This window comes from Coenobita brevimanus, chromosome 8 (genome assembly GCF_032717465.1).
Source record: "Coenobita brevimanus isolate Jiangsu-jjx chromosome 8, ASM3271746v2, whole genome shotgun sequence".
NCBI classification, from domain to species: domain Eukaryota; kingdom Metazoa; phylum Arthropoda; class Malacostraca; order Decapoda; family Coenobitidae; genus Coenobita; species Coenobita brevimanus.
This window is the reverse complement of record NC_136961.1, coordinates 48,059,456-48,203,634: the sequence shown is the minus strand read 5'-3', so window position 1 is coordinate 48,203,634 and position 144,179 is coordinate 48,059,456. Positions and strand designations below refer to the sequence as shown.

Sequence of the window (144,179 nt, the reverse complement as noted above, 5' to 3'; positions counted from 1 at the left end):
CTCTCATAATTTGCTTTTATTCTCAGTTCACAGTTTCCTTTACTGTTTTCCTCTTCCTGACTTTTTTTTTTTTTTTAATCACTACCTTACTGCTATACTCCTTGATTCTTTGCCCTTTTCCTTTCTATTGCATTTGGTATTATGCATACTTTTATATACGTATATCTCTCACCCACGTCTCTGTAACCCTTTGTTCTCTGTGCCATTCCTTCCTTCTCTCACCTCCCTCATCCCTTGCTCTCCCTTCTCCCCCCCCCTTCCCCTCCCTCCAGCATACTTTGCGTTTCCAATTTTCTGTGACGTTTTCAGTCCGTGAAGAAAGGGGAGAGGGGAGAGAGGGAGGTGAATGAAAGGGGAGAGGAAAGGGTAATAATCAGAGTAATTTGGGGGAAGGTTAGGGAAATGAAGAGGGAAGAAGGGAATAGGAGGAGGATTCATATGAGGGATAGGCAGTGGAGTGAGAAACAGGAATATATATATATATATATATATATATATATATATATATATATATATATATATATATCCCATTGGAGGCCAGTGTCCTCAGTATTGGACAGAACTGGGACTTTTCAAATCCTAACAAAGTAGGGAACCCCCGGGTAGGGATCTATGAGCTTCGCGACTGTGAGCCGATAGGCGGAGGGCGGTACGCTTAGTACCCTCCCAGTGCAATGCCTCGCCCAGCAACTTTGGGATCCAGTGGGTTATATATATATATATATATATATATATATATATATATATATATATATATATATATATATATATATATATATATATATATATATATATATATATACACACACACACACACACACACAAGAAAATGCGGACAGACACTGCAAAACACCCACGTCCTATAACTGACCTAAGAGCTGAAGTCTGACCTTTCAGTTTGACCTTGACTTCGAGCGATTGTTCTTAAAATCGATCTACTGATCCTTGCCTGACCCTAAATCCTTTCACCAGACTTGGTCCAAATAGAATCAGAACTGTTTCAGTTGACCTTGCCTTGTGACAGTGACCTTTTTGACCTGTTGTTCTAAAGAGCAATAGGTTAAGCCTAAATCAGATCAAAGCTGATACACACACACACACACACACACACACACACACACACACACACACACACACACACACACACACACACACACACACGCGCGCGCGCCGAGCTACACCCTCACTTTCTGTACGCGGGTGTAAAAACATAAATCCGCCATCGGAGTGAAATGGTATAGTCATCCCATACTGCGATGATTTTCCAGTATCCCTCTGGCTGTTACTTTACTGCTTTGTTTATGACAGAAAAATACCTGCATTTATTATTGGTCTCTTACGCGTTCTGAGATGGAGGACAGAGAATGCTAGAAATAAGGAAGGAGGACGGATGGGAGAAAGAAAAGATAGAAGGAGGGAAAGAGGGAGGGGGGGGGAAGGAAATGAAGAAGGAAGTGGAAAAGAGAGAAATGAGGAGGTAAGCATTGTTTCACGTCCAAAAAAAGGAAGATGCACATAAAACAGAAAAGAAAGGAGGAAGAGCAGCACCGAAGCTAATATTAAATAGAAGTATAGGCAGCATAAATACAAGACTAGTGTATAACGTTAGGAATACAATTAAGAACGTAAGAGTAAGGACATTAATGAAAATCGGAGAATGAAGAACCACTGAGGAAAGCTAAGAAATAAAAGTGAGAGAAATATTCCTTAAAGACAGCACGAGTAACAAAATAATTAATACATATTATGGAGGATAAGCGTAAATTGATAGAAGGGTAGATAAATAAAGGAAGAGTAACAGAAACGGGAAAAAGAAGAAAACAGAGTAACAGAATTGAACAGTAGACTTAGTGATTAATAGGGATAAAAAAGAACTAAAAAAAAAATATATATATAGTAGTGTTAAAGGAATGGGAACACTGTAAAAAGTGACGAAGAATAATAAATAAAGAAGATATTATAAACAGGAAAAAGAAGAGTGATAAGAGTAACAGAAAAATGGAAAAGAGAAGTGAAGGACGAAAAGCAGTTATTGGTGGAGAGAAAGTGTGATTTAAAGGGCATTTGTAATTGTAATGGGCTCTGCTAAGGGTTTAACATATTGAGTAACTGAACTGGTGTGTGAGAGAGAGAGAGAGCGGAAGAATCTCTCTCTCTCTCTCTCTCTCTCTCTCTCTCTCTCTCTCTCTCTCTCTCTCTCTCTCTCTCTCTCTCTCTCTCTCAGTTACATTTTATCCCCTTTTGGCCAACCTGTGAGATTCCCAAGTTGCGACAAATATATATGAAGCAGCAGCTGGGAGGGGACAAGCTTACGAGAGAGAGAGAGAGAGAGGGAGAGATGCGGGTAGAGGGTGGTGAAGGGGAGAGCTAGATCAATGGGAAAATGAAGCTAATCAGATATACCCAGAAAATTATGAAGTAAGAATAGAGACACGTTAAAGTTGAAGAATAATCGGAATTATGTTGCAGACACCTTGAAGTATAGATGACTGTTTAACCTAAAGTACACTTGTTAAACACACACACACACACACACACACAAGGGGGGGGGGAGAAAATAAAAATCATAATATTACATGCGACAGAGCACCCACTGGTAACAACATAACCACTTGTCCTAATTACGTTCTCGCTTAGGCTGACAGAACTGGTAGCGTTAGCCTCGTCAGCATCCCGTAGCGGCCACCCAGACAGGAGGCGGCACCGCTGGGACAGACTGACAGGTCCAGATTGATAAAAATGCACACAAAAGCCGCTCCGACCGCCTAAAATACGGTGGAAAAACCCTCGCCGCGAACATCTGGGATCCCGAAAGGTGCCAGTACAAGTTTTAGGAACCTCTTCTATTTACACTGTGTTCAGGAAAACCACACGAGTCACCGAGATATCGAAAAATGTTACAAATTCCGCTCCCACTGTGTTTTTGAGTAATTATAATGGATAAAGTTAACGATAGAGGGATTTCTGTGATAATTTGATGCACCGCGAAAGGGCAACACCGCGGCCGCTACTGAGTTACATATTAATGCCACTGGAATTTGGAAATCTCGAGGTTCGTGGGAAATCCGTAAAGGGAAGGAGGGAAGGCGAGGAAGGAGGCTTTTTTTGTTATGTGTGTGCCTCGTACTTTTTCCCGTTTTTTTATTCATTATTCCGGGTTTGTTTGATATAAAAGAAGGAGGGATAATGGAAGAAGGGCAAGAAGGAAGGGAAAATGGAAAGAGGAAGGTTGACAACAATAACAGTAACAGTCCTGAGGGTACTAACTCGTCTTACGGAAAAATTTTGTTGACAGACAAGTAGGAAAAAAGTAGATAAGTAGCTAGGTAGACCATGCACTTACCAAAAAAAAAAAAAAAAATAGACATAAAGAAATAGACGTACAAGAAAACCACAGACTCAGTAGGGGAAATTTCACAGATCAGGTGATAAAGAATAACTGATTAGCCCTCTCAACCAGAGTACTTCCTTTGCATTTTGTTCTTACTGTCCTTAGAGAGTTGTGTTCGAATTAGCAGAAACGTTTTGAACTGAAGGGGTTATATGTGGCCTTCATCAGTCTTTTCAGAAGTAAATAAAATCGTTTGATAGCAAGAATAAACTTAACATGTCATCGTCCGGAAGTGGTTAAACAGCTGATCCAGACAGAAAAATTGGAGAGGTCTTTTCTTCCGATTGGAATTTAACAAAAAAGAAGAAAAGAAAAAGAAAAAAAACAAGGTGACAAAGACTTCGTACACATTTTGTCGTGGGGGCTTTTAGTCGTAAGGAGGAAATTAGCAGAAAAGCATACTAATTAATGAAGTAAGTAGTATATTGATTCAGCAAAGCACCATCACAATCAATACATAAAATATCTTCATGTGATAGCATCAATATGAAGCACATGGCAAACGAGTATGTGAAGAAAGGGTACTCTCTGATCTTCGGGGAGGCTGAGGAATACGGCAGGCAAGGCACAATGATGGCTAGGTATTCTTGGTGAATTTTTGCCCGTGATGATAGTACAGGACACATATTAATGCGTGAAATTGTGAGCTTAAAACAGCGTGCAAGATTAACGATAAGAAAACTTGGATTATAGGCTAATTGTGCACTTGTAAGCATTGTTCGTTAGTTAGCTGTTTATAGTCTTGGTTCCATATGCATGATGTGAAAGACAAAGAGAATGTAGAAGGATAGAGAGAGAGATGTACAGTATGTATGTATGTATGCATATGTATATGTATATAGGAGATTGGCAAGTATGGGCTGAGGATATGGAGGCAGGAAGAAGAGAAAGTGGAGGAGGCAGATATATGTAGATGTAAGGAAGACAGTATGTGGAACGCAGAAAACGTGAGAGAGGGAGAGAGAGTGTGTGTGTTACTATATATGCACATATTCATTCATTCTTCCTTGACTTTATTAATTCATTATGTACAGCTGTGTTAAGCATCCATTTGATTCTTTATTCTCTCTGTAATGGGTTCAGTCGCTCCCATTTACACATACTCATCTGCTACAATCCCCATTCGCACAGTCATTCACTCTAGGCATGCAAAAGATGTCACTCATTTTATGCATCTTCATTATCAACTGCGTAAGACGGTGAACGTAGGATGTGCATTATCAACTGCTTATATGTTGCTGAAGATATATAACCTCAGGATTACTTCTTGGCACGTGTTTACTCTCGTTAGAGTTACTTTTATTTATTCCAGCTAACGCCAGATTATTTTATTCGATTGCGAGTATAGAAGAGTGAGATTGATAATGTTGCCACCATTAATATTCTTATTGTCCTCATTACTGAGATGCCGGACGATTTTTTTTATAATAACCTGGAAGTGTTAAGAGGAGCGGGAGGGGAAGGAGGAGGGTAGTCTTCTGTTTTGCTATCGACTTCCGACCCCCTTCCCCCCAAAAAGAAATCATAAGCCTCAGTAAATTTGTTGTCTTTGTAGTGTTTTGACTTCTCTTGTAAAACAGTGAACAGTTTACTAAGCATATAATAAGGGTAGGTTAACACACAAGGTGCTGTTATCTAAGCAGATCGATATATGTGACCTTGTAACATGATTAATTTTTGCCCATGTAATAGACAAAAGTAATAACCAAATAGCAGGATTGTATCACACACACACACACACACACACACACACACACACACACACACACACACACGGCCCTGGGCTGCCTTTTTATTCATTTCCCGGTGAAAAGGTCCAAAAAATGGTGGGTCGGAGAGGCAGTTTGAATGTGAAAGAAATACCTGCTTTTATTATTGCTCTCTCACGGCCTGGGATGGAGAGATGGAGGGAGATAGAAGGAAGGAAAGAGGAAGGAAGGAAGGAAAGGAGGAGGAAGGAAGGAAAGAGAAAGGAGGAGGAAGGAAGGAAAGAGAAAGGAGGGGGAGAGATGAAGGAAAGGAGGAGGAAGGAGGGGGAGAGATGAAGGAATGGAGGAGGAAGGAAGGAAAGAGGAAGGAGGGGGAGAGATGAAGGAACGGAGGAGGAAGGAAGGAAAGAAGGAGAAAAGGAAGGATGAGAGATGAAGGAGAAAAAGAAGGGGGGAGGAAATATGGGTGCACAAAGGAAAGAAAGAACGGAAAGGAGAGCAAGTGAAAGTGAAAGAGATGAGGAAAGAAAGTGTCAAGCAGATAGTGAAAAAAAAATAATAATAATAACACAATGATTAAATCTATGGTTGTAACGGTGGCAAAATCGATACGACATAGAAATGGTAACGTATGGTAGTTAATCTATTCACTACGATGATCACGTTTTAAAAGTTTATTCTCGCTACCTCCGTGCGACTTTATTCAGCTCATCACGATTTTTTTTTAGGCTAAGTGAAGTAAGCTGATATTGGCTAGGAGAATATGGAAAAGATGGCCTCGGGATGAAGAGGTTAACTCAGTGACATTATTTCTCACTATTTGTTCCTGGCCGCGTTCCAAGAGGCCCAGCAGTCTTCATACATACCACACTTTCACATGTCACCACTTGGGCATCACTGCTCACGCTTCATAATGAATGCATACTAAAGCTGTCACATTCGGAACTGGTGCGACGGAATATGATGTTACACCTGTGTGTGTTGTAGATCAGTAAAATCGGTCCTCACGAAATTCAGACAGTCGGGCTGTTCCACACCCCTGTCTGGCACATCCTTTTGGGCAACAAACCACCTCTTTAACCGCTTGATCACCGCCACTTAAAACAAAATCGTCATGTGTTAGCCTGAATATCCTTACACGAGTCCATAACAGCGAAGAGGTATAGGGTCTGTGCGTGACCGCTGGGATTCCTCTCAGCCGAGTATAATTGTCTGTCTGAGCGAAATTTGTAAGTGTGCCCGTAGCAGCTAGTAGATTAATCATATTATTTTAACCACTTCAGTCTGGTGACATTTCTGTTTTTGCAGCCTCCAGACAATTTTATTGAGCTTAGGAGAGACCCATCGAACAAAAGTGTTATACGTAGGTTTAAATAATCACGCCACTACTAAAACACTGCCCTAAACTGAGTACGTCTAGTGGTAGCATGAATAAAAAAAAATAATAGATGTAAGGTAATCAGAGGGGTTAGCCTGTGACTGCTAAAATTTCTCCTAGCATTATAAAATCGTCTGCAGTTAATTTGAATAAAATATTTAAAGGTGTCCGTACCAGCAAATCAAGTATATTTTTAACCCTGAGACTGTAGAATATCTCTCAGCTTAATAAAATCGTCGTTGTTAGTGAGGATGAAGGGAAAAAAATATTGCGCTAAGCCACACTGACGAAAAGTTACGGTAATGGTAATCGGGGGAGAGATGGCAGGGAGGCAGTGGTAGTGAAATGGGTGAAGAGAGAAGGGGGAGGGAACTGTACGTCGCCGCATACCAAGAAGGCCAAACAAAACACCCTCCCTTTTTTACTTTTTTGCCCTTTCTGAAGCGGAGTTCCCAAGGGTCTCTGATGAATAAAAAGGCAAGAGGAATGGGTACTGTTTCCCTAACGGTGGAGGTTGGAGGCGGTGTGAGAGAGAGGGGTGTGTGTGAAAAAGAGAGGGTAAAGGGGACAGGGGAGAAAGACTTGAGAGGAAAAAGAGGGGGATGTGAAATAGAGAAAGAGAGGTAAAGAGGGAATAGAGAAGGGAGGAGAGAGGGGGATAGTTGAGATAGGGTGATAAACGAGGAGTGGGTAAGGAAGAGAGGGAGTAAAAGGGAGAGGGATGGGGAACATAAAGAGGAAGTGGGGAAGGCAAGAAGAGGAAAGATGTGAAAGAGAGGGAAACCGAGGAGTGGAGGAAGGAGAAGAGGGGAGAGAAGATGAAGGGGGATCGAAGAAGAGATGAGTTGGAAGTGGACTGAAGAGGTAGGACGTGAGAGGAGGGAACATAGAATGACGAGAGGATACAAGTACAGTTGCCATCAATAATTCTTGTACACTTCTGGGTTTCTGAACTAATGAGGCGAGATTCCAACCTTTCCCACCCGCTTGAATATTACTGATTAATGAAGCAAGGTCTTATTAGGTTTCTGACACAGTTTTTGCAAAGTGTAAAGGAATAAGTGACTGCAACTGTACATAGAAGCAAAGAAGAAATGTATAATCCTAGAGGGCTTTTGCTATATAAGGAGGCTCTTTATTAGGGTACAGCTGATAATATTAAAGATCGAGTTAGTATAAGAATAGTGTTAGTAGGAAGATAAAGGAAAAAATATGGGTGAAAATCTAAATTAACCCTTCCACTACCAGACTTTTATTATGATTCACTCTCCCTGTTTCCAGACGATTTCATTCAGCTTAGGGGGGATTTTTTTCGGACTGGAGGGGTTGACTGAAACGGTGTGGAGAAGAATATAATAAGAAATATTCCGCCTAGGTTATGGAGTTAAAACTAGGGTGAGGACAGTGGCAAAGAGCTGAACCTCTGAAGCCTGGGAATCGTTGTATTATGATTATTATTGTTATTATTATTATTATTATTGCTATTATTATTATTATTATTATACGCTTGCCATTTCCTGTTATTATTATTATTATTGTTATTATTATTATTATTATTATTATTATTATTATTTGTTATACACTTGCCATCTCCAGTTTTTTATTATTATTATTATTATTATTATTATTATTATTATTATTATTATTATTATACACATGCCGTCTCATAACGATTTATTTCAGCTTAAGACATACTTTTCGAAATGACGTGTGAGGGACATTTCATAAGTAAAATCGTCGACACCAAGAATACGCCTAAAAAAAAGGGGGGGGGGTTCGGATGAGAATGGAAAGTTAAGGAGATTGATCCAGTTGTGTGTGTGTGTGTGTGTGTGTGTGTGTGTGTGTGTGATGGAAGGAGAATGTAAAAAGCCGTGGTAAGAGACTCAGACACTAGTCTTTCTGTAAGATCGATTTATTATGCGTTGGAGTGTGCGATAGAATTTTAAGTATTTTAAAGTATTTAAGTATTACCGTAAGTATTTAAGTATTACCATGAGTATTTAAAGCAGAGATGGGCAGGAAATTATATATGTCCTTAAAGCAGAGATGGACAGGAAATTATATATGTCCTTAAAGCAGAGATGGGCAGAAGATTATAGATGTCCTTAAAGCAGAGATAGCAGGAAATTATAGTTAAAGCAGATATGAATGCTACTTTGGACAGTCTTGATCAGTGAGGGAAAGTCTGTATCGTGGTCCCCATAGTCCCCGTCATCAAAATAACATCATCCTACTTTAACCAAAAATGAAATATAGGCGTACCTCAAAAGCTGAAAAAGGCCATGATTTGGTGTGTGTGTGTGTGTGTGTGTGTGTGTGTGTGTGTGTGTGTGTGTGTGTGGGATGGTGAAGTTGTATGTGGCATTACCTTGTGTTATATTTATTCCATTTCTTACACACACACACACACACACACGCACGTTGGGGTGGAGGTCAGAAGCTTCGGAAGATCTATCTGTCTGTCTATTGCCAGACGTCTTAATCCCGTAAGGGGTGACCACAAACAAATCGCCTCCATGTCGCCCTGTCCCCTGCCTTTTCGCTGCCCGTCCCCCATATCACATCCCCCTCTCTCATACCACGGATGAAAATTACTTAGAAGGAAGGAGACTAATATATAGGATACTGAGGAAAAAAGGGGGAGGGGGTGAGAAGGTCAAGAGCGGGTGTGGAAAGGAGTTGGAATGGAAGGAAATGAAAGGTGGTTGACAGGACAGCGAGAGATAAGGGGGAAGAAAAAGGGATTTAGAAGGGGGAAAGAGGGCAAAGAAAGATGCGAAAGTTGGAATGAAATAACGAGAAGGAAGGAAATGATGGAGACAGAGGAAATGAAAGGAGATGAAATGCGTTGGAAGAAAAGTGGGAGAGATAAGTGATGATGGATGGAAGGGAAGAAACGAGAGAGATACTGAAAAGACGGATGTATTAATCCAAGTACGAGTATGAGTCAAAAATAAGAATGTCAGGCTATGGGGGAATATTGTTAAACTAAAAAAGTAAAGATTTATAGATGTTATGCAGACTAGAAAATATGTAAATTAGAATTCCGAGTTTGAGGAAGAAGGGATGAAAAGGAGAACTGCTGCTAGAGTAAATTGTTTAAAACTAATGTTAGGGGGAAATGAAACAGTAGGCATAAGAACATTAAACTGTGTTATATATTATATACGAACGTAACAGGCTGAAAGTTTGCATGCAAAGCGTTAAAACTATTGTTACCCATGAAATTCCCCATTTTTTGTAGTGGTAAAATTGACGTTCGTTTTCTGTTATCTAGTATTTTAGGGGTAGCAGTTCTTAAAGTCCTTAAAATGACTTTTATAACCGTTGCCTCATCAGACCGATTCGTCACCATAATTCAGTACTTCACCACCCTTTTCATCACCTTATCCTGTTTTGTCAGCAAACCGTTCCGTCACCAACCTGTTTCGTCACCAGTTCCTCACGTCACCATAGTCTGTTTCTTCACCATATTCCGTTCCATCACCATATTCCATTTCGTCACAATATTTTTTTCGTCATCATCTTCTGTTTCGCCACCGGCCCTTGTTCTCATCATTCCGTTCCGATACCAACGCGTTTCGTCACCAACCCGTTTAATCATGGCCCTAATGCAGTACAATGTTTCTCAAACTTTTTCACTTCATTCCCCACTTGTGGGGATCTTAACATCCTTGTGGCTCCCATTCAGTTTTCTCTCAAGCCCCTCACAAATACTGATGAAGAAAAAAAATGGTACCCTCCATTTATTTCAGTGCTTACAACTGTCAGAGTGCATATTTTGTTACATATCAGTGAGATGGATGACACTGCTTGCCTTCAGTCAGTTAACAGATTTGAGGTTGTCACTGATAACGCACATCTCATATCTGGGTCCCCATCCAACTGGTTTCTGCATTTACTTTTTATGTGTAGCAGAGTGAAGAAACCGGATTCACATATGTTGTGGAAAATAGCAAGAGGACTCTAAGTGCGATTTCAGACTGATTTACAGCTTACACTAGCCCGCCATGGCAAGGGCTCCCAGTTTGAGAGCCAGTTGCCCTAATTCGTCACCGTTTTCCGTCACCAACCCGTTTCCTCATCTTGTGAAAATGACTGGGAGAGGTTTGGTGAATGATTCTGGGAGCGTATGTAAGAAACAAAATCAAAAAGTACTTGTAGCCAAGAGTAAAGTTATGGTATTTGATAGAAATGAAGTCACAATGCACATTGAGTCTGAATAGTGAGGAAATGGAGAATGTGAGTGCATCCAAGTAGTTAGGTAGTGTGATGAGTAAGAATGGAAGTTTAGAGGATGAAGTGCATAAATGGGTACAGTAGGGAAGAAAGGTTGCTGGTTCATTGAAAGCAGTAATATGGAAGAGGGAAGTGAGTATGGGGGAAAAAATGATGCATGACAGTATTGTAATCCCCATTCAGATGTATGGAAGTGAACCTAGGACCCTGTTGGATGGACATAAATCAAGAGTAAGAAGTAAGAATAGTGGAAATGAGCTGATTGATAGGAGCATACTGCGTTACATGGAGAGACAGACAGACCAATGAAAGAGTGAGGAACTTCGTGGTATTGATGTGGATGTGACGTTACGGTCATAGGCTTTTGTTCAGTTAAGGAGTGACTTTTCTAACTCGAAGGGTATAAAGCCATCATTACTACATTTCACCACCCGGGACCTATCTTTAGCTGATTAAAGTCGTCAGGAGAGAGCTAGAATAAACTAAATTGTGTATGTAGTCCTCTGGCTGACGGCGTTAGGGGTTTACTGAAGGGCGGAGTGTTGACCTCGAGTGCTGGTGTTTGGGGAGTTATGACCAGTTTCGTGGCTGAGTTGTAATTTCTGCATCAATGTAAAGTTCCAAAAAGCACTTATACTTTTTCCGACTTTAGATTTCGAAACAGTGGATGAAACTTGTGAAAATATTCTCAAGTAACTTCTTATGTATGTATATGCCCCATGTTTTTAAGTGATTAAATAATACAGCAAGAACAGAAACTTTATACAATTTACTATCAGGGGTATTCAGCATTGCTCAAGTAAAAAATGATATAAATGCCGTTGTTTTCACCTGGAGGTAATGGACAACAGCCTCTTGGGTGTCCCGCGATGCGTAAAGCCTGATCCGGTTTTGGGTCAGCTGACAGATATCAGCACTTTAACTGTCACCACTATCACCATTGTCACCAGCATCACCGCTGCTAATGTTAACACTGTTATAAACATCCTCTGCATCATCACTACCAATACCTGCCTCAGACCCTCCCTCCAACATCCTCCTACCTACACCACCCTTCCACCCACACCCACAACCCACCTGTAATCATATACCTATACTGTACAGTACACCACCTTCCTTCCACCAACACCACCCACCCTAGTAACTCCTGTCATGTTTATAGAAAGACTGATTGACGCTGGAGAGTGGCTCAGTACCCCCCCCCCCCAGTTCAGAGTGTAGACAGAGATTTTCATTGGTTCCACCTTCCCTTTAAAAATCAGAGTGCAGGCCTGCTTTTGTGGAAAATTTCATTTTTCTAGGGGAAAAAAAATGTGGTAGGACACCGAGGGCCGCACACACACACACACACACACACACACACACACACACACACACACAGTTTACGTATGTTTACGCGCACACGCCGTCTGTGTAGGCTATACTTGGCAGTGTGGGAGTGTTCCTTTCAGGCTTACCTTTTCATCGTTGCCTGCATTCAGTCATTGAAGGCAACTGTATCTCTCCAGTACTAATTTAAAACAGACATCAACAAATATCCAGCACTTCTGTGAAACAAGTACCCTCAACGTATCTTTATGTCACAATGCTATTGATTGTCCTGAGAAATTAGCAATATTTGGATATAATTCATTCCAATACCGTCAGCGTAGGACACTTGTGCACGGAACCTAATCCAGAATATAACTGATAAATGCGGTCACAAGAGGTCGGCTGCAGGGGGGAGGGGCTGGACGAGGTGGAGGGTGAAGCGGGGAGAATGATGGGGCGTATAGGTGAGTGGAAAGTTGGCGAGAGGATAGAGGAGGTGGAGGGTGAAGAGGAGGAAGCGGGGATAGTGGTGGGGAGTAGGTGGGTGGAAATACGGGAAGAGGATAGAGGAGGTGGAGGGTGAAGAGGGAGAGGCGCGGTGTAGGTGGGTGGGAAGACGAGAAGAGCAGGGGAAGGGGGAGATTATTCAGACTTTTGATATTAGCCGTTCCTTATTTCAACGTCATTAACCCATCTACTAGGTTCTCACTACTACCAGACAAGCTCATAAAGACTTGGGGAGATCTCTTGTAGTGAAGTGACTTGGGAAAGCTGTTACTAACCCCTTCAGTTTGAACATTCCCTCCTGAACAGTGGAAGTGAACGGTGGCAGCACGAATAAAATAAATATAATAGACGTCAACATATTATATTGCAGGGGTGTAATCCAGTTTCTCCAAAATGATAATGACCCAAAAAAATATTTAAATGAAAATTCCTCCTCGAATTTGAAGTCTTCTAAACAGAATAAATATGTTTAGTGGAAGCAGGAAGGAAATACAGAAGACTTAGGAGCTTAATTTCGATTCCCCCGATATGATAACGGTCAATATAAATGTCTAAAAAAGGTATTAGGTATATGAGAGTTGCCCCTTGGCTGACCCTGCACCATTGAAAGGCCTTCATGTGTAATAATGAGGTGGTCAGTGGCGGTGGTAGTGGTGGCGGTGGGGTGGCCAAGACCCGCATCCTCTTCGATCAGATGTCTGCTCTTCGGTTGCCAATTTAGCGCATTTGACACCAGTTCAAGAGCATTAACATCTATCTAACGCCAAAATTTCTTGAATAGGGGAACAATGATTGTTTTCTTCCAAATATCAGGTAGTTTACCTTGACCTAAGGATTCCTTGAATGTTAAATATATTGGTCTGCCTAACACTTTTTCACATCCATGTGGCACCCAACCAGAAATTTCGTCAGGACAATATGCTTTTCCTTTGTCTACTTTACGTAACTCTTCGTGTGTGTGTGTGTGTGTGTGTGTGTGTGTGTGTGTGTGTGTTTCCACTGTTACTCATATTTTCGTTTCGAGAAAGAACTAGACGCATGGAAAGTGTCTGTAGTTCCCATTCCTTGTCCAGCCCACTAAAATTAAGTAAAGATCATGATATATTTTTCCGCATAACTAAGATGTGTTTTTGGTGAGCGAGAAACACAGGAAGATTCTCTCTCTCTCTCTCTCTCTCTCTCTCTCTCTCTCTCTCTCTCTCTCTCTCTCTCTCTCTCTCTCTCTCTCTCTCCTTTCATCCCACACGCACCTGCTCACCCTCATCCCAAGCCCCTCACCCTCATCCACACTCCCACCACTGTCCCACCCACCAACACTATACCAGAACCTTAACTTCACTCACTATAATATACCCACCCCCTATTTCACACCCTCGTCCTTACCCACACCCTCATCCTCACCCACACCCTCATCCCTATCACACACCCCTCATCCCTATCCCACACCCCTCATCCCTATCCCACACCCCTCATCCCTATCCCACACCCCTCATCCCTATCCCACACCCCTCATCCTCATCCCTATCCCACACCCCTCATCCTCATCCTCATCCTTATCCCACACCCCTCATCCCCATCCCACACCCCTCATCCCTATCCCACACCCCTCATCCTCATCCTTATCCCACACCCCTCATCCTCATCCCTATCCCATACTCACTCCTTCACGTGCACCCCATTGTACCCTTACCCTGCTGTCTCATCCCCACCCCCTATCTTGCACCCTCACCCACTGTTCCACTCCCTCACCCACTACTCCAGACTCTCATCTACTACTCCACACCCTCGCCCACAACTCCACACCCATGCCTACTACTCCACACGCTCACCCATTATTCAACACCCTCAACCCCTGTCCCACACCCTCAACCCCTGTCCTACACCCTCAGCCCCTGTCCCACACCCTCAATCACTATCCCACACCCTCAACCACAATCCCACACCCTCAACCACTATCCTATACCCACACTCTTACCCTCACCCACTATCCCATACCCACACCTTCATCCCTTATCTCACACCCACACCCTCATCCCCTATCCTACACCCACACCCTCATCCCCTATCCTACACCCACACCCTTATCCCCTATCCCACACCCACACCCTCATCCCCTATCCAAAACCCACAAACTCATCCTGTATCCCACACCCGCACCCTCATCCCCTATCCCACACCCGCACCCTCATCCTCTATCCCACACCCGTACCTTCATCCCCTATCCCACACCTATCCCCTATCCCACACCTATCCCCATTCCCCTGCCTTTGCCCCATTCCACACCCTCACCCCTATCCCACACTCTCATCCCCTAACCCAGTGGTTTCCAACCTGTGGGGCGCGCCCCCCTAGGGGGGCACGAAGGGCTGCCTGGGGGGTCGCGATGGCTTGATAAAAAGGGTAATTATATTTGAAAACTATGAGTTATGATGGAATTCAGTAATTTCTAAATATGGAGAAAATATATCATATATGAATAAGAAATCTATTTATCTAAATATATAAACAATTTCAAAGATTAAGAATCTATGATATTTATTGACATGTGCCAACTATGCCAGTAAAAAACAGTATTTGAGGAAGGGGGGCGAAGGGAACGTGTCATTCAATGAGGGGGAGGGGGCGAGAATTAAGCCCTGTCCACACTGCTAGCTACGATCTCTAGTCTTTCAAATGCAGTGTGTCCAAGCATCTTGAAATGATCAGATCTTTAATTTGGCTTTTTTTTTCTTTTTTCTTTTTTTTTTTATAGAAGGAACAGTTTTGCAGGCTCCTGGCCTTTTGTTCCTTCTTCCTAGCATAAAAAAAAAATACACACACACACACACACACACACTCACAAATTAACCTAATAACCTAGGCTTAAAACATCATGACATCATTAGCAATATCAGCAGGAAGATACTGTATTGTGTATGTAGTGTCCATCATTCATGTCATGAACAATCTGGTACTTCATGCCTTGTATCCAGTAACCCTGTTTCTATAGTCATTTCACCTTAACTTGGCCCAGATATTAATGAACAGTGCAGTACTTTTTCACCTTTATTAGTCACTTTCCATGGTCCTTTGGCTTTTACTTGACTCAGATTTACAAGGGCAGTACAGAAATTTTATCTCCTCTTTAATCATCTGGTTAGTTTCTGTCTTCTTGTAGTTCTTCCACCTAAGCTTGGCTCAGATTTACACAAAGTAGCTACAGTTTTGTATTCAATGATATTATTTTTAGCTTATTTTTGCTATCAGTTATTTTTTGTTTGATTTTGAGGTGACCTTTGTCAGTGAAGTGGTGGTTGTTGCTTTGGTTTGGTGATACAGGCTTTACATGTGACCTTGATACTACTCTGTTGTTTGGAAGAAGCAGTAGGTTAACTTCTTAAGTGATCCTCAGTCTTTAATTATTGTTGTGAGGGTGGCAGGCATAAAAATAGGAGTTTATTTGATGGCACTGCAGTCCAGCCTTGCCACCAACACTTGAAATAAGCTGGACATGCAGGATACACATTGTGTATCGTATATTTACGTTCCCTGCCACAGAGAGGTTAGGGCAAGGATGACCAGACTCATTTACTCTGAATTGGTGCTGGGATAAGTAAACCTCAACTGTCTCTCAGATATAAGCTCTCACTGGCCTCATCCTACTGCAGTGCCGTAACCCATTAGACATCAGCTATGCTCAGTTTATTTAATCTAGGCGTAAACTGGCCATCTCTCCATCTTGAATGTTGAGCATCATGATCAGTAAAATATGGTGCTAATAATGAAGGCCTATGGAAAGGATGTTGAACCCTGGTACTGTTGACATCGAAAGGTTAGGTTACGTTTAGGTACTTGCCAATGTTACGTAGAAGTTCGGGGAGATTTAGAGACTTGATGATATATTTAAGACATCCTAAAGTGTACAGTAGAAATAGGGGTGAATTTTTAATGTTTCCCTAAGTTTTGTAGTAAAAATGCACCCTCACTTAGTCAATTTTGTGGGGGAAAATTCACTCCAGCGTACTTTCTGGAGTTATTAGCACCAGGGCCCAAAGGTCTCTTTCCCAGGAACTGCACCTGAAGACTGGGTGAGAAAGGATCCACTGAAGTAGGAGAGTTTTATCACTGGCAAAATTGCTTAATGAGTGGATTAGAGTTGGAAGGTTATTTTAATATGATAATGTATACAGCACAGACTTTATTTTCAGTTGTTGGTCCTGCCTTTGGAGAAGATGATTTTGACACCCAGAATCGTCTGCTTCCTGCTTTGCCTCCTACTCTGCTGGCTGCTCTGCTCCATCCTGAAGCCAGGCACCTGATGACAAAATCAGTTACAGTAAGTCTTCTCAATGTTTTGTTACATGTAGCCAGCAGACCATATTACAGTAATACCTCAATATATAATACCCCTAGATGGATGTGACACCCCCCGGCTTAACCATTGGGGTAGAAATACCACCATACCCCTCCTAACGATGGCCAAACGCCGGTTTAACAATGGTTTATATATATATATATATATATATATATATATATATATATATATATATATATATATATATATTTTTATGTTTGTCTAAAATTGTGTATTCAGGTTGATTTATAAACTGTTTTTAGATTTAATGTATTGTAGCTATGAAAAATTCTTCGACTATCTTCTACGATGGGACACATTCTTTTCACTTGTCCTTTCTCTGAAATCTCCATTCTAGGTTTTAGTGTTCACCACCATCTTTGGCTCTCCTCTCCCATTCACTGATCCACCTGGTGGACAAGCCTACATCTTTTCTATCCTTAATGACCAAGAGCAGTTTGTACTGCACCCTACCTGTATCCCTGACTGCCTTGGAGAGCTCCAACATACTTGACCTGACTTGTTCCTTACAACATCCTTCTGCATACGCTGTTAATCTTTCCTTTACGTTAGGCCCCTCCGATCACAACCTCATTACCTTGACCTGTACTATCGTTCCGGTACGGCCTGTGGATCCCCCAAAGAAACGTCGACTGTGGCACATTGGAGCTGCGGATTGGGAGGTCCTCAGGCAGTACTTATTTGATTTTCCCTGGAATAATTATTGCTTCCTCAGCCGGGAGCTAAAGCTAATCTAACCTGAACAATTTGGGGACAGTTGGATTTTGAGTCCAGATTGACCCACTGTCCCCCGTGGGACACCACCACTGGTATCAGTAAACTCAACCAGTGTATCATACTAGTTACTTCCATGGAACTTGGGTCTCATTGAATTAAATAATTGTGAAAATTCATCTTTACCATAAAATTTTCATAATTTGTTCATAAGATTTACATTTTGTATTAGTATGTCATGTGTACAGTATATGTATCATGGTTGTGGTCACAGCCTAATGCTTGACTGCATATGCCAGGAGCTTTCCAAGTGAGGGGTTGTATCTCAGTAAAAACACAGGCATTGCTGGAGCTCCAGGCTCGGCTGAACGTTCACCCGATGGACTATAGGTGAAGTTGGCCTTCAGCAATTCACCATTCTTCTCTTGAGGGATAGAGAGTGAGGTGATGAATGATTCTGTAATGAGACAGAGGAAGTGCCTGGTTTGGTGCCACCATGTGAAGGCCATACATTTCCTGCAGCAGAGGGAGGGTAAATAGTAATACAGTGTTACACAGACCAAACCAACCCAGGAGGAGGAAGCCAAAGAAGAACAACCTATATCAGTAGTCCTAGCCCTGGCGAAGCATAAGTTAGTCATAAACTGGGTATTGTATTTATGAGGATCCTAACCAGGAGAGTTTATTAAATAAAGTGCACACCTCAACACTAATTGAAGCTTAATTTATAGGAAAAAACACATTCCTGATTTTGTGATAGTGGTACATCCCATAGTTACCATTTTCTGTTGTATTGTGCTGCTCTTTGGTAACCTATAGAAATTGCTTAATAAAGTTTCATTGGTTGCTATAAACCTGAACTGAATGTATCTGTAGTCTGTAATTCTGGTGTCAGTTGGTGTTGTTTACAGTATCTTTTTAAATATAAAGTGACTCAAGTTTCATTTGTTCCTATAAACCTGAATGGAATGTATTTGCTGTCTCTTATTCTGTTATATCAGTTGGTATCACTTTACAGTGTCTTTTTAAGTACAGTATATAATAAAGTTACTATTTTGAAACTCATTCCTGACTTATCACGGAGTACTTGTGTGTTGTTTACCTCACCTTTTCATCAGCTGAGAATTATCAGGGTAGTAATGAAGTTTGTTTTCAGCTGCACAGTTCCCTAGTAATTGAAATGTATTTGAAAATTGTGTTTATATGGTTTTGGAGTTTTCTGTACAGGAATTTTAATTGATAGCTAAGTACCCTGTTGGTGCTAAAAGAGAAAAAGTTGGTGTGTAGTGTCATAATTTTACACTTTTCTTCCAGTGTGAGGGAGATGAGTACAGAGGACCATGTGATGACCAAGACAGACATGTTGGTACAAGAGATGAAGAATAGTGTTTGGGTTAGAGGCAGTTGACACCAGGATAATGGATTTACCAGGTGGTGTGGATTTACCAGGTGTAAGAGCCATGAATGAATCAAACTGGTGCCATCAACACTGCATCATTACAAACCACCATGACATCACATCAGTCCAGTACTTCCTTCAAGGTACCATATAATACTCTGTTTGTATGGTGTGGGGGCTTTATCTCTTAAACTTGGTTACATGACGTTTTCCTTTTTGTATGGTTCAGGGTAACAGTGATGCTGTAAAGGCAGGTTTGAATCCTGTACACTCATGTCTCTCTGTACAATGGGATTATGTCAGGTGAAAGCCTATCACAACGATTTATCATGTACCAAGGTCGATAGAATGGGTTCATTGGGGTTAGGGAGGGTGCCCTTGATTGTCAGATAAAAAATACAAAAAAACATTCCTTTTGCCCTTGGCACCCATGAGTAGCACCACCCTTTCCACCAGGGGCATTGTCGTTGCTACACATGATTCCAAATCCCAAGTTTCAGTATGTCAAACAAAAATAGTATACAGTGTTTAAAATTGCACACTGCACCATTTGTTACTTGCACTGCTATATTGTGATAGCAGTGGCATTTCATTGGCCATACACACACAAAATTGAATGAAAGGCGGATGACCACAGCAAATGGGCAACCATCTTGGCTCAGTCACCTTACTGGGAGTCATCGTTCTGGCGAGTTTGTGACCATTTTGAGTCGTTATCCCAAATAGGTGTCTGACTTATTGTTCATCATTATAGCAATGTATCGCATTGCTAAGAAACATACATCGACACATGACTTCATGGATGTCAAGGGGTAGTTCTATACAGATGTTGCCAGGGACATTGGTCCCTTGAATGATCAAGAATAAGGTTGCAGAATATCACACCCCTGTGATCTGAAGGTGGAAATGAGACAGGCCCTCCCCCCCTTTCTCTCTTTCTCTCTCCATCATGTAAAACTGTGGCAAGGCAGCAGGTCACTATCTTAATATTAATCCTTGAAACCAGTGTTATATGTGTTTTACAGGTTATGTTAGTATTGGACAATTTCATGCAGCTTTGGGTAGTTGTGTAGCAGTGATGGGGTTGGTAAAAGCTGCATTACTGTCCATCACAAAAACAATACAAAATACATCATCAGTTTGAAGGTTAAATGTTCTGGACTGTGAAAGCTTTGCCTTGACCCTAAGTTTTATGACCTAAATTGGTGTACATTGGAGTAACTTTTTCCCAATGCTTGGAACTCCTCCTGGCTTTTTCTCGCTCCTTGTTACTTCTCCAGGTGTTTTGTCCATTTGACTTTACTACCTCAGTGTGTAATTCATTCACTCACAATTCTTTGTCTTTCCATCATACAGAATTGAGTCTGCCATTTCTCCTTACTCAGGGTGCTATTTTGTAGTTATAATTGAGTCCTGGGAAATTCTTAGCTCCATCCTACAGGCTATACAGTATACTGTATGTGAAAAACCACAGGTCATGGCACTGATGCTTGAAGTGCCAGGTTGTTCACTTTAATTGTTGCATTCAGTGTGATGCTTTTCGTATCATATTCTTGCTGTCAGTGTACATAATGTTATATATAATTCTGCCTAACTCCAGGGAATTTTATTTGGCATCAGGGAGACCTTTCTGGCATTCATTGAAGAATATATATATATATATATATATATATATATATATATATATATATATATATATATATATATTTTTTTTTTTTTTTTTTTTTTTTTGTTAAATAAAAATTCTCATATTTTACTTTTCCATTTGCATGTTAGCCAATTTTATATCGGTACAGTGCTGTAATCTTGTACAGTGCTGCCTTTGTTGTGGTCATATTTTAAATCTGTGGTAATTATTCAAGAGAGCACAGCACAGTAAACTCTCACCGGCACTGTATTGACCTTTGATGTATTAGATTGTCCTTTTTACCCTATTGCATTGTCATGTTTAGTCCACTGCAGTAAATTGTGGAATAATGGATGCTTCACTATTGTTTTTGACCACTTAAGTATATATAACTTGCTCTTTGCACTCTTATGAATTGTTCTTTCCAGCATTGTGTAGTGTTTTATGCTGTGCTGTATATATGTAGTAATAGTTCCCGCACTCACATGCTTACTCAAAACTTCATTTTGTAGCGTACTGTGGTCCATTATATTTACAGATATTTAGTGTTGTAGTGTGAAAGGTTGTGAACATTTACATTTGTATTAATCTGACTGGATATTCCCTCAGTTTGATGTATTGAGGTTTTACTATAGTAGCAGTATATATTGTGCAGCTGTTGCATCACTAACTGAACTCATCTCCTGCAGTGGTGTGCCAGCATCAACAGTGGATGGTTACCTGCCCCTTCACCCTTTTGTCCTGCTGATGGTAGCAGAAGGTGTGTTATTGTTGAAAAGCAATGCTGTGGCTGAGTGACGACCATTGTCACCCTTGGAGTCACAGTGGCACCAGTTACTGACCCTGGGTGACTGGTGCTGGCCATACAGAGCCATATGTGAGGTGCATAATGGAATTTGGACGATGTTATTGCAAAAAAGCGGATATTTAATGCTACATTAGAGGTGAGAGTCTCGTTTTCGTTTTCGTTTTCGTTTTTAAAGGCTCCAACATGCTTGCATGTGTCGGCCTTGGTCACCTAATGGTGGCTCTCCATGCTGCACGATCCATTGCAGCCTCCCTGTTCAGTCCCTTAACCCTAAGGTCACACTTAATGACCTCGTCCCATGTCTTTCTCAGTCTACCCCTCATAACCCCACCCCCAATATTAACACTTCTCACCTTCCTCACCCAACTATCATCCCCCATCCTCTCCACATGTCCAAACCACCTCAATCTACCTCTCCTCATCACAACACCAATACACTCCAGTCCCATCCTACCTCTCAACTCTTCCATTGTAAACCCAGCCCCTCCAGGCCTTGGACGCAGGGACGCACTGCACATCCACCTAATCATTGTCATTTCTGTACGTCTGAGCCGGCGAATGTCTTCCTCCTTCACTGCCCAGGTCTCACTGCCATACAGCATTACACTCCTAACACACGCTGCATACAAAGACCCCTTAGCACGTAGGGAGTCTCTGTATTTATACTGTGCCAGTGTTTCGTATACCAGTCAGGTCATATGATTTCAGATAAAACACTTCCATGCTTCCTGACAAGGAATCCCATACTGTGGTTGGTCCTTGATACTACTGATGTTTTGTGTGGTTGGAAAAGTAAATCAAGCACCAAAACCAGCCAACTATAAACCAACAGCTGGTATTCACTCAGCATTGCCAGTTTAGACATTTCCCTAGTTAGTTTTTTAAAGCTCAGTCAGGTTTCTATGTACATAGGTTTAATATATTTGATCTCTATGAAGACTAAATAAGTTATTGAAGTATGTCCCATTTCACTGACCAGAGGGATGACCTGTTTACCTTCAGTAATGTACACACATGGTTAGTGTGGAATTCATTATCATTTGTTAAATATTAATAAGTATACTTTATGGTTTATTATTGTATTATTATTATTGACTCACTTTCATCTTAAATGTCAGCACCAACTTGCCTAGCCCTGGGCTCTTATGCTCCTCATGGGGCAACACAGGATTGAATGATTTTTCAGTATAATTATTGTGGTAGGTGGGGGTGGCACCATCCACTTACTTGATGTAGTGCTTTCAGATGCTTGCCCTCTCCTCTCTTCCTTTCTTATTTTCTTCCTTCCTCTTTTGCAATTCTTTCCTTCATTCTTTCCTCTTCCTTCTGTCTGTGGGTAACTCTGCACTTGTCACTCTTGATTCTTGTAGTAGGAATTAAAGATGAATACAGTGAGTTGATCTTAAATTTATTATCTTCAGAGAAAATCTAAGTTGAACTGGGTATGTCTTACAGAGACAATATAATAAGTAAGTCTAGTTGGGCCCCTCTTTCTTGTTCACTCTCTCCACTCCCTGTCGGTTCTAATGCTAGCCTCGTTCTCCGCTTTGCTTCCTAAATTCTGATGTAGCAGGGGTCGTGTCACATGTGTTACACTGTGGTTAGAAAGTTCTAGAAACCTGTATGTGTGTATGGTCACGAGGCGCTGTCGTGTGCCTATAAAGCATTCCTTGAGTTAAGAGTGTGTAACCATGTTTAGCATTGCTCGATTCTTGCAGACACAATACCTTCTCATCATCTGACTTGCTGCTTCTATCTGTCTCTCTATCTGTCTATATATCTATTATGATTTGTAATTATAATATGGACTCATAACATTGCTCGGCCATGCCGCTGAAGATCCTCTGACAGCAATCATTATTGACATATGCTAATCTATTAGTACATAATATTGATTATAATATTGTATACATATAATATTCATAGTAAATTGCAGTGATCCAGTAATATTACATTTTAAACAAGTTGTATACATATTTGAATAAATGCACTAAAGGTAAACTATTTAACTGTAATACAGTATGTACTTGGGTTATTGTAGTGAAATGTATAGAATTAGCAGCATTTCAAATCATCCTGCACGATAGGTCTAGTTATCCTGCCAGCAACCACGGCTTGGCACTCAGAGTTGCCTGAATGCAGTACATCATCAAGGGAGTGGATGACGGTAATGGTATACTGTACAGAATAAAACTAACTGAAGTCTTGGACATTTTCGTTTATTTGCTGTCTCTTATCAACTGGATGGGTTACACATATAGCTTTAATAAATTGCTTTTAGCACGATGCATTTCCTAGACTGGGTGAAATAGTTTGGCAGCATCAAGAATAAACTAGAGTACAGAAGCACTACATTCAGAACCATGTGAGGCTTAGCAGGACCCAGACTCTTAGTGAAGCAACTTGCATAGAATCATAGGGCTCCTACGCTCCTCATGGGGCAATATAGGACTGGATGATGGATGGATGGATTATTATTATTATATTTTTATAGTTAGACACCAGAATATTGGATGACGTCACTGTTTGTGGTAAAGCCTGGTGTGTGGGGGAGATTTATGCATTCTTTTATGCACAGATGATAATTTTAAGGCTTTGTTTTTCTTTAGCTTTCTTGATTATTATGAATGTGTTTATATTTATATTAGTGAGATATACAGTATTTGTATGAACTTTTGTAATTGGTGTCATAGGTATGAGGCCATATTTTACAAACAGTGTACAAGGTTTTGCCGTCAGTGATCCACAAAATTGAGAGTTTACTGTATGTCAGATGTGGCAGACTGACCAGCATACAGGTGCTTTGTCCTGAGTATATACACTTACCAAGCTGCTCTGCCACTTGACCTTGATAGTGTCATCCTACATTGATGTAATTTATTAACAAAATCGTTCAAAATATATATAGGTAGGTCCTGTTACACAAGCCTGGGCAGTTTAGATCCATTCTCGGTCATCCAAGGTTCCAAGCTTTGCCAATCTGCTATCAGTGGAAGCTTGGAGGTGAGAGGAATATTTGCCATTTACAGTGTTTTGATACAAATTATACTGCTTGTTGACATGTTTATTATTTAGGGTTGCTACACTCTCATCTTAAATGTCAGGACCAACATGCCTAGCCCCAGGCTCCTACGCTGCTCATGGGGAAACGTAGGATTGGATGATGGATGCTATACTCATGTTTCCCTACAAGTTGTGTGCAATCACTAATCAGGATTACAAGTTTGTGGACATGGATGCAATATCAGTGACATTTCTGGGGGATATTTATGTTTCTATTACAACAGATGAGCATTAGTATATGTCACGTGAATTTGTATGTGTGTGTTATGGCAGGATTATTGATTAATCTGATGGGATTATTTTGAATTTTGCCCAACTGCCTCAAGGCAACCGCTCCACGTCAACTCCACAGTGGTGAACAGTATTTGATCTGAGAACGCACATGACTTTAGTATATTGTGGCCATCTGCTCGTCAGTGAAGAACTTACGAACTCTGTACATAAGTCCCAGTTTTTTAGAAGCACCCTTAGCAAGGGATTTAACATAAGCTGTCCAGCTTAGATTGGGGTTTAGAGTAACACCTAGGATATCAATTGTAGTGGATATGGGAATATTGACATCATTTAAAATTATGAGAGAGTCTGAGGGATTCTTTCTGTTGGAGAAATTAATGTACTTAGTTTTCTGAGCATTAAATGAAACCAGATTTTTTTTTTTTCCCCATTGATTAATTTTAAAAAAGGTCCTGGTTCTGAGAAATTGCTGTGTTTATTTGAGAGTTTATATCAAATTGTGTAAAGGAGGTAATAAATGTGAAAGAACTGTGAAGGGTCGAGTCATCAGCATAAGAATGTATTGGGTTGTGCGTGACAGATAGGTCATTAATATGAATGAGAAAGAGGTCTAGTGTGACATCTTAGACATTAAAGTCTGGTGCCATACTCTGTCAAATGCTTTTGAAATATCAAGTGCTACAGCGTGTGTTTCACCATGTTAGTCTATTGTTTGGTTAAGCTGCTGGGTAAGAAGGCAAAGAATATCTACAGTTGAATGTTCTTGTCTAACCTCCTGACTGTATTTCACTTACTGTTCAATTTTAAGGTCTTTTAGTAATGTCTTTTATGTAACATTTCTTCATGCTGCTGTTTCCTTTTTATTGCCATTTCTTCTTGATTCCATTTCATTATATAATTCAGTGTCATGGCCTGTTTTACTTGGCCATTGGAGTTTGTTATGTAGTTCATTTTTTTTGGGCCATGGCATAATTTAATAATGGTAGATTAAATATGATATTGGGCATCATTTTTCCTGAAAATCTTGCACCTCAAAATTTGCCAATGAACCCCTGCATAAAACTTCCAGCATTTAATCAGATAATCATAGTACTGTCTGAGTTACTAATATTCATGAAATTCACCCTGTTTTACCTCAAAGCGTATGTGTGGTTGATATGACCCTTCTGGCTCAATAGTCGATATGGAGAGAAGACAGTTAGAAATATAGCTAGCTCTATTCCCTGGTGATATTGGTGCCACCATGTGAAGGCATCCCTCTCCAGTATCAACCAGAACCTAATTCTCAATAAAAAGAAGGTATGATTCAGCAACAGGTAAGAAAAAATAAATAAATGAAAATGAAAAAATATAAAGGAACAGTACATCATGGTTAGTGAAATGGCCCACACATATACATTCAGACGGTTGTAATTACATAACTTGTTTTAATATGAGGGACCTGGGTCACTCATACAATTCAAATACCAGTTTGTGGTTGCTTAGAATGAGTCATAGTTGTAAGGAAAGAGTAAGTCTTCTGGGTTACCATTCATACTGACACCCAGTCTAACAACAATTGGCCATCAGCTCAATTACAAGAGATTAGGAATTTATGTTAGGATAGAATTAATGCTCTGTAGGCAATTTTGATCACCTTAGGAGTTCCCTTCAGACTGTCTCTCTTCATATGACATCTCCTTGGTTGCTAGTCTTATCATCTGTGCAGTCTTGCCACACTTGCCATCAACTAATCTGAAAGGGTTGGAGATCTCTCAGGCTAGAAAAAATAACTTGTAGACAGTTTTAATAATCTTCAGAGACGCCATTAGCCATTGTTTCCTCTGGTAGAACTAGGCCAGTAAGCAAGTTTAATCTCCTTTGGAAGAGTCTCCAAGTAGTAAAGAAGTTGATCAAGGCTTTAGCCACTCCAGTTCATGTACTCTTTCCTAAGCTGAATGATATTACTTAGAATTAACAGGATTAAAATACAATACCAGATGCAAAGACCCATGGATTAAGTATTTTATTTCAGTTCTTCCCCTTCATTCTTTCCTCGTCTTTCTGCCTACGGGTGACTTTACACTCCCAATTCTGTCTTTCATTCCTTCATTCTTCCCTCCTCCTTCTGCCTGTGGGTGACTTTACACTGAGTGACAAGCCAAATGGTTTCCTGTACACCAGGAAACCATTTACTCAGGAAACCATTTACTATGCCGGGTGGTAACCATATAACCAAATTTTGGCCCTGGTGGTTTAGTGGGTAATTATTGTGCTCCAGTCGGATTGAGCCGGTGAAGGTTCATATCCAAGGGATGATTGGGGTTTATTGCTCACGTAATGCCACTCAGGGATGAGTGAGGTTGGTCACTCTCATCTTAAATGTCAGGACCAACTGCCTAGCCCCGGGCTCCTACACGCCTCATGGGGCAACGTAGAATTGGATGATGGATGGATGGATGGATTTCAGTTTTAACCACACACTTGAAAGATGAAATGATTTTATTCATGCTTCCTTCAGATGATATTCAGCATGAGAAAGACTTTGAACCGGAGGGGTTATATCGTATCATTTATGAATGTTCCAACATGCTTGCATGCATTGGCTTTGGTCACCTAATGGCGACTTTCCACTCTGATCGATTGCAGTAGCTCAGTAGTAGCACTTGCTCTTCACAACCATAAAGTTGACAGTTCGAGCCCCCACCAGGGTAGTGTATACGAGGTCTCTCCTTGCCCTTCAGAGCTATGTGGTCCATTGGTCCTAGCTGGTTGGGATTAGTCCTCTGGCAACCTCTGTGATCAGCCTCCTATCCCTGATGTCACACTCTATGACCTTATTCCAAGCCATTTTCTGTGTCCAGTTGCCATCCTCCATCCTCTCAACATGCCCCATCATTCAATCTACCCCTTCTTATTACAGCACCAATACAATACTCTTCAGTCCTGTTCTTCCTCCATTAATCCCTTTAATACAGTACTATATGTCTGTCTCAAGTTAGATATGATGGTCTGGTGGTAGAAATAGATAGGAAAATGAGAATATAACAACATCTTTTGGATTACAGGGCACAAACTGCTCCAATGATTAGCCTTTATTCTTGCTAATTTAAGACTGTTATTCAGCTTGGGTAAGACTTTTCAGACTGGAAGGGTCACATTACAACCTTCAGGAACCTGTTCAGTAGGAAAGTAATTAAAGGTTGATAGGAGAGACTTTTCAAACTTAGAGTCCCATATGACATTCTTTAACATGGGTACGAGAGACACTGGATAAAGCCTGATTGGAGATATAGTATATTGAACTGGAAGGACTGCATACCTTCCATCCTTCATTAGCCATTGCTGCTACCTTTAAATAAGAATTATTATACTGAAGGTAATTACTAGCAGCCTTCATTAACATATTACTGTACTGTAATTAGGAGAGAGGTTTCATAAGTTGATTGGAAGTCAGGAGACAGCAGGAATATACCATTACTGTTGAGGGGGATGAATTTGTGTGTAGGCTATGATATAGGAAGCATATCTCAGAATATGGATGTACAAGGTTAATCATATCATGTATAGTACTTACACTTTCAGATTTGATAGCTTTTCCTTTTGTAATCTTTACTGAATGATGCAATCAGTTCATGATTACACATTATATAATCTCAGACTTCATCTGTCATTGTAGTTGGCTCACCTTGACAAATTTTAGTCCTTCTGCTGCTTAGTTCCTGTATCTAAGTGGCAGAATAAGACAGTACAGTATTATGGTTTTGCATCCTCCCCATAGATCTTCATTGTGATTTGCATGATAATCTAGTCTTTATCTCTAGAAACAGCTCAGCATTCAAGGTGGAGAGATCCCAGATTTTTGTCAGTTTAGGGTGGACATGTAGTCTATATGGTTTGTCTTTATTGTTTTTATGTATTCATTATTATTATTATTATTATTTTTACTGTGGATCAAATTTATCGATTCATCTCTTCCGTTTATAAATCGGTACAACAGATAGGCTTTCATTCTCAGTTCTCATAGAAGGTATGACCACTCAGTACTGTACTGTCTTCCTGTGCAGTGTATATTTTGTCATTTGTACTCTCATTATAAGTTTCATTAAAAAATTTGTATCATATGTTTAGTTTCTGTGTCACTCAGTGTGTTAAGTTTATGTAATATATGGTTAATCGTGTAAGTCCTGCCGTTGGATAACAGTCAAAGTTCCAGTTTTTACTTTCTCCCTTTATATAAGTAGCTACTGCTCTATATTCTTTCCATAGCACTTGTTCATGATTAGCATTAAACTGCAGGCTTAGGTATTCCAAGTAGCTCAGGAAATTTCGAGATATCTCCTCCTAAAGCGACATTAATAGGTACATGAAAATTTAGTTTAGTCTATGCATGTTGTCCAATTTCCCATTTTTTGTAACATGTAAAGAAATAAAATACAGTAGAAGTTTTAGCCGCTACCCTTGTGGGGCCGCGGTAGCATGGTCAGGATGGTGCTGGCTTGCTAATCAGGAAGACCCGGGTTCAAGTCCCGGTGTGATAGAGGTTTCTTTAAAATGTGGCTGAGGGAAGTTTGCGTAGCATGCTTTCCTTAAAACCACAAGGCCCCATACTTACACTTCAGCTCACACACTTAAGACACTTACACACCTTAAAACCACAAGGCCCCATACTTACACTTCAGCTCACACACTTAAGACACTTACACACACTACTACATACATACACACATCAAGACAAACACACTACTACATACATACGCACATCAAGACACAGACACACACAAGACACGTACACAGCCACCTTCACACAGTAGACACACGACACGTACACAGCTACCTTCACACAGTAGACACACCACACACACAAGACACGTACACAGCCACCTTCACACAGTAGACACACCACACACACAAGACACGTACACAGCCACCTTCACACAGTAGAAGGACACACACACCACAGGCAGACAGAGAGGGATATATACAAAACACAGGGAGTGAGAGAGGAGGGGGTTTTATTAAAAAGTCCAATTTTGGTATAGCTCCTGTGGCAAAAATTGATATAGGCCCCCCTTTAATATTTTTTGGATATTTTCATTTAGTGCCCCTCAGGCCCCAGACCCACTCGGCTGAACCAAATTGTCTGGCGTCAGCTGGAACATGATATACCAGAGTTATGCCGGTCATGTGGGGGTTAATGGTGACAGTGTAGTAACTGTCAGGCTCCTATGACTCACTCAGCCGAACAAAATCGTCTGTCAGCTGGAATGGAATACTAGAGTTGTCCCAAGCACCAGAGGGTTAAGAATCTTAACTCTCTGGTGCTTGGGACAACTCTAGTACCCCATTTCAGCTGACTCAGACGATTTTATTCGACTGAGTGAGTCATAGGAGCCTGACAGTGTCAATACCGTCACCATTAACTCCCTCACGACCGACATAACTCTAGCATCATGTTCCAGCTGACGCCAGACAATTTGGTTCAGCCGAGACAGGATCCTAGGATCCTGAGAGACACTATAACAGCGGTTCCCAACCTTGGGGGCCATGGGCCTTATTGGTAATATAAGATATTATAAGTTATTTGGTCTGGGTAAAGCCTGACAGAAATCAAGTATGAAATATACCTTACTGTGCTAGTTTAGCCTTAAGTATATTGGGGTAATTACCGTTTTCTGCACAATATCAAATATTAAAAATATACAAATATACGATCTGAGTTATATAGGGGCCATGGAGCTTCTCATAATTTTCTCGGGGGGCCACAGGACCAAAAAGGTTGGGAACCACTGCACTATAACATCACAAACAAAATACAAAATGCCTTCCCTCCATCCTGAACGTACTATAATTCATTTACATTAAGTAAGCTCGTATTTTCGTATTTTTGAAGCTTATTTCATGTATCTTAGTTAAAAGAAAAAAATACTACGAGCCGGTGAATAAAACCAACACTTGTAGACGAAGACTATAAATACCAAACAGTTTCGGTGGACACTGCCACCATCTTCAGTGGTCAAGATAGTGAGAGGGAGTGACATACTGACACTACAAGGGTTCCTTTTTATGCCTGTGTGTGTGTGGAAGGGTGGGGTAAAGGTGAGGTGGGGTGGGGTAGATTGTAAGCGGGGATTAACCCAAGGTGGATTTTGGGGGGGACATTACCTGACAGGTCAGGTGTAATTCCTATCTGACCTTACCTGTGTCGTAGCAGGAAGGGACATCCCTTCCTGCTACGACACAGGTAAGGTCAGATAGGAATTACACCTGACCTGTCCGGTAATCTCCCCCCCAAAATCCCCCTTGGGTTAATCCCCGCTGACAATCTACCCCATCCCACCTCACCTTTACCCCACCCTTCCTGCTACGACACAGGTAAGGTCAGATAGGAATTACACCTGACCTGTCCGGTAATGTACCCCCAAAAATCCCCCTTGGGTTAATCCCCGCTTACAATCTACCCCAGCCCACCTCACCTTTACCCCACCCTTCCTGCTACGACACAGGTAAGGTCAGATAGGAATTACACCTGACCTGTCCGGTAATGTCCCCCCCAAAATCCCCCTTGGGTTAATCCCCGCTTACAATATACCCCACCCCACCTCACCTTTACCCCACCCTTCCACACACACACGCATAAAAAGGAACCCTTGTATAATCAGTATGTCACTCCCTCTCACTATCTTGACCACTGAAGATGGTGGCAGTGTCCACCGAAACTGTTTGGTAATTATATTCTTCGTCTACAAGTGTGGGTTTTATTCACCGTCTTTGATTATCACGCAAGAGTGATTCATCCAGCCAATACTACGAGCTCTGTATCTTTTCATAGCCCTTCTTCGTGACTAGCATCGTATTCTAGTTATCTATAGCTACAACTGAGCATTCAAGTTGGAGGGATCACAACTTTAAGCAATTACAGTAAACAAACAAACAAAAAGCAAGTGTCGTCCTCTTGACCTCTCGTCTTCGCAGGAATGCAGCGGTGGCGCCATCTTGTGCGTGGAATGCGTGAAGTGCAGGCTCTTGAGTGGAAGGAGCACGGAGCCACGGGAGACTTAATAATATTCGCTAGTCAGCCAGTCTAGAAGCCTGGGACATTTGCCTGAAATAATAATAATAATAATAATAGAAATAACAACAAAACCAGTCATATACATAATTCAATATCTTAGTCACTCGATCTGTCCATTCCGCCCCTTCAGTACGAGGACGCATTTCTGTAAGCTATTTTTTCTAACATGGGAGGTTACGTTTGATTGAGCCTATCCATAGACTCCTAAAGCTGAGTAAATGCCTGTGAAAGTTGCAAAATATAAAATATAAAACGTCTATATGATATAAAAACCTTTGTTCACCTCAGGGACTCGATCTGTGGCGCCTACAACAAGTGCTGACGTCATATTTACACTTTGCTACCTTTAGACGATTTCCTGGAGCTTAAAGAAACCCTCTCGGGATGATGGGACAGACACAATAACCCCTTCAGACACAGAATGACTTAGTTACTTTGTTCTAGGTAACCAGACGATTTTATTCAGCTTAGGAGTTCCCCTCGTAGTGAAGGGGTTGATGGTGACTGTATCTAACCCCTCCAGTACGAAATTTCTCTCCAGAGTTGAAGAAAATCGTCTGGAGGAAGAAAGATGAATATGGAAAATAGTGTTAATGTGGACAATGAGTTAGATAAGACTGGTTTGGTTAAGGTAGGGTAGGGATGGGACGGTTGTGGCAGGGTGGGGTAGCGTTGGGTCGGTTATGGCCGGGTGGGGTAAGGTTGGGTTAGTTTTGGCAGTGCGGCGTAGGATTGGGCCGGTTTTGGCAGGGTGGGGTAGGACTGGGTCGGTTTTGGCAGGGTGTGGTAGGAATGGGTCGGTTTTGGCAGGGTGGGGTAGCGTTGGGTCGGTTTTGGCCGGGTGGGGTAGGATTGAGATTTTTTGGCAGGGTGGGGTAAGGTTGGGTCGGTTTTGGCATGGTGGGGTAGGGTTGGATCGGTTTTGGCAGGGTGGGGTAGGGTTGGGTCGGTTTTGGCAGGGTGGGGTAGGACTGAGTCAGTTTTGTCAGGGTGAGGTAGGATTGTGTCGGTTATGACAGAGTATAGAATAGGTTTTGGTTGGTTTTGGCAGCGTGGGTTAGGATTTGGTCGGTTTTGGCAGAGTGGGGTTTGATTGGGTCGGTTTTGGCAGGGTGGGGTAGGATTGGGTCGGTTTTGGCAGGGTGAGGTAGGATTGGGTCGGTTTGGACAGGGTGTTAGGACTCCATATTATAATTACAAATCATAATAGTTCCGTCATATCCAACGCCTATTTCACTCAGTTATACTACAGTGTCTCATCAGATTTCGGGCGATCTTCTCTACGATTTTTGTTCTTCCCCGCTTAGTTCAGTCCTTTAGGTCATTCATGACCCTTGTCTTTCCTTTTTATTTTTTTTTTTTTTTATGAGGTGGAGCGCAGGTGCACGAGGCTAGACCACCATTAGTCCAGAATATTTAAGGGTAGGCCACCAAACTACGCCCTGGTAACGTCTACACGTCAAAACATGTCTACTTCTGGGACGAACTGCGGAGCGCTGGACGCAGAGCTCCCGGTCTGCGGATGTCACTTTTACACTTTGCTAGCTTCTGACGATATCCTACAGCTTCAGAAAACCCTCTTAGGATGACGGGACAGAATCATTTAACCCTTCAGACCAAGAACGATTTATTTACTTTGTCCTAGCTGACCGCACGATTTTATTCAACTTAGGAGATCCCCTGACAGAGAAGGGGTTGATGCTGGCTGTATCTAACCCCTCAAATTCAAAATTCCTCTCCAGAGCTGAAGAAAATCGTCTGGAGAAAGAATGAAGAAAACTGAAGAAAGTGTTAGAGTGAAAAATGAGTTAGATAAGATTGGTTTGGTTAGGGCAGGGTAGGGTTGGGTCGGTTATGCCAGGGTGGGGTAGGGTGGGGTCGGTTTTGGCAGGGTGAGGTAGGATTGGGATAGTTTTGGCAGGGTGGGGTAGGACTTGGATGGTTTTTGCGGGGTGGGGTAGGATTGGGTCGGTTATGGCAGGGTGGGTAGGGATGGGTCGGTTTTGGCAGGGTGGGGTAGGGATGGGTCGGTTTTGGCAGGGTGGGGTAGGGATGGGTCGGTTTTGGCAGGGTGGGGTAGGGATGGGTCGGTTTTGGCAGGGTGGGGTAGGGATGGGTCGGTCTTGGCAGGATGGGGTAGGATTGGGTCGGATATGGCAGGGTAAGGTAAGATCGGGTCGGTTTTGGCAGGGTGGGGTCGGATTGGGTCGGTTTTGGCAGGGTGGGGTAGGATTGGGTCGGTTTTGGCAGGGTGGGATAGAGATGGGTCGGTCTCGGCAGGGTGGGGTAGAGATGGGTCGGTTTTGGCAGGGTGGGGTAGGATTGGGTCAGAGTTGGCAGGGTGGGATAGGAATGGCTCTGTTTTGGCTGGGTGGGATAGGTATGGGTCGGTTTTGTCAGGGTGGGGAAGGGTTGGGTCGGTTTTGGCAAAGTATAGGTTAGGTTTCGGTTGGTTTTGGCAAGGTGGGGCAGGACTGGGACGGTTTTGGCAGGGTGGGGTATGATTAGGTCAGTTTTGGCAGAGTGGAGTAGAATTGAGTTGGTTTTGGTAGGGTGGGGTAGGGTTTGCTCGGTTTTGGTAGAGTGGGGTAGGATTGGATCGGTTTTGGCAGGGTGGGGTAGGATTGGGTCGGTTTTGGAAGGGTGAGGTAGGACTGGGTCGGTTTGGACAGGGTAGGGTAGGTGTGGGTCGGTTTTGGCAGGGTGGGCAAGGTTTGGGTCGCATTTGGTAAGGTGGGGTAGAATTGGGTTGGTTTTGGCAGAGTAGGGTAGGGATGGGTCGGTATGGCAGGGTAGGGTAGGATTGGGTCGGTTTTGACCGGGTGAAGTAGGATGGGGTCGGTTTTGGCAGGGTGGGGTAAGATTGGGTCGGTTTTTGGCAGGGTGGGAAAGGATTGGTCGGGTTTGGCAGCGTGGAGTAGGACTGGGTTGGTTTTGGCAGGGTGGGGTAGGATTGTGTCGGTCTTGACAGGGTGGGGTAAGGTTGGGTTGGTTTTGGCAGTATGGGGTAGGGATGGGTCGAGTTGCGTTTGGGAGGGTAGGATAGGTTATGGCAGGGTAAGATAGGGCTGGGTGGTGGTGGACTGGATAGGGTAAGCTGGGTAGGGCAGTGTAGGGCTCGGTAGGGTAGGGTAGGCTGAATCAGGGTAGTGTAGGGTACAGAAGAGTGGTGGGTATAACTGCCGTTTAGTTCCGTCATATCCAACGCCTATTTCACTCAGTTATACTACACTGTCTCATCGAATTTGGGGCGATCTTCTCTACGATTTTTGTTCTTCTCCGCTTAGTTCAGTCCTTTAGTTCATTCATGACCCTTAGCTTTCCTTTTTATTTTTTTTATGAGGTGGAGCGCAGGGGCAAGAGGCTAGACCACCATTAGTCCAGAATATTAAAGGGTAGGCCACCAAGCTACGCCCTGGTAATGTCTACATGTCAAAACATCTGTCCACCTCTGGGACTTGAACCGCGGAGCGCTGGACGCAGAGCTCTCGGTTTGTGGATGTCACTTTTACTCTTTGCTAGCTTCTGACGATATCCTACAGCTTCAGAAAACCCTCTTAGGATGACGGGACAGAATCATTTAATCTTTCAAGCCGAGAACAACTTATTTACATTGTCCTAGCTGACCGCATGATTTTATTCAGCTTAGGAGATCCCCTGATAGAGATGGGGTTGATGATGGCAGTATTTAACCCTTCCAGTTCGAAATTTCTCTCTACTGTAGAGGTGAAGAAAATCATCCGAAGGTAGAGAGAAGAAAACAGGAAAAGTAATGTAGTGGTGAAAGGGCTGTACAGGGGAGGAGAGGTTAAAGTAGGGTAGAGTTGGGTCGGCAATGGCAAGGTAGGGTAGGGTAGGCTGAGGTAGGCTAGTATAGGGTTGAGAAGAGTAGGGTAGGGTAAATTGAACTGAATAAGTATATACAATAAAATCTGGTGATACAACAACCAGGGTCATATGCCGCCGGACGACAACGAGAATAAAAGCACTCTAAAAGATGAAATACACACACACACACACACACACACACACACACACACACACACACACACACATACACACACACACAAACAAACAAACAAACAAACAAACAAAATACAATTCATAATTAAAACAAGAAAAACACTAAAACACTAAGAACACTAAAACCACTGTATACTAAATTTTACACGGTAGTGCAGCTGCCTACACCAAGCAAAGGTTTCCCCCTCCACCACAACAAGCATCCTCTCCAAGTACCAACAGAAGACTACAATCCCTCTCCTGCCCGGTGCTCAGAGAGGTAACGATGGCGCAATTCCCCAACAGTGGACACCATCAGCGAAAGCCGAAGAGTCAGGGGGACGAAGCATTCCACACAGAAAGTAGGGGGAGAGTCCTCCATTAAAAATCAATGAGAGAACCAGGAATGGCCCATTCGGAGCCAGCATAAAGCCGTCTCCCACCTGCATTCAGACCTCGGCAAATGAAGGGGCCCGTTTACCAACAAATATCACACATTTTGTTGGCCCCCACCGCATCCCACCTACTCTGCCAGTGGGAGCAAACAGTGAGTGGTTAGATGAATATCACTGAGCGAGGCAGAGGAGAGGTGAGGATGGGCGAGAGGCAGCAGCCTTTGCCAGAGCGTCAGCATGCTCATTGCCCACAATGGTACAAAACCACAAAGCAGTCCCTAGTAAGCACAGCCATTCTAAAACACTGTAGACAACAAAAGAGGATTGGACGGGAAAACACAAAATGGAGATCGGCAGAGTCGCTAAAAACTGTATAACAAACAGGAGGGAAGCTAAATATCAATTTGACTGCGAGTAAAATAGCAGTAAGTTCTGCGATAAAAGTAGATACGATGGGGGGAAGACTCCTACCACGAATGAAATCGGGAAATATAACACCCAAGCCTGTCCCTTCACGGGATTTCAATCCATCAGTACATACGAGAATCGAGACACTGTGAGAGGAAGCATGTTCTAAAAAATTAGCAAAGAGCCGCCTGTGAGGAAAGAAAGGCCTCTCTCTCAGGAAAGTAAACACACGGTTGCACCCCTGAGAGGAGCCAGGGAGCCATCCTTGGTACACGCACAGGACAAACAAGAAAGGTTGGAACATCCACATCCCCCATGGCAGCCTTCACCCTGTACCCAAACGGATGTGGATAGCGAGGATACGGCGAGGCAGACACTCCCTCCGGAACAAAGCCAACAAAATCTTCCTGAACTTTAGCAAAGACGGTGACACTAAGGACACTAGTTTGAGGCACTCTTTCCTCTTGAGGATATGAGGGAAACAAGATGGCACCAATACGGAAAAATTCCATAATCAGTAAAGGCAACCTCCCACGCAAACCAAAATGGTGACCTGCAATACCTGGCTTGTGAAACGGTAGGACAACAGCCCCCCGCCAAGAAGCAGGAGTGGACGAATCTCTCCAAATTCTATTTATAAGACTCAGGAGGAAGGACACTGCTTCATCATCCAGGTACCTCAGCACTGCATGGGGAATATTATCGACTCCGGAGAAGTGTCATGACAGGGAAAGGGTAGACCAAAGTTTACAACAAGACAAAGGGATGTTGTAAGTCTCTCCGCCCCCAGAACGGATGTCCAACACCTTAATCTCCTCCACCTCCCTAAGCCTGGCAAAAACCGAAGAACGAGTAGGATAGGGTAGGGAACGCTAGGGCAGGGTAGGCTGGGGTAGGGTAGTGTAGGGCAGAGAAAAGTAGGTTAGGATGGGTTGGTTTAGGCTAAAGTAGGACAGAATAGGAGAGGGGTAAAATGTGCCTAGTCCAGGAACGAAAAATATATCAGTTATCCATGTAACTAGCGTTTTCTATTTCGGTAGATTATTTTCTTGTCTGCCTAAAGTATCGTGATGTACGAACAAAGAGATTAGATATCGAAACTGTAAGATGCGAATTAGTTACAAAGACGGTATTTTGTTTTGGCTAACGTTACATCGATACGTTCAGCTAAGAGCAACTCGGCAGAACTGAACAGTACATATGACGTGCTAGATGAACGCTGTGACCGGAAAATAAATATATATGTATATATACTTCAGCATACAGTAAGCGATTTTATGTTAACTGAAGAGAAGCCACCACAGCTAATGGGTTAAGTTTACACACACACACACACACACACACACACGTTGCGAAAAGTTTCACTGACGAAGTGGGTGGTTACTGTCCCCCTTGAGCAAGGGGACTGGTGTGTGCGTGTGTGGCCACAGCCTTGCCCTTAGATCGGACTATATGAGCTCTCTGCTCCCTTCCGGGAGGGTAAAAGCTAACGATCACGACCATCAAGTGATCCTGACTGACCCGGTGAATTACACACACACACACACACACACACACACACACACACACACACACACACACACACACCATTACTTGCAACTGGCTGGCCTATCATACAGCCATATCCTATATTCATGAAGTACAACACATCTTACATTTATGTAGTATGTTAAAAAAAAAAAAAAAAAAAAAATGGTTATATAATACAGAACTGGGAAATATGATGATGATGATGATGATGATGAGAGTGGAGTAAACAGGGTGAGATGAGGAGAATGAGAGAGATGGATGGACATAACAGTGAATGTATTATGTATATTAACCTGACAAATGCCGAAGTAAGCTGGTAAGGGTGAAGTAATATGGAGCCTGACCGTACCGTGACGCCATATAATTATTGATTTATCCACCGATAGATCTATCTATCTATCTATAGCCCGACGCCCTAATCCCGCAAAGAGTGGCCGCAGACAAAACGCCTCCAAGTCGCTCTGTCACCCACCATTTGACTACCCTCCCCCCAACTCACCCCCCCCCTCCCTCATATACCTCTCAACTCCATCCCTCCACCTCATCCTCGGTCTACCCCTCCCTCTCCCTCCCTCCACCTCACCTACATACACCCTCTTAGTCAGTCTTTCATTCTCCATTCTCTCCACATGTTCAAACCACCTCAGTGTATTTCTCCTAATCTTCTCTACCACATCCACATCCACCCCACAACGTTCCTCCACTTCTTCATTCGTCAACCTGTCCCTCCATGTCATTCCACATGCTCCTCTCAAGTAACTCATTTCCACTGCTCTCACTCTTGACTTGTTCCCCTCTTGCAAGGTCCACGCCTCGCTTCCATACGTCAGGGTAGGGATCACAATACTATCATGCAGTGACTTCTTAACTTCCATACTCACCTCTCTATTTCTCATCACTGCTTTCAGTGAACCAACAACCTCCCTTCCCTGCTGTACCCTTTCACGCACTTCATCCCCCAAAGGTCCATCCTTACTCATCACACTACCCAAGTACTTGAATGCACTCACACTCTCCATATCCTCACCATCCAACCTCACTGTACAACTGTGACTTCATTCCTCTCAAACACCATAACTTTACTTTTGTTTACATTAACTTTCAGCTTCCTCCTCCTACACACTGTCCCAAATTCATTCACCAAACCTTGCAACTCCCATTCATCTTCACTCAACAATACTGTATCATCAGCAAACAGCAACACCGGAATCTTCCAAATCTCACCCTCATTCATTAGAGCCACCCCCACATCCACTGCCCTACCCTGCACCTCCTTTACAACCCCATCCATGTATATATTAAACAGCCATGGAGACATCACACAACCCTGTTTCAGTTCCACATTGAGATAAAAAAATTCACTCAGCTCACCATCCACTCGCACCGTAGCCCTACCTCCTTCGTACATACTCTTCACAGCATTCAACAATTTCCCATCCACTCCATATATTCTTAATACCTTCCACATACCTTGCCTATCTATTCTGTCATAAGCTATCTCCAAGTCCATGAAGACAGCATACACTTTCTTTCCCTTCTCTAGATACATCTCCACTAAACATCTTAGAACAAATATCTGATCTACACACCCTTTTCCCTTCCTCTGTCATATGCCTAACCCTATCAATGAGTATTCTACCATATATTTTACCAGTCACACTAAGAAGGCAAATACCCCTATGGTTACCACATACTTCTCTCTCCCCTTTTCCTTTGTATAAAGGAACAATTACAGTATACCTGATTTCCAGTCCTCTGGAACCCTTCCCTCTTCCCAAGCCAATCTACACAACTTCCATATCCATTCCACAACAATCTCACCCCCATACCTCAGCATTTCACCACACACTTCATCAATCCCTGGGGCCTTTCCCATCTTGATCTTCTTCATTGCTTCCACTACTTCCGCCCTACTCCCTCCTGTCATCTCTCCTTCTCCCAGCCATTCCCCAACCACTTATACTCGCATTGCTCTCATTCTCTACATTCAACAAATCCTCAAAGTGCTCCTTCCATCTCCTCACTGTAGTGGAAGGGTTAATGTAATGTGTGTGTGTGGGGGGGGGGAGAGAGAGAGGTGGGGGAGTTGATGAAATGATGAGGAAAAATACTACGTGTCTTGTAATCACTCACCTGCATTGCCAAAATTCTATCTCTTGAGCATTCGTACTTGGTGTGCATCTCCCCCTGCCTTCGACCTCCATTTTTCTAACGCTGTGTGTCCAGGTACAGCATGGTCTTGAAGTTGGCTTGCTTGTTTGACTATCTTGCGTTGGGGTTCAGCCTTTGGTTCCTTCTCTCTGAAAAATGAAATAGTGTTAGTATATTGTATTGCTGGCACTTACTGTTAGGAATTTGGCGGAGAGGAACACGAAGAGAACATCAGGAAAAAGGTAATGAAAATAAAAAAAATAAGAAAACTGTATAAATAAATGAGGGAAACCTGTCATAGAGGTATCCAGGAAAAATGGCCTTGGGTTCATTCTTCCTTGCATGAAAAAAAAAAATACACAGAAATAATACAGACTCCTTCAATACTTCGTCTTAATTTAGTCCTTAATCTTAAAACTATGAGACCAAAGGAGAATTAAAGACCTCAGTTTTTGACGGTCACTAATGTAAGACTAGCAGGGATCAGATTTATTAGCCTGCATGCCACATTTTGAGTTCCTAATTATTTTATCATACAGGTAAAATCAACACATCAGTACAGGTGCATAATATCAGTGATGGTTTTATGTGAAAATTCTTTACTTATTCAACATCATGACACCTTCTTCTTCTTCTTATTATTATTATTATTATTATTATTATTATTATTATTATTTAACTGGTACAACCTGATGATTATAATTGGCTCAGGTGTGAACTATGCAGGTAACTGGGTTGTCAACAGTCTCCTCTACTCCTGCCAGCGTCTAGAGATTTCTCCTAAGATGGATGAAGCTCTACTGAAGGGAAGAGGCTGTGTGTGTGTGTGTGTGTGTGTGTGTGTGTGTGTGTGTGTGTGTGTGTGTGTGTGTGTGTGTGTGTGTGTGAAGGTGTGGCTGTGTATGAAGGTGTGCCTGTGTATGGAGGTGTGGCTGTGTGTCTCTGTAGGATATTACACAAACCATCTCCATAACGTGGTGTCTAAATATGTATATCAACATTTCGTAAAGCCTCTTATTTCCTAAGTACAGAATCACCCACCGTCTATCAATAAAGATAATATATACTTACATATATTCACACCATATTACTTCTACTAATGACATACACACACTCTGACACATAAACATAACCAATACTTTACAATATTTCCACTTTCACAAACATCACACTCCCTACACACCCATCCCATTCCCAGATGTACTTTGCCAGCATGTGGTAGTTAATTCTGCCTTTCACTCTCCCTCATATTTCTCCACTTTCATATGCATCATCCCTCCTACGGACACCCATCTCCCACTGGCACCTCGTCAGCATGGGAGTTAATTCTGGCTATCACTCTCCCTCCGACTGTAAGGTCCGACCCTACACTGAACGTAGCATAGATTAAAAAAGATATATATTCAAGTAAAAACTCCAGGATTATGTTAAGCTGAGAGAAGACCTTACAGAGCAACAGAAAAGAAAAATCAATTGACTCACTACTATGGATGTATTTATATCTCGGTGCTCTTTCTTATATCTAAAACTAATCTCTGGAGGGGTGACCACAAACAAACCGCCTCCATGTTACCCTGTCATGCATCATCAGGCTGCCTCTCCTTCAACTCACACCAGCATCGTTCATATACCTCTCCACCGCATCCCTCCACCTCATTATTCTCGGTCTCCCACTACTCGTCTCTCCACCTAACTCACATACACTCTCTTATACTCCTTTCACTCTAACTTGTCCTAATATTACTGTCTCTGTCTTCAGTTCTGAGCTGTAGCAATACGAATACCAGAATATGACGCGTAAAATAAATAAATAAATAACAAGCATCATGGTAAGAACGTACGTAGAACCGTAGTACTGTATTATATTTTCCTGCCACTGAGCTACATGAAATGTAAGCTACAAAGGGACGAAAACCTGGGCCAAGTTAAGGTGGAAGAGCTATAGGTAATCTCTCAGTCTTCATTCCACATGGCCAAACCATCTCAAGGTACCTCTCCCAACACCCTCCAGCGCATCCACATCAACACCACAGCGCATCTTTACTTTTTCTGATTCATACAGACGATTTGGCGCAGCGGAGAGAACTCGTAGCTATCAAAGAACGAATGAACAGTATCCTCGCTTACCCTTCTGTACCTCAAGAAGACGGGGAAGCTGTTTACACACTATAATTCTATCACCGAGTTAATATACACACAGCACCTGCGTCCTCCCCCTTTCTCGGTTAGAGGGTGACTGATGGGATTCGGAGCTTCAAGGGTTCACAGAGTTTCAGTTCGAGACAGAAGACTCATTTTAATCATGCTCGGTAACATTTGCTTTACTGTATATTTCATTTTAACTATACTCTTTTCACTTATGTGTTATATACTTAAACATTATCATTATCTATACATTAACCACTTCACTTTGAGAACGTCTCTTTGCCTCTGTTCATATTACTGTCAGACGATTTTAATTATCTAGAGTAAAACTTGTCGAAAATGATCGCTTATAGCATCATCATCCATTAACCGCTACGTAAGATGCGCCTTTTTAATTATATCTGCCACCAAGTCTCAAGATATTAATATATATATATATATATATATATATATATATATATATATATATATATATATATATTTTTTTTATTATGACATGCATATTAACATCTGACTGCCAGAATATATCTCAGCTGAATGAAACAATCTTAGTAAGTATTTAGGTGCGTTTACACTACCCATAAGATCCTCTCAGTATCCCACACATCATCTTGGATTATCATCATCATCATCATAATCATCATCTTATCACCGTTATTATAAGATTACCCATCATATGACTACAACATGTGTGCCCATGCGTGTATTACCGCATGTGTATGCAGATATAAGATGTGTGAGTTACAGAAAGAACAGAGGAATTAGTTGGAGAAGAACAGGGAGGCTTTAGGAAGGGAAGAGGTAGTGTAGATCAGGGCCGGTATTAATAAAAACTTCTAGGAGTACTCCTAAAATTATTACTAAATGTGGTTGTGGATGAGAGTTGCTTCTAAAAGTTCCTCCTAGGAGGAAATTCCGAAGTGACCACGAGAAAGCTCTTGAAAGTCTGCATCTAGACATGTGCGTTCATATTAATTAACAGAATTAACTCTTAACGTTTAAGTACTTGGGTAGTGTGATGAGTAAGGATGGAGGTTTGGAGGGTGAAGTACTTGAAAGGGTACAGCAGGGAAGAAAGGTTGCTGGTTCCTTGAAAGCAGTGATAAGAAACAGGGAAGTGAGCATGGAAGTGAAAAGGTTACTACATGACAGTATTGTGATACCAACTCTAACGTACGGAAGTGAAGCTTGGACGTTGTTGGAAGGACACAAGTCAAGAGTGAAAGCAGTGGAAATGAGTTATTTAAGAGGAGCCTGTGGAGTCACATGGAGAGACAGGCTGACGAATGAGGATATAAAGGAGCGTTGTGGTGTTGATGTGGATGTGATAGGAAGCGTTATGAGGAACACACTGAGGTGGTTTGGCCATGTGGAGAGGATGGAGGGTGAAAGACTGACGAAGAGAGTGTATGTGAGTGAGGTGGAGGGGGAAAGAGGGAGAGGGAGGCCGAGGATGAGATGGAGGGATGGGGTGGAGAGGTATATGAGAGAGGGGGGTGTGAGCTGGGAGCAGGGGAGTGAAATGGCGGGGGACAGGGCGACTTGGAGGCGATTTGTTTGTGGCCACCCCAAACGGGATTGAGGCGTCTGGCAATAGATAGATAGATAGATAGGTCTATCTATCTATTTATTGCCGGACGCCATAATCCCGTAAGGGGTGGCCATTTGACTTAGAGTTATTTGTTATACGGGGAGGGACACTAACCCTTCACCAACCCACTTGTTGGTTATATGGTTACCACCCAGCGTTGTAAATGGTTTCTTGGTGTACAGGAAACCATTTGGCTTGTCACTCAATGTGAAACCATCTGTAAAGGAAAGAAAAGCAACAAGAAGTGACAGGAAAGATGGGAGAAATAGGAAGAGAGGAGGGCAGGCACAGGAAAAGAATGATAAAGGCTAAGGAAGAAGTAGGCAGCACTACATCAAGTGAGTGGATGATGGTGCAGAATTTTGCACTATGATGGTGGGAAGTTATATGGAGGTAAGTTTTATTCTTGATCACTATTTATTCTCACTGCATTTCCGTACCTTTACTGATCAGTTTTTTGTGTCTTTATTAGCTTATCATATAGTATAAGCATCAACGATGATAGTATACAACTTATACCAATTCAACCAATTTCCGGTGGCATATTTGGTCGATGAATATTTTTGTGGCCCGGGAGCAGTTATCGCTGGTGTCATTTAACTGATTTTCCAACTATACTGAGTTTTTTGTTGGATGTTTATTATGTATGCATTGTTTCCTTGGCGTTTAGCATTAACATGGATAATCCTGTGTGTTTTGATGTCTTAATATGCCAGATTGGCCTGAAAACATTGCCAAAATTAGGAGGGGTACTGTACATACATTAGTGTATATGTAGGGTGTTTTTTTTTTTTTTTCATGATTTTCTTGGTTTTGAGCATTACTCTGGATATCCCTATGTGTGTTTTGATGTCTAAATATGGCAGATTGACATGAAAACTGCCAAAATTAGGAGGGGTGCTGTACATACAGTAGTGTGTTAGGTAGGGTGTATTTTGGCTTTCAATTTTTTTTGCATGGTTTCCTTGGTGTTTAGCTTTACTTTGGATATTCCTATGTGTTTTAATGTCTAAATATGCCTGAATGACTGGAAAACACTGGCAAAGTAAGCAGAGATACTGTGCAAATGGGTTAGGTATAGGTTGAAGGTTGGGTATTGGTACGGTCTGGGTATATTAGGGGTATACTGTTCATTATCCGGACATGCCTTTGGCTCTGTTATGTTGGATAATTGAAGGATTACTGTGTTTGTAAAACTTTATATGGACGTGTTCTGTATTGTCTCGAGAATTCAAAATCTAGGCCGTCTGATAAGCTTTCTAAGGCCCGATTTTTCAATTAAGGTATGCACATAACTATATACTGTATAACATTTTATCATCATCAAACAGTTATTGAAACCCATATAATAAAAATAATTTAAAATGCATCATTAATGATGAACGCACTCGGACAACCAATCAGATGCAAGCTTTCAAAAGCTTAAGGTTCATCTCTTCTCAGATCAGATTTAATAAGCTATTTTTTTTATCAAATCTGACCAGAGATGAAAACTAAAGTGAAAAGAAATCTGGCAGTGGCAAGTATTAAAAGCTGTAGCCAGAGAAAAAGTAATCATCATACTCAAAGGCTAAAATATTTTATTTCTTGCCTCAGTTTGAAATCTCTAATAAGTTGAATAAAACTTTGCAGCAGCCATAATATAAAGAAAGTGGATTTGAAGGAATATTGGCATGTAATTCCACTTTAGTAGAACAAATACCATCCGTTCATCATTCAGCTATTTATTGCTCCATCAGCAACATACTGATGAGAAAAGAGGATCATTATCTATGAAGAAGAAATACACCTGTTTAAAAATATATCAATTTATATTATTATAAAGGTATTACAGTGGTAACATTCAAAGGATTCATAAATAGTATGTATTAATTTTAAGTGCCGGTAAATATTAACCAACAAAAGACTTCGCGACGTATTGTATGAAATAAACAAGAGTATATCAGGGCTGTACCTTCACATGGCAAACATTCACATGTTGTCTACATATATTTAGCCCAGCCATATGTTCCATACTATTCACTTTTATATACAGTCCTGCACTGCTTCTAAAAATTCCTGGGTGCTATATAGAAACCGTTTCAAAAGCATAAAACAATACACACTGGTTTAACAGAATGCAATCTGGATGTGCAACTGACCAAGATGCTGTTGGAGAATGTAGTTTGGAAAGCAGCCATCAAGTGACAAAGACTGTATACACACCGGTTTAATAAACGTAGTCTGGATGTGCAACTGACCAGGATGCTGCTGGAGAATGCAGTTTGGAAAGCAGCCATCAAAAGACAATGACTGACCCATGGAAGCAAGTGGCACTGCCTTATATAATGTAAGTGAAAGTGTAACTAGTCTACTGATTCCTGATAATACTTTACATAATAATCACACTTCTCCGGCACATAGAAATTCTGGCTGGCTGTTTTATTATAACTGATGTATGTAGACTGAGCTGTCCCACCCACAAGAGATCAGGGAATCTGCATCCAACCAGGCCAACCCTCGAATGAAATCAGCGTGGCGGTCATCCTCATACCTGGAAAAACCATGATCATCTTCAACAACAAAGAATGCAATGAAACTCTCTAATACGTTATCTAGCATCAAACCTGCATCATCCAGCATATTATTACAGTGGGGTCTCTCAATATGCGAGATCTCAATACACGAAACAACTAATATGCGGACTCCGGAAAAAAAATAAATTTTTTAATACAGTATGCGAAATGTGATTCTAAAATGCAAATGTCACCTAAAAGCAAGGGAAACAGTATTCACACTCAAAATGGTAGTATCTGAAGCCACCATCAGATGGCTATTCGATTTCATGCCCTTTCCCTCCCCCACAGCAGCTCTCAAGTCCGAAGACCCTGAATCTGCGTCTGCCCATGCTGCGCTCACATACTGTGGTGTTTTTAGCATTGTACAGGACCTGCTCTTGCTCCTTTATTAAATCAAGGCACCACTGTTTCATTCTAATTGTAAGAGGATCATTTTGGAGCTGAAAATGATTGTTGCACAGGTGAGTAAGCAAGGTAAAGGGAACTCAAACATTGGACATGACCTTGGCTTAGGTGAATTGACAGTGAGGAACATTCTCATGAACTGGGAGAAAAATTTTACGTACCGTCAAGACTTATGGAGGCCGGCAAGTGGACAGGCGCAGTGTGGTTGCTAATCCCACAATTATATATATATATATATATATATATATATATATATATATCTATCTATCTATTGCCAGATACCATAATCCTGTAAGGGGTGGCCATTTGACTTTGAGTTATTTGTTTTACGGGGAGGGGCACTAACCCTCCACCAACCCACTTGCTGACACGTAGGGAGCACGTATGATTTGGTTATATGGTTACCACCCAGCGTTGTAAATGGTTTCTTGGCTTACAGGAAACCATTTGGCTTGTCACTCAATGTAAAGCCACCTGTAAAGGAAAGAAAAGCAATAAGTGACAAGAGAGATGGGAGAAATAGGAAGAGAGGACGACAGGCACAGAAAAAGAATGATAAAGGCTAAGGAAGTAGGCAGCACTACATCAAGTGAGTGGTACATATATATATATATATATATATATATATATATATATATATATATTTTTTAATGCAAGGAAGAAGGAACCAAAGGCCAGGAGCCCACAAAAGATTCCTTCCAAGAAAAAAAATAAAACAAAAACAATACACGAGAGCCAAATTCAAGATCTGTTCATTTCAAGATGCCTGGACACACTGCGTTTGAAAGACTGGAGATCATAGGAAGTAGGAAATACAGACAGAGGGAGACAGTTCCAGAGTTGACCTGTTGCATAAATGAAGGACTGGGAGTAACGGTAAGCTCTTGCATTAGAGAGCTGGACAGAAAAGGGATGAGAGTTTGTTGCTAGAGGGGTGCTACGCATCTGTCGTAGGGGTGAAGGGATGCAAGCAGACAGTTCAGAGGAGCAGTGACCATTGAAGTGGTGACACAAGAGAGATAAAGATGCAACAGTGTGATAAAGAGACGAAGGGTGAAGGGAGCCAGTAAGAGGAGGAGAGTTAATGAGATGAAAAGCCTTTGACTCCACCCTATTGAGAAGAGCTGTATGTGGGGAGCCTCCCCACACATGAAAGTTGTACTCTACACAGGGGCAAATAAAACCCATGTATAAAGTCAACAACTGTGCAGGGGTAAAGAAGGTACAGAGTCAGATTAGCACACCTAAATTCTTGGAAGCAGATTTTACATGAGATGTAATATGATCTTTCCAAGATAAGTCCCGAGTAAATGAAACCCCAAGCATGTTCAAGGATGATGCAGGACTGAGCTGGATATTATTATACATTAGTGGGTACTCCTGTGGAAGATTCTGTTTGGCTGATAGGTGTAAGAACTGAGTCCTTGATGCATTAAAAACAAGATTATTTTTACCCTAGTCAGAGATATGAGCCAAGTCAGACATAAGGTGTTCCATAGCCTCATCTCTTGTTACTGATGTAACTGCTGAGACTGACATTGCGGGAACCGAATGGAAAGGTGAAAGGTGGAATCATCAGCATACAAGTGCATAGGGTTAGAAGTACAGCTTAGAAGGTGATTGATGAATAAAAGGAAGAGAGTTGGTAATTGGACAGAACCCTGAGAAACACCACTGTTGATAGATCTAGGAGAAGAATGATGGTCGTCTACAACGGCAGCTACAAAATGACCAGAAAGGAAGCTATAGATGAAGGCACAGATAGAAGGATCGGAACCGTAAGAGGGCAGTTTTGAGATTAAAGATTTATGCCAGACTTGATTGAAAGCCCTTGAGATGTCAAGTGCAATAGCAAAGCTTTCATCAAAGTCCTGAAAGGACGACGACCAGGAGTCTGAAAGGCAGGTGAGAAGATCACCAGTGCAGTGTCCCTGACAGAACCCATACTGACGATCAGAATGAAGGTTGTGATAGGAAAGATGCTTTAACCCTTTAACCGCGGGTGTCATTCCAGAATGACGTTGCAAAAACTGGACCAAACCGCGGGTGTCATTCTCGAATGTTTGTGAATATTTTGAACACCCCGCGTTTTTTCCGTGCGCCAATTGTTTCAAGGGAGAGTAGCTATTAAGTTCTTTCACTCCAGCCGACCCCCCACCTCCCTCTTCCCCCCCCTGGGGCCACACCTCCCACCCCCTGGGCCCCCCACCCCACCCCTGACCAAGCGCGCATCAGTATCTGTCCAGCTGTGTGAGTGACAACACATGTTGATGTGGCAGTGAAGTGCAGGCAATTACAGTGCCTTTTACCTGTCTCAGTGAACACAGAGTGGGTGTTTATCGTATGTGCAGTGTTCATATATGTTTATAGTATTATTGTCAGAATGTGACTGGCATTTGGTAATGGTGTGTGAGCGAAAAATAGTGATTACAACACCGCTGATGTGGCAGTGAAGTGCAGGCAATTACAGTGCCTTTTACCTGCCTCAGTGAACACAGAGTGGGTGTTTATCGTATGTGCAGTGTTCATATATGTTTATAGTATTATTATCAGAATGAGGTTGGCATTTGGTAATGGTGTGTGAACGAAAAATAGTGATTACAACACCGCTGATGTGGCCGTGAAGTGCAGGTAATTACAGTGCCTTTTACCTGCCTCAGTGAACACAGAGTGGGTGTTTATCGTATGTGCAGTGTTCATATATGTTTATAGTATTATTATCAGAATGAGGTTGGCATTTGGTAATGGTGTATGAGCGAAGGTAATGATGTGTGAGCGAAAAATAGTGATTTTACACCCCTCACTTCTAACGGCACTGCCCGTCCTGTGAAAGTCAACAAAGTCATGAAACCTACATCAATGGAAAGCTGAAGGTTAGTACTTTCTAATGGTACCTTATTTTTTTCTCTAGCTTTATTCTGTGCAGAGTTATTAAGGTTTAAAGGTTTGTTTACATTTGGCTGAAACCCCCGCGGGAGAGGACAGTCAGACCAAAACAATACCCGCGGTTAAACGGTTAAAATTGTTAAGAACTGACTCGAAAACTATTGAGACACAGGATGTTCAAGCAATTAGGTGATAGTTTGAGGGATGAGAATGGGACTGGCTGAATGAGAGCAAACTTCCAGCAAGAAGGAAAGGTACAAGTTGATAGACAAATCCAGCTTTTCCAGCCTCCCTGACCTCCCACTCCCGCTTGTCTCCCGTGTGCGTGTGTGTGTGATGCTTGCGTGCGTGCGTGCGTGTGTATATATTTTACCTAGTTGTGATATACAGCGAATGAGCTACGCTCGTGGGGTCCTGTCTCTGTTTCTCAATAAGTCAAATTTTGCATTAAACTCGTATAAGTTTTTAGACTGGACGATCTCTTTGTCTAGGTTATTCCTCAGGTCTATACATCTATAAGGAAAACTATATTTCTTGATATCCTTCAAGCAGCTTGGCTTCTTCAGTTTCATTCCGTGTCCTCTTGTTACTCTCTTATCCCATAAAAACAGATCTTCTCTGTCAATTTTATCTACTTCCATCATGGTCTTGAACACTGCAATCATGTCGCCCCTCTCTCTCCTTTCCTCTAGGTACGGCAAATCCAGCTTTTCCAGACTCTCTTTGTACAACATCTGCCAGACTGGGGACAATCTTAGTTGCTGTTCTTTGTATTCTTTAAATCTTGTTTATATCTTTCTTTTTGTGTGGGGACCACAGCACTGCTGCATATTCTAACCTGGGGCAGATCATGGCCACTATCAGTTTTTCCATCATCTCCTCATCCATGTAATGAAATGCTACTCTTATGTTAGTCAGAAGTTTATACATCTCTCTAACTTGTTCATATGTTTTTCAGGAGACAAACTCTCCTGGATCAGCACTCCCAAGTCTTTCTCTTCTCTCGCTTTTGTGATAGGTTCATTACCCATCATATAATTCAGTGATGGCCTCTTGGTACTTTTACCCATTTCCAATATTTTACACTTCTTTGCATTGAATTTCATTTCCCACGCCAAGCCTCTGCCCAAGGATACTAGGAAAGGGCTCAGTGATTGTGCCACAGGGTGTGCCTTGAACATCACTGTGTCTAGTATATCTAGCAGTGGAAAATCTTCCTCAGAAAATTATGGAAGTTATAATGTTGAGAGCGACATGACATGTGCCCACCCCTGCCCGCTCTGAGACGTCTGACCATGCTCTCACAGTGCTTCAAGAGGTGGGAATGGCCTACGATAGTGACACCTTCCCATCAGAAGAAGAGTTGGACTATCCTGGAGCTGTGGAGAGCGAAGATGGTGGTAAGCACGGAAGTCACGTAGGCCATAAACACCACGGCTGCACCAGTCCTCTGCGCTTCCAAACCAAAGCTGGGGTCATGCACAAAACACATGGTGACATCCCGTCTCAAGTGCCAAATGTTACTCATCTTCGTCACGTCCATTCTCATCAACACAACCACCTGCAGACCTGGGGATGCTTTCATTCGCAAGAAGGTGAGTTGGTGAGTAATGCTGTCTTTAATTTGTTTTCCTAACTGCTATACTTTCCCAGATACAAAGGTTTGAAAAAAGGCTACTTTGGGAAATATACCTGTAAGGAGAGGGACGCCAAGCCAAAATAAGCCCTGCGTCAAAGGGTTAAAAATAAACAAAAAAATAAAATAAAGACACAACCAAAGATTAAACTACTTTAGTCCACTGTATTTGTGGGTAGGAGGCTAACTTACGTCCCTGATAGCATTTTACATGACAAAAACCTTGCCACCTTTAGGATTCAACTAATAGTGCATAAGCCAAAGCACTTTCTTGCCTGAAAGTCCTACCACCAAAAGTAACAAAATTACTACATATGCAATGTTAACAGTTCCACACAAACATAACAAATTTAGAGACTAAATACTCACCTCTGCTTGATCTGTTGGTCAGTGATGTCCATGACTAATGTTCTGCTGTCATTACCACAAACTGCCACCTGGGAAGGTCTGAAAAGTTTTAATGAAGTATGAAATTATAATTGTAGTTAAGTATATAATTATCGGAAGTCCTATAAACACTTTGGCTATGCAAGTCATCTTTCTGGAACAAACTTCAAAAGATACCTGCAGGTGGTAGTCTAGAAAATTCCTGACTTCAGGCCACTGATGGGCGAGGAAATTTCATACTCCCTATGTACAAACTGGCAAAATAATTCAACTCCAAATACCTCGGCTCAATAAATTTTTACACAGTTGTACATAAACTTCATCAAATAAGCATTTAAGGTTCCAACTACTGCTTCCACATGAATGAGCCTCCTATCCAGCCATCATCGTAAACCATCTTTAACTTGCTCAGGCGACCAAAGCCACTCCCAGGTTCTCGAATTTGCCGGTCAGTCTTCGAACATCAGAAACTTCACAAATGGAGTCCCCTAAAGATCTGTTTTGTCCATTACAGTCTTTAACCTATACATGCACGACGTACCCACACACCACAGATACACATAGCTTCCTATGCAGACGACATAACACTTACATGTACACACCAAAACGCAAACACAGCCGCACACATCCTCCAACCTTACCTCAACACACTACACGAACGGTTCACCACAAACAGGCTCAAAACAGCCCCAGCCAAATCTACAGTGACCCTTCTCACAAACTGGACAGCAGAACACAGTCACATTCCACACCTCACCAGAAACAACACTCCCCCCTCCCCCCACACACACAAAAAATCCTTGGTGTAACAACAATATATCAATGTCATTTAAACAACACATCATAAATAGTAAAGGTAAATTAGCACCAAGACTCAATGCCTTGAGGTCACTTGCCCATACAACATTTGGACACAACAAAGAAACCACCACCACAATATACAAACAATATATACGTTCAGTGATGAATTATGCAAGCCCTGCTTGGGCTCCTAACCTCACTAAAACACACTACAACACTCTACAGACCATACAGAACAAGGCCCTAAAAATAATCACAGGCTACACAGTTACTACACCCACAGACCATCTACATCAAGAAACCAAAGTCCTCAAAGTCAAGGATCATCTAGACAAGAGAGGCACCCAAATTCTAGCTGCAGCCTCCACAAACCCACAACATCCATTACACTACATGGCAGCACATCCAAACACACCAAGGAACATCAAAACAACACCCAGCACACAATATCATACACAAATACTGTCACCTCTCCCCCCTCACCCACCTCGGACCAACTTCCAGAAGCATATCCATACTCAAATCACTTGCCACTCCATTCAGTCACTTAACACACAGCTGCTTACATGGCCTCCCGATATCCACCCTTCTGAATCCTATCTCCCTCGTGAGGACAGGGTCCACCTGGCCAGGCTGAGATGTGGGCATCATCCAGCCCTCTTAAGTTATCAGAAGAGGCTGGATGACTCCATTGCTGATGCCTGTCCAGGATGCAACACAGCACACCACACTATTAAGCACATTATGGAAGACTGCATTGCACACAATCACGTACGCCAACAACACGACATACACTCCCTGGGAGCTCTGTAGGAAATCCCGGTCTCAGCCGTGGCCTTCCTTAGGGACTCGGGGCTGTTCGGCCAGACTGCCTAGGGACCAACTACTATTGCTACTACCAACTTTATCAATGAATTCAATCCAGTATTTTGCCCAGGGCTCCTACCCTCCTCATGGGGCAACACTGGATTAAATAACGAATGAATGAATTTAGATAAAAATAAATGCAATACTACTGTATATCACAGCAGTTTGGCACATTTCTCACCCAAAGATTATTTAAAAGAAATCCTGACCATCACACAGTCACCTGAAACCATTCCCATCACTATACAGTAAGACATAGGTCAAGCAATGAGTTAAATTTCACCGCTTTCACAGAACCAGTACTGTAACTTGAGGAAACTTAAAAATTAGTATTACTGTATAAGAGGCTCCTCACCCTGCCCTAGGGTGGGAAAGGTGGTCCAGATGATGATGATGATGGTGATGATTATAAGAGACTGTGACACTTCCGCAGGTACCGGGTAATCATTTTGTAATGCTGTACAGTATACTGTGGACTACACTGAAAAAAAGGCAATCTCTATCATGGACTTCTTGTAGACAACTTCCTGCCACATTCAAGACATACTGTAATAATCTGTCACAGCTTATAATAAGGCCTTCATACTGGGAGGTATTTCCTAAGCTGCAAAAACTTATTCAAAGTATGTCCTCAACTTGAAAGGGTTAAAAGCAGGGATACAATCACTACCACTTACATCTTATTGGATTCATACATTCACTTCTATTACGGTATTTTTCTGATCCTTTGTTTCCTAAGTTTGCATTGGTCACTTTCTAACTGACCACATTAACTACTTCATAAGGACGAAATCTCATTCTTTCTTCTTGTAATGTCCTGACTATTTATTACAATATAGGTGGGGGTGCTCACCATCCATTCACTCGATGTAGTGCTGCCCTCAGGTATCTGCCCTTTCCTGTCCTCCATCCTTCTTTCCTTCCATCCTCTCCTGTCGTTCTTTCCTTCATTCTTTCCTCGTCCTTCTGCCTACAGGTGACATTACACTCCCTCTTCTGTCTTTCTTTCCTTCATTCTTTCCTCTTCCCTCTGCCTGAGGGTGACTCTACAATGAGTGACAAGCCAAATGGTTTCCTGTACACCAAGAAACCATTTACTATGCTGGATGGTACCATGTAACCATATTTTGGCATCTGGTGGTTTAGTGGGAAATTACGGCACTCCAATCGGATTGACCCGGTGAAGGTTTATATCCAACGGGTGGGTGGGGTTTATTGCTCATATAATGCCACTCAGGGATGAGTGAGGCTGGTCACTCTCATCTTAAATGTCAGGACACACATGCCTAGCCCCGGGCTCATAAGCTCCTCATGGGGCAATGTAGGATTGGATGATGATGATATATATATTTTTTAATAATGTCAAAAAATTGCAGTGCAGTACAGTAATTTTGTCACAATGTTGTACACTACTGTATATGAAAGATTATACTTAGTATTATACCACTTATTTACCAGTAATTCTGAACATGCCTGCAAGTACAACATACAATTCATTATTTTGCTGAGGACTTTCTTTTTTTTTTTTAATGCCTATTTTAAAGCTAAGTTCTGCTTACATGTTGACACAACACTGTTACCGATGGGAAATAATTGTGACAAAATCAATGATAATGATTGATTCGTAGTTACCAGATTTTCTAACTGATAAGTCTGTGTAACCTACCTTACTGGGTTCACGACTAGTCTGTAGAGTGGCCTAGTGAGAACCTGATGTGAAGTGAGGTTGTGGTTAAGATGTGTGGTGGAACGCAGGGCCACACGACCACTCTGCAGCCCCACAAGGTACCGATCATCAGTCCCGGTCCATGCTACACATTCTGGCTTGTCATCCCATTCACGGTAAATGCCTGAAACATATACAGGCATCTTTTAGTATCATGTATCTACACTCTTAACAGATGCCTGGAACAAAAATTGATGTTACTATATTACCTGCCATCTTATCTTTACCTTGAAATTACATGCGCAATAAATAAATAACACAAAAACAACAGTTAAGCTTCAGTTACCAGTAACACAAATCCAACATTACTCTTCAATCCATCTGTTTTCCCCTCCAATCTTTCAGACAACTTTATGCATCTTAAGTACAGTAGTTCAAACTGGAGGAGAGAAGTCAGATACAGTTTCCATTAAGAAGTGCCATTACACAAGTTCTGAATTAGACCACATTAATATGTATGCAATATGGATGGTAGGTATTAGTGCTGAACTGGTGACATGAGAGGTGTGACATGTAGGAGGATTGCATGGCTTTGGGGAATGGGCTATCAAGTCTGTGCCTGGTGTTAAACATACAAACTTCAAACACAATCCAATCTTTTATTGTTTCATCAGGGATATATGGGCCTAGAGCTAGGCTACTCTGCCTAGAAATGTAAGTACCAACCTGTACATTTAAAAGGAAAATCCTCTCCCCCTATAAAGGACTATAATATGACAGATTTAACTATGCTCACATGAGGCTGGTTTTGGACATCTGAGATCCCAAAGAAGGACATTGCCATCCATGCCAGAGGACAGGAAGAGCTGGTCATTGGCTGGGTGAGGTGAGAGCCCCGTCACCTGCTGGGAGTGAGCTACTGACAGCACCCGTGACACCAGGGACGTCTCGCTGTCCCACACACGGATACTGCGAAACAAAAAACACCCTGAACTGCACCATCAACCTATTAACCTCTTAAACTGGATTATGTACATGCCATTTTAATCACGATACTGTATTTCCAAGTAATAATGATCAGCTCTCAAGTAGCTTTGAACAAAACCAATAATGGCTTTTTGCTACAGAGGTGTTTTTCTAACATTCAGATAGTCTTCATTTACTCCTTTCCTACACAAGGTACTGTATTGCCAAGGCTGAACATACTCATCTGGAAGTAGCAAGAATAATAAAACACATCAACTAACTGAAGGGTTTAACAGTCTCCCACTCAATAAATATGGACTGGATCCACAAGCAGGAAAATGAAATCAAACAACTAAGGGAGCTATCACAAAACATTTTTAAACTTAATCATCATTCTACCTCCATTTCTCATTCTCTTTAACATCTGGATTGGCAGGATTGAGAAATGGCTAATAGGGAAAGCAGTCAAGTGAAGCCATCAACACGGTGCCTGGTGAAATGAACATCACACCTATTCACTCATTAACCAGGTCTTCAAAATACATGGCAAACATCATCGTCACCATCATCATCATCATCCAGACCTCCTTTCCCACTCTAGGGCAAGGAGAGGAGTAGCAACATCCAGACAGCCAAAGTTTGCCCAATTCAATGGGCCACACCTCCATTCACTCACCATTCAAGCCCTCAAAATCCTGGCTCCATCAAATAGGCCAAAAATATTTCACCACATTCTGTAGCTTCACATATACCTATCTGATAAAGCAATCCAAATGCTGTCACATTAAAAAGGGGTGCCAAATTCCTGGCTGTGAGCTTCTCCGCACAAAATTCATCAAGCCAGCTTGGTCTCTTGTCAGTCCCTTGGCCTCACCTGCTTCCATACCTCTCTTCCTCACACACTCATCCACCATATCCATTTACCTTCCTCTTGGTCTACCCCTCCTCCTCCCTCCTTCAAATTTGCTCAGATATACCTTTTTCACCACTCTACTGTCATCCATTCTGTCCACATGATCAAACCATCTCAGTACACTCTCTTCGATTCTGGTGTCCACAGACTTCCTCACTCCGCATCTTTCATGAATCACATTTGTTTGTATCCTATCTGCTCTCTGTACTCCATACACATTCCTCAGCAGTCCCATCTACTGTACACTGTTCTTAATTTTGACTTTTCATATTTGTGGCACACCATAGTCTCACATCCTTATGTTAAAGTTGGCATTAACACTGCTTCATGTAAGCCTCGCCCTGCTGCAACACTCAAGCCTCTGGTCCTTATCAAGGCCTTCATAGCACCAGCCACTTTCCTTCCCTGTGTCAATCTACTCTCCACTTCTTTTGCACATTTTCCTCTCTTTTCTATCACTGTACCCAGGTATTTGAACTTTCTCACCAATTCCAGTCTCTCGCCATTCACTGTTACATCACACTGGGAGTCACCTTCTCTCTCAATAACCATCACTTTACTCTTTTCTACATTTAATCTCGATGCACAATGCTTACAGACATAGGATAGGGCAGCCTCCTAGGGCGCCAGGTTTGGGCCCATCTCTATTAGGCGAAAGTGGCAGCCTGGGAACCGCAATGCCCTGTACCCTATACCACGGCCTGAGCCCCATCTCGCCCTGGACCCATGATCTATGCCGGCAGAACCCCCATCATGCCTCTCCCCAGAAGTCCGCCACTCGGTAGTGGGGGCAAAGTTTTCTGGCTGCATGCCCTTGCTGGCGCCAACCCCTGTAACGTAGTGGGATACGTTGTGTGAAATGTAAAGTGCATGTGGTGTAGTGCATAAGATAGAGGAAATGTCTGGGACAGTATGCTGGTCTACTCTCCATGTTACTGTCACAATGAAAAGGTCAGCAAAGGAGGGTGGTTAGATAGCTAGTGAAACAGGAGCTCCAGCTCTCCCTATCACCAGCATTCCCATTCCCCTCGGGAGTACCACCCTGTTCGGCCCGTGCTACAGCCTCCTCCTACAATCATAATAAAATTCTAAGACATTCAACTGTGCTGTATTTTATTTTAATACCTATTAACAACAAACCACAAAAAGTAGAACATACCTCATATCAGCAGAGCCAGTGAGAGCACTCTTGCCAAGGCAAGTGACCTCAACACACACAACTGCATCAACGTGCTCTGACACCCGACATAAACTTCTCATCTGCATCTGTGACTCATCCATCGACAGCTTCAGGAACTCAACTGAGCCACAGTCCTAAAAATTTAAAAACAAAAATACAGCCTTTAAAAAAAAAAAAACTGTACGACATTCCACGTAAGTATCCTAATCATAACCTGGCTGACAGAATTCACGAATATGAGTTTAAAAAAAAATCATTATGATAATCTTTCATACTAGACCATAACTTTCATTTCAAGCAAGTTTTTCCTTATTTGTTAAATTCTAGGATGACACTGCAAAGCTCCCATGCATAGAATTTATAATTTTACTTTTCTAGATAAACTCATATGTAACTATCAATGTGCCGGTGGTTTGTGGGGGGCACTCACCACCCACTCACTTGATGTAGTGCTGCTCTCAGGTGAATGCCCTTTCCTTTCTTCCTTCCATCCCTCCTCTTCAATCTTTTCTTCTTTTATTCTTTTCTCTTCCTTCTATGTGTGACTCTACACTGAGTGACAAGCCAAATGGTTTCCTGTACACCAGGAAACTATTTACTATGCTGAATGGTAACCATATAACCATATTATGGGGCCTGGTGGTTTAGTGGGCAATTACGGCACTCAAACTGGTTTGAGCCGGTGCAGGCTTATATCCAGGGGATGATTGGGGTTTACTGTTCACATAATGCCACCCAGGGATAAGTGAGGCTGGTCACTCTCATCTGAAATGTCAGGACCAACTTGCCAATCCCCGGGCTCCTATGCACCTCACGGGGCAAAGCTGGATTTAGATGATGAATGAATGGAAAAGATGACACTTAAAAAGCTATGGAAATTTGTAATTTTAAAGATGTTGGTTATACAACTTCATCAATTTTACAAACAAATCATGGCAACTGACCAACTACCACGTCAGACTTTTAAAAAGTCAACCTGTCAATAATCATTTGTCCCTAACCTAACTTAACAACTTTACCTTACTAACCAGAAGGATCAAGAGACGAATGAGTTTCAAGTCCAAATTGAGCCACTGCCCTCTGTAAATCTATCTACCTATGTAAAGCCAGATGCCATAATCCCCTACAGGTGGCTGCTTGTCTCTGAGACAGTTGTTTTATGAGGAAGGGCACTAACCCTCTGCCAACCCACTTGCTGACACGCAGGGAACACGTATGGGTTGGTATATAGTTACCACTCAGCACTGTAAATGGTTTCCTGGCTTACAGGAAACCACTGGGCTTGTCACTCAATGTAAGAAACCTAATGTGCCAATGCCAAAGTCAACAAATTTAACTTGGTGCTCTCTGGTAACAAATGTTATTTCCACAGAATTTAGGTGTCAAATGAATTTAACAATTATGAAAGATAACCCCTGTCATAAAATTTTTATCATTTGTTAATGGCAGCCCTCCTGCAGGTCTGTGCGAGTAATTTCTGTACTGAATGGTACTGCTAAAACCCACAGGAATGCTGTTTAGTACCATGACTGATCAAACATTATGCCTTACCTGTCCAACCATCAAGATCTTATCTCCGTCAAGGAAAACTCCATCCGGCAAACCCGAGCCAGCTTCATAACCCACCAAACACTTCTCCACACTGGGTGCCAGAGCAGGGTTGTCATAGTACCACAGGGACCCACCCCAGTACCGACCAGTCAAGTTGCTGCTGCCCAGTAACAGGTGCCCCTCTGACAATATAATAATGGTTAACAGGACATCATCATGACCTTTTTCCTACCTAAGGATGAGGTGAGGGGAGAAAGATTGGGAAGGGGTGGAGAAAATATGAATGGGATTAGAAATGAGCCACACATTCATTCAATCACCATGCTGGCTGAAAACAAGGACCTCAACAATTAATCTTTGGCTATGACTTCGATTATACATGAAAACTTCATTTTAGTTAAAGCAAAGCCTACATGCAGGGCACATAGTCAACAGGAGGGCTACCTGGTTATATGTTTTTTTTTTTTTATCACAGGCCAAGGATATCAACTAGCTACACTAAAACCTCAAACATACCCGACTCAGTCAGTATAACAAAAAATTTGACATAACCAACGTTCAACTGTAATACTGGGTACCGTACTTTTGGTTATCTGTTTTGTTAAAACAGTATAGCAGTTACACCAAAGGAGTCACAAGCAGAGCAAACTTTGATCCAGTTACTACAAGAGAAGACAGCCTGGTCAATTAATGATCTCCCACAAATGCAACATCCAGTGCCTTTCAGTATATATACTGTACTGCTATGTATATTTTACTATTCATTCCACAGCCACTTGCACCACACTAAACTCTCAATTATCAGTCATTGCAATATTTGGCCCAATGCAATATCCAGCACTGCTGGCTTGGCTCTATCTTAAGTTTTATGATCATCTGTCAATTTGTTTGGGCCTTGGTATGTTGAGTCCTATGATCATCGATTGTACACAAGCTACCAAAAACTGGCATGAGGTATCACCGCTTCTTTGATGAAGTATGTGGAGCCTAGCCAATGGAAAATACAATATCTGGTGGTGTCTGGCCTGACTGGTTCCCTTAGATGCAGTGAGGGAGGGTCATCCCGCCCGCCATTTCTCCACCTCCCTTTGCTCCATTGGACCCTGGATGATGGATGGATGGATGGATGGATGGAAACTAACAGATAAAGAACTGAATTTTTCTCTATTCTTAGATGGGAACCCTGAGATATAAGCATGCATAAACTAACGCATCACAGTAACAAATGACACACATTAATGGCAGCCTACTAACCTTTATTAATAGTAACAAAGTCAAGGTGCTTGTCAACCTGGCAGGGTGTGTTGTCCAGGGGATGGTCCAAATGGTCCATGCCTGGAGAAGTGGAAACATCCTGCTGGGAACAAAATAATACAGGTAACGTCAAAAATAATGAAAGAGTGTACACATTAATGCAAACTGCCTACGTTCTTTCACAAGTTGTACATCTGTTATAGTACTGGTAATGCTGGTATTCTATTCACCCTTGTATACATATCTCCTTACAGAACAATCAACTGCTAACAATGTGACACTAAAATGAATAATGTAGCACTAAAAATAAGATCAGAAATAAGAAAAGAATAAAACATCTGCAGGTAACTACTCGCTGCCTGGCAACCCTTGGCCGACCTTGGGGTGTAGTAAGGCGCGTGTGCAGGGTCAGCCAAAGTGTTAAAATGCTCCAGTCGGACTGAGTCTGTGCAGGTTTACATCCAAGGAGTGGCTGGAGTTTACTGCTCACATAATGCAGTTCATGGATGAGTGAGGCTGGTCACTATCATCTTATATGTCAGGACCAACTTGCCTAGTACCGGGCTCCTACGCTCCTCATGGGGCAACACTGGATTAGATGATGATGGTGACTTCTATGCAGTTCCACCGTACTGTTATCACACACACACACACACACACACACACACACACACACAAAACTGCCTGCTGACAATTCTTTTAACATTTACACTGCTCTGCACCACCCCAACCAAATACTCATATAAACTCCATAGCTAGTTTTCTCTATTAATACAAAAACCATTAACCTCTATGCGATAAAAATGGTTTAAGACATGGGACAGTACGAGCTTGACTCATTCCGGTGAAGATGCAATTAGGTAACACACACACACACACACACACACACACACACACACACACACAAGAGGAACTGGAATTACTGAAAGAGAAGAGGAAGCAAAAACAAAAAATGAGGGAAGATCAGAGGAAGAGAAGACTACATTTTTTTACAAAGTACTGTAATTGGATTGCAGGTACGAAAGTGGTACATAAACAGGAGGGAATAAAAAGGAGGAAGGTAGCAGAACCAAGTCATGACAAGTATATAAATAAGATGATTAAGTTGATGTACTCATATGTGGATGGAATGGTATCTAAATTATTAGAGATGAATGGTTATATAAGAGAAAATGAACCACATATAATATGCCTGACTGAAACAAAATTAACACCAAGGATATCAAATGACATCCTAAACTTAGAGGAATACAATGTATTGAGAAGAGTTAAAAAAGGGAGGAGGAATTATAATATTAACAATGAAAACTCTAAAAGTCAAAGAAATAGAACTAGATATACCCTCACACGCAGAACTGATTGCAGTAGAGATCAATACATCTGAAGGGAAAGTAATTGTAGCCAATTTGTACATGCCACCCAGATCAAACACATGGGAAAGAGGCAAGTATGAGGATCTGGCAGAGAGTACAATTCAGAGTTTAAGAGCATTACTACATAGAATGGAAGAGAAATCTGGAAGAATTATACTAACTGGAGATTTTAATACAAATTGGAAAACTCTAGATATAATAAGCCAAGAAAGCTGTTGGGACCAAAAGCTCCTGGATCTCAGGCAGGAGTTTTTCCTAACGCAACATGTAGGGGAAAGCACCAGAAAAAAAAAACTCGATGTACCTTCAGTGCTAGATCATATATATATATTTACTAAGCTAGAAAACGATATTGACAATTTAATATATCACCCTCCATTCGGCAAAAGTGACCATGCAGTACTAAATTACAACTTCAGGATTGCATATGACATAGTTAACAACAATGAAAGTTACAAAAAGAGCCTAAACTATAAAAAGGGAAACTATCATGACCTAAAAAGGTACCTCTTAGAAACTGATTGGGAAAAGGAGCTTAGAGGACAAGATTTAAATGCTATATACAAAAAATTCTGTGAACTTTATGAAATAGGAGTCCAGAAGTACATTCCACAGCACAAAGAAGCAGAAAAGAAAATAAAGAAATGGTTCAATACAGAACGTAAAAAAGAAAAAGAAAAAAAGGGATTTGTTGTGGAATAGATACAGAAGAATCAATAGTGAAAGGGAATATAACAACTATAAACAGGCAAGAAACGATTATACAAGAATAAGGAGGGAAGCCCAAAAACAGTTTGAGGAGGATATCATAAATAAAAGTAGTGATCAACCAAAGCTATTGTACAGCTACATCAGATGCATAACCAAAGTAAAAGATAAAATACAATTCATTACAGATGAGGGAATCACCTATACACAAGAGAAGGATATTTGTGAAGCACTAAATAAGAATTTCCAATGTTTTTACAGAAGAAAAAAAATTTGAGAAGGATTATGTGGAACATGCATGCCCACACATAATACCATATATACAAATATCAGAAAAAGAAATACAAGAGGAGTTAAGTAAATTAGACAATGGAAAAGCAAATGGTCCTGATGAAATTTCATGCTGGGTGCTACATGAATGTGCAAAGGAGTTAAGTAAACCATTATCTTCAATTTTCAAGAAATCCTTGAGACAAGGTAAACTACCTCATATTTGGAAGAGAGCAAACATTGGTCCCTTATTCAAGAAGGAGAATAGACAAAATTCACTCAACTACTGACCAGTATCACTAACCAGTGTTGTAAGCAAGGTATTAGAAAAGCTTGGGTAAATCATCTAGAAGAACACAATGTGATAACAGAAAGACAGTTTGGTTTCAGAAAAGGAAAATCATGTGTTACTAATCTGTTGAGTTACTATGACAAAGTAACAGACACATTACAGAAAAGAGAAGGATGGGTGGACAGTATCTATTTAATTTCAAGAAAGCACTTGACAGTACCGCACCAAAGACTTTTATGGAAACTGTACCATCAAGGAGGAATCCAAGGCAAACTGTATTGTTGGATGCAAGATTTTCTCAGAAAGAGAGATATGAAAACAGTACTAAGGGGAAATTACTCATCATGGAGAGATGTGACTAGTGGAGTTCCACAGGGCTCAGTGCTGGCACCCATCATGTTTTCAGTGTATATAAATGATATAGACAGTAACACTGGAAATGAAAGCTATCTAAATATGTTTGCTGATGATGCAAAAATACGAAGGAGAATTACTAACACAGACTCTTGTAAAGAGCTACAAGAAGAATTACATAAACTTCATGACTGGAGTAATACATGGCAAATGGAATTCAATGTGGACAAGTGCCATGTAATTAAGTTTGGTAAAAGTGGAAAAAGACCTGATTGGGATTATAAGTTAGGAAGTAAAACCCCACACACATCAGAAAGAGAGAAGGACCTAGGTGTGATTATCAATAACAGACTATCTCCAGCTTGATTATCAATAACAGACTATCTCCAGCTGACCACATCAGTGAGAAGGTACAGAACATGTATACACTGCTTGCAAATATAATAATAGCGTTCACATACATAAATGAAGACATGCTAAGAAAGATAATAACATCATTCATCTGACCAACCCTGGAGTATGGATCAGTAGTCTGGAGTCCTTGTCTCAAAAAACACATAGATAAGATTGAAAAAGTACAAAGGGCCGCTACAAGATGGGTACCAAGCTTAAGGGATCTAAGCTATGAAGAAAGACTAAAAAAACTGAATCTACAAACACAACAGGAGAGAAGGAAAAGAGGTGACATGATTATGCTATATAAATGCAAATCAGGGAAGGAGAAAATAGACATAAATGTTCACATAACCTATGGGGATGCATCAGCAAGAGGACACTGCAAAAGACTGCATAAAAAGAAAGGCAATAAAGACGTAAGGAAATTTAGTTTCCCAAATAGAGCAACTGATCAGTGGAATGCACCACCGAATGAAATAGTGTGTGTCAAAACAATTCACAATTTTAAGGATATGTACGATAAAAATGGTTTAAGACAAGGGCCACTACGAGCTTGACTCATTCCTGTAAAGACACAATTAGGTAAGGTAAGAACACACACACAACTGCCTGCTGACAATACTTTTAACATTTATGCTGCTGTGCACCACCCCAAGCAAATACCCATATAAACTCCATAGCTAGTTTTCTCTATTAATGCAATAACCATTAAACTCTATGGTACAACACCATCAACTTGATAAGAGACCTAAAAAATTAATGGAATAATTATGTTGTTAAATAAGATGAGAAGGCCAAATGGAATGCATGTGAAAAGGTGATCCACACAATAATATCTACACCCCACTTTGAAAACATTCTGTCATCCTGTTGTCAGAGCTTAGGGAAACAACAAGGCACATGGCACCTCCCACTGGCTGGCCACACAGTGGGAGGCCCCATCAGATGTGACGTCAGAGGTATTGGCATTTCCCACTGGTCAAATATGACAGTGGGAACAAGTTTTAAGTTGTTTTAGTGCCGCCCTTTGTCTAACAAGCATGGTGAAAGTTGACTGTACAGGTAACTAGCCTACCACTGCTATCACTATAAACCAACCTAACCCTAACACTTCTCTGGCAATTATCCTGTCATGGATGGGTATCATTAAGCTTACAAGGTGGATTCTAGTTCTGGAAACTGGAATTTGATGCTGGTGGATAATAAGGCAATAACAGTGGTTGAGAAAATACTGCTAAACTGTAAATGAAATTGGAGAATAATTGAATGCGACGGTGAATGTGAGCTGTGAAAGAAATATTTCATCTTCAGGACTGTCCAGCACAGATGATAAAAAATATGCAGTAAATAATGGCGACAGTGAAGATGCTTAGGCATTTTTGAGAGTTATAAAACTCTCAGTTAACATATAGGAAGTGTAATGCAATGTAGAGTGGAACCTGTGTAATGTAGTAGGGCATGGCCTTGCAATTTTTCCAGGGACTGTGACATTGTCATGATGTTTTTTTTTAAAGTTAGCTTGTTCAAATTTAAGTGAGACAGATAGGCCTATTCTTACATAATGCCATTGTTGATTAAAGCTGCTGTATCAAAAGCCTGAAGTTACAATAATGCTTAATTTACTGTACTAGAACCAACCTCAAACGTGAAGTATTGCAATGGTATCGGTATTGTCCGTCTCTCTCCTGTCAAGAAGTCCTATAATTATTGTAGCCTATTTGATAAAATCGGCTCATTTGCGTAATTAAATGTGGGCTTTGATATGCTTATGCTGTGCCAGCTCCTCTACATGTAACTGAAAGGAAAATTGCATAATAAATTATTCCAAATCCATTCTAATACGAGATCTATTATAATACCATTGCCGCCATTTGTTCCGGAGAATTTACGTCCATATCTCCATCCTCCTTATCCGTTGCATTTGCCATGGCAAACGCTTGTGATCGGGTAGCTTTTAATGACCCACGCTTGCCTCAGCCCAGTCAGCTGCGCTCACCACTTATGTAGGCAACCTGTGTATGTATGAGTGTATTTGTGCTGTGTGCTGGCAGTGATGCTACCACCCCTATCCTTACCCGACTCCCACCCTGGCCCCGCAAGCGTGACGTCACAGGTTGCCGGCAAGTGGGTTCTCATTGGCAGTCTCTTCACCGCCCACCCAATGACAACCTTTGTTTACTCCTCTCCCTAACTTACCCACTTCACTAATATTCTGTAGAGGCGTTTTATGGCTTTACTATTGTTCTCCTACTATAGGGAAAATTATCTGTGTAACATTTTTTAAGTTGTAGTGCTACTGAGGGCGTAATAGCGTTTTATTTTTATTGGAGGACTGGTGGCCAAGCTTTAGGAAGTGTTTTGTATCGGACATGGACTGCGTGAGATGGCAAACCAAACAATTTATGTGAACTTGTGAGCTCTAACTCCAGGTGCGTATTCTGCTTACAATCTGAAGCATTCTTGAGAGTGCAAACTGCATAAGTAGGGTGGTATGGTCTTGATAATACATTTTTAATGGATCATCAACTAGCTTGCCACTGATTGTATGCCACTTCGAGTTCAGTGAAGGTTTATAGTATTAGGTAATATTGTTCATTGCACTGGCCTTTCTTGACGAGTGATGTACACAAAGTACAATAAGAGTATATGGCTTCAGCTCAGTTAGGTTGTTTATAAATTATTTTGATTAACCACTACAGTAACATGTCAATGATTTTTCTTTAACTTTGGCCCAGCATGAAGTTTTTGTTTCCACTGTGCATAGCCTGACAGACCTATTTCACACATATTCAACCTATTACCAACACTTCTGTATGCCTTTTTGACAGATACCGTGAAATATGATTTCATTTTAACATGAAATAGCCTGTAGGTTAGCTGTAGTAACCTTTCATGTTGCCAGTTAATTTTTTCATTCACTACTTCTTACTTATAATGTAGAGAAACAGAGTATGCATTAATAGTAATATAATTAGATAAATAACCTGTATTTCCTTGTACAATTCCTTCTTTGACATGAGTGGAGTTCATCATGGTTTATACACTGGACACAAGTTACTAAGGTACTGCAAGCATTATTAGTTCTGGATTTTATTGTTGATTTTACTGCAGTATATGCCTATATTATTAGCAGGTTAGTGCAGTATATTGAATTTAACATAATGTTCATGGACCTTCTGTCATCTTAACTTGGCCTAGATTTTCACCCTTTTCTCAGCTCATTGGCAGAATAACAAAAGACCATACCTCTACATCCTTTCTATACCATTTCATCTCTAGCATCATAATTTAGTAATAATTTCTTGTTATATCAGTATTCAAGATGGAGTGCCAGTAATGTCTGGCCAAGTCAGAGTAAAGTAAAAATGACTGGGAATCTGGACAATTTTGCCTTTGAAAGTTTGGGTACTCAGAGATGTCTAAGGCTGTATCCACATCAAATGCTCTCTGGAGTAGGCAGAGCTCTACATCGCTGTAACTGATAGAAGGTTTTGCTTGCAACTTTGTCCAGTGAGGTCACTTCTGTGTGTTGTAAGTGATGTAAAACACTTGCCCACACCAGAAGTAGTTGACATGGGTGCAGCCTTACTCCTAAAGAAAAAAAAGAGCTCTACTTTCATAAAAATGAACCCCACTTCATCGACAAAGAATGCGCATTTCCATTCTGAGAAATAGGTAGAATGGACCCCATCTAAAACCAGCCATAGCCTTATGATATGGTAAGATACATCACACTGACCATGAACAAGTAGCTACCGTACTGTACAGTACTTCCTTGTACAAGTGTTTGACCAGCACTTATGGTATGTTTCGCATTTTCCATTAACTTTGTGATTCCAATAAGACACCATTATTTTGTTATATAATAACTGGGTGCACAATAATTAGGTATATACCAGTAAAAATAATCAGAGGATCACAGATTATTTCAGTGAATAGTTTTATGTGGTAATGGTTCAGGTGAAAAATGTAAATACAGTATCTGTCTATCCATCTATCTATTGCCAGACGCCTTAATCCCGTTTGGGGTGGCCACAAACAAATCGCCTCCACGTCACCCTGTCCCCCGCCATTTCACTGCCCCGCTCCCAACTCACACCCCCCTCTCTCATGTACCTCTCCACCCCATCCCTCCATCTCATCCTCGGCCTCCCCGTCCCTCTTTCCCCCTCCACCTCACTCACATACACTCTCTTCGTCAGTCTTTCACCCTCCATCCTCTCCACATGGCCAAACCACCTCAGTATGTTCCTCCTAACGCTTCCTATCACATCCACACCACAGCGCTCCTTTATATCCTCATTTGTCAGTCTGTCTCTCCATGTGACTCCACAGGCTCCTCTTAAATGACTCATTTCCACTGCTCTCACTCTTGACTTGTGTCCTTCCTACAATGTCCAAGCTTCACTTCCATATGTTAGAGTTGGTATCACAATACTGTCATGTAGTAACTTTTTCACTTCCATGCTCACTTCCCTGCTTCTTATCACTGCTTTCAAGGAACCAGCAACCTTTCTTCCTTGCTGTACCCTTTCAAGCACCTCACCCTCCAAACCTCCATCCTTACTCATCACACTACCCAAGTACTGGTACTTAAACGTACTCACATTTTCCAATTCCTCACCATCCAACCTCGCTGTACATTCACTGACTTCACCTCTCTCAAAGACCATCACTTTACTCTTCCCTACATTCACCTTTAGATTCCGTTTCTTACACACTCTCCCAAACTCATCCACCAAGCCTTGCAGTTCTCATTCGTCTTCACTCAACAACACTGTATCATCTGCAAACAACAGTACAGGGAGTTTCCAAACACTACCCTCTCTCACCAGGGCCACTCCAACATCCACTACCCTACCCTGTACCTCTTTTATTACCCCATTCATGTACAGATTGAACAGCCCTGGAGACATGGCACATCCCTGTTTCAACTGAACCTTCAAAGAGAAAAATTCACTTAGTTCACCATCCACATGCACTGCAGCCTTAGCACCATCATACATACTCTTCACAGCATTCAGCAACTTCCCATCTACTCCATATATTCTTAATACTTTCCACAATCCTTATCTATCCACCCTGTCATATGCTTTCTCCAAATCCATGAAAGCCACATACAACTTCTTTCCCTTCTCTAGAAACTTTTCCACTAAAGATCTAAGAATGAATATCTGATCTACACAACCTCTTCCCTTCCTAAAGCCTCCCTGTTCTTCTCCAACTAATTCCTCTGTTCTTTCTCTAACTCTGTCAATAAGTATCCTACCATACAACTTTCCTATTATACCAAGAAGACAGATGCCCCAATGATTACCACACACTTCTTTTTCCCCTTTTCCTTTGTACAAGGGAATAATTATACCTGACTTCCAATCCTCCAGGACTCTACCTTCCTCCCAGGCCAATCTGCACATTTTCCACATCCATACTACTACTATCTCTCCCCCATACTTCAGCATTTCACCACACACTCCATCAATTCCTGGGGCTTTCCTCAGTTTAACTTTCTTCATTGCTTCCACAACAACTATCCTACTATTTTCTTCCTGTCTTCTCACCTCCCTCCTTCTCCCAGCCATTCCCCAGCCACTTATACTCGCATTACTTCCATCCAGTATGTTCAACAATTCCTTAAGGTGTTCTCTCTGTCTGCTCACTTTTTCTCCCTTCTCCACTAATAATCTACCATTTTTATCTTTCACTCCCCTGCTGACTTCACTTCCACCCTGTCTTACTCTTTTCACCTCTTTCCAGAACATTTTCTTGCAGTCCCTCCACTTTACACTCAAATTCCTTCCAAATTCCTCATCTGCTCTCTTCTTTCTCTTACTAATCTTTTCGCCTCTTTCTTTCTACATACAGTATAACTCTCTCTTCCGCCTCTCAACTTCTTTCACGTCTCTGTTTCTCATCCATTTGTTGTATGCTTTCTTCTTTTGTGCCACAGCCTGTCTCACCTCTTCATTCCACCACGCTGTTCCTTGCACACCCCTCCGTCTTCTCTTCATCTCACCCACCACATCACATGCTGCACATATTTCTTCTGTAAATATCCTGCACACACCTTCCACGTCCCCCATCTGCTCCACTTCATATTTGCCTAATCGTTCCTCCACTTCTCTCTTATACTCTGCTTTTTTCTCATCCTCTTGTAACCTTTCCACTCTCCTTACAAATACTCCTTCTTCCCGTCCATCCCTTCTTCTATTTCTTCATCTTATTTGTATCTTGGTTCTGGCCACCACCAAGTAGTGGTCAGATAGCCCATTTCCCCAACCTCTATAAGCTCTTGCATCCATTACACATTTTTGCATCCTTTCATCCACACACACGTAATCAATCATTGCCTTCCTTTCATTCAGTTCACCACCCACCCTTCTCATCACTCGCCATGTATACCTGTGGATCATTTTATGCCTGAAGAGGGTATTGGCTATCACCAACCCCCTTCCGGCACAAATGTCCACTAATACACTCCCATTCTCATCTATCTCAGCAGGCACACCCCACTCACCAACTATTCCATCCACCTTCACATTCCCAACTTTAATATTAATATCACCGATCAAAAACACTCTCTCATTTCTTCCAAACTTTTCCATGCACACCTCCACATTTATCCAGAACTCTTCTCTCACTCTACTTGCACGATCTTGTGTTGGCGCATACACACACACAATCACCCACATTTGTATTCCAACTTTCAATCTTACCCACACAAGATTACCCAACTGATCCATACTGTCTTATGCTCTTCTTCCATCATTTACTCATAACTATACATACTCCTTCTTTTGCCCTCTCTTTCTCACCTACTCCTGCACATATACCCCATCCATACTCCCATTCTCTCACACTCTCACCTCTCCATTTTGTTTCAGTTATTCCGCATACATCAACTTTCGCACCTTCAAGCACCTGGACACTCTCTCTCACCTCATCATTCGCTTCTCTTACATTCCAGGTTCCGATTACCATGTCCTTTGTCCGGTCCTGGGTCGTCATCTTTTGGTCAGTCCTTGTCCGAGGCTTATTGTTTGTCTTTTTAGTTAGTTGTTTTCCAGGGAGGGGCACTAACCCTCCGCCAATCCTTTTAATCGCCTTTTACGACAAGCAGGGATCCTGGGGAGTATTCTTGAAAAACCCCCCTACCCCCACAGGGTATTATAGAGGGAGAATACAGTATACCTTTATATATTACATAAGTATTACTTTATACTGTCTCCTGTTACAATTATTATTATTATTATTTACTTACTAACTGCATTAAAAGTACATAAAATAGTGTTATCACAAAGCTGTAGAAATAAATTTACTTATTTCTCATGTATTTTGTATTTTACTGTTCCTCAGGATAACAAATGTGCAGTATTGTGATGTAGAGGACGTGGCAGAGGAACACAGCCTCCCTCTATCATAGCTTCAGGGTGACTGATGCATGTTGGAGCGTGGGAAATTTAGAGGAAGGGTCTGGCAGCTTTCTGGAACTAGCTAGTTTCAAAGTGTGGCACTAAACACATTGTCTTTTGTACTTTATGCAGTACCTTAAGCATTCCCCTTTCAGGCTGCCAGTGTACATACAGTATATGGCTTCCAGAACAAAGGGGTTACATCTTTATATATGCAGTGATGCACAAAATGCAGTGGCAACAGAGAGATTAAAAGCCATTTCAGTAATGCCCTTGCTAAGCTACCTACACAGATAATTAGCCCATATTTTCCATGATGGTGCAGGGGGCTGTCGCCATACGATGGATCAGCGTCCTTTATCACATCATGTGACGAAACATGGAGGACAGCAGAAGCATGCACCCTCTGGACCTCACCCATCCAAAAGGAACTACAAATTACTCATTGATCCAGTGCTTGTTAATGGTGCTAACAAGCTATACAGGTGAGATTCTCAGTGAGTTACCATTAATAAGTATATTGTCATGTTTAACCTTGTCAGCCTGAGAAGCCCCTCCTGGGCCAAATAAAACTACTGTACTACAGTTGTTCTATTTTATCAAGGCAGTTTGGGTTGGGCTGTCTGGGACCTCACTCAGTTAGCTCTGTTGCCACATCGGCGCCACACGCATGCGCTCTCTCTCTCTCTCTCTCTCTCATATTATATATTAACTACTACTAATTGTATTTTCTTAATTTTTTCTCTTGTTTTTAATTTTTTTTCCACACCACCCCTGAGGTAAAAGTCTATAGGTGCGTTTTTTTTTTTTTTTGTTTTTTTTTAAATAGCTTCCATGGCGGGAGACTGACCGTGTATGACCCACTCACGCAGGGCTATCCCTCGTGTCACCACCTGACAACGTCTCAAAGGCAACGCTGACAAGTCTTATGAGATTTATGCTATACTACAGCTTTTTTATTGAATTACATCTATACAGAGTGTTTAAAATTCATTTATAAGTAGTAACTAGCTTAAAATAGGAGAGTGAGAGAGAGAGAGAGGTGAACACAAATAACTACACTTGTGTCGGCGGCGATGTGACAACAGAGCTAACAGTGTGAGGTTCCAGAGCGTCCCACCCAAACTGCCTTCATAAAATAGAATGACTATAGTTTTGGCTTTATCTGGAAAGAATTGTAAGGAGTTGATGGAGGCTGTTTGTAACTCTTCCGTGCATGGAGTCTTCCCCTGAGCTGAGTAAAATTATCAGCAAATAACCAGAATATAATGTACAGTACATCACATTCTCAGGTTGAAAGGGAAAATGGAAGTCCTTGTAACTATACAGGTAGTTTGGTCATGTTACTTGTTGATTGTACTTGAAAATTTTATTATAAAAAATTGGTTATGTACGTTTTGCAGGTTTGAGGGTGTGGTAGAAGGTGACCCCACCTACCCTCCAGTTGTGTTGCGTGATCCTCGCAAACCAAAAATATGGATTCGGCCAGAGACTTTGGACCTCCCAGTCCCTCGTTTCAAGGTAATACTGTGGTTAATGGGTAGCTGCCTTTTTTTGTTTTCATGCTCAGTATAACTCACCTTTATGAGGTGGTTTCAAGAAAGCAGAAGGTAGCTAATATGTTCCTTTTGCATCCATCCTTCAGTTTTTATTGTATCCTCTGGTGTATGGAAAGATACTACTGGTATGACTTTATTGGCATGTTGCCAGTTCAGTCAGGTCCACCAGCTCCCCTGTCATGCATCAAAGAATGTGAAACCATGCTTCAATAACAGGGTCATCTTTGTGCTTAGGCAGGTGGTAAAGACAATCTAGAAATCTTTCAGTACCGCTTTTTGTTCTGCCTTACGCCTGTCACTTTATTCTCGTTCCTGTCGGCTGCTCGCACTGACTTGGAAGAGCTAGAACTCGCCATAATGTCACTTTGAAAGCCTGTGGTAAACTGACGCTAAACAGGGGAAAACCGTGCGAAAAAAAGCTAGTGTTATAACTGGGGAAACAAGCGTTTCCTATTACCATAACCTGCTTGTGAGAGGAGAGCGCAGATTTACAGTTCTGAGCAGTCAGAGCGCTGCCATGTATCACAGCTGGAAGGGCAAGTAAGGGAACAAAAAAAAAAGGACCAGGTAGTCCTCAGAAACCACGCTCATGGCCATTCTCGCAGCAGGTGGTGTAGGAATAAACAATGGAGGGAAGTAGTGCGTGTACTTGCCACCGGGGAAGGGTTATGATTGGCTTGTCATTGCTTGTCATGCATGCCTGTGAATGGCTGATGGCTGCAGTTTGCGGCAGAGACGCGCCATGGATATCTCAGCGGAAATATGTCACTTTGTCGCCAAAAGTCCATGCTTTAAGCATATAACTGTGGTTTCTGCTACTTTTGGTTCTGAGCGAGAACCTTGCTGTGGATTAGAAAACCGTGGCTTACAAACACGCTTAATACAACTTGACAGTAGCTTAGTTTTTATTTTTCAAATTAAGTTATCAGGTGAAGATTGGCAACTTTTGGGAGTTTGTGAATGCTCTTGTTGTTTGTGTGTGATTGATGGATCTGCCTTGCCAAGCAGACTGGGCTGACACTGTTTCCACTGAAGTAATAGTCAGTCCAGGTTGGTCAGTTTTGTACTTTACAATGTATATTCTTCACTTTTGTTGATGCTAGGCCTTTGTGAATAAAGAATTTTTCACTATCCATCCACCTGTATCATTCTTTATAAATGGACTTTTACCGTATTTAGGGAAACATATGGTTTCTCAAGTTGGATGATAAATGTACCTTAATGCTGAGTGCTCACTTATCTGTTTCAGATTGACTCTGATTATGTCGGACCACCACCACCCCTAGAAGTCACCATCTTCAATATAAATGATAATATTGACCGCCAGTTTCTTCACAATGAAATTGTAAGTAAAATTTTCAGAAGATGTTTTGCATTTGATGTTATATCTGTGTTATTGAAATTATTGGAGAAGATACTCTTTAGTTGTTGAATTTCAGACTTCCAAGATTAATAAAGATTGGTAGATGACATAAATCAGGGCTGGATCCAAATCTTTGGAAAAGAGGAGGAGTCTATTCTCAGCAGAATTATAATTAATTTAAGTAACTAATCAAAATAAATGCACTTTGCTTGCTTCAGTGATAGGAGTACCATAATATAGAAAAATGCAAGTGCAAAAATGTGCAGTTAGATTTTTATTGAATATATTTTGGTAAAGAACATTGTTCTTTTGGCATATGCAATAATTGGCTTGCCAAAAATAGGGGGGTGTATGCCTCCCATTCCCCAAATCAGTACTGTACATTACAGTATATGGTACCGTACTGTATAATTTCTGAGCTGTAGAATGGCTGGGGACCCACTCGGACCATCAGTACATTCACCTCTTAGACAAATGTATTCTGCATTGGTTTTAGAAATAGGTGGCAGTATGTAAGCAGTTTTCAGTGGACAACATGTAAGGATATCCAAGCAGTAGATGATAGAATAGGTGTTCATTTGGAAGACAGCCACCTAGAATAGTCTCTTAATGTATCTGGCAGCAAGAGTGAATGTACACAGCCTATCCACAAGTGTAGTCAGTTGCTTCATTTTTTGTTTGTCATATAGAGTCTGCCATTCTAGGCTCCCTTTGGACCTGACAGCTGTTCAGCAACTGTTACCAAGGCTGTTGATTTTATTCTTTTGTAGATAGACCTTGGCACTGTTTCCTATACAGTTGGGGTCACTATTCCTTGGTGAAAATGTAGGTTTGACAATTTTGGACAGTTGGAATCTGCTGTGTGCATCACACCTGGCTTGGCCTCCAATCCCTCCCTCCTCTCATAGTTCATACTCCTCATATTTCCCCATCTCTTTAGTTAAGGAACAAAAAACTCAGCTTTTTTTATCTATTCCTTCTTTTGTTTTTCCTTGCTTCTGTCTTCCCAGTCATATTTCATTATTCACTTTCTTTCTTTTCCCATCTAACCTTACTTTATTTGTTTCATTTCTATCAGCTTTATTCATCATTCTTTCTTTCACATGTTCTGTCATTTCATCCTTACATCAAGTTATTCTTTAGACAGTTCCATCTCGCTTTGTCCCATTTTACTTTCATCTGTTAATTCATCCCTGCCTCCCTCTTTTGCTCTGTACTGTCTGCCCACCTCCTCCTCTTCCTCCTCTCTCTCTCTCTCTCTCTCTCTCTCTCTCTCTCTCTCTCTCTCTCACACACACACACACACACACACACACACACACACACACACACACACACACACACACACACACACACACACACACACACACACACACACACACACACACACACACACACACACACACACATTGGCCCCCTTCCATTCCCGAGGAGAAGTGCCTCGGGAATGGAAGAGGGCCAATGTGGTACCAAGTCATGAGGGAGAAAACAAGGAAGAACCCCTGAATTAATGACCAGTGACCCTGACCAGCGTAATCGCCTAATTGTGTGAGAGAATTCTCAAAGACAGATGGATAAAATATCTTGAAGAGATGAACATTTTGGCTGAAAATCAATTTGGATTCAGAAGTGGAAGGTCATGTGTTTCCAACTCACTGAGCTTTTACTCAAGAGCGATTGATGTGCTACAGGAGAGAGACAGCTGGGTGGATTGTGTGTATTTAGATTTGGAGAAAGCCTTTGACAAGGTACCCCACAAGCAACTAATGTGGAAATTGGAGCACATAGGAGGACTGAAGGGAAACCTCCTGGAGTGGATGAGAGACTTCTTGAGAGACAGACAAATGAGGACAGTAATAAAGGACAGGATGTCTGGATGGAGGGAAGTAATAAATGGAGTCCCACAGGGTTCAGTGTTAGCACCAGTAATGTACCTGATTTACATAAATGATATGGTAGATGGAATAAACAGTTATGCAAGTGTGTTTGCTGATGATGCAAAGATCTTGAGGAGAGTAGAAGCCGAGGAAGACTGTAAAATGCTACAGGAAGACCTGGATAGGATTCATGATTGGAGCAGAATGTGAGAAATGAAATTTAATGCAAAAAAATGTACAGTAAATTATTGGAAATGGGTAAAAGTACCAAGAGGCCATCACTGAATTATATGATGGGTAATGAACCAGTCACAAAAGTGAGAGAAGAGAAAGATTTGGGAGTGCTGGTCCAGGATAGTTTGTCACCAGAAAAACACATTAACGAGATAGTTAGAGAGAGAGAACAATCTCTGGACTAACATAAAAGTGGCATTCCATTACATGGATGAGGAGATGATGAAAAAATTGATAGTGGCCATGATCCTCCCCAGGTTGGAATATGCAGCGGTAGTGTGGTCCCCACACAAAAAAGAAAGCTGTAAACAAGATCGAGAGAATACAAAGAACAGCAACCAAGATGGTCCCCAGCCTGGCAGATCTGTTGTACAGAGAGAGGCTTGAAAAGCTGGATCTGCCTTCCCTAGAAGAAAGGAGAGAGAGAGGGGCAACATGATTGCGGTGTTCAGGGCCATGCTGGGGGTAGATAAAGTTGACAGAAAATATCTGTTTGTATGGGATGGGAGAGTAACAAGAGGACATGGAATGAACTGAAAAAACCAAGTTGCATGAAGGATATCAAGAAATATTGCTTTCCATATAGATTCATAGACCTGTGGAATAGTCTGGACAAAGAGATCATGCAGTCTAAAAACTTAAACGTGTTCAAAGCAAAATTTGACTTTTCAAGAAAAAGAGACGGGATCCCACGAACGTAGCTCATTTTCTGTATATCACAAGTAGGTAAATATAACTGGGTAAATACACACACACACACACACACACACACACACACACACATACACTGCTCGCTGGTGCAGTGGTAACGTTCTCCCTTGCCAACTGGTGGACGGGAGTTCGCGCCTCGCTCAGGTTGCGAAAAGTTTCACTGATGAAGTGGGTGGTTACTGTCCCCCTTGAGCAAGGGGACGGGTGTGTGCGTGTGTGAAGGTCACGGCCTTGCCCTTAGATCGGACTATATGAGCTCCCAGCTCCCTTCCTGGAGGGTAAAATCTGACGATCACGACCATCAAGTGATCCTGACCGACCTGGTGAATTACACACAAAACTGCATCACTGCTACACAGGCAGGAACCATGTCAAAGGATAGTTAGAAGAAATTAAGATGTTGGGGGGGGGGTGTTTGTAAAGAAATTGAAGGAAGTTAGGAGGGTGAGAAAATTGAACTCAGGATTGAGGGTGAAAAGAGAGAATGAGAGTATGAAAGAGACGAGGAATTGAACAAGGTGGAAAAAGTACAGTGTGTGTGTATATATATATATATATATATATATATATATATATATGTACAGTAAAACCTCTACAACTCGGCATAATACATGTGCAAGCCTTGCCGAGTTAGCGTATTTGCTGAGTTGTAGGAATGAACTTTATGTTCCCCCTCAGCACACACACACAAAAAAGGAAAAAAGAAAAAAAAAAAAGGAAAAAAAATTGACAGTTTTTACAATAAACAGTAAAAGCTGCCTAACCATGATTCCATGCAGTTGTAGGGTGTATTCCAGGCATGGAGGAGGACTTTTGGTAGTTTTTGGAGGTGTTAGGGGGGCTCAAGATCACTTTTGGGCACACCTTTACTGTACTGTACTTGACACTGTACACTATGTAAAGCACAATTAACACTATAAAGGCCATTACTGTAATGTATTTATCACTTGTACTATACTGGGGAACTAAACACTAAACACTTAAACATTACTGTACAACTGGACATTTTACCGAGTTGGGGGATTTTTGCTGACTCTTCCTCTCACGTGTGCATTTTGGGGAATTTTTGAATTTTGATTTTTTAAATGAATATTTTGGAGCCTTTCCGAGTTGTAGAGGTTTCTGACTTGAAGGATGACGAATTGTAGAGGTTTTACTGTACATATATATATATATATATATATATATATATACACAATGGAACCCCGGAATTCATACGCCTCTCTGCTCATACAACTCGGCTTTCGTACAGCTTTTTCGCCCAAAAATCGCTCCAGTTTTCGTATGGTGACCTGTTATTCGCACTAAGAGATGCGGCTTCGTAGGTGCCACATGATCACTAGTCTGGCTTTGTCTTCCGCCAGCTATGCATCAGTCATACAGGCTCGATTAAACTTTGTGATGAATTACGTATTTTCGTTTGAAAATTGTACATAATCATGGGCCCCAGGAGATTAGTTAGTCAGCTGGAGTTAAAAGTAAAGCAGTGAGGACAACAGTTGAGCTGAAAAAAAGAACTCATTGCAAAGTTTAAAAGTGGAACTTGTGTTTCCGATCTTGCCATTCATTATAGTATGGCGAAATCTACCATTTCATCCATACTAAAGAACGGAATAATGCAAATTACATTGTTTCTTATGGAAAAAAATTATTCGGTTTTCGAACTTCGCAACTAGTACAGCCTCCAGGAACGAATTGTGTACAAATTCCAGGGTTCTACTGTATATATATATATATATATATATATATATATAAGATGGAAGGAATGAAGAAAGGTGAAGGGTAGGAAAGAAGGGTAATAAAAAAGGAAGTGACAGAAAATAAGGAATGACACAAGGCAAGTGTGTGGTAGGAGAGGGGAGAGAGGAGTAGAGGAGAAAGGTGAGAGGGAAGAAGACAAAAGGGGGGAGGGGACAGAAGAAGAGAGACAAATAGGAGAGAAAAGATGGACTGTTGTGGGGAGAGGGGATTGGAAGATGTTGGAGGAAGGAGAAGGGATGGAGAAAGGGGGAAGGGGATGGGGCAATGGGAGAGGGGGAAAGAGGGATTGAGGAAACAAAAACAAAAAATTATGATGGTTGGGGATGGGAAATTAGGGAGGGAGGAGAGAAATAGTACAGAAAAAAGGGAAAAGGAGAGGGGAGGAATGAAGAAAGGGAGGGGAGAAAAGAATTAGGATTTGGAGGGTGATAGAGTGGATAGGGAAAGTGATGCGAGGCAAGACTAGAATGGGGAAATAATGGGAGGGAGAGGATGATGCTTGTGAGAAGAGAGTGGAGGGAGTAAAAAATAAAGGGAGAGAAAAATGAAAAGAGTAGAGGAAAAGACAGGAGTAGGGAGAAGAGTGAGAGATGAATAGAGCAGAGAGAAAAAGAGATGAGAGTAGACAGGAGAGAGACTGACAGACAGAGGGGGTGGTTAAGAACCAAAGGTGAGATAAAGGGAGGTAAAATTAAAAGATATTGCAAAGTAAGGAAACAGTTGAAGAAATAAATGGATGTAAAGAAGAAAGAAGAAAACAAAGGAAGGAAAGAATGAAGAAAAGTGCAGAGAGAATAGAACTGAATTAAGGTGAATGGGAGAGAGATAGGAGCAGAACAAAAGGATGATCGGCTGGGAAGACAGAAGGAAGGAACTGTCAGATGGAATAAAGAAAAGAAATAATGGAAGTATACTTATTATAAGAAAGAAATTATGTCTATGACTGCTTCGTCTCTCTCTCTCTCTCTCTCTCTCTCTCTCAGGAAAGATGGAACTGGAGTGTATGGTACTGCGGTGAGGAGGGGCAGATTGAGATGGTGTTTGCATATGGAGAGGATGGAGGATGACGATTGGGTTTGGAAAGTGAAAAATGTGAATGTTTGGGTGGGATTGTGAGAGGCAGACCAATTAGAACCTGAGACATGGTCATAGAGTTTGACCTCAGGGATAAGGGACTGAATACAAGGGCTGCCAGAGATTGAAAAGAATAGATAGCCTTCATCAGGTAACCAAGGCTGATGCAGGCAAGCTTTGTTGGAGCCTTTATAAATGATATGATGATACCTGACTTTTCCTTGGTTATTTACCTGGTATTCATTCAGTTTTTTGGTTGTGAAATACGTAATAATAGTTCATACTTGTTGTCACAACCATACAAGTTTATTTTATTTATTTATTTTTTTTTTTTTTAGCACAAAACCATTTAGATATATGTCATGCTCCCTCCTTGGTAATGTCGCAGCACCCAGTTATACTAATGTGATGACGTACTTCAGGTCAACAAGCACCAGTGTGGGTCTATACAACAGTTGGAAATCTTTACCCATGACCTGTCCCGCAAGCACCTGGGTGTGGCCAGACTTGTCTTCGAAGAGCCAGAGTCAGCCCGCCACTGTGTCAGAAAGCTCAACAATGCCACACTTATGGGAAAGGTTCTACAGGTGTTCCTTGACCCATTTGGTAAGCATACTATTTTCATGGTTGTTTGAGCAGATTGTTGATCTGGAGAGAATATATGGAGACAGAAGATCACAGAATAAACAAACATAAAACCACAGATGATAATGATTTTTATCTGTTAAAAAAAAAGAAAAAAAAAAAATGAGTTGCCTTTTCTGTAGTTTTTCAAGGGAGGGGGGGCAAACCTTTTCTTTCCTGGTACCTGTTATTACTGATTTGTATGACCTGCTGTTTGCTGCTCTTTGTTTTTGTATACTGTACTGTGGCTGTTGTATGGTGACAGGGGAGGAATGTAAGAAGCGAGTCAAGGAAGTCAGTTCCCAGTTGGAGGATGAAGCCAAGCGGGAAGAGGAAGCTAAAGAGGCAAAGAAGAGACCTCCACTCCCTGCTAAACCCCCACCCCCTCCAGACGAAGACAGTCAGTCCAGCAGAGACAGAGAGCGACACAGCTCTGAAAAGCCAGAATTTGAGAGAAACAGGTTGGTAACCATCACTTCATACTGCTCATGCTGTTATTTATTTATTATTTATTTATTTTTTATGCTATTCATGTGCAGTGTTAATGTAATGATTCGCTTTCTCAGAATGCTACTTTATTTGAATGTGTCTGGTGTACTGTATTGTAATAACAAAATAGCTGAAGTATTAAGTGGTAGGTGGGGCTGCTCACCATCCACTCACTCAATGTAGTGCTGCTTTGGGTGTCTGCTCATTTCTCACTTCCATCCTTCCTCTTCTGTCTTTCTTACCTTCATTCTTTCTTCTGTCTACAGGTGACTTTACACTCCCTCGTCTGTCTTTCTTTCCATTCTTTCCCCTTCCTTCTGCCTATGAGTAACACAACACTGAGTGGCAAGCCAAATGGTTTCCTGTACACAAGGAAGCCAATTACTATGCTGGGTGGTAACCATATAACCAGATTATGGCAGCTGGTGGTTTAGTGGGTAATTAATGTGCTCCAGTCAGGTTGAGCTTGTGCAGATTTGTATCCAAGGGTTGGCTGGGGTTTATTGCTCGCATAATGCCACGCATGGATGAGTGAAGCTGGTCACTCTCATCTTAATTGTCAGGACCAACTTGCCTAGCCCCTGGTTCCCACGCTTCTCATGGGACGACAGGATTGGATGATAGGTGGATGGATGGATATCTTTTTAACCTGTATATCCTGATTATGTTATAGTTGCAATCAAGTTGATTTTATTTAACTTAAATGAGACGTTTTGATCATCTAGAACTTTTGACAGAGCTTTCAGTGATTATGTTTGATTAGTCCTTCATAAATGTTTACTGATTAGAAGTCAGTGTTATAGTTAGTTGGTTATTGGCTGCCTCTGACCCTGGTATATTTTTCTGTAAGAATAATGAGTAACTGCATGCTTAGTAACTAGCCATATACTCATCATAGTTTGGCAGGGAACTCAATTACCAGTACAGAGAATTAGAATATAGGCTGAGACTGACGTTGTTATGAGTCTTATTACATGTTTTAACAGTTTCTTGTCTAACAGTGTCCAGCAGCCGTTTGGAAGTACTGTACAGTAATTAGCTGATTTAAGTAGTTGATTAAGCATCCAACCCATAGGAAACCATCAGCTGCATCAAAATGACCAAACCCATTTATGGGGACTCCGTATGAGGAAGCATGGTGCTATATTGAATTACAGTAATGTGATTTATGGATATATTCATAGAAGTTTTTTCCCAAGGTTTGAGGAAGCCAGAAAGCCCAGCTCCACTATCCACCAACAACCACCTCCACCTCCTGTCTCCACGAACTCCACAGTGTCCGCCACCTCATACTACCAGGACCATCGCCAAGCACAGTACAGCTACCAACAAAATTTTACCGGCTACGAACAGTACCACCATTACCAAGGATATCCATACCATGAATTTAGAGGAACGTAAGTAAACCTACGAAACCTTCAGCTTGCTTGTATTTCCTATTTTAACATTAATCCTGTATTAGAGTACACAGTAATGCATTGTTGATTTATACAGGTTTGTAGAAGATATTGATTTTAAAGTACAGCAGCCCATCTTTGTCGTCAGTATAATTTGGATTTACTAAAATAGATTTACTGACTGCATCTAATTATGATAAACATAAATTACCATATATTCTTCATCAGCCTCATCAAAGGTTACAATAGAAATATGTATTATGCTCTGCTTCAGCCTTGTCAATGTTACTACCATCACCACTAGTTTAATCCAGTCTCTTGTTTGGGGGTCTCTTTGTGACCACAAAGTGGGAAAAGTTAACCCAAATACCACCTTCCCTCCCCCTCCCTTTTACTGTCAAGGGAGATGTGAGGCTGCTTGTAATATATGTATGGTACTGGCTGGTTTGGTTACCACCTTTATGTCAGACACTTGGTCCCTCCTTGTTGTGACCAACACGCAAGGAAAACTTGAGTAGTATTGTTTCTCGTTATCCCCAGGAACCTAACCTTACTGAATACTTTGTAGGTACCCAGCAGGTGTTGCAGCTGGGCATCACTGGGGCACTGGCAGCACCACCACCAGTGCTCCTCCTCCTCCTCCTCCTCCTCCCCCCCCTCCTCCACCTCAGGCATGGCCGACGCACCCCCACACCACCGGTCAGCTGCCGCCCCCACCTCAGGTACCACCTCCGGATCATCACACTTCCAACTCCCGGTACCATGTCCCTTTGGCCTACCAGCGCAACACACACACAGATAACTCGTACAACAACTCAATTAATAGCAGTGCTATTGCCACTGTGCCCAAAGAGGAGGAGTGCCCAGAACCCACAGACACCTCTGCCAACTGTAAGCCCAAAAATGAGTCTGAAGAAGATGAGGACAAGACCAACCTGGACCTGGATACAAGAATTGCCATGCTACTTCAGAACAAGGACAGTGGCATGGCCCCTCCCTTCCTTGCTCTGGGCCTGGGAAGTGATGAAGAGGAGGAAAAGAAAGACAGCATAAGCCAGGAGGATAAGAAAATGAAGGACACTAAGGGGTCTGGCACACAAACAAGTTCAAGTAGTAGTAATAGTGTTTCACTCTCAGGAGACAGTGACTCCTCATCCTCAGACTTGTGCAGTGATAGTGAGGTTGGAGATGGGTCCAAAGATTCACAGAGTGGTGGGGAGGGAAAGTCAAAATGGGCAGTGTTAGACACTATACTGGAACCACTTACCACACCTCCCTCGCCATATCTATCACGAGAAATGTATTTATATTGGCATGAAAAGGGAAATGAATTAAAAATGGAGGCACAAAGAAGGGAAAGAAAAGAAAATAGGGAACGTTTGAAAAAACTTAAGAAAAAAAAGGTGAAAAAGAAACATAAAGAGGAAAAAGATAGTGATAAAGATTTAAAAGGTGAGACCAAAGTAGAACCACTGCAGGAAGAGGAGAATCAAGTGAATGGTATTGATGATGACAGGATGAGTTTATCTAGTTTAAGTTCCACAGAGGACCCAATCCTTCACCAAGATGTTCCCATCCCTCCCTTACCTGGTGCCCCATACACAGCCCCACCCCCAGGCTATTCCCACTACACTGCCCCTCCCGGTTACCCCCAGTCCTACCTACCCCCAGGCTACCCGCCTGCACCGGCCTCCCTCACTCAGGAGTCGGCAGCCACATACTCGTGGCAGCCACCCCCCGGCTACCCTCCAAGCTTTGTTTCGGGGTATCCGAGCTACAACCCAGGCTATATGGCCCTCCCTGCCAACTTTCCCCCACTCACCCAGCCACCACCAGGAACTGCCCTACCTGGCCAGGCACCATATTATTTTGGTGCTGGCTACCCACCAGCTCAAGACCCCAGCGATGCCACGCATAAGAGTGGAGAATACCACGACCCCACTATCAAGTGAGTTCCTCTTTTGTACCCACCATAACAAGTAGTAAATACTGTACTGTAGTGTTAACTATTTGTATAGTAATAGTGGCTGGGTGAGATAGATGAGAATGAGAGTGCGTTAGTGGACATTTGTGCCGGGAGGGGGTTGGTAACAGCCAATACCCTCTTCAGGCATAAAATGATCCACTGGTATACATGGCGAGTGATGAGAAGGGTGGGTGGTGAACTGAATGAAAGGAAGGCAATGATTGATTATGTGTGTGTGGATGAAAGGATGCGAAGATGTGTAATGGATGCAAGAGTTTATAGAGGTTGGGGGAGTGGACTTTCTGACCACTACTTGGTGGTGGCCAGAATTAGAATTTAAGTAAGATGGAGGAATAGAAGAAGGGAAAGACGAGAGGAAGGAGTAGTTGCAAGGAGAGTGGAAAGGTTACAAGAGGATGAGAAAAAGGCAGAGTATAAGAGAGAAGTGGAGGAACGATTGGGCAAATATGAAGTGGAGCAGATGGGAGACGTGGAAGGTGTGTGTAGGATATTTACAGAAGAAATATGTGCAGCATGTGATGTGGTGTGTGGAACTAAGAGAAGACGGAGGGGGGTGCAAGGAACAGCGTGGTGGACTGAAGAGGTGAAACAGGCTGTGGCACAAAAGAAGAAAGCATACAATGAATGGATGAGAAATAGGGGCGCGGAAGAAGTTGAGAGGCGGAAGAGAGAGTTATATGTAGAAAGAAAGAGAGAGGTGAAAAGATCAGTAAGAGAGAGTAAGAAGAGAGTGGATGAGGAATTTGGAAGGAATTTGAGTGTAAAGTGGAGGGACTGTAAGAAAATGTTCTGGAAAGAGGTGAAAAGAGTAAGACAGGGTGGAAGTGAAGTTAGCAGGGGAGTGAAAGATAAAAATGGTAGATTACTAGTGGAGAAGGGAGAAAAAGTGAGCAGATGGAGAGAACACTTTAAGGAATTGTTGAACAAAGAGGATGGAAGTAATGTGAGTATAAGTGGCTGGGGAATGGCTGGGAGAAGGAGGGAGGTGAGAAGACAGGAAGAAATCAGTAGGATAGAAATTGTGGAAACAATGAAGAAAGTTAAATCGGGGAAAGCCTCAGGAATTGATGGAGTGTGTGGTGAAATGCTGAAGCATGGGGGAGAGATAGTAGTAGAATGGATGTGGAAGATGTGCAGATTGGCCTGGGAGGAAGGTAGAGTCCCAGAGGATTGGAAGTCAGGTATAATTATTCCCTTGTACAAAGGAAAAGGGGAAAAAGAAGTGTGTGGTAATCATAGGGGCATTTGTCTTCTTAGTATAATAGGAAAAGTGTATGGTAGGATACTTATTGACAGAGTTAGAGAAAGAACAGAGAAATTAGTTGGAGAAGAACAGGGAGGCTTTAGGAAGGGAAGAGGTTGTGTAGATCAGATATTCATTCTTAGATCTTTAGTGGAAAAGTTTCTAGAGAAGGGCAAGAAGTTGTATGCGGCTTTCATGGATTTGGAGAAAGTATATGACAGGGTGGATAGACAAGGACTGTGGAAAGTGTTAAGAATATATGGAGTAGATGGAAGTTGTTGAATGCTGTGAAGAGTATGTACGATGGTGCGAAGGCTGCAGTGCGTGTGGATGGTGAACTAAGTGAATTTTTCTGTTTGAAATTTGGGTTGCAACAGGGATGTGTCATATCTCGATGGTTGTTCAGTCTGTACATGGATGGGGTAATAAAAGAGGTACAAGGTAGGGTAGTGGATGTTGGAGTGGCCCTGGTGAGAGAGGATAGTGTTTGGAAACTCCCTGTACTGTTGTTTACAGATGATACTGTGTTGTTGAGTGAAGATGAAAGGGAGCTGCAAGGCTTGGTGGGTGAGTTTGGGAGAGTGTGTAAGAAATGGAATCTAAAGGTGAATGTAGGGAAGACTTAAGTGATGGTCTTTGAGAGAGGTGAGGTCAATGAATGTACAGCAAGGTTGGATGGTGAGGAATTGGAAAATGTGAGTACGTTTAAGTACTTGGGTAGTGTGATGAGTAAGGATGGAGGTTTGGAGGGTGAGGTGCTTGAAAGGGTACAGCAGGGAAGAAAGGTTGCTGGTTCCTTGACAGCAGTGATAAGAAGCAGGGAAGTGGGCATGGAAGTGAAAAAGTTATTACATGACAGTATTGTGATACCAACTCTAACGTATGGAAGTGAAGCTTGGACGTTGCTGGAAGGACACAAGTCAAGAGTGAGAGTAGTGGAAATGAATTATTTAAGAGGAGCCTGTGGAGTCACATGGAGAGACAGGCTGACGAATGAGGATATAAAGGAGCGTTGTGGTGTGGATGTGGATGTGATAGGAAGCGTTATGAGGAACACACTGAGGTGGTTTGGCCATGTGGAGAGGATGGAGGGTGATAGACTGACGAAGAGAGTGTATGTGAGTGAGGTGGAGGGGGGAAGAGGGAGGGGGAGGCCGAGGATGAGATGGAGGGATGAGGTGGAGAGGTAATTTGAGAGAGGGGTGTGTGAGTTGTGAGCAGGGCAGTGAAATGGTGGGGAACAGGGTGACTTGGAGGCGATTTGTTTGTGGCCACCCCAAACGGGATTGAGGAGTCTTGCAATAGATAGATAGCTAGGTTAGGTTAAGTTAGGTTGTCAATCGCCTCACCAAACTCCACCCCACCATCCTTGTTATCGAGTTGTGAGCAAGAGGTGTGGGTCAGGGATAGACTTATTCTCGTTTACCCGTGGCTCGCTAGCTAGCAACCGGATGCATGCTGTTTAAACTGGAGTTATCGTACTGATAACTTTATGTATTACAGTACCACTGAACCATTCAGTCACAGCCTGGATATACCGGAACCTGGAAAATCTGAACCTGGATAATCAAGCTTTCACTGTACCTTTATATACAGTATAGTACAATATATGGTGCTGCAGTGCATAAGTTGCAGTGGTCGCTTAATGTCCAGATCATTTAATATCCTATCTTTTTCAGGATGTATCTTGGATGCTAAGAGGCGCATGGCTGTAGTGTGAGGGTCTAGCTAACAGTGGGAGCATAGTGAATTGTTGTCCTGAATTGTATTTGTATTGGCCCTGAGGCAGGGAAAGGTGATGGCCACATTGCAGTCTTACTAATTGTGCTCTTCTCTCCCTTGCAGTAAAGTGTTTAGTGAGCAGGAGGGATGTTGCATTAGGAAATAGTTTTTTTTGTTCATGTGGTGAGTAGTCTTGCATCATATACAGTAGTTACAAAGGTGGGATGGAACCTGTGCTTTGAAAGCACTGAATTTTGCTGCTGACGTCTGTCTGTAGTCAGATGCCATAATCCCATAAGGGGTGGCCATTTGTCATGAGTTAGTGGTTTTACAGGGAGGGGCACCGGTCCTCCACTAACCCACTCGTTGACATGTTGGGAACACTGAGTTAGTTATATGGTTGCCACCCATTGTTGTAAATGATTTTCGTGCTTACAGGAAACCATTAGGCCTGTCACTCAGTGTAAAGCCACCTGAAAAGGAAAGAAGAGTAATAAAATGTGACAGGAAAGATGTGAGAAACAGGAAGAGAGGGGGGGCAGACACATAAAAAGAATGATAAAAGTGAAAGAAGTAGGCTCCACTACATCAAGTGAGTGGATGATGGTCGTCACCACCTACCACAAAATGGCAGTTATAGTACTGTATAATGTATGAATATTCATTGTTCAGGAATGCTTTTATTTCTTGGTGCAATTAATTTATATTATGTGGACTGTGTACATCCGGCTTTTGTTCATAAAGCTTTGTTTTGTATTTTTTAAACATTTCCATGCTTCTGGCTGCTAGGATAGGACCCACCTTGGGTTAGAGTAATTTATTGTTATTCAGATAAACTGTTTATCAACTGCTTCCTGTTACTTCATAAAATGTCCAAAGATGTGAAGATGATTGCAGTTCAGTTGTTGGGTTATGGGTTTCCAAAACCCTATAAATTGTATGGCATGCAGAAAATATATGAAGAGTGTTATTTCTCCCTGTATTCCATGAGGTAGAGGCTTGCATACATTTCTTTATGTCAAGAATCATGGAGTTTTTTTTTTTTTTTTTTCCAGTAAGTGGCCTTAGCTGTGCATTGTTAGTTCATTGTAATTTCTCCTTAGGGTAATACAAGCTCATCCTGTGCAATTGTAGCCATTTAGAGATATTTTCCTCTTGCTTTCAGATTGGAATTAATTTGTAGGTTGCCAAGCAAGACTAGGAAGAAGTAATTAAATAATTTCAGTCACTAATGCAACATTATACATTAGTCCTCATTTGAGATCATTGCTACACATTACAGTACTGTATATTCAGTAGCTTTCATCATCATTTGCGTAATGACCCTTTTTTTCTTGCCTGAGAATGAGGTGAGATACGCTTCAAAGCTAGGAAAGAGAAAACATGAAAGTGGGAGAACTAGCATCCACATTCCAAAGCAAGTGGGTTGCATTGTCATTCATTCATCATTCAGGTCCTAGGTATTATGGCTCCACCTCACAAGCCTGACCATCAACAGGAATTTTCCTTTATAGATGCATATTACTTATCAAGTTGTAAAAAAAGGGTACAAAGCCCTTGTTCATGGACTTGTGTGTACTTAATTCATCCAAGCAAGTTGATTCTTTTATTTCTCTAACCTCATCAACCTCTATACCAAATTTCTTTACACACCTTTCTGTCATATCCATCCACCTTGTTCTTGGCTCACCATGCCTTCCACCCTGTGTCCATCCACTTTCTCGATGTGACAATACTGTACCTTCTAAGCACATTCTCGTATACCCTACTGTCAACGGACTTCTTGACTCCATGCACATTCCATAATAATCCCATTTCCATTGCTCTTAATCCTTGTTTTTTACGCTTGTTGTACCAAAGTTTGACAGATGTATAATTATTTCGGCACAAACTCATCTTGGGGGAATCCTCGTGCAGCCTCCACACCCAGACATATGTTTAGTGTAAAGGTCTATGTACCACCAGTCAGCCCTCCTTCCATGTGATAATCTAGGTTTTCTCTTCCTTTCCACATTTGCCTCGAGTAACAGTAATTTCTGATGAATTTACTGATGTGTCATTTACTATTACTTCTTCCTAGCATTGACAAGAGATCGAGCTGGCTGGATGAATGCTGTGAGGAGAAATGCATGAGCACGGATTTTGGCACCCCTTGTGAGCATGGCAGCGTCTGGATTGACTCAGTCGGATACGTTTGTGTGAAGCTGCAGAATGTGGAGAATGTTTTTGGCGTATCCAGTAGAGCCAGGATTCCGGGGGCTTGAATGATGTGTGAATGGAAGTGTGGCCTATTTGATTTGGGCAGGTTTGTGCTGTCTGGATGTTGCTACCCCTCACCCTGCCCTTGGGTGGGAAAGGAGGTCCAGATGATGATGAATGATGATGATGATGTCATTTAGTATTTTTACTCCACTCACATATTATAGATTGAAATGAAAGTATGTTTTTGTATAATTTTCTTGCTAACTTAGAGCTTATAAGTCATAATTTTTCTTGTACTAAAGGTATGATTTGTTATGGTCCTGTACCATATAGTGATACGATTTATACTGTACAGACTTATCTGTTAACCATGTACATTACTTATATTTGGAGAGCTGGAATTGCATTTTTAACCAATATTCATTAAAAAAAAAAAAAAAAAAATTGCTGCTGCCTTGTGTAATGCAAAACACTGAAGAACTCTCATTTAATAGATATCGTTTAAGTATTTGTATATCCAAAATTCAGCAGATCACATATCCTCTGTCATACATTATATCTTGTGAGCATTGCACTGTTTGGGAGTTTCAGGATATATACACTAATTTAATACATTTCCTTTCCAGTGCGGTCCTAGATACTGTCATTGAGGAATTGAAGAATATATTAAAGAAAGATTTTAATAAGAGAATGATTGAAGCTACAGCATTCAAAACATTTGAAGCTTGGTGGGATGAGCAGGAGAGAAAGTTTAAGGTACTGTAATTACATTTATTATTATTATTATTATTTATTATTATTATTATTATTTATTATTATTATTATTATTATTATGATTATTATTTGATGGTAGGTGGGGGGCGTTCACCATCCACTCACTCGATGTAATGCTGCTCTCGGGTGTCTGCTCTTTCCTCTCCTCCATCCTTCTTTCCTTCCATCCTCTTCTGTCTTTCTTTCCTTCATTCTTTTCTCGTCCTGCTGCCTTACGGGTGAATTTACACTTCCTTTTCTGTCTTTCTTTCCTTCATTCTTTCCTCTTCCTTCTGCTTGTGGGTGACTTTACACTGAGTGACAAGCCAAATGTTTTCCTGTGCACCAGGAAAACATTTATTATGCTGGGTGGTAACCATATAACCAAATTTTGGCACCAGATGGTTTAGTGGGTAATTACAGAGCTCTGACCGGATTGGGCCAGTGAAGGTTTACATCCAAGGGATGTTTGGGGTTTATTGCTCATATAATGCCACTCAGGGATGAGTGAGGCTGGTCACTCTCATCTTAAATGTCAGGACCAATTCGCCCTAGACCCGGGCACCTACGCTCCTCATGGGGCAACGTAGGATTGGATGATGAATGAATGAATTATTATTATTATTATTATTATTATTATTATTATTATTACTCTACTGCTGACTAATATTATTGATCATTGAGTATTTTTAATAATTATATAGTTTCATTTGGATAAAAATGATGATGACTTTATGTTAAGGTAATGATTTAGAATATGTACTGTTGTTTTATTCTGATGGCTAGATTTTACATTATGAACTATAAATGGAGTATGTACAGTGAGAGGCAGATATGTGCACATTACCTTCCTTTATACATGCCATCTGTTAATAGTCTGTTGGTCTAGAGGTGTGAGGCAGCTGCTTGACTTGCTCACCAGCTGACCTGAAGATATAAGATACATGTTAGCAGTGCAGTAACCAGACACTCACTTATCTGGTAACTCCGGGTGAGAGGGTGGTGAGATTAAGGGAGGAGGAGAGTTTGGGGATCTGGTGTCTCCAGTCCCCATCTCCCATTCCCACTACTACTGTTCTGCTAATACTTTCTCATATTTAGTGGTTCAAAGTGATGGAGAACTGTATGACTTAAAACTTTTTCTCTAGTCTTCTGTTTCCACACCATTTCAAATCCTTACCCTTTTGCTGTTTTTGGTTGGTGCTTTTAGGGGTTATAGTTAGACTAATACTTGAAGATATTACTCAACTGAGAGAATTCCTTAGCAGCCAAATGCTTGAAAATCTATCATGAATAATCTTTGTCAGCCATTGGTGCACCTGGGGTGTATATTTAGGATAACAGTATGATTTAATTCAGATCAGGGAAATCTGAGCAATCAGTTTTTTTTTTTTTTTTTTTTTTTTTTTTTTTTTTTCCCACTAGGGACATAAACTGGTTGCTTGCTTCAGTGTTTTGGATTATGATAGCCTGCCTTCAAGCACTTACATCTTCCAAGAGGGTATAGTGTAGGAACTTTCTTTTTCAGCACCTGAAGAGCATACACAAGTGCACTTTATAATGAGCTGGTACATTGTATTTTTTCCCATCTCTCTTTATAGGCACAGGCAGCAGAGAGAGAAATTAATGCAGATTCATCACTGGGACCGCAAGCTCGAATAGAAAAAATAAATTCAATATCATCGTTATTAGAGCCAAGGGAAGGCTTTGGATTAGACTCCTTGGGATCCTTAGGACTTGGTTTTAGAGCAGCCATGCCAAAAATGCCTTCTTTTAGGAAAATAGTAAGTATTTGAGCCTGAGATTACTGAATAATGATACAGTATTTCTTTCCTCGTTTGTGTGTGTGTGTGTGTGTGTGTGTGTGTGTGTGTGTGTGTGTGTGTGTGTGTGTGTGTGTATTTACCTATTTATAGTATACAGGAATTGAGCAAAGCTCGTGTTGTCCTGTCTCCAAATCCACATTTATCAAGTCTACCTTTACACACATGAATGTTCTTCTCATGCACCACCTCTTCATCTAAGTCGTTACAAATATTTGTGTATTTACCTAATATACCTAATTGTGATATACACGGAATGTGCTATACTCGTGGGTTTCCCTCGCTGTTTCTCAATAAGTCAAATTTAGCTTTAAACTCGTTTAAGTTTTTAGACTGAACAATCTCTTTGTCCAGGCTATTCCATAAGTCTATACTTCTCTAAGGAAAGCTATATTTCTTGATATCCTTCAAGCAGTTTGACTTTTTCAATTTCATTCCGTGTCCTCTTGTTGCTCTCTTATCCCATACAAACAGATCTTCTTTGTCAATTTTATCTACTCCCACCATGGTCCTGAACACTGCAATCATGTCTCCCCTCTTTCTCCTTTCCTCTAAGGAAGGCAATTCCAGCTTTTCCAGCCTCTCTCTGTATGACAGGTCTGCCAGACTGGGGACCATCTTGGTTGCTGTTCTTTGTATTCTCTCAATCTTGTTTATATCTTTCTTTTTGTGTGGGGACCACACTACCGCTGCATATTCTAACCTGGGGCGGATCATGGCCACTATCAATTTTTTCATCATCTCCTCATCCATATAATGAAATGCTACTCTTATGTTAGTCAAGAGTTTATAAGTCTCTCCAACTATCTTGTTAATGTGCTTTTCTGGTGACAAACTATCTTGGACCAGCACTCCCAAATCTTTCTCTTCTCCCATTTTTGTGATTAATTCATTACCCAACAAATAATTCAGTGATGGCCTCCTGATACTTTTACCCATTTCCAATATTTTACATTTCTTTACATTAAATTTCATTTCCCACATCCGGCTCCAATCGTGTATCCTATCCAAATCCTCCTGCAGCATTTTACAATCCTCCTCAACCCCTACCTTCCTCAAGATCTTTACATCATCAGCAAACAGACTCGCATAACTGTTCACTCCATCTACCATATCATTTACGTAAATCAGGAACATTACTGGCGCCAACACCGAGCCTTGAGGGACTCCACTTGTTACTTCTCTCCATCCAGATATCCTGTCCTTTATAACTGTCCTCATTTGTCTGTCTCTCAAAAAGTCTCTCATCCATTCCAGAAGTTTCCTCTTCAGTCCTCCTATATACCGTATTCTAGTTTCCACATTAGTCTCTTATGAGGTACCTTGTCAAAGGCCTTCTCTAAGTCTAAGTACACGCAATCCACTCAACCATCTCTCTCCTGTACCACGTCAATCGCTTTAGAGTAAAAAGCTCAACAAGTTAGAAACACATGACCTTCCACTTCTGAATCCAAACTGACATTCAGCCAAAATATTCATCTCTTCTAGATATTTTATCCATCTGTCTTTCAGGATTCTCTCACACAATTTTGCGACCATGCTGGTTAGAAACACTGGTCTATAATTCAGAGGTTCTTTCCTGTTTCCTCCCTTATAAATTGGTACCACATTTGCCCTCTTCCATTCTTGTGGCACTTTTCCCTCTTCCAGAGAACACACGATTAAACTGTGAATTTTATCCGCCAGTTGTTCTCTGCATTCCTTCAATACCCAATTAGAAATTCTATCAGGTCCTGGGGCTTTCCTTACATCTTGAGTTTCCAGTAATTTATACACTTCCTGTACCTCCACTTTTATATCTTTTATCACCGGTACATTTCTAATCACTCCCTCCCCTTCCACAAATTCGTTTTCATTAGCAAAAACCAATTGGAAACATTTGTTCATTATTTCAGCTTGCATTGCTGCATCTTTATAGACCTCTCCTTTTACTTTCAGTTTGGTGATTCCTTCCTTTTGTTTCAGTTTGCCATTAACAAATCTATGAAACAGTTTGGGTTCATCCTTGCATTTGTCTATTATACCTTTTTCAAAACTCCTTTCTTCTTCTCTACGTATTCTTGTGTATTCATTTCTTGTTCTTTTATATTCTTCCTTTGTTCTGTCGTTACCTCTCTTTCTCCAATTGTTCCACGCCTTATCTCTCTCTTTTTTTGCTATCAAACACCTTCTATTAAACCACTCTTTTTTCCTGTTTTTTTCCCCTTTACTCTTGGCACAAATATATTAATAGCTGGCACAGCTATATTAATAGCTGTCCTAGTCATGCCTTCATGATATATATATATATATATATATATATATATATTATATTATATTATATTATATATATATATATATATATATATATATACATATATATATATTATATTATATATATATATATATATATATATATATATATATATATATATATATATTTTATATATACTATCTATCTATTTATCTATTGCTAGACGCCTCAATCCCTTTTGGGGTGGCCACAAACAAATCGCCTCCACGTCGCCCTGTCCCCCGCCATTTCACTGCCATGCTCCCAACTCACACCCCCCTCTCTCATATACCTCTCCACCTCATCCCTCCATCTCATCCTCGGCCTCCCCCTCCCTTTTCCCCCTTCCACCTCACTCACATACACTCTCTTCGTCAGTCTTTCACCCTGCATCCTCTCCACATGGCCAAACTCCCTCAGTGTGTTCCTCATAACGCTTCTTATCACATCCACATCCACACCACAACGCTATATATATGTACAATATGTATATACAGTATATATACAGTATATCTATCTATCTATGTATCATCTATCTATCTATCTATCTATCTATTGCCAGACGCCTCAATCCCGTTTGGGGTGGCCACAAACAAATCGCCTCCACGTCGCCCTGTCCCCCGTCATTTCACTGCCCTACTCCCAACTCACATCCCCCTCTCTCATATACCTCTCCACCCCATCCCTCCTTCTCATCCTCGGCCTCCCCCTCCCTCTTCCTCCCTCCACCTCACTCACATACACTCTCTTCGTCAGTCTATCACCCTCCATCCTCTCCACATGGCCAAACCACCTTAGTGTGTTCCTCATAACGCTTTCTATCACATCCACATCCACACCACAACGCTCCTTTATATCCTCATTCGTCAGCCTGTTTCTCCATGTGACTCCACAGGCTCCTCTTAAATAACTCATTTCCACTACTCTCACTCTTGGTTTGTGTCCTTCCAACAACGTCCAAGCTTCACTTCCATACGTTAGAGTTGGTATCACAATACTGTCATGTAGTAACTTTTTCACTTCCATGCTCACTTCCCTGTTTCTTATCACTGCTTTCAAAGAACCAGCAACCTTTCTTCCCTGCTGTACCCTTTCAAGCATTTCACCCTCCAAACCTCCATCCTTACTCATCACACTACCTAAGTACTGAAACGTACTCACATATTCCAATTCCTCACCATCCAACCTCGCTGTACATTCACTGACTTCACCTTTCTCATAGACTATCTATCTATCTATCTATCTATCTATCTATATATATATATGTAAACCATATTCACCTAACTTTATTTGAAAATAGGATGAAGATGATTATCATGAATAATAAGACTCAGCAGTACAAATATCCAGATTAATATGTTTGTAAAAGGCTAGACACTTTTATTTATCATTAAATATGCTGAACTTTCAGTGCTAAGGAGTAAATGTTGATAACTGAATGTTTTGACATATAGCGTAAAATCAAGCCTCCGTCACCACCATGCATGGATGAGGACAGCCGGGGTGTGGCATCAGATGAAGACAGCAGCAAGCAGGCTCATCAGAAGGTGCAGGAGTCATCAGACTCTGATTCTGGCCCAGAGGATCTGATGCCACTACCCCAGACCAAACCTTCATCTGCTTCTGTCAAGAGGAAAGTGGCAAAATGGTCGTCAGATGAATCAGGTCAGTTGGTCATAAAATATTTATGAGATTTGGTTGTAGGTAAGGTTGCCCATGATTATTAACTGGATGTAGTGTTGAACAGTACAGTAGAGTATACTGGGTCTCTGCACTAGGTTCAATCCAGGTAGCTTCCTTTATATAAAAAAACATGACTGGGTGATTAACCTTTGAGATTCCGATGACACGTTTTAGAGTCATTTTAAATCCAACCTCAGAGGTTCCAATGACATTTTATGCATTTTTTTAAAAGATATTTTTGTAAAATATTCACCATGAATTGTGTTTATGTGTCATAAAGGGACTCGGGCATGATATCCCAGAATGCTTGCTCTTTGCTTGGCAGGTAGTAGTTTTGTAGCTTTGTATGGTTTAAACCAGATTTACATATCTTTTTTTCTTGCTGAATATTTTCTGTCAAGATATAAAATTTTTTGTTTTCACCTAATTTCAACTCGTCATTTTTACTTTTTATATTCTTTGCTTTCCTTTCTTGAAACTTCTCTGATAAAGTACAACTATTCAACATCAAAATAACACCACAACCAGCATCATATCATAAAAAGTGTACTTACTCTTACCAATCAAACAGAAAGATTGCAAAGTGAATTTGCTGCCGAGACACAAAAAATTGTTCATCCTTTTCCTTTCGCTTTACTGCCCAATAAAGTGCAGAAATAACAATAATCTATATATCATTGTAAAGGTAATTTATTGTAGTTTTGCCTGGTTTAAACCAGATTTATATATCATCCTTAGTTTTTTTTTTTTTTTTTTCTGAATATTTTTTTACAGCAACGATTAAAATTTTGGGGTTTCTGCCAAACTTCAACTTGCCAGTTTGACTTTTTATTTTCTTTGTTTTCTGTTTTTGAATATGCCATGATAAAGTACAACTATTCAGCTTTAAAATGACACTAAAACCAACATTCTATCATGAAAAGTGTATTTACACAGAGCGATCAAAGAATAACATTGCGGCACGAAGATGTATGCAAGCACAAGAGTGGCTGACTGTAGTACAGACATAATTTGCCAGGCCCAAAAACCTGATAGGGTTAATCATTAAACCGTTATTACTGCAGGGGTTATGGGAGAAAGAATTTTGTCCTCTTATAGCTGTTTGTCTAGGAGAATAATATAAAGTGGAGAATGTGGTAAAGACCAGGGACCCCCTTACCCTCAAAACAGCTACCTAAAAACTGTGTGAATGGCCTTGGATCTTGGTTGTAAGCCTGTTGAGTGTCAGTAAAACTAAGCTGGCTATTAAGCCAGTACAATAAATTAATGTTATTATTGCATATACATCTCTTCATAACAGAAGCACGGAAGTTAAGGATTGATTCGGGGGAGATGAGTTAGTGATAGAACACATACGGAGGAGTTTGAGTGTTTGGGACCTTAATGAAGTTGTTACAGATCCTTTATATGATGTAATGAATCATTCAGGCATACCAAGGGAGAACAATTATGGACAACATTTGAAGGACATCCATCATGAAACGGTTATAAATAGGCAACGTATGTTTAGAGCATTAAAAAAAAAAAAAAATGCATGAATGTATGTGATATATGGGGAATAAGAATATGCTGAAAGGAGCCTGCCAGATGCCTTAATCCCATATGGGATGGCCACAAACAAATTGCCTCCACGTCGCCCTATCCCCTGCCATTTCACTGCCCTGCTCCCAACTCACACCCCTCTCTCTCATATACCTCTCCACTCCATCCCTCCAAGACAAGCAGGGGTGGGGGGTGTGAGAGAGTGGGGGGACAGGGAAGGAGGCAAGGAAGCTAGACAACCATACTACGTCTCCCCCCAGTCTCACTCACTCACTTACTCTCACTCACCACTCATTCACTCACTCACTCTCACTCACTCACTCAGTTACTCACCACTTTCACTCACACACACACACACACACACACACACACACACACACACACACACACACACACACACACACACGGGAGACAAGCTGGGGTGGGGGAGGATAGGGGGATGGAGAGGGAGACAACTAGGGGTGGGGGAAGGTAGGGGGACAGGGAGGGAGACATGCCTGGCAGTGCTGAGTGTGGCTGGGGATGAAGGAGAGATGAAGGGGGGAGAAGTGAGGGGATGGAGGGAGGACTGGGAGAGCCTCATTTCAAACCTAGGGAGAGGTGAGGTGTCGCACTGGAGAGGCGGATGTCAGACTGGAGAGGTGGGGTGTCGGACTAGCGAGGTGATGGACGTTCATATTGTTCAGATTGTGAGAATACTTCCCTATTTCTTGTGTTTGGTCTAGCAAAGCACTGGTTTTCAGTGTTCTGGATAACAGGCTATGGGTGTACCATGAAGTTACACCACCTTAGTCCATGATTGGTAACTTATATGCTTGATTCTCTCTCAAACACTGCACTTGTGTACGGTGGTTACTGGTTAGTGATGTGATGCTGCCTACATTCACTATGTAGAGTGAATGTAGTAAATTGTGGCATAGGGTAATGAACTACTATTCCCCATGTGCAGTAACATCAGTTTTTTTTTAACTTTGCCATTTGATTTCTTAGTTGTTCTGGCTTCCAGAAAATATAATGAAATACCGTATATGTGTATACATTTTCAGTCAATATACTGTATAGCTATGCAGTACTTTGGCCAATACAGTTCTTGGAAGCTAATTATTTTTCAGATAACAGAAATAAGTAAATCAATCAATAAATGAATATATATATATATATATATATATATATATATATATATATATATATATCTGTGTGTGTGTGTGTGTATTTATATATATATATATATATATATATATATATATATATATATATATATATATATCATTTAATCCTGTGTTGCCCCATGAGGAGCATAGGAGCCATGGGCTAGGCAAGTTGGTTCTGAGATTTAAGATGACAGTGACCAGCCTCACTCATCCCTGAGTGGCATTATGTGAGCAATAAGCCCCAACCACCCCTTGGATATAAAGCTACACAGGCTCAGTCTGATTGTAGTGCCTTAATTACCCACTAAACCACCAGGCGCCACAGTCAAGCTGGGTGGATGAATGTTGTGAGAAAAAGTGCATGATCAGGGCTTTGGCACCCCTTTCTAATGTGACAGCGTCCGGATTGATTCTATTGGATACATTTTTGTGAAGCTACTGTGTGTGGTGAATGTGTTTGGCATATGAAATAAAGCCAGGATTCCGGGGGCTTGAATGATTAATGAATGGAAGCATGGCCCATTGGATTGGGCAAACTTAGGCTGTGTGGATGTGCTATTTCTCACCCTGCCCTAGCGTGGGAAAGGAGGTCCGGGTGATCGTGATGACGATGATGATATATATTTATGTAGGTGGGTAGATAGGTAGGTAGGTAGGTAGCTACTGTAGATAGCTAAGGTAGGTAGGTAGATTGATAGATTGGCAGGTAGATAGATAGATAGATAGATTAGATACATGCTCATATAGATGCATATGTAAATACATACTTACATACATATATGCTTGTATACATTCATACAGAGTGTCCCTGGGAGGAAATGGCAGAACTCAGGAAAATTATAGATGAGGGTGTTCTGAACAGACTTTACTATATGGACATGGTTCCAAATCTAAACCACTACAGAGTTACAGTTACTGATAACCTCATGGGTAAATTACATAGAAGACCATTTTCACCCATAAGATCATCAGTAATTGTAGTTTTATAACATATAATATTTGGACATATTTTGATAAAACATTTATTGCTTAGAATTCCCTCATCTGTCATTTCCAAAGTTATGCCCATTCTTCCTGGGACATCTGCTAATATACCTGTATATAATTTCACCAAAAACCATATACAGTATACATATGGGTATGAAATGGAAGAGAGCATACTGTAATGAGCACCAATAAAGTAAAGCTTGAGAAATTCATTTTAATTGGTCTTTTTTTAAGGTATGTCTTAGTTTGAACAACATCCTCTGTTGAGGCAGGTCTCAGTTTACTGGTTAAATTAAAAAAAAAAAGAAGAAAAGAAAAAGAAGAAATGATAAAACTTTTAAGATAAGGTGAGGGTTGTAACTCACTTATAAAGGAGAAATAGATATTAATACTTGTTAACCCTGTTAGATAGCTTGCTATCGTCCTTTTTATTAATGAAAGTTACCTGCCTTATGGTATTATGGAGAATTATAATCAGATGTTGCTGATGATGTTTATAGAGTTATTAAATAGCCTGCACTGTTTGTATACTATACTAATGTATCTCTTGTGGAAACCAGTTTGCAGTGGTTCTTCATCAGATGAAGAAGATGAAAAAGAGAACTCTTCCTCCTCCTCTTCCTCCTCCTCCTCCTCGGTTTCTTCCAGTAGTAGTGAATCCTCAGAATCTGAGTCTGAATCAGAGTCAGATAGTGAGGAAGAGAAGGAGGAAGAAGAAGAGGAGGAACAGATTGAAGCAGAGAGGGAGGAGGAACCTGAAGAAATCAAGGTTAGTTATTTGTATTTTTAGTACACTAATCTTATATATCAAATGAAGTTGTGTGTACTCACCTAATTGTGCTTTTAGCAGGATTGAGTCAAGCTCATAATGTCCCATCTTCTTTTGTTATTTTATCATACATTTCTTTTAACTTATGATTATTTTTAGCACACACAACCTCATCTGGCAGGCAGTTCCACATGTCGTTAGGTCTTATTGGAAAACTGTGCCTCCTCACATTCAGATCTCTTATTTTCTGTAATTTCCAATTATGACCTAATCATCTAGTTGCCATTATTACATAGGCTTGGTTGTGTGTGAGTTCCATATTAGTTACACATTTGTAAAGCATTATCATATTTCCTCATATTCTTCTTGCAGTTATGGCAAATCAAGTCTTTTCAGTATGGCAAATCAAGTCTTTTTAGTCTCTCATCATAACTTAAGTCTTTCGTGCTTGTGACCCATTTTGTCACAGCCCTCTGCACTTTCTCATTTTTCATCATTGTGTGTTTGCGTGCATTTTTTTTTTTTTATTATTATTATTATTCCCTGATGGGACAAAACAGCTGTGGCATATTCAGGAGTTGTTGTGATCTAAGTTTTTTTTTTTTTTTTTTTTCCTTAACATGCCCTTATCAATACATTGAAAGGCCATTTTCTTATTAACTAATAGAGCTTATATTTTCGTCACCTTGTCATTTATGTGATCATCAGGTGAAAGTATTGGGTTGATATTAATCCCAAGACTCCTTTTCAGAGTTGCAGTCCTGCTAAATTCGACTGTATATTGATCACTTAAATCATTAATTAATCTGCTTGTTAGGTTCTTCATAAATTTCCTCTCCTTTATCCCTTTCTGTTCTTTTTTTTTTTTTTTTTTTTTTCTCCCCTGCTGGCCAAATAGTATCACTGACCTGTTTCTTCCTACTGTGTCCCTTAAGATTTTTTTTTTTTTTTATGACGTCTTTATCTCCATATAGAGTTTCTCTATGCTTTCTCAGTCTTGCTTTTTACATTAATGCTTAGGTCTTGTAGCATATTATCATTATTCTTTGTTATTTCAGCTTAAGTTTTGCTCACCTCTTCCATACATTTGTTAGCTGTTTCTTGTGTTCAGTTTGACTTTCAGTACTTTCGTGCTTTACCAGATGTTTAGCACTTGCTTGTGACTTTGAGTACCGGTTTACCACGCTTTTTAATTTTTTCCTTCAGTTATTTAATTTCTGATTTCAGTTTTTCTTTCTCATCCCCTTATTTATTATTCTTGTAACAGCTTGTTACTTTTTCACTTAGCGGTTTAACTTCATGATCAAGTTCATTCACTCTAGAGACAACAGTAGCCAGATTTATTTATTTATTTATTTTTTAAATTAGCCGGGTTTACTTTTTTTTTTATATATAATCTTTTGAAGTCATCGCCATTCTTAATTCTGATAAAAACTTCATAGCATAGAAACACTGCAGTATTCCTCACCTTGAATTCTTCTGTGGCATGGTGGGGAGGGTGGGGAGAAAGGTCACACACAGCATGAATAAAGTCACAGCTTGGGGAGAATATGGGATCAGGTGGAGAAGAAATGGTTAGTGGACTGTAGTGACCACCACCAGTGTCCAGTACAACAGTCTCCCTTGCAACCACTTCCCTCGGCAGGCTCGGAGACAACATATGTGGCTCTGACCATCAGCGCCACGTGGGACCCCTGGCCACTGTGTCCTTTTTGCCCATAGGAGCAGAGCAAGCTGTGGCTCCGGGCAACAACAGCATAGGGGACCCCTGGTCACTGTGCCCTTTTTACCTGCAGGAGCAGTGTAAGCCATGCCAGGGAAGCCAGACCAGGTGCTCCTGTGGGCAGAAAGGAAACAACAGCCAGGGGTCTGCCATTGCTGGCCAGAGCGCGTGTATTTTGCCTCCGAGCCTACCAAGGAAAGTGGTTGCAGGGGAGGCTGTTGTAGTGGACACTGGTGGTGGTCACTACAGGACCGTGACGACACACTGCGCAGACACGTCATAGCAACACATTTTCGCCTGGCGATCTGTGTTATATGCATCTTTTTCTGTATAGTTAGATTTTGAATCACCAACAGGTGTCTGCTGCCTTCTATTGTTTCCGTGTTCTTGGATCGTGTGTTGCAGGAAAACTGGCTGTATATACACCCACTGCAGATTGACTTAGGACCTACACACACAGTTGCTATGGGAGAGTTGTCTGCCTTTGCTTTGCGTTTCCAACTCTACCAAGTGAATTTTGGGGGCAAGAAGTAACTGGCAACTCCTCTGGTGTTGGCGAGAGGTGATGAAATGCTCAAAACGTCAGTGCCTACCCAGAAGCGAGAGTGGGAGTATGTGTTCCCGTCACTCCGAGCCTGCACCTCCCCCTTTTTTCGTATGCATTACTGTTTGCCCTGTTATTTTCCTAGAGTCGAGTTGTCATGCCTGGAAAGTGCTGCTCAAGGGATGAGAAGGTCCATATCATTGCATGGAGGCAGGATAATGTCCCTATCAACACGATTTGTGAACGTATTGGATGCGCAAAGTCGACAATCATGAAGATTTTTGCTGCGGCACGTGGCCTGCCACCTGATGTATATGTATATATTTATATATATATATATATCCATCCATTGTCCAATCATACATTGCCCCATGAGGAACGTAGGAGCCCAGGGCTAGACAGTTGGTCCTGAGATTTTAAGATGGGAGTGAATATATATATATATATATATATATATAATATGTATAAATATGTATAAATACATATTATGTATTTATATATATACAGTATATATATACTGTATATCCATCATCATCTAATCCCATGTTGCCCCATGAGGAACGTAGGAGCCTGGGGCGAGGCAAGTTGGTCCTGGCATTTAAGATGAGAGTGACCAGCCTCACTCATCCCTGCATGGCATTACGTGAGCAATAAACTCCAACCATCCCTTGGATATAAACCTTCACTGGCTCAATCCAATTGGATTTGGAGAGAGAGAGAGAGAGATATATATATATATATATATATATCAGCATATGCTCCACAGGCAGGATTGGATAAAGCAGAGAAAGATAGATTTTGGGATGATTTAATACATGTAGTGGGTGGTATGCGGGATGATGAGATAGTGGTTTTGGGAGGGGACTTAAATGGTCATGTAGGTGAAGCAGCACAAGGTTATGAAGGAGTGCATGGGGGATGTGCGTATCGTATAAGGAATGCAGAAGGGGAAAGGATACTCGAGTTTGGGGAGGCAACGGACATGATTGTGTGCAACACATATTTTAGGAAAAGAGAGAGTAGGTTAATTACGTATGAGTCTGGGGGAAATAGCAGTCAGATAGATTATTTTCTGGTTAGGAGGGCCGATAGGAGGTTAGTGAGGAATGTTAGAATTATAGGATGTGAGGGGTGTGTGCAGCAGCACAAACTACTGATTTGTGATTTGGTGCTAAAAGAACGAGTGATGAAAAAGAGGACTTATGTACCTAGGAGGAAAATATGGAAGCTGAAAAAACAAGTAGTAAGGGATGCCTTCTATAGCGAGTTGAGGAGAGTGGTGGCTGAACAGGGAGCTGTAGACAGAGGCGTTAATGAACGGTACAGAGCCCTCAAGAACAATCTCTTGAGAGTTACTGATGTAACATGCAGTTAGACAAGGGGACCACCAAGACATAAAGTAACTTGGTGGTGGGACGAGGGTGTAGAAGCTGCAGTTAAGGAGAAAAGAAGGCTTTTCTGGGAATGGAAGAAGGGTGGTAGCAAAGAGGAGTATTTGGCTGTCAAGCGTAGGGCTAGAAGAGAGGTATACAGGGCAAGGTCTGAGTCACAGAGACTTTTACTTGATAACCTAAATCATGGGGAAAGGAAAAATATGATATTTAGGGTGGCAGGTCACGTGAAGAGGGATAATCGGGACATTATAGGTGAGCAGTGTGTGAAGAATAATGAAGGAAAGGTAGTGGTGAACAGTGAGGATATTAAAGATGCATGGAGATAGCATTATAACCGGTTGTTGAATGAGGAGTTTGACTGGGACAGAGAAGGTTTGGAGCCAGCAGATCCAGTGTCTGGCCCTTGGCCTTTGATTGATGCTGCTACTGTGAGTGAGGCAATAGGCAGGATGAAGGTGGGGAAGGCAGCAGGTGTGTCTGGGTTGACTGCCGATATGTTGAAGGCCTCATGTGATATAGGGGTGAAGTTAGTCACTGACCTGATAAGTAGGATTATTTATGAGTGTGTTGTCCCAGATGATTGACTGAAGAGTGTAATTGTAAATGTGTATAAAGGGAAGGGTGATGCACTGGAAAGAGGAAATTATAGAGGTATAAAGCTTTTAGATCAGATAATGAAGGTAATGGAGAGAGTTTTAGAAGGTATGATTAGAGAAAGAGTGAATATTGATGAGATGCAGTTTGGGTTTTATGCCAGGTAGGGGAACCACTGATGCCATATTCATTGTTTGACAGCTTCTGGAAAAATTTATTGGTAGGAGAAGGGATCTTTATTTTGTTTTTGATGATTTGGAAAAGGCCTTTGACAGAGTCCCTAGAGAGGTGGCGAAGTGGACAATGAGAAAGCATGGGATCGAGGAGTGGCTGGTTAGTGTGGTTATTGCCGCGTATGTGGGTGATCACATCTAGGTAAGAGTGAATGGAGAGTTGAGTGATAAGTTTTCCATGAACATTGGCATGCATCAGGGGTCAGTTTTGTGTACCTTGTTGTTTTCATGGTACTTGGAGCCCTCTCACGTGACTTCAGAAATGGACTCCCATGGGAGATGTATGCTGATGATTTGGCGTTGATTGCAGAGAATGAAAGGGAGGTGGAGGAAAGATTTAGGAAGTGGAGAGATGGTATGGGGCACAAGGGCTTAAGAGTAAATGCAGATAAAACAAAGGTGATGTCTGTGGTTGGTGGCAGTACTGGCAAAGAAGAGGGAGAGTGGCCATGTGTAATTTGCCACAAGGGCATGGGAAGTTATTCCATCTTGTGCTGTGTTTGTGGTAAGTGGGAGCATAAGAGATGTAGTGGTATTAGAGGTAGTTTGCAAGATAATGCTGATTTTATGTGTGAGGTGTGTCAGGGAGAGCAGGTGGAGATTGTCAGATGTGAAAGGATTGAACTTGCTGGTCAGACTCTTGGGTGTGTGGAAGAGTTTTATTATTTGAAAAACATGTTATGTGTTGGAGGTAGGGCTGGAGCTAGCTCTGTGGCTAGGGTGAGAAGTGGTTGGAGGAAATTCAGGGAGCTGTTGCCTCTCCTGACGTTGAGAGAGCTTTCCCTACATGCCATGGGATCTTTGTATGCAGCATGTGTTAGGAGTGTAATGCTGTATGGTAGTGCAAATATGGGTAGTAAAGAAGAGGATATTCGCAGGCTCAAATGTACAGATATGACAATGATTAGGTGGATGTGCAGTGTGTCCCTGCATGCAAGGCCTGGTGTGGGGAGTTACGATGGAAGTTGAGAAGTAGGATGGGACTGGAGTGTATTGGTGTTGTGATGAAGAGAGGTAGATTGAGGTGGTTTGGGCATGTGGAGAGGTTGGGGGATGATAATTGAGCGCAGAAAGTGAGCAAGTAGTAATATTAGGGGTGGGGTTGCGAGGGGTAGACCAAAAAGGACCTGGGATTAGGTCATTAAGTGTGACCTCAGGGTTAAGGGACTGAACAGGGAAGCCTCCAGAGATTTAGCAAAGTGGAGAGCCGTCATTAGGTGACCAAGGCCGATGCATGCAAGCATGTTGGAGCCTTCAGAAACGAAGCAAAACTAGAGCACAGGACAGTAGCAGCAAAACCTCTTGCAGCATGAATTCTTACTTTAAGTCACAGACAAAAGTGGCAGGTGTAATTCCAGAAAGTCAGAATTACCAGTTTCATTGTAGACCATACAGTAGCCTTGATTGATGCATTTTATCCTCTTTATGTTGTTGTATATAACCACCAAAACTGAACACACTCACTTGTGGCCAGTTGCTGATCCATTAACCGTGCCCCCATTGTTATTTTATAGGAGCTTCGGCGGCTGGAGGCTGAGTTTGAAGCTGATGTGCGGCAGGCAGTTGAATCTGCCATGAGGACCCCAGAGCATGACCGACCTGCCACACCACTGCCAGAACTGTCAGCAGACCAGCAGGATGATGATGCCTGGATGGGAGATATGGGAGATGATGATATTCTTCCCTCTTCTGAAACCTCCACTACCACCACCTTCACCACCACTGCATCCACATCCTCTTTCACAACCATTACCACAACAGTCACCACCACCACCACTAACCCCACCACCACCACCACCAGCCCTGCTGTGTCCGAGACTATATCTGCACCACAGAAAACAAGTCCACAGTCTTCTGTAGTGAAGACACCTACCATACTCAAGGTATGTGCCTTGCTTTATAGAAAAGAGAGAGCCAGATAAGGAAAACTTCTTATGCATGTGTTTGTGTATATACTTATTGTGTGTGTGTGTGTGTGTGTGTGTGTTCTTACCTAATTGTATATTAACAGGAACGAGTCAAGCTCGTACTGTCCCGTGTATTAATTCATTTTTATCAAACATATCCTTAAATTTGTTAATTGTTTTGGCACACACTATTTCATTCGGTGCTGCATTCCACTGATCAGTTGCCCTATTTGGGAAACTGTATTTCCATACGTCTTTATCATCTCTCCTTTTATGCAGTTTTTTGCAGTGTCCTCTTGCTGATGCTTCCCCGTTGGTTATATACTCATTTATGTCTATTTTCTCTTTCCCTGAGACACATTTATATAGCATAATCATGTCACCTCTTTTCCTTCTCTCATGTAGTGTTGGCTGATTCATTTTTTCTAGTCTTTCTGTGTACCTTAGATCCCTTAAGCTTGGTACCCAACTTGTAGCAGTCCCTTGAACTTTTTCAGTCTTATCCATGTGTTTCTTGACGTGAGGATTCCAGACTACTGATGCTTACTCCAGGGTTGGTCTGATGAATGATGTTATTATCTCTCTTAGCATGTCATCATTTGTGTATGTGAATGCTATTCTTATATTAAGAAGCAGTATATACATGTTCCGTACCTTCTCACTGATGTGGTCAGCTGGAGATAGTCTGTTCCTGATAATCACTCTTAGGTTTTTCTCTCTTTCTGATATATGTAGGGACGCCCAACATCCGAACATCCCCACTATCCGGACATAAGAATGTTTCGTACTGTACTTTTTTCCATACTATACTTACCTCATTTCACTCTTTTAATGTCCTTTATTGGTGTGAATAGGGTGTTAGGAGCTATGCATGTGCAGTAGGAAGGTGTTTTTCTGAGTTAGGCTAGGTTAGGGTCCATAAGTACCAGTCCAGGAGCCAGTCACCAGAATGTTTATTATTGTATGAACCTACTTCTAAACCCTCATTTTATGACATTTCTTTTGCATTTATCAGTTCAGTCATTTATGTGCCTTATTGGTGTGATTTGGGTGTTAAATAGGTGCTATGCATGTCCAGAGGGAGTTGTATAGGTGTTTCTCTGAGTTAGGGTCCATAAGTACAAGTCCATAAGCTGGGGCCCAATATCCGGACAGAACCAATATCCGGACATGCCCTACCTTGTATCTCTTTTATTACCCCATCCATGTACAGATTGAACAACCATGGAGACATGACACATCCCTGTTTCAACCCAACCTTCAGAGAGAAAAATTCACTCAGTTCACCATCCACACGCACTGCAGCCTTAGCACCCTCATACATACTCTTCACAGCATTCAACAACGTCCCATCTACTCCATATATTCTTAGTACTTTCCACAACTCTTGTCTATCCACCCTGTCATATGCTTTCTCCAGATCCATGCAGGCCACATACTTCTTTCCCATCTCTAGCAACTTTTCCACTAAAGATCTAAGAATGAATATCTGATCCACACAACCTCTTCCCTTCTTAAAGCCTCCCTGTTCTTCTCCAACTAATTCCTCTTTTATTTCCCTGACTCTGTTAATAAATATCCTACCATAAGAGTTATTATCCCACATAAAAGTTATTTTTCATAAATATGCCCACCCGCTTCCAGTGCGCATACATGTGTGCGTGTGTGTGATTTACGAGGATTGACTGTACAGTATATATATATATGTATATACAGGATATATATATATATATATATATATATATATATATATATATATTATTAGATTGATTGATCGATTGATTTTTGAGAGGTGGGTAGATAGATTTAATTTCCTTGGAACTGTGAAGGATAAGGTACGGGTGATGAAATATGTAATACTGTGTTGTTCTCCTAAAGGGAATGATAGAAGACTGGAAATCACAGGAGTGTTTGTGTTCATTTTTAACCCCTACACCGCGGGGTTGTTTTTGCGCTCCTCGTGCATCTTGCGAGGATATTTGCGCTCCGACTGACTTTTTAAAAATATTTGCCAAAAATCAGTTATTAGTCCTAGAATATTAAAATTTTATATGCATATGGCACATACCTTCAGCTTTCCCCTGGGATGTTTGTTGAGCCTTCGTCTTCTACCGTAGGACTTATGGAGACTTCTGATGTTGGGTAATGAAGTCTCCACTTTACACTTCCCGATACCCTGTAATATGGTTACCACTGCCTGATATTATAACTACAAACACTATTCTATGAATTTCAAGTAGTTTGGAATCCATATTCCCCCCAAAAAAAAACACTGTGAAAGCAATGTAAATTACGAGCGCATACGAGCTTTCCTCCAGTGCTGGTTCCCCGATGGTATTCTGAGGCGGAGCTGTCATTTATTATTTATAAACACACTCACACTTTATATTCCTAGTACTTTATTACACTTATTTATTTATACAATATTTATCTATAAGTTTCTTTCAGTACTAGTAATTTATTTTCACTCCAGGCATTCACTTTCTTGTCCTGTATACTAGCGTAGAGAACGAATCTGTCACTTTCACTTTCATAACTCCCAGTATTCATACATGCTAGAGTGAAACTTTCACTTTCATTACTCCTAGTATATATACTCGTATTCTTATATTACTGTTAATTTACATTTCTGTTTACATTCTTTATTTTATTTACATTATTTACATTTCTATTTTATTTACACTATGTTATGCACTGTCACTTGCAGTAACTTATAAAACTATTTTCCACTGTTCAGTTATATTTACATTCATTGCTTTCAGTTGCTGTTTTCACATTATTTACACATTATTTGCATTTCCACTTGCACTGTTTTAGAGTCACCAGAAAGATCATAGTCACTGTCCATGATTATCATTGATAAACTAGCCAGTTCACGTTCCACAGCAGTCACTTAGCCCTTTACCCCTTTCCACACGAGGTTTAGTAGGGGTAGAGGTCGCAGGGCCCTTTGCATGGGGCTAAAAAGCGGCGGAATTGGACAGGCGCGAATCCGACGTGGTTTGACCTTGAAAGATGACAGTAAACTGAATGCTGTTGCCTAGGGGCAGTGAAGGGCTGCCAATGTCAGTGTGGTGACAGTTGCTAATATATAGCAATGAAATGATTGGCAGGAAATCTAGACAATACATAATAAATTAGGTAGTTCCAGGTGAATGTAAATATCACTTAGGCTTCTCTTTTCCTTTCTTATATATATTTTTATTATGAGAACAAGTCATACGGCATATTTCAAGGGGAAATAAACAGGGAAAATTAGCGAACGAGTGCACGTGAGGTGTTGCCAGGTGATAATTAGCCCATTCCAGATGTATGGCGGTATCAATTACCTTTTCTCTTTCTTTTATATATTATTTTGTATAAGAATAGGGCAAAGGGCACATTTCAATGGATAAAATGAGTGGAAAAATCTGTCCAGCATTTGTGTAGTGCAGCACAGCTGGTCAGGTGGGAGGAGAGGGTAATGGAGGGGAGGTAAGGAGGGGGGGAGTCAAGGACAGGAGAAAAATGGCTAAATTGTCAACAGTGGATGGGAGTACAGGTGACATTAGAAGAGCTGAGTATAGCTGGACACTGGTTGTACTGATAAATGATACAAGCCACCACTTGAAAGCCCAGGCGAATTCAAAATAACACAGAATCACAAAAGTGCGCCCCGCAGTATGATCCCTTGCTCCCAAGCGTCACGAAAGTGATGCCACGTCGTTAATGGGTTAAATACAGGGTGGGTTAGGAATAAGAGGAAATGTCATATTATATTGTATCATATTGTTTATAAAGGCTCTGACATGCTTGCATGCTTCAGCCATGGTCACCTGTCGCCACCTCTTCACGTTTCTCAATCACTGGCAACCTCTCTGTTCAGTCCCTTATCCCTCAGATCACACTGTATGACCTTGTCCCAGGTCTTTTTCAATCTGTCATGTAAAAAAGGAGAGTAGCATGGAATTTTTAAAAGTAATTGAAAGATATATAATTGAATCTTAGCATATAGGAAGATGAATGCAGTGATACCCATATGTTCCATATGTGTCGTAAGAAAGTAATCAGGAGAGGGGATAGGGCCTCTCTCCTCTTCCCTTCCATGTAGTAGTAAATGGATGTCTTAATTCCATCTCCCAGTGCATTGGTTACAAGCAGTTCTGTAGCTCCAGTGATCTTAAGTATAATACAGTGTGCATGTTTTTTCTTGTTAATCTGAGAAGTTTTATGATGTAGCTGGAAATAATACCAGAACACTACAGTATTTTGTAAATCCCCTACTGTTCAATAACAGTTTATAGTTCTGTACATGGTGATTTCTTGTGAAATCTCTTGTCGTTGCCCAAATTTTGGATTTATGTTTCATTGGTGATATAGTTCTGCAGTTTTAAAGTAACATTTAAATCTTTTCTGTCCATATTGGTACCTCAGTGCTGTTCCTGCCATGTACGATACTCAAGTTGTGTATTTTGTTCCTTAGTGATTACCATATAATAATTCCATTTTTAACTTATTTTTCATTTCTGATTCTACAGTTCCGAGAACCCATACCACTTGGCTCCAAGATGCCTGTGTCTGCCACGAAGTCCAAGAAACAATCCAAGAAACCCAAACGTCCTGTACCCAAGACGAAGCCAGGCAAAGTTCAAACTCCCACAAAGAAAAAAGACAGAATACAGAAACACAAGGAAAGAAGAAAAGTGAAGGTGGAGAAAGAAAGAGATGGTGTGGGCATAGAGACAGCGAAGGTTGAGATGCCACCACAGACAGTCACCCACGATGCTGACTCTGAGGCAATGGTTCTTTACTTTCTTACCTTAATATTGTGTGCGGCTGTTGATCTAGTTTTGCTGTAGCACACCCTCATTAAGAATTACCTCTATGTAATTTTGTAAGACATACTGAAGTAGAAGTTTCTTATTAAATTTGCCTTTGTTTCTAAAAGAAAAAAAAAAAATCATACAGTAGGCTTTTAAAAGACACTTTTAGAATTACAGATGGATTGCTGCCACTACTCATTTGATAGGAATTAATTTTTCTATGGTGAAACCCATGTTGACCAGTTATGTCATTCCTAGATGATGCTCTCTTCTGTAACCAGCTTCCAGTAAAAATTCCATTAAATAATTGTGGAACCTAAGTTACAGATTTTCTTCTTCTTGGCATTAAAGGATGTGCATTGAAGTTGACTGGCATATGTCAGCCCACAGCTCCCGATGTTTCTCTGTCCACATAATGCCTTTATGATATAGCAAGTAGTGTAATTGACAAACTAATGAACCATGGGAGTAATCTAATACTGTAAAAAATGCTGGTACATCATAGATCAATCAGGTTATCAGTCATCTTTATGAAGGTGACAATACTTTTCTGAGGGTTGAAGTTGCTGTTCATTGACTGCTTTAGGTAGAGTGACTGTTGCATGAGTTTTAAATTTATTTATTTATTTCTTTTTAATACCTTATAACAGCTTGCACGACTGTTCATGCAGAAAATATTTTGATGTTTTTTTTTTAATAGGATGGTATTTTTATTGCTGTGTCATGTGACACATTTTCTGTAAGACAAATCACATTGAACATTGTATTACAGATGTTAGGATACATCAAATTCCATTGCCAAAGGAATTGTTTAGTAGCTAAATTTTATTCTCAAAGATAACATGAAATCCTTACATTCCGGTGGAAACTGAGAGAGATTGAGAGAGGATGCCGTTGAGTAATTATCAGTTTTAGGTAATTATTGACAATACTTACCTGCTTGTCGTACAAGGCGACTAAAGGGTTGGTGGAGGGTTAGTGCCCCTCCCCGGAAAACAACTAACTAAAGTCGAACATGAAGCCTCGGACAAGGACTGACCAAAAAATGACGACCCAGGACCGGACAACGTACAGTAATTGCAACATGGAATGTAAGAGGTGCGAATGATGAGGTGAAAGAGAGAGAGATTGTCCAGGTGCTTGAGGGTGCGAAAATTGATGTATGTGGAGTAACTGAAATTAAATGGAGAGGTGAGAGTGTGAGAGAATGGGAGTATAGATGGGGTATATGTGCAGGAGTAGGTGAGAATGAGAGGGCAAAAGAAGGAGTATGTATAGTTGTGAGTAAAAGATGGAAGAAGAACATAAGAGAGTATGGATCAGTTGGGTCAAGAATTGTGTGGGTAAGATTGAAAGGTGGAATACAAATGTTGGCGATTGTGTGTGTGTATGCGCCAACGCAAGATTGTGCAAGCTGAGTGAGAGAAGAGTTCTGGACAAATGTGGAAGTGTTTTTGATCAGTGATTTGAATGATAAAGTAGGGAATGTGAAGGTGGATGGAATAGTTGGTGAGTGGGGTGTGCCTGCTGAGATAGATGAGAATGGCAGTGTGTTAGTGGACATTTGTGCTGGGAGGGGGTTGGTGATAGCCAATACCCTCTTCAGGCATAAAATGATCCACAGGTATACATGGCGAGTGATGAGAAGGGTGGGTGGTGAACTGAATGAAAGGAAGGCAATGATTGATTATGTGTGTGTGGATGAAAGGATGCAAAGATGTGTAATGGATGCAAGAGCTTATAGAGGTTGAGGGAGTGGACTTTCTGACCACTACTTGGTGGTGGCCAGAATCAAGATCCAAATAAGATGGAGAAATAGAAGAAGGGAAGGATGGGAAGAAGGAGTATTTGCAAGGAGAGTGGAAATTGTTTAGGCAACAGTTCGTGATGACACTGATAATCATATACTGCGTATTTTAAAACTCAAACATAACAGTGGGTTTGTGTCTTAATGTAATGTTAAATCATGGTGGCGGCTTCCTCTCAGACAGAAACGGACAGAAAATGAGTAGAAACTGTGACTCTAAATGTACCTTGTTTTATTGTCAGATACCCAGCTCTTTATCATTATCATTATACTGTCTTTCATAACACATGAAGTAGGATCCGTTAGCAGGAAAAGGAAGACAAGGAAGTTTAAAAACAATTCGTATTCGGTGAAATAGACCATATGTTTGTGTACCCATTATTCAAACCCTTAGAATTTTGCACTACATCCTGCAGGCAAAATCCATTCACACTGTGTGCATCTGGTCAAGGTGCAGTCATTGCTGTGTGCATGTATACATACTTTATCCATCCACTTCTGTCTTTGATCAGTTCTTTTTATGTGTTCAGCTTCCACACCTTTTTTCATCTCACACATTCCCATGACATATCAAATCCCCTCTTACCTTTGGTGGTCTATAGTGTAGTTCAAAAATTATCTACAGAAAATGGGCGAGGAAGATGCAAGGAAGGAGTTGCTTTGTTGATGAATGAGTTGTGGCAGAGTGGAATGAGAGACTACAAATGTGTCAGCTGGAGGTGTATGTATGTCAAGTTCAAGTTTGAGAAGGTGAAAGTGGCAGCATTTGTAGCATATGCTCCGTGTGAGGACAGGAGTGAGAAGGAGAAAGACAGATTCTGGGATGAGCTGGATGAAGTAGTGGGAGAAATGCCTAGGAGCTATAAAGTGATCGTAATGGGGGATATGAATGGAAGACTAGGCACTGGTCCTGAGGGTGACATAATGGGCTGTTATGGAGTACGAGGAGAAAATGATAATTAAAAGCAACTAAAGGATATGTGCCAGGAGAGGAGGTTGTGCATTTGTAATTCGTATTTCAAACACAAAAGTGCACATAAATATACATGGTATAGAGAAAACCGGGATTGTGTTGAAAGAAGCCTGATTGATTACATGCTCGTAGAGAGGTCAATGATGCGAATGTTTGCTGATACAAGGGCTGTGAGAGGATGTTGTGGAGGTCTGTCAGATCATATGATTGTGGTATGCAAGATCAAGCTGAGAGGAGTGAGGTGGATCTGGAGAAAGAGGAGCAGTCAGGGAGAAAGACTGAAAGTTGAGAAGCTGAGGATCAAAGAAATGGCAGATGATTACAGGACCAAAGTAGAGGAGGAGTTAGAATCAGTGAACTGGAAGGAAATGGATTTGGACAGCCTGTGGAATGCATATAGGGATTGGTTAGTTAGAAATAATAAAGCAGTGTGTGGTGTGGCAAGAGTAACAACAAAAAAAGGTACGGCATGGTGGGATGAAGAGGTTAAGAGAGCGATGGAGGAAAATAGGAAGTGGCTAAAGTGGTTACAGGATAGGGGTTCCGTTGAAATAAGAACTGAGTATATTGAGAGCAAGAAGCAAGTAAAGAGACTAGTGAAGAGGAAAAAGTAGGAGGTAAATGATGATCTGGGAAGAAAAATGAATGGGAACTACTCTGAATATAGGAAGGTATTCTGGAAAGAGGTGCGGTATTGTAAAAGTGAAAGTGGAAAGAAATGTGATGGTGTAAAGGATGCAGGAAGATTATTAACCCATGGAGGTGAAGTAAGGACCAGATGGAAAGAATATTTTGAAAGCCTGATGAATGGGAATAGAGAGAGCAGAGCAGCTGTAACCATGATTGGTTTTGGGGGCATGCAGTGCCAGGAGACGTGGCACTCACACAGGTGAAGAGCGCTGTGAAGCAGCTGAGAAATGGAAAAGCAGCTGGGGTTGATGAGGTGTATGCAGAAATGCTTAAGTGTAGTGGAGAGAGTGGAATGAAGTGCTTGTTGGAGATATGTAAGAAGGCATGGATGAGTGAAACTGTGCCTGCAGAGTGGAAAAAGGCTGTGATTGTACCTGTGCACAAAATAAAGGTGAACGAAGTGAATGCAAGAATTATCGTGGCATAAGTTTATTGAGTGTGGTAGGGAAGGTATATGGAAGAATTATTATAGAGAATGTAAGAGAAATACCAGAAGTCCTAGTGAGTGATGAGCAGGGTGGCTTTAGGAGTGGCAGACGATGTGTGGATCAGATATTTGCAGTGAGACAGATAGCAGAGAAGGCTTGTGAGAAGGACCATAAGGTGTTTATGGCATTTATGGATCTGGAAAAAGCATATGACAAAGTAGACAGAGAAGGATTGTGGAAGGTTTTGCACATGTACGGTGTAGATGGTAAGCTGTTAGGTGACATCAAGAGTTTTTATGATGGTAGCGAAGCATGTGTAAGGGTTGGTGGGCATCTAAGTGAATGGTTCACGATCGGTGTGGGAATGCGACAAGGTTGTGTGATGTCCTCATGGTTGTTCAATGTATATATGGATGGGGTGATGAGAGAAATAAAAACACAAGTAATGGAGAAAGGGATGGCGTTAGTTATGAATAGTGATGGATGGAATATCTCAAATTTGTTGCATACTGATGATGCAGTACTGCTTGCAAGTACCAGACAAAAACTTGGTAGGCTAATGCAGAGTTTTGCTGATGTCTGTAAGCGTTGTGTCTTGAGAGTAAATGTAGAAATGAGTAAAGTGATGGTTACTGAGAGAGGTGGCAGTTCCCAGTATGATGTTAAAGTGAATGGAGAGAGGCTGGAATTGGTGAGAGAGTTCAAATACCTGGGTATAGTGATAGAAAAGAGAGGAAAATGTGCAAAAGAAGTTGAAAGTAGAGTGACACAAGGAAGAAAAGTAGCTGGTACAATGAAAGCCTTGATAAGAAACTGAGGCTTGAGTTTTGCAGCCGCACGAGGCTTATGAGGGAGTGTAAGTTCCAACTTTAACATATGGATGTGAGACTATGGTGTGGCATGAAAATGAAAAGTCAAGAATAAGAGCAGTGGAGATGGGACTGCTGAGGAATGTATGTGGAGTACAGAGGTTGGATAGGATACGAAATAATGTGACTCATGAAAGGTGTGGAGTGAGGAAGGCGGTGGACACCAGAATCGAAGAGAGTGTACTGAGATGGTATGGTCATGTGGAGAGAATGGATAACAATAGAGTGGTGAAAAGGTATATCTGAGTGACTTTGAAGAAGGGAGGAGGCGAGGTAGGCCAAGGAGAAGGTGGAGAGAGATGGTGGATGAATGTGTAAGGAAGAGAGGCTTGGAAGTCGATGAGGCTAGGGAACTGACAAGAGATTGAGCTGGTTGGATGAATGTTGTGAGGAGAAGTGCATGATCAGGGATTTTTGGCACCCCTTTTTAACGTGGCAGCATCCAGATTGACTCAATTGGATACGTTATGTAAAGCTGCAGAATGTGGTGAATGTTTTTTGACGTAGCCGATAGATCCAGGATTTCCGGGGGCTGGAATGATGAGTGAATGGAAGTGTGGCCCATTGGATTGGGCAAATTTGGGCTGTCTGAACATTGCTACTCCTCACCCTGCCCTTGGCTGGAAAATGGGGTCTGGATGATGATGAGAGTAGGTAAATGCTGTCATGCACTTGGATAATTAACTTGGTTTAGATATACCATATGGACTGCTGAAATGTTGAAAGTCTCAGAGATACAGGAGTGGGGTTTGTCACTGATTTGATAAATATGATTATATATGAGTGTGTTGTCCTAGATGATTGGCTGAAGAGTGTATTTGTAAATGTTTACCAAGGGAAGGGTGATGCCATGGAAAGAGGGAATTATAGAGGCATAAAGCTTTTGGACCAGATAATGAAGATAACAGAGAGAGTTCTTGAAGGTTTGATTAGAGAAAGAGTGAATATTGATGAGATGTAGTTTGGATTAATGCCAGGCAAAGGGACCACTGAAGCCATATTCATTGTTTGGCAGCTTCAGGAAAAACATATAGGAAAGAAAAGGGAACTGTACTTTGTTAATTTAGAGAAGACCTTTGACAGAGTCCATGGAGAGATGGTGAAGTGGAAGATGAGAAAGCTTGGGATTGAGGAGTGGCTGGTTAGAGTGGTTATGGCCATGTATGTGGGTGCTCGTACCCAGGTGAGAGTGAATGGAGATTTGAGTGATGAGTTTTTCTGTGAATGTTGGTGTGCATCAGGGGTCAGTCTTGATCCCCTCGTTGTTTATTATGGTACTTGAAGCCGTCTCATGTGAACTCAGAAATAGACTCCCGTGGGAGATATTGTATGCAGATGGTTTGGTGTTGATTGCAGAGAATGAAAGGGGGGCAGAGGAAAGATTTAGGAAATGAAGAGATGGTATGGGGCAAAAGGGCTTAAGAGTGAATGCTGGTAAAACAAAAGTGATGGTATGTAGGGCTGGGGGCAGTACTGTCAAAGAAGAGGGAGGGTGGCCATGTGCAATTTGCCACAAGGGTGTGGGAGGTGTTTGTGATAAGTGGGTGCATAAGAGATGTAGTGGTATTAGAGGTAAACTGCAAGATTACGTAGATTTCATGTGTGCAGTGTGTCGAGGGGAGATTTGGAGATTGCCAGGCATGAAAGAATTGAACCTGTGGGCTAGTCTCTTGAGTGTGTGGAAGAGTTTTGTTATTTGGGAGACATGTTATGTGGTGGAGGTGGGGCTGGAGCTTGCTCTCCGGCTAGAGTGAGGAGTGGTTGGAGAAAGTTCAGGGAGCTGTTGTGACATTTAGAGGGCACTCCGTCTATGCTAAGGGGTCTTGTATGCGGCATGCGTTAGGAGTGTAATGCTTTATTGTTGTGAGACCTGGGCAATAAAGGAAGAGGATATTCTCAGGCTCAGACTTAGAGAAATGGCAGTGATAAGGTGGACGTGAAGTGTGTCCCTGAGTGTGAGGCCTTGGGGGGCTAGGTTTATGATGGAAGAGTTGAGAGGTAGGATGGGACTGTTGTGTATTGGTGTTGTAATGAGGAGGGGTAGATTGATATGGTTTTGGCATATGGAGAGGATGGGGAATGATAATTGGGTGCAGAAAGTGAGAAGTGTTAATGTTAGGGGTAGGGTAGCAAGCGATACACCGAAATAGACCTGGGACGAGGTCATTGAGTGTTACCTCGGGGATAAGGGACTTAATAAGGAAGCTGCCAGAGATCGAGCAGCATGGAGAGCCGCCATTAGGTGGCATAGGTCGATGCATGCAAGCATTTTGGAGCCTTCAGAAATGAAACAAAACCACACAGTACTATACTTGTTTGACTCCAACTTGGACTACAATTGCAAAGTTTTAACAGTTGATTAACACTGGTAAATGGTGTTAGTCATGAGGAAGCGGTGTAGAAAGAATGTAGTATTGTCTTATTCTGCATCTAAACAACATCAAATAGGTTGCAAAAAAGATGAAAATCATGGCCAGCTTAAGATTAAATGAATGTAGAAACTGTATCGTGAATGTCCTTTCTCTGTCCTTGGTATGTGGACCCTACCAGACCTCATCCTCGGGTGGGAAAAAGTGGACATGACGATGACTGTGATGATGTCTATCCTGAACCTTATGAAGGATGACTCATTAAAGACTTTTTGTGGTTACAGACAGACACAGCAGATGAGAAGAGTGACCTTGAAGATGGTCTGGGTGAGTCAGCAGAAGCAGCTGAAGCTTTGGTGGCACTTGCTGGTGGGGATGTCAATGGTAGAGTTCGCTCCTCCTCCTCCTCTTCCTCAACCTCTTTGTCCAGCTCCTCCTCCTCCTCAGTCAAGTTGTTTGGGTCAACTGGAGATGAAGACCGGTCGCCAGTTCTAATGGAACACAGCTACTGCCTCCCCTGGGCACCCAAGGATGGAACAACAGCTTCATTCCTCCCACCAGGTTAGTCCCTTCATCACCATAATGCTCTTGGACAGTTTTGGTGCATGTACTGCCATATGCAAAAATTTGTCAACAATCCTTTGCCAGTATTGTTCTGCCTTCCATATTTGTCAGCCCTACCCAGATGTCGGCAAATATTCTTTCTTTTCTTAGTCTTCTGGTGTGAGCTTTTAATTACATGAGTATTTATGTAACACCTTCCATTGCCACAGCCAGCTGGGAGGTGTTGAACTTCTGCTCATGGGTCTACACTCATAATCTGTTGTCAGTGTTCACCCCATAATCCTACCCTTGGCTGGGGGGAATTCATAGCCAGGGTTCCACACCAACTGAACACCTGTTGTTGGTTCTTTTGAAGCTCTGCTATTCTCTTTTTACCCTAGCTTTGCCCAGATACTCATCCAATTCTAGTTTATTCCACATAACTCTGTGGAAACTAGAGCATACAGGGGGACTGAAGGGGAACCTCCTGGAATGGATGAGAGACTTTTGAAAGAGAGACAAATGAGGACAGTAATAAAGGATAAGATGTTTGGGTGGAGAGAAGTAACAAGTGGAGTCCCATAGGACTCGATGTTGGCGCCAGTAATGTTCCTGATTTACGTAAATGATATGGTAGATGGAGTGAACAGCTATGCTAGTCTGTTTGCTGATGATGCAAAGATCTTGAGGAAGGTAGAGGTTGAGGAGGATTGTAAAAGGCTGCAGGTGGATCTGGATAGGATACACGATTGGAGTCGGATGTGGGAAATGAAGTTCAATGCAAAGAAATGTAAAATATGGAAATTGGTAAAAATACCAAGAGGCCATCACTGAATTATTTGATGGGTAATGAACCAGTCACAGAAGCAAGAGAAAAGAAAGATTTGGGAGTGCTGGTCCAGGACAATTTGTCACCTGAAAAACATATTAACAGGACAGTTAGAGAGACATATAACCTCTTGATTAACATAAGATTAGCATTTCATCATATGGATGAGGAGATGATGAAAAAATTGATAGTGGCCATGATCCACCCCATGTTAGAATATGCAGAAGTAGTGTGGACCCCAGACAAAAAGAAAGATATAAACAAGATTGAGAGAGTACAAAGAACAGCAACCAAGAAGGTCCCCAGTCTGGCAGATCTGTCATACAGAGAGAGGCTGGAAAAGCTGGATTTGCCTTCTTTAGAGGAAAGGAGAGAGAGGCGACATGATTGCAGTGTTCAGGACCATGTTGGGAGTAGAGAAAATTGACAAAGATGATCTGTTTCTTTGGGATAAGAGAGTAACAAGAGGACACGGAAAAAGATGATCTGTTTGTTTGGGATAAGAGAATAACAAGAGGACACGGAGTGAAACTGAAGAAGCCAAGCTGCTTGAAGGATATGAAGAAATATAAAATTCCTTATAGATGTATAGACCTGTGGAATAGCCTGGACAAAGAGATCGTCCAGTCAAAATACTTAAACGAGTTTAAAGCTAAATTTGACTTATTGAGAAACAGATACGGGACCCCACGAGCATAGCTCATTTCCTGTATATCGCAGTTAGGTAAATACAATTAGGTAAATACACACACCATAAGAAGAAGAAGAAAATAAAATGTATGCAGACAGTTAGGCCTCGTAGGTAGAGCAAGCATTCCTGAAGATGGAACATTATGTCAGTGAGTATGTCTCATTTCACCAGGCATGCGATGGGTAGTTCCCCCTTTTTTTTATTTTCTTTATCCATGTTTTCTGAATCCAAACTTCACCCCATCTTTAATTGGGGAAAAAGGTCAGGATGATAATGGCAATGAAATTGGTGGATAAATTTATTTATTTATATCTTCATTTATTTATATAATGTATTCATTCTTTTTTAATGCATTGCAGGACATCCCTACGTGTCAAGTGGGGTTGGTGGAGGATTAGTGCCCCTCCCTGTAAAACAGTTAACTCTAAGCCCTTGGCCACCCCATTTGGGATACATGGCATCTGGCAATGAATGAAATAACTAGGGACAACATTTCAGTGATTATTTCTCTACTCTTGTGCTTTGTTTTCCCATTTTTTTTTTTTCTTTATCCAACATATTCAGAATATTATTGGAAAACAGAGTTAGCATTGTGGTGATAATAAACAATAAACAAATCTTTTTTGAAACAGAAGATGGAAGCCAGCATGAAGCCTCAGCAGGTGTTGGTGGTTCAGATCATGACTACACCCGCACCCGCACTCCCCCAGCCACTGACAAGCTTCAGCCTACACCCAAGGTTGCTCCCAAGTTCACCACCCCCAAGCCTCGGGGGAAAGAGAACCGTGAGCTGCAACAGATCAAAAAGGAGGCGGCAGCAGTGGTGGCAGCAGTGGCATCACCTGGAGACAGAAAGAGACACCAGCCAACCTCCAGGTCATTTGCTCCCTTCAAGCCTCGCAACCAAATTGAAGAGTACAATGTCCTCTACTCCTTCCTTATCAGAGGTGAGCACTTTAATGCCCCCCCCCCCCCCCCTTTTTTTTTTTTTTTTTTTTTTTTTTTTTTTTTTTTAATGATCCAGCTGACTCACACACTCTTAAGTAAGTAGTCTCATTGTTTTACACTTTGCAAGGAAAGAGTATTATCAAGTATATACTGTGAAAGCTATCATAGCTGGATGTACCCTTTGCAGGGAAAGAGTGTTATCAAGTATATAATGTACTGTGAAAGCTGTCATACCTGGATGGGAAGCGATGTAAGCCATGATATTGCTTTAACTGAATTGCCATTTGACAGTTAATGCATTAACTGTACTCAGATGAGAAGCAATTGAATGCCATTGGAGCATCTCTCGGCTAACAAATCTCATTATATTTGGGATACAGAGGAGATGCCAGATTGTGCAGTCATATCTGGACATTATACTTCTTTTGGACACCACTTTTACTGTGGGTTAGTGTGATTTTCTCATATTAGAGGAATTATCAATACACTGGTGTGCTTATTGGTTTTGTCACATGACATTGGTATCTTCCATTTGTAGGTTTCCCAAGAGGGAGCAAGATGTTAGAGATGATGATGGTGATGGTGTTGATGATGATTAAATTTCTACTTGATTTAAAACTGTTATACAGGTATTACCTGTAAGTTAAAATTTTTTAATACACGTAATTACTGTATATTTCTTGTTTTATATGAACAGGTATTGACCAGGAGGATATTGAACTGTTAAAGCGAAGTTACGAGGGTATGCTGGCAGATGACAGTCAATCTTATTGGCTGAACGACACCCACTGGGTTGACCATCCACCAACAGACATTCCCTGCCCACCCAAGAAGAAACGACGGCTGGATGATCTGCCCCTCCATAAAACTGGGTGTGCTCGCACGGAGGGCATATATAAAGTTGACTCCAAGCAGAAGCAGAAACACAAAGTTAGTACATTACCAAGATCATTCTTTCCCTCCCACAGACAGATTTATATATGTGTGCTGTTGTTTGGTGTTCGTGTTTAGTGCCATATCTGTGGTGGTAGGAGACAAATAGTGCCATCCACATACTCAATAGATTTTGTAAAACACTACTGAAGAAGTAAGAGTGAGAGGCTGGAAACCTCATATTTTTGTTTTAATGTAAGGATATACTGTAGTAACTCACCACTACCTAGCACAGGTAGAAGCAGCTTCCTGCCTCAAGCACAGAAGGAAGGAGACCATGCCTGGGGCTGTCTTTCATCTCTGATTCATGTTCCAAATAAGCCTAAAGGAGCCATTCTATAGGTTTCCTCACATCTGTGAGTACAGCCATCTCCATAAATCAAGACCTATCTATGATCAGTGAATGGGGCAAAACAACCTTGTCTCTTTAAATGCTAGTAAAACTAAATATATACAATTTACTAATAGACAGATATTGCCAGATTCGTACATTACCTTCAGTGCTACTAATATTCCCATCTCCAAAAGTATTGAAATTCTTGGCGTCTCACTTAACCCCTTAACCGTGGGGCGTCACTTTCGTGACGCATGGGAGCAAGGGATCATACCATGGGGCGTCACTTTTGTGATTCTGTGTTATTTTGAATTCACCTGGGCTTTCAAGTGGGGGCTTGTATCATCTATCAGTACTGCCAGTGTCCAACACCAGTCAGCACTCCTAATCTCATCTGTACTCCCATCCATTGTTGACAATTTAGCCATTTCTCCCCGTTCTTGACTCCCCTCCCTACCTCCCCTCCTTTTTTTTTTTTTTTTTTTTTTTTTTTTTTTTTGGCACACCAGTAGGTGGGATAACAAAAGGTAATTGCACAATCCATGGGTTAATACGCTTTCAATTTTTTTTAAAGGAAATAACAAGACCATTTTGTTTCATCATGAGAAATCATAGTACACTAGTCAGGTGGGACGGTTCATATTGCACTTTTTACTTGTATGCAGTACTTCCCTTTTTACGTTTCTAAATTCTGCTTGTACATAGTGTAGAAGGTGACAGTTGGGTGTACCTTTGGTTTTTGAAGTAGTAAATAATGAGTAAATGAGAATGTAGCTCATTTCACTGGGCTTATATGTATTTATTTATTTATTTTTTTCTTTATTCTGGCCACTTCATTTATTAGCTGGATATAATGTTATTACAATGATAATGATTATCCAACTGATCCTGTTCTGGGAAGTTGGAGAAGATTATAATGATGGATGATGTTGAATTCATCATTCCCAGTTATTGACAGTTGGATTAGGAAGCTGAGGATGTTTGTGATACTGTTGTTGCTGAATAATGATGGTGATGATGGATTTTGCATGCCTTTTTATAGGCAGTCAGACCAAGATGATGATACTGATATGGATGTTTGTGATGTTGCTGCTGCTGATTTCTAATATCTTGTTTCGATTGCAGTTCACCTTCCACCAGGACAGTGTGGCTCGAGCTGGTGAGGAGCCCCAACAGCAGAGTTTGGCAGTGTTGGAGTCAAGCAAGGCCAAGTTAACTCAGATGGCAGTGAGCAGGGAGGTGCGGTCCTTCCAGCGCAGACTCCTCACAGCGTTTGGCAATGAAACTGACTCAGACCTGCTCAAGTTTAATCAGCTCAAGGTGACCTGTTTTGACAGTTATTACAACCTTCATCATTAGTCTTTTCTTGAGGATTTTATGTACTGTAATTTAGGAGAAACCTCTGGTACTGAAGGAATTAATTAGTGTGGTTCTGAAAGGAAAAGCTTGGAAATTGTCTGCAGATGATTGTTTATACAGTAATTCACAGTTTTGGGAGATCAGAAAGTAAAAATATAGTTACTGGTTAGCATTACAGTAAATTAATTCTGATGATGTTATGTGTATTTTTTATTGTACATATTGTATTATTACTTTCCTTACATCATATCTAATTCTGTATCATCCATTCGGTTCTAATTATAATATTTTATATTCCAGTTTCGAAAGAAGTTGCTGAGGTTTGGCAAGTCCCGTATCCACGACTGGGGACTGTTTGCCATGGAAGCTATTGGGTCCGATGAAATGGTTATTGAGTACGTCGGCCAGAGCATACGATCCATCATTGCTGATCTGAGAGAAATTCAGTATGAAAAGATCGGCATAGGGTCTTCCTACCTTTTCCGTATCGACATGGAAAGTATTATTGATGCCACCAAGTGTGGCAACCTGGCACGCTTCATCAACCATTCCTGTAATGTAAGTTTCATTTTTTTTATTGTTACTATGATCCAGGTAAGTGTGAATGAGATAACTCTAGGGGAAATGGCTTGTGTGTGTTGCTGAACATTTCCACTTGAGTGATATAATTGGCAGTGGTGATGATGTGGAAGGAACGTCTTTTGCAAGTCAAAATAAGTTGAAAAAAAATTTAGAGAGCTGATGAAATGTCTTTGTATATACAGTATATGAAAGGTAAAACTATGTTTACTGTAAGGTCTACAGCCAGGCCAAGAAAACATACATTGAGGTCCTGATAAGAAATCATTGGGTTAGAAGTATTAACTCAGACACTGCTAAAGAAAGTTTAGCTTGAAAAGCAGCCATCAAGCAAAAGGACTGACCCACGCAAGCATGAAGCACTTTCAGAATGTGTGTTTATGTTTTGTATATATGTTAATCTGTTCAGTTTCTGCATATGTAGTTTAGCCTTCATTGTGACACTAGCCAGCATACTTTACTTGTAAATTCATATTGATAATCCAGTATCATTATGCTTACTGCCACAGTGCCCAGTGCTGGGCATATAATTAAAAATCCCACTGGTAGTGGATGTAAGAAAAATATTAATGTATATATCATTGATTACTCTCACCTTCTCCAGAGGAAATCTGCTTCAAACAAATCTTAACTTCCTCTGGAGCATTCTAAGCTCAAAACATCCACAGTCTGTAGATCATGTAAACAGGAACCTATCTCTCAGTAGAAAATCATCCTTCCAGACGTCTAGATTGCCATTCCACACCAGTTGTCATCATAGTGCTTTCTTATCAGAAATCAAGTTGCCATCTTCCAGTAACCATTTCATTACAAACTGAGACAATGGTGAATGTTTTGTAAGCTAGTGCTGGAGGAGGTAAAGTTTTGTTTGGGGCAAGTATGCTGTGAGTTAGCTTTCCTTTGGAGGAGGTAAGTGTAAAGTGGAGGGACTGTAAGAAAATGTTCTGGAGAGAAGTGAAAAGAGTAAGACAGGGTGGAAGTGAAGTAAGCAGGGGAATGAAAGATAAAAATGGTAGATTACTAGTGAAGAAGGGAGAAAAAGTGAGCAGATGGAGAGAACACTTTAAGGAATTGTTGAACATAAAGGATGGAAGTAATGCGAGTATAAGTGGCTGGGGAATGGCTGGGAGAAGGAGGGAGGTGAGAAGACAGGAAGAAATCAGTAGGATAGAAGTTGTGGAAGCAATGAAGAAAGTTAAATCGGGGAAAACCCCAGGAATTGATGGAGTGTGTGGTGAAATGCTGAAGCATGGGGGAGAGATAGTAGTAGAATGGATGTGGAAGATGTGCAGATTGGCCTGGGAGGAAGGTAGAGTCCCGGAGGATTGAAAGTCAGGTATAATTATTCCCTTGTACAAAGGAAAAGGGGAAAAAGAAGTGTGTGGTAATCATAGGGGCATTTGTCTTCTTAGTATAATAGGAAAAGTGTATGGTAGGATACTTATTGACAGAGTTAGAGAAAGAACAGAGAAATTAGTTGGAGAAGAACAGGGAGGCTTTAGGAAGGGAAGAGGTTGTGTAGATCAGATATTCATTCTCAGATCTTTAGTGGAAAAGTTTCTAGAGAAGGGAAAGAAGTTGTATGCGGCTTTCATGGATTTGGAGAAAGCATATGACAGGGTGGATAGACTAGGATTGTGGAAAGTGTTAAGAATTTATGGAGTAGATGGGAAGTTGTTGAATGCTGTGAAGAGTATGTACGATGGTGCGAAGGCTGCAGTGCGTGTGGATGGTGAACTAAGTGAATTTTTCTCTTTGAAAGTTGGGTTGAAACAGGGATGTGTCATGTCTCCATGGTTGTTCAATCTGTACATGGATGGGGTAATAAAAGAGGTACAAGGTAGGGTAGTGGATGTTGAAGTGGCCCTGGTGAGAGAGGATAGTGTTTGGAAACTCCCTGTACTGTTGTTTGCAGATGATACTGTGTTGTTGAGTGAGGACGAAGGGGAGCTGCAAGGCTTGGTGGATGAGTTTGGGAGAGTGTGTAAGAAACGGAATCTAAAGGTGAATGTAGGGAAGAGTAAAGTGATGGTCTTTGAGAGAGGTGAAGTCAGTGAATGTACAGCGAGGTTGGATGGTGAGGAATTGGAAAATGTGAGTACGTTTAAGTACTTGGGTAGTGTGATGAGTAAGGATGGAGGTTTGGAGGGTGAAGTGCTTGAAAGAGTACAGCAGGGAAGAAAGGTTGCTGGTTCTTTGAAAGCAGTGATAAGAAACAGGGAAGTGAGCATGGAAGTGAAAAAGTTACTACATGACAGTATTGTGATACCAACTCTAACATACAGAAGTGAAGCTTGGACGTTGTTGGAAGGACACAAGTCAAGAGGGAGAGCAGTGGAAATGAGTTATTTAAGAGGAGCCTGTGGAGTCACGTGGAGAGACAGGCTGACGAATGAGGATATAAAGGAGCGTTGTGGTGTTGATGTGGATGTGATAGGAAGTGTTTGGAGGAACACACTGAGGTGGTTTGGCCATGTGGAGAGGATGGAGGGTGAAAGACTGACGAAGAGAGTGTATGTGAGTGAGGTGGAGGGGGAAAGAGGGAGGGGGAGGCCAAGGATGAGATGGAGAGATGGGGTGGAGAGGTATATGAGAGAGGGGGGTGTGAGTTGGGAGCAGGGGAGTGAAATGGCGGGGGACAGGGTGACTTGGAGGCGATTTGTTTGTGGGCACCCCAAACGGGATTGAGGCGTCTGGCAATAGATAGATAGAAAATGGACTGTATATATTAGTTTGTCTTAAGATAGAGGTAGGTATGATCGGCCATGAAGAAGCTAAAGAAGTGTGCAAGAAAGTGAGGTATGGAAATTGGTGGAAGGTAAACATTTGATGAGAGATGGGAATGATTGGATGAAAGGAACTTTATGGAGAAGCACATGACAAAAGTTTTGGCACCCCTTTTCCTGCTTTATAATGAACAGAATTAATGATGTATGGACGATTGTGTGACCCATTTCCCTGGAGATACTGTTGATATTTCCCCACTTTTATGCATCTCAGTCTGTGTTCCTGAATTACTTTATGCCGTCTTTAGATGAGAATGATAATGATGAATACTGCAGAAGTTGCATAGTGCCGATGAGAATTTACTGTATATCATATGATGTTGTATGTAAGTTATGCTTTTGAATATGGAATTAACAGTGACTTTTACTTTACAGCCAAACTGCTATGCAAAAATCATATCTGTAGAAACTCAAAAGAAGATTGTAATCTACTCCAAACAACCTATAGCTTGTGGTGAAGAAATAACCTATGATTACAAGTTCCCCATTGAAGAGGAAAAGATTGTGTGTTTGTGTGGAGCAGCACAGTGCAAAGGGACACTGAATTAAGTCAAGAAAGCAGACTCTAGTAAAGCAGGAGAGAATGACACAGTGAGAGACAACAAAGCACAGCTAGAGTCCTAGACAAAGAAAGGATGGCACGGCACGGCAAACCATGCAAGATAGATAAAGAATGACAGACTTCCATAAACTTGGTGAGTGGCATGTCAGTATCCCATCTTGACTGTTAACTACTGGAATATCAGGCTCCTTTCACATCTGTTGTACTGTAGCTGGTTTGGTTGGTACTAATTTTTGCAGTATTCTGTGATGGGATTAATCACATTATTATTATTATTATATTACCTACTTATCCAGAGATTTCTAACATCTGCAGAAAGACATTCGTGTACAGTTTAGAGAAATAAGTAGTGTAAATGGTAATGTTTTTTCTTATAGAGGAAGATACACTGGAAAGTCTTTGTGTAAATCAGTATATAATGATCATACATTGTACAGTATCATATAACACAGTGAAACTGTGTTATATGATACTGTACACTTACTGATAACTTTTTTAGATGCAGTCATATTTAGCATTAGTAATCAAAAGGGTATGAAATTTATGGGATGGACAAGCTACGTGGTATCGAGGTGTGGAGTTATGAACTGACTCATGAATTGGACCCATATCCTTTGACAGTTCCCTCAAAGTGAAACTAAGTTTTATATGAAAATAATTTTATCAGCTGCACAAGGCTTACATGAAGGTGTGTTAGTGCCAACTTTAACATGTGGATGCGAGACTATGGTGTGGCATGAAAATGAAAAATCAAGAGTGAGAGTGGTGGAGATGGGACTGCTGAAGAAAGTATGTGGAATACAGAGAGTGGATATGAAATACAGTAAAACCTCGATTTAACTACACCCTGGGGGGCCCTGAGCATGCCAGAAAAAACGAAATTCTGTTAGATTGGGGCTTACACCATGATAGTGTATGTACTTTCTCACATAAATTCATAGGTAAGAGTCAAAAGCTCATCAATATTCCTTCTCACGAGGTATCAGCTTTTTTCTGAGTGTCAGTACCTTCCTTAACCGTTTTTCCTGAACTTTCGGCATCGTCACTGCCTCAAAAAGTCACAAAATCCTGCAAAATAAGCACACACGTGGAATGCTTTTGAGTCAGGCTAGGCGGGAGGAAGAGTGGGTGAGCATAAACATGCCCAGTTGGCGGGAAACTGCAAACAGAAGATCGAGATGCACGTGGCGCCCGCCACATTTGAACTTCTTTCTAATTTTTACCCATTTGGGGGGAATTTAAAATTTTTTTTTGCATAAATATTCCTCGGAAGATGTGTGCCGTTAGTTTTGGGTTGCTGTTAGAATGAATGCTGTTAAATTGAGGTTTTACTGTAATGTGATTTGTGAAAGATGTGGAGTGGGGAAATTTGTGGACACCAGAATCATAGAGAATATACTGGGGTGGTATGGTCATGTGGAGAGAATGGATAACAATAGAGTTGTGAAAAAGGTATACCTGAGCGAATTTGAAGGAGGGAGGAGGTGAGGTAGGCCAAGGAGAAGGTGGAGGGATATGGTGGATGAGTGTGTAAGGAAGAGAGGTATGGAAGTCAGTGAGTCTAGGGGACTGACAAGAGATTGAGCTGTATGGATGAATGTTGCGAGAAGTGCATGATCAGGGATTTGGCACCCTATCTTAACGTGACAGCATCTGGATTTACTATCATATTCATTTATGTGAAGCTACAGAATGTGGTGAATATTATTGGCATATCAGATAGAGCCAGGATTCTGGGGGCTTGAATGATGAATAGATGGAAGTGTGGCCCATTGGAATGGACAAACTTGGTTTGTCTGGACGTTGTTACTCCTCACCCTGCCCTAGGGTGGAAAAGGAGGTCCGGATGATGATGATGATGATGATGATGAATTTTATCATTAATGACATTCAGTGAAAAGTAAATTCTATGTACTTCCAACAAGTGTTTTACTTTTTGTTGTGCTGTGTTATATTGTGAATGGATTTCTTTCTTTTCTTCTCTTTTCCAGACAGTTGTTTTTTTTAATTTTTATGAATTCTTGGCTAAGTGTACTGTAGAGTCATTAGATAATCTCAGCTTTGAAACTGGTGCTCTGTTGGCAGGTTTGAGGGACCTTGGAAGCAAGTAGCCAGACAGCATCCAAACCCATATTACCTTAGTGAAGTGTAGGGGCCCTGAAGCTAGGCAGCTGTAGTCCAGAACATTTAGCCATTGTACAGTGCTAGTGGCATTACATGATGGAAAAGCCTGCAGCCACCTCTTAGGGATAAATATTGATGCATCTGTAGCACATGACTTCATCCTGCCTGACATCGCTTTATCCACTAGACCACCATTGCCAGGTACCAGTTTACTTTCTTGATTGTGTGGGAGTGTAGCCCAATCATTTGAGCAAACTTTGGGTAGTAGCTCATTCTACCAAATTTGTTCTGGCTGTCTGGATCCTACCTCACCCCATCCTAGGGTGAAAAAGGAGGTCTGGATGGTGATGTTTGTTATTATCATTTATTGTGTTGGATGTTTTTGTTAAATCAGTGCCATATCATCAAATAGTGTGTTGATGTGCTCTTTAATGCATTATTTCAACACTGCCATGATGACAGTGACATTTTGGTGTTGTGCTGAGTTTATTTTCACTTCCCTTGACACTTCCCTTGTATCCTTACATCATTCATTTTACAGTATTATCACCCTTTAATTCCCACACTAAAGACTGTTTTCTTATAAGAAATATGACATTCTTAGGTCTCTCGTGCAATTTGTATTACAAATATTAAGCAGTTACTTGTGTTATTAATTGTCCATTTCTGTTTGCATGTCTGCTGACAATATACATTGTAGTTGCTCACTCATCTTGGCATTAACGGAGGTCCTTAAAAATAGTTAAACTGTGTACATGGTTGGATGGGTGTTCTGCACTGTGCTAAGTGACTGTAATCTGCCTCCCTTTGTTACCTACACATCATAAAGTGTGTGAATACATGAAGTTCTTATAATCTCAGTGTAGATTTTTCTGATGCTTTTCATGAAGTGTGCCAACAGTACAGGGCTAAGAAAAGATTAACTTTATCAGAGGGAGTGTCTGGGTGTTATTCCTCTTCTTGATCAATCCTGAATTTGGCTTTGTGTTATCTTGTTTTTGTTTTTTCTTAGAGCAATTTTGTGGGCTCCTGGCCTTTGGTTCCTTCTTCCATGCTTAAAAAAAAAAAAAAAAAAAGAAGAAGAAATCTAGAAACAGTATCAGAAAGAATGGCATTTTATTGTTTAGATAACCCCTGGACGCCGGGCTAAATTCTGCTCGCACTTCGCCTCGGTATGAAAGAAAAACACAACATAGCTTTACTTCTACCCTTAATATCTCAGAAACTATAGCAGTTAGGGAAATGAATCAAAGACTGTTACTTAGCAGCTCTTTTTCTAGCAAATGAAAGTATTCCCAGGTTTGTAGGTCATTGTGTTGATGAGTAATTACATGAGGAAGTGGACTAAATTTCGGCGCGAAAACAGGATGTGTTCGTGCATCTGCCCTTGGTCACAACGATGGCTTTGCTCTGAACGTGATAACTTCTCCATTACTAGATAAACCAGACAGTGGTGTCCAAGGCATGCCCTATGGCACTGTCACAGAGTTCTTTCCTAATATCCTTGGAAAGATGCTTGGCAGGGGTGGATGAGGCAAAAGTCCATGTTAGCTGGGAACGAAATTGGACGAGAAAGGTTCAGAAAAGATAGTCCTCCACTAGGCAAAGTCACAGAGACGACTGAGGTATGGTTGAGCAGGCTGGTGGGAGTCTCCCCCAAGCATTCGGTGATGAGATGAAGTGGGGGTCACATCAAACTGCCCAGAAAACAAGTGCGGTTCCTACCGACACCCAGCGCTGCTGCACCACCAGTTTTTTTTACAATTCCGACTGACACCCAGAGGTTAGAGGTTAATGAGTCATATGCAAATTTGTATGTGGTGAACTTCCCACATGAGTGGTACTCCATAACTGCACAGAAATAAAGGAAGTACAGAGCCAGTTCATCATGCCTGATTTGGGGAAGCAGATTTGTGTGTGTGTGTGTGTGTGTGTGTGTGTGTGTGCATGCGTGCGTGCGTGCTTGTGTACGTGTGTCAGTTAAGGTTTATGTTAGTTTTATGTATTTTCAGTATTAAAGGCTGGGAAGACTAAGCAGTGAGGCTGTCCATCTTGTCCTGTCACCTAGTCTCTTGAATCTCATTCTTGGATAAATAGTATGTTAATGTCCAGATATTTAGTTCAGTCTCCTTTCAGCATTAGTCATCATGTTGAGTATCATCATCATTCATTGTCATTCTGACTCAGTTTTTCAGATGTTCACTGCAGTGGGAACAGTCCATAAATAGAGAGACACAAACACACACAAAAGTAGTACAGGTTGTTAATATGAGTTCTTTGTGAACTGGGCCATATTTTCATCTGCTCATCTTTCAATTCTTCAAAATTCTTGCCTTCATCTTGCAGGTTATAACATTCTTATACAGTATACTGTGACATTAGCTTCATGAACTTGCTATTACACATCTGTTGGAGTTGAGACTGGAAAGTTAAAAAAGAGGGTTGCCTTGATTGTGTGCACTTCATAATAAAAAAGTATTGTGCAGGAGAGGTCCAGTGATATCCAAAACAATCAGTATAATGTTTGAAGACCCCAGAAGATGAATCTATTATCATTTGAGTATGCATATAATAACAACACAGATTAGAGTGACAGACAAGTGAGATAATGGCATTTCCACAAAAGCAAGGTAATTAATCTGAGGTAATAACCACTGAGAATTTTCTCATAGCCATCATCTGTGGTGTCATATTTCACACAAGGTGTGCACTGATGCTTTTCTTATTGACTGTACATGTCTATACAAGTACATACGGTTTGTCATCCATCCAGTGTCATTTCTTCTGCTTCTTTGACACCCATACCACTCTTTCATAACATTCCTTTACCGTACCATATCAAGCCATAGCTTTCCATGTCACACACCTTATATCTTGCAGAGGTATACTGGTCATTTTTCACCACCCTAGTTACTCTCATTTCAGTATGCTGCCTTAATACTTATTCTTTAGTCAACAGACTTCCTTACTTTACATCTTTAATTAGCATCCATCCATTGATCCATCCAATCCCGTACTGTCCCTAACTTCTCACCCTGTTTATTATATTATCCTGTCTGTCTGTCTATAGCTAGACACATTAATATCACGAGGGCTGGCTATGAAGAAATTGCCTTCATGTTACCCTGTCCTCAGCTAGTGCTACCCTTCTCACCCCTGAATCGTTATACTTAGACCTTGCCAGTGTCTTGTTCATGTGATAATATTGGCACCAACACACCATCTTACAGCACCCTTTTTTGGGGGTGGGTGGGAGGGGGGCTTAATAGGAATGACTATACTTTTTTTGTTATTTTTCACATTTCATTCACTTTGCTTCATTACACCACTTGCTTTTGCCAGCCATTACTTTACTCCTGTTCAGTTTTGTTTTTAGGTATTGAACCACACAGACAGCTACTAAATCCTGTACCACACAGTAGAGAGCCACTTTGTCCTTAATATTAAAACTTTTTTTTGTCATCTTTGTCATCATCAATATCATCATCATCACTGTTTTATTTTTTCCTTAAGGAAATGCTGATTTTTAAAGTTAGCACATTAGTTGAGTAATGCTGTAGTGAAGAAATCTAGTAGTTCAGTAGTTAAAGGCACTGTTTAGAGTGACAGCCTTGCCTTGCTCACTTATCTGAAAAACTCTAAGGATCAGATGTAGGTTCTTGCTGTTGCTGAACAACTCCGGTCTGTCTGGTTGAGCAGACCCTTCTGTCACAAGCAGGCGGTCATCCATGCTGGGTCATCCCATGGAGTGAAGCAGTGTTCCTGTCCTGCAGACAGAACCTCACCACAGCAAGGTGTGGGGAAAAGTGTGAAGGTTTAGTTCCTGGACTCATTCAGGATTTGTCTCACCACCCACTTAACAGGGGCACCATGGTAGGCTCCACTTCATCCCTTAATACAGTATGGTTATATGGTTACCACCCATCATTGTAAATGATTTTGTGCATTACAGGAAACCATTAGGATTATCACTTAGTGTAGAGTTGCTTGAAGTGAAAAGAGGAGCAAAAAGAGGTAACACAAAGGCTGGGAGAAAATAGGATGAAAGAGGGCTGACACAAAAAAAGAATGATAGTGGTAAAAGAAGAAGGATTCAGCACTACATCAAATGTGTGGATGATGGGCACTCCCATCTACCACCATTTTCAGTTATGTAGTACCACAAGAGTTGTAGGCTGGCTGTGAAGGTTTATATCCAAGGGGTGGTTGGGGTTGATTGCTCACGTAATGCCACTCAGGGATGAGTGAGGTTGGTCACTCTCATCTTAAATGTCAGGACCAACTGCCTAGCCCGGGGCTTCTACACTCCTCGTGGGGCAACGTAGGATTGGATGATGGATGGATGGAGGAACTGTTTTGCAGGCTCAGCCTTTGGTTCCTTCTCCCATCCATCCATCCATCCATCATCCAAAACTACATTGCCTCATGAGGAGCGTAGGAGCCCGGGGCTAGGCAGTTGGTCCTGACATTGAAGAAGAGAGTGACCAGCCTCATTCATCCGTGAGTGGCATTGCATGAGCAATCAACCCCAACCATCCCTTGGACATAAACCTTCACCAGCTCAATCCGATTGGCGCGCAATAATAACCCACTAAACCACCAGGCGCCAAAATTTGGTTATATGGTTGCCACCCAGCATAGTAAATGGTTTCCTGGTGTACAAGAAACCATTTGGCTTGTCACTCAGTGTAGTCAACAACAGGCAGAAGGAAGAGGAAAGAATGAAGGAAAGAAATACGGTAGAGGGAGTGTAAAGTCACCCGGAGGCAGAAGGATGAGGAAAGAATGAAGGAAAGAAAGACAGAAGAGGATGGACGGAAAGAAGGATGGAGGAGAGGAAAGGGCAGACACCCGAGAGCAGCATTACATTGAGTGAGTGCCTTGCATAAAAAATATATACAGTATATATCCAATGGGTGGTTGGGGTTGATTGCTTATGTAATGCCACTCAGGGATGAGTGAGGCTGGTCACTCTCGTCTTAAATGTCGGGACCAACTGCTTAACCCTGGGCTCCTACGCTCCTCATGGGGCAATGTAGGATTGGATGATGGATATATATATATATATATATATATATGAGGGTGCCACAGGAAATGATTGATTGATTGATATATATATATATATATATATATATATATATATATATATATATATATATATATATATATATATATATTATATATATATACAGGTATAAAGCTACCTAAGGTGTTGACTTGCCATTTACTCATCACTGTTTTAGACTTGGTAACTTAGCCAGGAATTCCTATACTGCACTTTACAAAGGGGGTAATTGGAAATATATATATATATATATATATATATATATATAGGGGAGTGAAAGATAAAAATGGTAGATTACTAGTGGAGAAGGGAGAAAAAGTGAGCAGATGGAGAGAACACTTTAAGGAATTGTTGAACATAGAGAATGGAAGTAATGCGAGTATAAGTGGCTGAGGAATGGCTGGGAGAAGGAGGGAGGTGAGAAGACATGAAGAAATCAGTAGGATAGAAGTTGTGGAAGCAATGAAGAAAGTCAAATTGGGGAAAGCCCCAGGAATTGATGGAGTGTGTGGTGAAATACTGAAGCATGGGGGAGAGATAGTAGTAGAATGGATGTGGAAGATGTGCAGATTGGCCTGGGAGGAAGGTAGAGTCACGGAGGATTGGAAGTCCGGTATAAATATTCCCTTGTACAAAGGAAAAGGGGAAAAAGAAGTGTGTGGTAATCATAGGGGCATTTGTCGTCTTAGTGTAATAGGAAAAGTGTATGGGAGGTTACATATTGACAGAGTTAGGGAAATAACAGAGGAATTAGTTGGAGAAGAGCAGGGAGGCATTAGGAAGGGAAGAGATTGTGTAGCTCAGGTATTCATTCTTAGATCTTTAGTGGAAAAGAGAGAAGGGAAAGAAGTTGTATGCGGCCTTCATGGATTTGGAGAAAGCATATGACAGGGTGGATAGACAAGGATTGTGGAAAGTATTAAGAATATATGGAGTAGATGGGAAGTTGTTGAATGCTGTGAAGAGTATGTATGATGGTGATAAGGCTGCAGTGCGTGTAAATGGTGAACTGAGTGAATTCTTCTCTTTGAAGGTTGGGTTGAAACAGGGATGTGTCATGTCTCCATGGTTGTTCAATCTGTACATGGATAGGACAACGAAAGAGGTACAAGGTAGGGCAGTGGATGTTGGAGTGGCCCTAGTGAGAGAGGGTAGTGTTTGGAAACTCCCTGTACTGTTGTTTGCAGATGATACTGTGTTGTTAAGTGAAGACGAAGGGGAGCTGCAAATCTAGGTGGATGAGTTTGGGAGAGTGTGTAAGAAATGGAATCTAAAGGTGAATGTAGGGAAGAATAAAGTGATGGTCTTTGAGAGAGGTGAACTCAGTGAATGTACATTGAGGTTGGATGATGAGGAAATGGAAAGTGCGAGTACATTTAACTACTTGGAGAGTGTGATGAGTAAGGATGGAAGTTTGGAGGGTGAAGTGCTTGAAAAGGTGCAACAAGGAAGAGAGGTTGCTGGTTCCTTGAAAGCAGTGATAAGAAACAGGGAAGTGAGCATGGAAGTGAAAAAGTTGCTGCATGACAGTATTGTGATACCAACTCTGACGTATGGAAGTGGGGCTTGAACGTTGTTGGAAGGACACAAGTCAAGAGCGAGAGCAGTGGAAATGAGTTATTTAAGAGGAGCCTGTGGAGTCACATGCAGAGACAGGCTGACAAATGAGGATATAAAGGAGCATTATGGTGTGGATGTGGATGTGATAGGAAGCGTTAGGAGGAACACACTGAGGTGGTTTGGCCATGTGGAGAGGATGGAGGGTGAGAGACTGACGAGGAGAGTGTATGTGAGTTAGGTGGAGGGGGGGAGAGGGAGGAGGAGGCCGAGGATGAGATGGAGGGATGGAGTGGAGAGGTATATGAGAGAGGGGTGTGTGAGTTGGGAGCGGGGCAGTGAGATGGTGGTGGGACAGGACGACGTGGAGGCTATTTGTTTGTGGCCACCCTGTGCAGGATTGAGGCATCTGGCAATAGATAGATATATATGTGTATATCTATCTATCTATCTATCTATCTATATATATATATTTATATACCATCATCATCATCAACATCATTATCTGGACCTCCTTTCCCATCTTACTTCAGGGTGAGGAGTAGCAACATCCAGACAGCCTAAGTTTGCCTAATCCAATGGACCACACTTCCATTCATTCATCATTCAAGTCCCCGGTATCCTGGCTCTATCTGATACGCCAAAAACTTTCACCCCTTTCTATAGCTTCACATTAACATATCTGATAAAGTCAATCCAGACACTGTCACTTTAAAAGGGGTACCAAATCCCTGATCTTGCACTTCTTCTCACAACATTCATCCAGCCAGCTCAGTGTCTTGTCAGTTCCCTAGCCTCACCAACATCCATACATCTCCTCTTCACACACTCATCGACCGTATCCCTCCACCTTCTCCTTGGCCTGCCTCACCTCCCTCCTTCAGATTTGCTCAGATATACCTTTCTCACCACTCTGTTGTTATCTGTTCTCTCCACATGACCATACCACCTCAATACACTCTTTGATTCTGGTGTCCACAGACTTCCTCAGTCTGCATCTTTCACGAATCACATTTTTTTTGTTTTTTTATCCTATCCACTCTCTGTACTCCACATACATTCCTCAGCAGTCCCAACTCCATTGTTTTCACTCTTTACTTTTCATTTTCATACCACACCATAGCCCCACACCCATATGTTAAAGTTGGCACTAACACTCCTTGTCCAGCAGCAACACTCAAGCCTTTGTCTCTTATCAAGGCCTTCATAGCACCAGCTACTTTCCTTCCTTGTGTCATTCTACTTTTCACTTTTTTTGCACAATTTCCTCTCTTTTTTATCTCTCACAATTTCCTCTCTTTTTTTATCTCTCACCAATTCCAGTCTCTCTCCATTCACTGTAACATCACACTGGGAGTCACCTTCTCTCCGGATTACCATCACTTTATTTTTTTCTACATTAACTCTTTAGACATGACGCATACCGACATCAGCAATACTATGCCAAGTTCTTGTCTGGTATTTGCAAGTAGCACTGTATCATCAGCATAAGAAAAATTTGAGATATTCCATCCATCTCCATTCATTGCTAACGCCATCCCTCTCCATTACTTGCGTGTTTACTTCTCTCATCACCCTATATATATATATATATATATATATATATATATATATATATATATTGAACAACCATGGGTACATCACACCTTGCCGAATGCCCACATTGATCCTGAACCATTCACTTAGATGCCCATTTATCCTTACACTTGCCTCACTACCATCATAAAATCTCGACGGCACCTAGCAGCATGCTGTCTACACTGTACATGCGCAGAACCTTCCACAGTCCTTCTCTGCCTACTTTGTCATATGCTTTTTCCAGATCCATAAATACCATAAATGTCTTATAGTCCTTCTCACAAGCCTTTTCCACTATCTGTCTCACTGCAAATGCTTGAACCATACATCCTTTGCCACTCCTAAAGCCACCCTGTTCATCACTCACTAGGACTTCTGATATCACTCTTACTTTCTCTGTAATAATTCTTCCATGTACCTTCCTTACAACACTCAATAAACTTATGCCACGATTATTCTTGCACTCACTGTGCTCACCTTTATTTTTGTACAGGGGTACAATCACATTCTTTTTACACTCTGCTGACACAATTTCACTCATTCATGCCTTCTTATATATCTCCAGCAAGCACTTCATGCCACTTCCTCCACTACACTTAATCATCTTTGGATTTTTTTTTTTTTAAATGTCCGACTCTGGGCATAGGCTTCGCAGCTTGCTCTCAAGGCCCAGTAGTCCTCCTACATACCATACACCTCTACGTGTCACCACTTCGGCACTAACACCCACCGTCTGCAATTGAATACATGATAGGGCTGTCTCATACAGGACTGGTGTATTGGTATTAGCGGGGGTATTTTTACGACATGTCGACAGGTCTTCTGGTAGATTAGTAATGCCTGATTTTATGAAAATTTAAATCCTTAAACTGTTCCCTGCCCCAGCGGGGATTTGAACGTGGATCCAGTAGGACGACAAGCCACCTCTCTGCCAATTGAGCCACCGCCTCATCAACCTCAGTTACTTTCTCATTTTTCAGCCACCTCACAGCTTTCATCACCTGTGCAAGTGTCATGTTTCTTAGCACTGCATTCCTTCTCTGCTCACCCCCAAAACTCATCATGTTAACACTTGCTTTGCTCTCTCCAAACCCATTCATCATACCTTCAAAATATTCTTTCTGTTTTTCCTTCCTTCCTTCCCATGGGTTAATAATCTACCACTTACGTCCTTCACACTTTCACATTTCTTTCCGCTGTCACTTCTACATTTCTGCACCTCTTTCCAGAATAACTTCTATTTTCAGAGTAATTTGCATTCATTTTTCTTCCTAGATCATCATTTACCTCTTTCATTTTCATCTTCGCTTGTCCCTTTATGTGCTTCTTGCTGTCAGTATATTCAGTTCTTATTTCAGTTGAACCCGTGTCCCATAACCACTCTAGCCACTTCTTCCTCTTTTCCTCCACCGCTCTTTTAACCTCTTAATCCCACCATGTCATACCTTTCTTTGTTGTTGTTACTCTTGCCACACCACACACCGCTTTAGAATTCCTAACTAAGCAATCCATATATGCATTCCATATGCTGTGTAGATCCATTTCATTCCAGTTCATTGATTCCAACTCCTCCCAGTCTTTGATCCTGGATTCATCTGCCATTTTGATCCTCATCTTCTTGACTTTCAGTCTTTCTTCATGACTGCTTCTCTCTACCCTGGTCTTCATTCCTCTCAGCTTGATCTTGCACACCACAGTCATATGATATGACAGACCTCCACGTCGTCCTCTCATTGCCCTCATATCAGAAACCATTCCCGGCATCAACCTCTCTGCGAGCACATAATCAGTCAAGCTCCTTTCAATATGATTCCCATTCTCTGTATACTATGTATATTTATGTGCATCTTTGTGTTTGAAATATGAGTTACAAATGCACAACTTCCTTTGCTGATACATGTCTTTCAGTCATTTCCCATTATCATTCTCTTCCTTGACTCTATTTCAACCCATTATTTCGTCCACAGGACCAGTACCTACTCTCCCATTCATATCACCGATTACAGTCACTTTATAGCTTCTGGGCATTTCTCCCACTGCTTCATCCAGCTCATTCTCAAATCTATCTTTGTCTCTCACTCCTGTCATCACATGGTGCATACCCTACAGTCACTGCCACTTTCACCTTCTCAGACTTGAACATGACATACATAAGTATCAAGCTGACACACTTGTAATCTCTCATTCCGCTCTGCAACACCTCATTCATCAACAAAGCAACTTCCTTCCTTCATCACTCTTTCATGACCGATCTTACACGCTTCACACCCTCCCACTCCTCCACTTCACTTTTCATCTTTGTTTCATACATTGCCATCATGGCATATCTCACACTCTTGAATGCATGCACCACTTCCACCCTCTTGCTCTCCTCACATACACCTCTCACATTTTTTCAGTAAACTTATTGAAACAGCCACAGAATAAGGAAAATTTTAACATGAGAGTTTGTTTCTTTAAAGAAACAATATAGTGTACTGTTTATCTCATCTTTTGGGTGAAATATATACCTATGCATTGTGGCCGACTTCCCTATTTTTATTTATGATTATAATTATTAGTATTATTTTGCCCCACTTGTACAGTAGGTGGGAAAAAGAGGTGAGGTGATGATGAAGATAATGTTGAATTATTCAATGATTACATGATAACATTTAGGTGATACTATTATGATTATATCATAGTTATTATTTGCAAACTTCACTTATTTTTTTTATTACTGGTATTTCAGTTGTAATGTACAGTACGTTTATTTATTTTTTCCCTTCTCAAAGTTCTGTTCAAGGATTTAAACATAAGTGTAAGATCATATGGATGTTCCGCAGTGACATATTAAACCCATTGCTGCAAGGGGTCAGTTCAAAGATTGGTAAAACCATTTGGTGGCAGCAAGAACAATATATATATATATATATATATATATATATATATATATATATATATATATGGAGCCTCTGTGGTACAGTGGTAGAGTGTGCGTTTCATACACGGGTGAGCAAGGGTTTGCGCCCCGCCAGGGTAATAAACTTTGGGAGTGTTCACCCAGCCATGTACTACTTTGGCGGACACAAGGGGTGCAGTGGTTGAACCAGTGTCGCATACTATAAAGTATGCTTGCCCCCAGTCGGCTTGCGCGGGCCGACTACACTTGGTTCACAGACTACACGCACATCCAAAGCCACTACAACACTACCAGTACACTTACAAGCACATCTCACCCTACATACAATCTCTACCAGACATCCTGAGCCACTTGGTAGAGATACATTGGCTGTATTGTCCCGACTTCGGTCGGGATAGGCCAGTCCTGCAGTGGATACTCAAACGGCTAATGATGATGATGATGATGATGATATATATACAGTATATATATATAAATGTACGGTTGGCGCCTGGTGGTCTAGTGGGTAATTATTGCACTTCAGTCGGATTGAGCCAGTGAAGGTTTATATCCAAGGGGTGGTTGGGGTTGATTGCTCATGTAGTGCCACTCAGGGATGAGTGAGGCTGGTCACTCGAATCTTAAATGTCGGGACCAACTTCCTAGCCCCGGGCTCCTACGCTCCTTATGGAGCAATGTAGGATTGGATGATGGATGGATGGATAAATGTACAGTGAGGTTGAATGGTGAGGAAATGGAAAATGTGAGTATGTTTAAGTACTTGGGGAGTGTGGTGAGTAAGGATGGAAGTTTGGAGGGTGAAGTGCTTGAAAGGGTACAACAAGGAAGAAAGGTTGCTGGTTCCTTGAAAGCAATGATAAGAAACAGGTAAGTGAACATGGAAGTGAAAAAGTTACTACATGACAGTATTGTGATACCAACTCTAACATATGGAAGTGAAGCATGGATGTTGTTGGAAGGACACAAGTCAAGAGTGAGAGCAGTGGAAATGAGTTATTTAAGAGGAGCCTGTGGAGTCTCATGCAGAGACAGGCTGACAAATGAGGATATAAAGGAGCGTTGTGGTGTGGATGTGGATGTGATAGGAAGCGTTAGGAGGAACACACTGAGGTGGTTTGGCCGTGTGGAGGGGATGGAGGGTGAGAGACTGATGAGGAGAGTGTATGTGAGTGAGGTGGAGGGGGGGGGAGGCCGAGGATGAGATGGAGGGCTGGAGTGGAGAGGTATATGAGAGAGGGGGGTGTGAGTTGGGAGCAGGGCAGTGAAATGGTGGGGGACAGGGCGACGTGGAGGCGATTTGTTTATGGCCACCCCGTACGGGATTAAAGCGTCTAGCAATAGATAGATAAATGGACAGATAGATAGATATACAGTAAAATCTCATATATAACAGACTTCAATCAACCGGAATTCGCTTTTATCGGACTTGAGGAGCTACCGGACTAAATTCCTATAGGCTATATTGGAAAAAGTCTGATAAAGCCAGAAGCAGTCCAGACTGCCTGACCACTTCAGGTATGTTGACCACAGTAAGGTAAATAAAAGACATGTGTATCAGTGTACGGTACAGTATTATTATATATATTATACCATTTGATTAATGTAGCAATTTTATAACACAGTACAGTACTGCAGTGGTAGTCAAAACAGTTTAAAAATCGTTCTTCCAATCCGGACTCATGTCTGATATATCGGAAAATGTCTGGGTTAGCAGGGTGAAGTCTGGATGTAGTTTTTATCGGAATTTCACATTATTCGGAATGGCTTGGGCCCCAAGTAGTCTGTTATAATGAGGTCTTACAGTCTATATATATATATATACATATATGTATAAGTATATATACAATACCCTCACATCCAGTACGGTATTTTTGCCAGACAGTACTACCATACTGGACTAAATCTGTACTGGACAAACAACATACCTTATGGGAAAATTGAATAA

General features: G+C 41.4%; 2 protein-coding genes across 4 annotated transcripts; one reads left to right on the top strand and one right to left on the bottom strand.

Annotated features, from left to right (window-relative positions):
* Nucleotides 1–45,849: 45,849 nt before the first annotated feature.
* On the bottom strand, nucleotides 45,850–66,478 carry LOC145408560 (methylosome protein WDR77-like). 3 transcript variants are annotated; one of them, XM_080279273.1, is made up of 8 exons: nucleotides 66,336–66,478; nucleotides 61,084–61,186; nucleotides 59,830–60,011; nucleotides 58,258–58,412; nucleotides 56,016–56,188; nucleotides 55,220–55,403; nucleotides 51,868–51,945; nucleotides 45,850–46,546 (listed from the first exon to the last, which is right to left on the bottom strand). In XM_080279273.1, exons 1-8 carry the CDS (start codon nucleotides 66,402–66,404, stop codon nucleotides 46,438–46,440), a joined length of 1,053 nt encoding a protein of 350 aa, XP_080135399.1. In that variant the 5' UTR covers nucleotides 66,405–66,478; the 3' UTR covers nucleotides 45,850–46,437. The 3 variants fall into 3 exon arrangements, with proteins under 3 accessions (XP_080135399.1, XP_080135400.1, XP_080135401.1); XM_080279274.1 differs by having other exon boundaries at nucleotides 61,084–61,183; XM_080279275.1 differs by lacking the exon at nucleotides 66,336–66,478 and adding an exon at nucleotides 66,115–66,231.
* A 5,752-nt stretch (nucleotides 66,479–72,230) lies between these two features.
* Set1 (SET domain containing 1) lies at nucleotides 72,231–129,022 on the top strand. Its single transcript, XM_080278805.1, has 19 exons — nucleotides 72,231–72,373; nucleotides 73,292–73,409; nucleotides 74,697–74,792; nucleotides 80,890–81,073; nucleotides 81,357–81,552; nucleotides 82,780–82,977; nucleotides 83,546–84,925; nucleotides 90,758–90,887; nucleotides 92,486–92,668; nucleotides 96,434–96,644; nucleotides 100,903–101,111; nucleotides 107,114–107,359; nucleotides 112,024–112,107; nucleotides 119,729–120,005; nucleotides 122,140–122,454; nucleotides 123,153–123,385; nucleotides 124,848–125,042; nucleotides 125,382–125,639; nucleotides 128,822–129,022. Exons 1-19 carry the CDS (start codon nucleotides 72,231–72,233, stop codon nucleotides 128,993–128,995), a joined length of 4,830 nt encoding a protein of 1,609 aa, XP_080134931.1. The 3' UTR covers nucleotides 128,996–129,022.
* Nucleotides 129,023–144,179: the final 15,157 nt, after the last annotated feature.

Coding starts and splice junctions, on each gene's coding strand:
- LOC145408560 (XM_080279273.1), bottom strand. CDS start 66,404: ATGGCAAATGCAACGGATAAGGAGGATGGAGATATGGACGTAAATTCT. Junction 58,413..59,829: donor AGATCTTGATGGTTGGACAG/GTAAGGCATAAT, acceptor TTAAATTTTTAG/GACTGTGGCTCAGTTGAGTT. Junction 51,946..55,219: donor CTAGTCGTGAACCCAGTAAG/GTAGGTTACACA, acceptor AAAACTTTTCAG/ACCTTCCCAGGTGGCAGTTT.
- Set1 (XM_080278805.1), top strand. CDS start 72,231: ATGGATCAGCGTCCTTTATCACATCATGTGACGAAACATGGAGGACAG. Junction 81,074..81,356: donor GGTGTTCCTTGACCCATTTG/GTAAGCATACTA, acceptor GTATGGTGACAG/GGGAGGAATGTAAGAAGCGA. Junction 122,455..123,152: donor CTACTCCTTCCTTATCAGAG/GTGAGCACTTTA, acceptor TTATATGAACAG/GTATTGACCAGGAGGATATT.